Here is a 126097-nt window from a genome sequence, read left to right as displayed (position 1 = left end):
GCCAGTGACATTACAGTTCCTTCAAACAAATAATGGGGTAAGAAGACCATTCAAATAAAGAACAACTAAGCCTTCCAGTCTTATGCTTTATCCAAATCCATGATCTCCATTTAATCACTTCCATAATTGTAGGAATATCCAGCACCCCATTCCTAAAAATAAGTTCGTTCCTCATCAACCAAATTGACCACACCACCGCCAACCAAATTGAATCAGCCCCTCTCTGTTATTTCTGATCCCCGCCAAAATGAAATTGCAATAAATGGTCTCTGGGATTTCTTGGCAGGACTGTACAAATACCCAACCACCGGTAGCACTCCCGCCAAATATCCAAAGAAATTGGGCAAGAGAACAAAAGGTGAGCAGTTGATTCCACCTCCAAAGAGCACAGCTTACAGATCGTTTCTTCTTGAGTCTGTAAAACCTTGCGCTTCCTCAAGTTCATGAGGCAAGGAATTCTATCCAATAAGAGCCTCCACGAAAAAGCCTTCACATTGGATGGTGTAACTGATTTCCAAACCCGGGCAAAAATTTGATCAGGAGGTAATAACATCGGTGCCTGCAAAAAAGAATAAAATGAGTTAACTGTAAAACCACCATCTGTGCCTGGGAGCCAACACCACTTATCAGTCACCCCCTCCATAAGACCAATTCTCCCCACTTCAGCTAGCATCATATTTAACCACTGCAATTCTCTCCCCAACAGTGGCCTCCTCCATCTCAACTTCCAACTCCAAGCCCCATCGACCCATTCACCACAATTTTGTACGCTTTCATATTTGAGCCTGGACAAATTATATAATCTATGATACTTAACACAGAGCTTTCCACTAGCAACCCAATCATCATGCCAGAATTTTGTATCATTTCCTCCCCTAACAATCTTTTGAACTCCCAAATCAAACCAATCACCATCATCATCACAACACGAAGCCTTCACATCTTTCCACCACAGAGATTCCTTCATAGTTGACATTCCACCATACTTAGCCTTAATAACCTGACACCAAAGGCTCTCAGGCTCAGTCAAAAATCTCCACCTCCACTTGCCCAACAGAGATTTATTAAAAAGGTCCAAATCTTTTATACCAAGACCTCCTGCTTCTTTAGGCTTGCAAATAGAAGACCACTTCACCCAAGCAATCTTCCTCACCTCACCCCCACCTCCCCACAAGAAATCCCGCATGATCTTATTACAGATGTTCACAATACCAGCTGGCATTCGGAAAAAAGAGAGATAGAAGAGTGCCAAAGCAGACAACACACTCTGAATTAAACAAATCCTGCCCCCAAAGGATATGGATTTCATGTTCCAAGCAGACAACTTAGCCTTAAATTTCTGAACAACTGGACCCCACATCCTGCTACGCCGCGGGCAGCCCCCTACAGGGAGGCCTAGATAAATGAACGGGACACTCATGAGCTTACAATGCAAAATTGACGCCAGCTGATGAGAATCAGCTCCATCCACTGAAATGGCAGCTAACCTACTCTTGTTAAAATTAACTTTCAAACCAGAAATTAGCTCAAAGCACCGTAACACACATTTAATGGTCACTGTATTCTGCAAACTGGCTTCCCCCAGAAATATCGTATCATCTGCAAATTGTAATAAAGATACCTCCACAGATTCTTGACCCGCTACCTTGAATCCTCTAAATTTTCTCAATTTGACCGCATTTAAAAACAACCCATTTAATCCTTCAGCAACAATTAGAAATAGAAAAGGGGCAAGTGAATCACCTTGCCTTAGTCCCTTCTCCATTTTAAACTCACTACATGGGCTGCCATTAACCAAAACAGAAACAGAAGCAGATTCAAGACAACTTTTAATCCACCCAATCCACCTCTCGTCAAATTTCATTCTTCTCATCATATAAAACAAAAATTCCCACTGAACAGAATCATAAGCCTTCTCATAATCCACTTTGAAGATAATAGTTGGCTTCTTCCGGGTTCGCGCTTCATGCAGAACCTCATTTACTACCACCACACTATCCAACATATTCCTACTACCAAGGAAAGCAAACTGTCGATCATCAATAACTTTTCCAAGAACAAGTTTTAGGCGAGCAGCCAATAACTTAGAAATCACTTTATAAATACATCCAATCAAACACAACTATATATTGAAATTACCCTGTTGTGATATGAGAGGTAAATATATGGAATAGAAATGAAGCCGTGGAGGCAGAGCTTATTCTCAAAGTCTTAACCTACCAGATACATTAACGGTTATTCTGTGGCCTGTGTTGTGTTATCCAACTTTAGTGGAATGGTCGAAGGTAATATTTCACATACTTTCTCATATGAAATGAGATTTTGTTCCAATAGGACTCATAGTACAACAGCGATTGAAGATGGTTGGTGGTCCTTTTTCAAAGAAGAAAACAGTTCATGACCATATATACTTTTGCCCATATCTAATAGCTAATCATTATGTTTATCATTAATTGCTACTATGATCTTCATGACTTTCATCACCAGCCGTCAAATCCTGATAATTACCCGTTTGGAATATTATGTATTCTGTGTGCACTACATGTGGCCCATTGGCCAGCATATAATTGTTGTACTTGGAACTTTTTGGCCTTCCCACAATTTGTTCTCTAGTCATGCCATCCCTATCCAATCACCACCATCCTTTAATTTCATTATCATTCTTATTAACAAAATGATACTTACTTATATGCATAGTATACACATCGATTGATCAAACATTTGAGTGATTAGAAATGTAGAGAAGAAGGAAAAGTAATTAATGTGAAATATAGTGAAAGTGATAAGAAGAGAAAGATAGATTGATTGTGCGATCTTTGCATTTTGGTTGTTGGACGGTTATGGGTTATATGGCCAATCAGGTAAGACAAGCAAACTCGACCAAGTAAGGAGAGAAAACACAAATACCCAAGTCAATCACTCTTAGATAGATTGCAAGACTTTTGTCGTCAAGACATCGCACATCGATCCCATAGGAAGGTTATTTATATTCATTCGCCCACACCCTCATTATATTAGACTCCCCCAATTCCGTTACCGCCATATAATTATAATTCTTTAATTCTCTTCTTGTATGAATGTAATTGCACAATCTTCTCTTCCTTAGTGATGACCATTAAAGAAACCATGATTATATAAATGAGCTCTCATTCTCTATTCTCTATAGATGACATGTTCATTTTGAAATCTTAAGACAAAGCAACATATAATATTAATTTCACATTTGACCTCCTTTGTTTTAGAGTTTTTTGATAAAAAGATGTCTACGTTTAATTACTCTTAGTATTATTATTATTATCATTCCTACATATAGGGGTGGGTAGCTCACATAATTGAACTAAAGTAATTACAGGTAAATGGGTAAAATTCAAACCTTAATGAGAGATAATTTATTCTAATTTACGAACAATTAACATTTGCCTAAAAAAAAAATTATCACTCCTACATGTCAACAAGTGTATCTTGACTACCTAAAATTGAAATTGAAATCATATAATTGTGTGATTTTCCTTACCCTGCTTATATGCTTTGGATGGTGTAGATTGAGCTTTCCAATCTGTTAAGCATGTAAAAAACATGTTCCCACCCTTTACGTAAGTATATGTCACTGACAGTTGTAAACTTACCCTTCATTGGTCCATGAATAGTCTTCCATGAATGCAAATACGATTGTGACAGGGCTAAACTTACTATTTGGCAAGGGAATCTAGTATGTCCGGTCCAAATATTTTATATTATTTTGAAGGAAAATTTGAACAAAAATAACCACGCAGAGAAAAAAATGAAAGAAGAAAGAATCAAAGAATATCAGAAAAACAAACGCTCCACTCTGGATCTGCAAGGAGAATGAATGTCAGAGAAAACAAAGGCAATCAATTTAAGAGTTGAAAAATTCTGATGCGTCTCTAGCTGCGCGCATATGCTTATCATTGGTATGTCAGTACTGAGAATTCCTATATAGATCAGTACCTTATACTATTAAAGGAGAACTATATTTATTAGTTTCATTAAATAGGTATATTCTTAGACCTCATTCGTGCATGTCTGATGTCTGTACATCATTATGTAATGGATTCTGAAGCTGAAGTTAATTATGAGAGAAGTTTTTGTAAATAACTTCAAGAGTTAGAATTGATTCTAATTAAAGAGAAGTTTATCTAAGCAGTAAGTTAGTGATGTCAGGCATGTTATTTAGACCATTACAGAGGGATATGGATTGTTTACTCAAGAGAGAGACTTGACAATTGATTTTTTATTCACATTACTTTATGAAAATTTGTGTGAGGTGAACCAAATCCCTTATTTATCACACTACTATACGTGATGGTAAATGAAAGTTGTTTTCATCATCTCATGTGAACATAAGTACTGCTTGCTTGAGTTTTCAGAATTAGTATCTACGAGATGCTACACAAGTTGAGCTAGAAGACACAAATTATTGATCTTATATTGCTTTTTCAGCTGCCCATTTTGAATGTCACGTGTCAGCACAATCTCCCATGCCCATTTTCTTATAAAATATAATATATCTGCACCTTAGTTGCAAATGTATTCAATATATTATCCATACTTATTATTCTCTCCAAACTCTGGAGAATTTGGTCCATGTCGGAAGTGCTCAGCCTAGGTACTAAAATCTGTATTGGAACGAAGATGTCTGCTCACTTGGGGAGGTTATAACAGTTGTGGGTGGTTATTATGAGGGCTTTAATCGTGGTGTACTAAATGACGACGATTATATTTATGGTGTTATTAAAGCGATGATACGTTTCAACTTATCCTTTGACTTTGTGAATTCCATCTTTGAGTCGACCTTCTTATTAGGTTTGGGAAACTTATCAAACATGCTAGGTTTGGATGCCCAATCGAGTTTGGGGTCTTAGAATTCACCATTACACATATCTCAAAGTCCTAAGTGTTTAGCTTAATGAACTTAAGTAACTGGGCTTAGGATCTTGAGACTCGACCATCACTTTTATTATATAATTAACATCTAAATGTATTGTTTGTAAAAGTACGGTTAATATTAAAATTTCAAATTCGAGAAAGGAAAAGAAAATGCTTGTTAGTGAGAAGAGAAAATAATAGAATGGCTATTTCGGAGTTAAGTTTCAAGAAGAATCAAGGATGACATCGAATCATAAGACTCATAGGGAGAGTATTACATTCCACTTTGATCAATATAAATTCCAATCCACATTGTATCATACAAAGCCTAGGCCAAGATGAAGGCCAGATCTAGCTAAGTTAGGACAAATCATTGTGAAATGCTGAAAAGAATTAAGGATGAGGTCAGATGCGTCCATGATAAATGACAATTCAAGAAGGGCCTAGTTAAAGAAATAAGCAAAATCTAGACTTAGACAATATTTTTCCCAAACCTTAAAGAATCTCAGCTAGTATGAAAATATGAATTCGAAATAAAAGATTTAAAAGAGAAACAAGTTGAGAAGAAAATTTGGCATAGAAGAACAAGCAAAGAGTTTGAAGACAAGACTGAGCTCATAGCACGATATCACGATTGCAAAGCACCAAGGGTCACACACCCATGTTCTTAGCAATTTCAAGACATGAGAGTGTGAGAAGCAATTGATGATGGGTTAAAGGATTCGAAGGGATGAGAACTTCATAATGATACCGAATGAACCGCTTAGATTAAGCAGTTTCATTTTCTTTCCATAGAATTAGATTTGCAATTATGATGTAAGCAGCCTAAACACTCTAAAGAGTTTTGAATGTCATATGACCTTGTACAACGGGAAAATAGTTGGATATCTAATACTGAACATCCTAAAAGTCTGCGTCTACCTTATACTACACATGACCACACATAATTCATGTAAAGAGATCTCGTTCCACATTTTTTCAGCTTTCATTTTTAATCAAATTGCAACATTTTCCTTAATTTTTACTATTTCTTGTAAAGTTTTAATTCTTTCCAACCTTAATATCATCACAACGTTGAACTTTCTATGCAAACTGAGTGTTTGATTCATTGCCATTGGAACTTAGATTTTTCAAGTTATTACCGGTTAACTTTTGTGTTTTTTTTTTTCACTTGCTAAACATTTCATTATCGCACTTACCACACACTCACATTTTGCCATTACTTATAAACCACCGAACCTAAGAACCCACGGTGAACCTAATCCAAGTCTCAAATTCTTTGTTGGATCATTTATTTACGCGTTACATGTGTAATTTTCACGTGTAAACAAATATATTTCTAGTCTTCTAACCAATATTTAATATATATTGTAACACCAAATTTGACAATTTACATATTAAGTAATCAAGTGCAACCATGGTAAATTTCCAGACATAGATTGAACATCACTAAAAACTATGACAGTAAGTACAACTAGGAACAAAAAAATCACCTAGTATTTTATCTATCAGCAACTGAGCTTCTCTTCTTTTGCACTAGAGTTTTTGCAGTGAGCAATTGCAGCTTGAATTGCTGCTTGCAACTCTTCCATGGTGCTGTCACTAGCAGGAGGAAGAGTGGTGGTTGCAAGAAGAAGACCACTGTTTGTTGGAGAAGCCCTCATGGAAGCTGGTGCTGAACACTCTCCTCTTCTTCCCCTCACTTCAGGCTTACTCCTCCTCATTAAATTCCCTGAATGAGAATAAGCTTGTCCATGAAATGGAATCTTCTCTCTTCTCCCTCTGAAAAGAACCATTCTTAAGTACCTCTTCACTGCATGCATCACTTCATTCCCCAGCTTCCTCTTGTGATTTTCTTTGTCTTCTTTGTCCTTAATTTGACACCCTTTTCTCCCTTTTGTTAATCCAAACAAGGAAAAACTATTCTTGGCCCTGTTTTCTTCCTTTGTTATTCCTATGATGCTCTGTTCTTCTCTGTTGCTGGTGTTGCAGCTGCTACTATCTTTCCTGAGTTTTTTATCTTCTCGAATAGGGAGAGTGAAGCTGTCCAAGGAATTGGTGGAAAAGCGAGGGGATGAAGGGAATTGAGATAGGAGGTGGAGGGGTAGCAAGTGGCCATGAAAGAAAATGTCATCAGCAGGAGATAAATCAACTGCAAGGGAATTATGTGGAGCTTTTGATGAATTCTCAGGGATTGAAGGGTGGAGTGAGATTGTGAAGGAAAACTCATGAGAAGGTGAAGAGGATGGTGAAGCAGGGTTTGTTGGTGGTAATGATGATATGTTTTCTGTGTGATTTTGGTGTTGATGTATTTCCATAAGAATAGAGGTTGTTTTGATGACTAAAACAAGGTTTGATGAAGTGTCTGAAATTCTCTCCCTCTATGATGTTTTTTCTTTTTGGTGAGGAGAGATAGAAAGGCTTTGTGATCTTTGATGTATGGATGTTAACAAAACTTTAAGGAGAGATAAGGAAACAGGAAAACAGGGGAAGAGAGAGTCTATGTCCAACAACACTAGGAATTGGATCAGGCTCTTATTATAACCATGAAAAATTAATGATTAAGAATGTGATGAAATCCATGTAATAATGAAATTTCCTCAATCTTAGATGAATCAAATCTTTAGAGTTGCTATTAATGTATATTTAGTGGTACAAGTTTGATTTTCACTTAAATTAAGTCTCGGGTTTGAGTTTTGCATAGAGAAAAACTCAACAAAAGAACTAGTCTCATGAGAATGTTGATGTACAAAGTTAAGATGACTGCGTTCTGTAAAGTCATCATTATGAAACAAACTATACCTATAGAACTAAATGTTGCTTATGGAAGTACTTACACGAACACAACTCTTACATTGATAGTGAGAATCGTACATACATTCTTCTGAGAGTAAGTGATCAATCTTTACCAATTATGCGAGATGAATGTGTTGATATTTACGTGATTTATTAAACATTATCAACGAATTTTCCCTTCACTTAACATTCTATAGAAGAGTTGTATGGAATGATAGTTATATGGAGTGAGAATAGACGATACATTTTACTATGTTAGGAAGGATGTTGCTTTGTTTTGTTGGGTCCCTGTCAGGTTCAACAGCAAATGTTGTGCTGGTTTTGGGAATGAGGTCACAAACATCCAAATCTTGGACGCGATTGGCATGGCGGATTCCACTCAAGAAATTTGGATTTGTTCTCCAATCAGTGATAAGGTATTGAGAACGAAATTTCCATGTGATCATGTACAGTTACAATAATTAGAAGAATGAACCACAATACAATTTAGTAGCAGTGCTTATAGGACACATTGCCATCAGCTTTGATTGTCCTTAAACTCAGTGTAATTTTTTATTCAATTTTCACACCCGTTCTTTTTTTTTCCGTCACATTTCTACTATTCTTTTCCTTCATATTTATTCATGATTATGATTGAGTCCTTGTATGCTGAGAAAATAATTCCTACGCCCTCAAATTTCACGTCTATCCCATCAATTAAGAGCCTTATTTACAATTAAAAAGTATAAATTTTTAAAAATAAAACATTCACATCTTTTTTTTTGTTTTTTTTTTTGAACGTGAAAGAGTAAAAAGTATGAAAGTGAAAAAGTCAAAAAGTAATAGACTCAGATGCACCTTTTGTTGAAGTAGCAAAAAAATATACAAGCGAGAAAGTAACTAAGACACTTTTTGTTGAAATAATGGAGACCTTCTAATTTATAACAAATTTCAACTCATCTCTTTATTGCATAATTTTTTTTTTTAAAATATATCACATAAACAATAATGCTAAACGACACGACATCAACTTCATTGACAAAAATGAATGAATTTACCGCTATCGTTTGATTAGATCATTTCTAACTCTATCATGTTTAGTTATTTAATATAATTAGTTTTTAAAATTCAAAAGTAAATATTCATGGCAAAATCATGTCGTGCCACATAACACTTTGCTAATTTGATTCCGTTCAATTGAAAAAAATTATATTCATGAAATTAAACATTTTTAGTCATTTGATTTTAATCAGATGATTCATTTTTTATTTTATAATAAATAATTTTCAATAATAACTCAAAATGTAAGTCATCTGGTCTTAATCAAACAACTCATACAATTCCGAATATGATTTCTATATATAAAATATGATAAAGTACCACATTCACATGAATAAATGCAAATAATATATTTGGGGGAAAATAGAGTGGGAGGACCATCACACCGTCCAGCTGTTGGGAATGATTCATCACTAATTTGTTCACTCTTCAATTCATTCATTGATGAACATGAAAGCTCAAAGAAACAGAAGGAGGAATGTCGTTTAGGGAAGGAAGGTCATGTGAGTGTGAGCCCCTTTATCAACGACGGTGGTGGCCAACACCATACAAATACAAAGTCCACAATTATACTTTGACTGCTATCTTAGTCTTAGACTGGAAATAAGACAGATGGAGAGGAAGAAGAAAGAAGAAAGAAAGAAAAAGAGAAATAGTTAGGACGTTGTGGGGGTCAGGGTGGTCATAGACCCACACACACGTGCATGCGGTGGTGGTCCATCCACCAAATGCATAAAAGTATTTTGTATGCAATGCATAGTTAAGGTCAACATCTTAATCATGGAGCCATTATTTGGTTGCCTTGAACCATCCTCACCACTTTCACTACTAAAACATTTCTATATAAATGTAGGAAAATGTTTTGCGGACATGATGTCTACATCTAAAGTTAAATGATTGAGATGTTGAAGCACAAGTGTGAATGAAGTCTCACATTAAAAGGAATAACAAGGGTTGAATAGTTTAAAAGTGTAAGTACTCATTCATCACTTATTGTCTTTAGGGTTTGTGTTTAGGGTTTGTGGTGAATGTATGTAAATGATGTTTAATTAACTTGCACTCTTAGCCCAATGTGGATGATGATTTCGAACTCCTTCATAAGCTATCAGATTGTGAGAGTAGAATATGATGTATCTAGGATATTTGTTATTAGGCGTTTAAAACTCAAAACCCAGGATTGATAATATTGATGTTATGTTGACATTCAATTTTCAACCACACACTCAAAGTGAGAAAGAAATAAAAAAGAGATATAATGATCCATGTCGTTGGCGCAAAAAAAAGCAAATAATGGCGTGGCTGTTTCAAGATAGGATTTCAGAAAATAATATGTTTGACAAATGACATATGGAAAAACTGATGATAAAGTTATAAGCATAAAGTATCAAAAATTTTCAGTAAATATTTTGAAAAAGGATCCACTATTATAGGGATTTCGGTTAAGACTGCAGTCAATTCATACAAAATAGAAGACCAAGTTTTTGACGGACTAACAACTACTTCACAATTTAGAGAAGCAACATGTTTAGTGAGGTGTGATTAGATCATGCAAGTTTGAACCATTGTATGACTTGAGTCAGTGGCGGAGCCAACGCCCGGAGACCTTAGGCACTTTCCTGGGCTCGTTGGCTTGGCTCCGTCTTCAAATATGGGCAGGTTCGTAGGGACACTTTCGAGGGTCACAGTGGCACTTTGAGTCGCAGAGAAAGAGAGGCGGAGAGTGACCACGACACAAGAGAGATGGGAAACTCAACTGTAGATAGTGGCGGGTCACGCGACATCGCAATGGTCGTTGACGACGGTCATTGGCTTGGGTTCACCACTTTGTAAGAGAAGAAGACGCTAATGAAAGAGAAGAACGTCACTTGCTAGAACGTGATGATGGATTGATGGCTATATGTTTTCTCTGTCAGCCTTTTACTAACCTGCCTCATTCTTATCACATTTTTAACTTTTGAACGGATTTAATATATTTAATAAAGATAAAATGTGATATCGGTTTCAACTTTCCCAAGTATATAATTTTTTAATGTGATAATACACTCTTTGGCATCCCTGTGCTACACACCATCTTTAAATTGGTGTTGGCACTTAGGCTTAGGCTGAACCTTGCTCAGAAACCACAAAAATCCTGGCTCCGCCACTAACTTGAGTTAAATCCTATAACTAGGGATATACTATTAGTTATTTATAACAACACAATTAAATCAATCAATCCAATGACAAAATTTCCATACTTGAAATTTCAGCCTTATTTTATCAATGTACTGTAGAAGCACATCAGTCCTTCCGGGCTAAGATATATCTTCGATAAGGTGGGCAAAATTAGAGACATGTTCATTCAACAGAAGAAAACCCCAAGAGACGTTTCAAGTTTGCAACAAGAAGTTTAATGGATTGAAATTGGATGGAGCATACCTTCTGGTATGATAGAGTTTTAATTTTTAAAGGAAGTACAGAATTCAGGAAAGTGATGAGATCTCCAAAATTCCGTATGATATTATAGAAATTGAAATCCTTCATTCTGAACTAAAAAATTACCCTCTAAAAATACATAGTTTTTGTAAATTGTTTCTCTTAATTCCCAAGCAATGTAATATACACTAAATCATTTAACATTCTCTCAACAAATAGATTCCAAAACCAACGTACGTCTAATCGTGTTCGTGAAATTGGCCTTGGATGTCTAAATAAACTCCCTATAGTGTAATAATACAACAAAGAAGGACACTTTCTTATACTCCAAAAGACCCACATACAAATCAAATGAATGGGTCCGGGGAGAAAAAGGACTATAAGAAAGAATGAATGACCTATTTGCACCCTCACTTTAAACAGAAATTTTTACAACGCTTCATACCCCATTCTTCCAAGGCAGAAATATTTTATCAAGCTGCTACTGTTAGTCTCTCCATTCTGCATAGAAAACACAGAGAAGTCCTTGCGGATTTTCGCGTCGAATTCCAAAATTGATGATCCATATTCTGAGAAGCCCTCGAGGTAATAGAAGAGAGTCACTGGCTTGGAAATTTGACCTTCCCGTTCTATGAACAATATTTGTCACTCTCAATATGCAAATGTACATGATAATTCACTAGTCACTTCCGCTGCTAAGTCTATCTGAAAGAAAATAATTGAAGGAAAGAATTAAATTATGGACACATAACTCAAGGGATCATTGGACATAAATGAGGAAGAGTTATCAAAGCACCTGATGCTCCTTTCCCTTCCATGGCTTCTTTCTTCTCTTGGCAACTCGAGCAAAGGAAAGGTCCATCCCAGGGACGTAATTTTAAGGGGTTAGGCGCGCCCTCATGTATTGAAATACCCTCTCCTGGTTTAATCTCCACTTGACACACTGCGCATATAAACAACTTGAACATGTTGCAGAGGGGATATTTTGTTTCTAACCTGCATCACAGACAAAGATGTTTCAATGTCAAGAGAGAATACTACAACTAGAGGCAAGCAGCAAATGTTAAGAAAACTTATCACAAAACCAAACCTTTCTGAAAGCATAGCAGATCCTTCCTCATATAGTTCCCGTACCTCATCGGGCTCCATGTATTCTTTGTCCATAGATGAATCAGAGGACTTTTTCCGAAAAATGGCCTTCAACATTCCTTTTACCGGTTTCTTTTGTATTGGCACAGAAATAGGTGGCTTCTCCTGGGGTAATATATCAACAACGATGCAGGTTGTATCATCTCTAAGTCCCTTTGCTTGCAAAGATTCCTGATGAAAGAAAAGATACAACACATACCACAAAATGACATAAGCCAAAAGGTGAAATTAGAGCATTCAAAAATCATTTGAAAAGATGTCTGTTAAGCATACTTTCACAATTTGTGGTGCTGCAGACTCTGCTGACATGCCACGACAGCAATCAAGGACCGTTTCTGCAGTTAGAGCATCCCAGACTCCATCACTGCATATAATAAGCCTACCTCCAGCTGAGGAAAGCTGTATAAAATGAAAGCAAGAAGGGTAAACAAGGAATTCAACACTTCAGAAAAAAAAAGGTCTAGCAAATAGCAATTTGAGAGGGCCCTAAGGGAATATGGTTAAGGAGCATTTGATATATCCTATCAATTTAAGTATTAAATGATTTTTATATTTCCAATATAATAAATGCTTTCTTTTTCATTAAATACTTTACATTTTTGTTTCCTAATCAGTGTTCCGAGAGAACTCATTAGCATTCTCCAAAAAAAAAAACGCTTACAGAAATAAAGCAAGAAAATTTCATTTCGACTTTTAAAAGGGAATAGATGGTCTTTAAGAAAATGAATGAATCTTCAGCTGCACTTTCCAAGAGCGTAGAAAATCATGCTATAAAGTATTCTATGCCTCAATGAGATTGAGATGGAAAACAATGTAGAACTAAACTGAAGTACATAATGCAGCATGTGCAAGGGAGAGCAGTAACCGACCTTCACTTGCTTTACATATGGTACAGGGACAACAAATTCACCAACATCCATATCACCAATCGATCGTGAGAGACACAAGCCACCAGGCCAACATCTCATTGGACCAACCTAAAAAAATTCATTAATCTAGTCAGGGCATATGAATATAACTCAAGTGTAAATTTCCCCTAAATAGAATATTAGTAAATCATAAAGGGAGATAATCTAAATATGATCACACTTGACCAGTATAACATCAAAAGTAAAAACAGTTTCCTCCAAAAATAGAATAGCATCAGTTATCTTGACTCTCGATTCTCTACGGTATGAATTTACTTATGAATCTCTGTGATAGGAACTCAAGGTTAGGGGTTAGTTAGTTTGTTAGTTATACTTAGTGAGTTGGTTAGAATGTTATTGAGGCATGTAGCCTATAAATAACCGACATTAGAGAGTTAGGGGTATCTTTTAGTTCACTTTGGGTTTTGGGGCCTAGGAAGAGGGTGTGGACTCTCTTGAGATTGAGTGTGGACTCTTTCTTTTGTACTCTGCCCTGATTCTCAGTTTGGGAATTAGGGTTTATCTTCAATAAAACATCTGGTTCTAACACTCTGCTTATGCAATTTAACATGACAAGCATCATGCACGAATAAAATACTGATAAGAGGCATCACACACATTCTACAAGAAATCACAGTGCTCTGTTAAAAGGAAAAGGAAAGGTACCTCCGCACCTCCACCTGTATTTAGCCGACCAACTTCACCCCCACTAGAAGTGATACGTATCCTCCTGATAAAAGGAACAGAAAGGGTGAGAATGCTGTAATGTAATGGAGTAATTCCAAAGACTTGTTCAAATCCACTAACAACTTACTCCTCTTCATTGGTTTCAAGTCTATGATCTGCTGACAAGTAATAAATCCCACCTTCAGAAGGTTCAAGTATGCAACGGGAATCACCAACTGATGCAACTGTTATAACCCATCCTTCTATAATTACAAAGGTTACAGTTGTTCCCGATGTTTTTGCTGTACAAGTGAAGATAAAACATGCGGATCAATATGCAACTCAAGAAAACATACAACAAAAGTTCATTAAGTCAGAAGTATAAAACTATCAGGCACAGCTTAATTGGACAAGCTTCATAATTTTCATTAGTAAATTATGTTTACTCTCCAGCAATATATATATCTGATATGTCAAAAACTAGCAGAACTATACTGTCCATATGGGTAAACCATATTAGACAGTTCTTATTCACCATGCCCTATGCACATTAGACAAAGCTAAAGCTGCAGAGTTACTATTTAAAATTTTCTTGACATGTCCCATTAGCATTATACTAACAGAGGTTAGAAAAATGCCACAAAGGGATCACAATACTATCAATATGTTCAGCATACACGATGAGAATCAAGGAAAGCCCATTGACTTTTTTGTCCTTTTATTGTTTAATTTGTTGGCTGTGAGAATTGAGAATACATTACATTATTAATATGAATATTCCTGATGGAGTGAGTATTTGATTTTGCCTTATAACTAAATAATTAATGTCGGCAAAAGAAAACATCACAAGGAAGTAACTAGCCATACCTCTCTGCTGAAAATCTTTATCAGTTTTTACAAAACCAGCAACCAAGGCTCTAGGCAATGCTGCTACCCATTCATCCCTATTAAGATCAGGAGGAATTGCACCTAAAACATTGTTTAGAAGATTCTCCTTGGTATATATAGCTGCACCGGATCCGTTGTGGCCATCGAATAGCTGTAAAACTTCTACATCAGAAAATGCAAATGCAGCAAGAAAAATTATACAAAAAAGAAGAAGCTTATCAAGTCATAACATATGCATCCATTGGAATAACGGCCAGCATATTCTTTCAATCCAACTAATAAGAGCGAGTTAGAATGAAAACACAACTTTGTTGGTCTCACATACACACAAACTAAAATTTATCAAGAACAAAACCATAATATGAAAATCATTGCTGGTTCGGGAAAAGCATCCGAACAACGAAGTCAGTAACATGGTCCTCTCTATCCATAGACATTATATTCAATTTGCTAAACTATGTCAGAGTTCCGACAGTTCAAATCAACTATGGACTAAAATAAGACATGTCAATGAAAATCGAGATAGCAATCATAGCATTATAAGTGAATCAAGCAACTGAACAACAAGTAGCAATAGCATAACTGCATAACTTTCTAACTCAATAATTTACTTTTCTCTATCATCATGTCATTCAAGTTCTTATCTGATTTTATCAACACAATCACAATCTATCAAATCCGAAAAGCACCATGTGAGAAAGAAACATACCCCAAAAACAGAATATGTAGAGACTCCATCCCCCACCGCCCTCTGGCATTCCGTCTTCAACAGCGTGAAATCCTCCCCTTTCTTATTCTCGCTAGCCTGGCCATGCACAATGACCATCTCCGGCTTCTCAATTTTCTCATTCACCAATTCGCGCTTCAACAGCACCGAAAGGGGAACCGATTGATGATGTTCACTCCGACTAGACATTGCTTGTTCACGCCGATCAATCTCAATTCCTCAAAAATCAATCAATCAATCAAACCTAGAAGCAGAATCAACAACAACACGCTCTGGTTTAATCCTCCATACGATTGACAACAATATCCTAAATCAGGAAACGGAATCAAAACAATGATAACATGAATGCGAAATTCGAAGACGAATCTAGAAAAACAAGATCGTAATGTGATGGAGAAAATGAAATGTATCAAAATCGGTTAGGTGAAATTACTGGAAGGAAGGTTGATTGAGATCGAGTAGCGATGATCAGGCGCGAAAATGGAGTGGTGGAAAAATGCGGATCGTGGCGGTGTTGGTGTTGTTGTTCTGCAAAACTTGCATTGTTGATGATGGTGCAGGTTCAAACAAACAAACAAACATAATAACAACAATAACAGTAATATATATAAAGAAAGCGCAAATTGATATTCAATTAACGAACCATTTTCCTTTCCTTTTTTGTTTTCTTTCTTTCTTTCTTCCGAAAACAACGTAAAAAAGGAACTCAATGAGTGAATGAAAGGCATGGTGAAACGCGGCGTTTGATTGCTTGGCGCGAGATAGAGCCATTTTGGAGCGAGCCAGCCAGCAATGTAGGGCCCAACCAATATCAATGTATTTTTTTTTTACTTAATTATGTTCTTTACACATGCTCCTCCGGCTTGCTTAAATGATCACAAGGTCTAATAACTTATGACTCAATCAGTTTAATGATCTTGCAACCAAGTAAGTATCATGACAAGATCGAGCTAACTTAGCTAAGGAACACCACGATGATCACCAAAAGTAAACATCATCTTACAGAATCTTCCTTAAGACTTTCTAAACACTTAAGGTCACATATACGGTGATCACCAAGCCTATAAATATTACTTTAGTCATTTATTTACTTAAACATTTTATATGATTATGCAAATTTTGAGTTCTTTTAAGAAATTAAGATTTTTTTTTTCTCATTAACTTGAGCATCAAATTATCTTTACATGTACACTTATGTTGTACCAATACAGCTCTGTCGTAAATTTTTTCCATAATCCACAATTTATTTTGGATTTTCAAAATAATAACTTTTACTAAAAAACCTTCAAAAAAAAACAATAAGAGTCAAGAGTCAAGACCCTCTAAAAATACATTAACATCGGGGTATCCAAATTCGCCAACAATCAGACAATCAATTGGGGCCTACTATTATCTTTTTGGAATTACCTTATCCCAAAGAAGGTGATTGGCTCATTATTTCAAACACTAATGAAATGCTTCAAGTTACTTTTTGACCCAAAAAAAGTTACTCTTTTTGTTGTTCTTGTTAATTTGGCTCTACTAAGGGGCCCTGAACTGCAAATTCTTCTTGCAAAACTCCAAAAGTATAGTGTGTAAGTGAGAAAATTAGGGATGATCGATTGTAAGTTGTAACTTGATTGAAGTGGACATCATAGAAAAGCGCCGAGGGTGGACCCAAATACAGACAGGCAATGGGAATAACTTTCTTTAGTTTATTAATTTCTAATTATTTCAACCAAAACCGTTGATTTTTGATGACCCGCAATTATCGGCACCTCTTAATCATTGTTAAACAAATCAGTGCCCGCCTTCATATGGTGCATCCACACCATCAGTCCATTACCACATGAAACAACATAAATTACGTCTCACATTTAGCATACTAAGCAGTAGATTAGTCATTTCATTCGTAACACTTGAGAGTCAAACTCTAATATTTGTTGAAGGGGATGAAGTGCTAAACTATTAAACTAACTAATGATGTTTATTTTTTGACACTCACTTGAATAAATATTACTTAGATTAATACTATTATTAATTAAGTGTTTTTTGTCATAGACAAATACCATTTACTTAAGACAATTTTGTTCAAGTCATGAACATTTACATCTTAATGGAAGCATGAGACTAGCTCTCCCAACATAAGGTTTTTTTCTTTCCTATTCACAAAACTCGAGCACTCTATCTTGCTTCAATCATGCATAATCTAATGAGGCACAACAAAAATCAATATAAAAATGATGGCTCGCTTTTGAGTTTTGATGGCTCAATATTGCACATCATGGCTAGCTTTTGATGGCTAACACCATCAGAAAGCATGAGATGAGATACTACTAGTAATTAAAAAACCAGAAAAGGACGTGTTGGACATGCTTTTGCAAGCTGTAAACACCGCACACAAGTGTTGCTATCAAATATATGAAATATATAACAAACTTCAAATACGCGTTTGTACACCCCAGCTACTCATTGTGTAGACCCATTGCATGTGCTAGCTACATCTTCTGAAGCATCTTGCCCAAAACCAATAATGCATTGTTTTCCAACTACAATTGGGTTATACTTGTAACTCTCCTTTAGGGGTAAAGTTTGGCTACTGGTGATCTTTGTCAAAGACACATTAATTCATCAATGATTATATCTACCAAACTTTGTACTGAATATGTATTTTGTATTTGAATTTCCAATAGAAAACACATGACCGTGACATGTTGCTCCATGTCCATGGCCCCATGTGCCACCTAGCTGATTTCTGCTTTGAGCTCCTGGTTTAACCAGAAAATTGGGCATGACCAGCTATTTGTTGAGGTTTCATTTGCTATGTACCAAATATTCAATAAAAACCTATTTATTTTCAAATAACGCTGTTTATATATTATATTTAATAGGTCAGATCCAAAAAAAGCCCGGCAAAGGGTCGTTGTGTTCATTGTTCATTTATACATCCAGAAGAGCCAGTTCCTAATACTTGTAAAGATAAATTACAAGTTAAATATCAGGGTTTAGAAAAACTACAAGTTTACACCAAAAAACTAAACCCAAGACTTCCAAGACGGAACTTGACCATATAGAACCTGCAAAAGAAAAAATAAGCAAATGAATAAGTAGAGGAATTTATGAGAGAGCACCACTCAGATAGAAGAAATCAGAAATCAAATTAAATCTGAAGCAAAACCAAACTTTCACAGCTCAAGAATCAAGATGCAAAGGTTTTATAGGACTATTTCTGCAAACTGGTGGGAAATTTTGCAGTGTGCCTAAACCCTTAACCCTTGGAAGGAACTAAGAAAAATGAAAAACAATTCATTGTTGAAATAATCCCTACGAAAGAAAATAATACTTCAAATATTACTGATTGCGAGCTTAATGCCTTCAAGTGTTAGCCTTTGCGAGATGACACTTAACCATGAAGGTTATGAAAGAAACTATTGTCATTTTTAATAATTTTTAGAGTTAATTAAGGATGATATACCTCAGTCCTCAGCAAAGGCTAACACTTGAAGGCATTAAGCTCGCAATCAGTAAAAGCCAACGGAACACCAAAGTGGCATTGCCAGAAGGATCATCTTCTCTTTTGTTCTCCTATGGGCTTTCCCAGATTCTATTCCCCAAAAATATTCATGTCCCATTACACATCACTGGGTTTACTACATTTTTCATCACTTGAGTTCCAAACATGAAAACACCATTTCATGGCACCAGTAGTCCAGTACCCAAAATGTGTAGGACTAAACCCCAAAACTATACACACATCAAGAAGAAGCAAGTTGTTATCCGGTGATTCTAATTTCATTTCAACAAAAGGTATTCCTAGAGGAAGAAAAAATATAAAAAAGGAAATAAAATTATTTTTACATCTAACTAAGGATAGAATTTATGTTTGCCAAAAAGAATAATACCTATATTAATATTTCTTGCTCCAATCTCCAAGTGCCATTAAGCTGTGGTACCCTCTGGAGGACTGTTCACTCTAATAATATAGACCTGGAAAAAAAAATTTAGCAAAATATATATTTAAGTTGCTGAAAATCATACCAAAATTATAATTATTTTATTGATTTTTAATTCATATCTTGAGTCTTTTTATTTTTTTAATGATTCTACCTCTAGGCATCAAACTCATACAAAAATTGCTTTATAGAGAGCCCAAAAAGCACATGGTAAGAGAAGAAAACTAATTAACCAGAATCTTGTTAATTCCTAAGGATACTTACTAAGGAATTGACAAATAAAAACATATAGCAAAATTCTAAAATAATAAATTAAAAATAAAAAACAATCAAAATTTTGAAGTTTATTCTAATGACCATAGAAACCCTACAGCATATGGACTAAAATATCAAACAAAAATTAAAATAAAAGGCCAAAGACTTCATTGTTAGTCAAACACAGGTTTTTTTACTACTTCCTTTTGTGAAAAAATTCAAATTAAAATTCGTGAATATCATTATATGATTCATGGGTTAAACACTAAGGAATGAATGAGCCATCATCAATACTTAATCACCTTGAATGCAGTGCGTTTGATTAATTGAAAAACTAAAGCGTCCCCGTCTGCTAGGTCATGAGCAACTGCAAAACCTTTCCATCCACCACTTAGTCCTGTTTTTCGAGGCAAATATATTGTTGAATACTCATCACCATCCTCATCAATCAAAGTGATCACTCCGTCCTGTTTAGGTAGGTTCTTCCTGCAGAAATGGACTGGAAGGCCCTGTTGTCAAGGATTGCCGAAATGATTAGCCCAATATAAATAATTGTGGGTCAAAATGCATTTAACATTTCTCTGTCACGAGACAAAACTTGCAATTACGAAAAATATAAAAACAAATCATGTATAAATTATTCAACCGAACATGTTCCCGCATTTAAGGTCAACTTGGTTTCTGTAACAAAATTGATACAAAGTCTGAATTGTTTTCTTGACTTTCATAATAATTCTTGTCTCATTAAACATATTTCTACCAAAAGACGATTGGTTCAGCTAATATACATGGTGGTTGTTCATACTTAGTATGCCATCACAAGTTTCTGTTGTTCATACGTAAGGAATGATGCTTCACTGTGACATCAAAGACTAGAGCATATTTCTGATGCTAGGTTCAAGGTCCTTTATAATCAGTTTCCCTTTATTTTGTTGGTCCACCACATAATGCATGCCACATTACTAAACAAAGAAAATTGCCATATATTTCTAGAAAATCTCATTCTCATAATGATCAAGAAAGGAAAATTGATACATTTTGTAAGATGCCACTTGCTATCACAGTAGCTAGAGGCTAGTTCCTTGAACAAGTAAATGTAAATAATGCATTTCTTCATGGAGTTCCTCCTGCCTGCATTGTTTTGATGTTATTCAAGATACCCTACGCCCCTACCTATTCCCCTTTCCCTCTTATTTATAGTGTCTCTACACTCTTTCTAATAAACTCATTGACTAACTAAATCATTGTCATGCTAACTAACCCTCGCTCAGCCGATCCCTCCAAAGTATGCTGACTCCATAAATCTCTCTATAGCCTCAAGCAATCAAGTAGGCAGGGGTACTCAAACTGTCTCAGACACTTCTTAAGAAATATACTCAATCAGCAGCGGATTACTAATGGCAATTCATTCACTGTGCTTCTTGTTTACATTGAACCGGCCAATGCAGAAGAACGGAACTGATGTTATTCAAGAACACCCTCTCAGTTCCCTCCAATTTAACCATTCACCTAACTTCTTAACAGACTACCCTCTCACTAACAACTCCATCCAACTGTCAATACTTCTCTAACATCCCTTAAACATGGTAATTTGAAAAGGAAAGTTTATCGATTTGTCCTCAATTTAATTCAGTGTTATAAAATATCTGCCATGGCGGAATCTCATGGTGGAATTTTGGCTCTCCGCCATGACCGATATCCCGCCATCTTTATTTGTCAAATATGGCGGGTTTTTAGCTCTCCGCCATCGTCCACCATCCGCCATTAACAACATTGTCTAAATTCCATCTTTAACAAATAACCATAATATGAAATTTGGTTTAAACCCCAAATAATTTTTATGTAAACGCACTAAGAACTCTAATTAAAATATGCATTTATTTCTATAAAGAAGCCCTATTAATCAAGCAAAGAGAGCACTCGTCTCCCATTAAGTTCAAGGGCATATTTAGCTTAAACTAGTAGACTGAAGTCAAGCTACCCAACAATTTACCTTCAATATTTCTAGTAAACATTACATAAAGTAAGATTTAATTCTCAAAGGATGTCTTAAACCAGGCAGAGTCCCGGTCCAGGCATTGTGTGAAAAAGATATGGCTAAGTGAATAGACATGAAAAATTAGCTACATGAGTCACAAATATGATGATTTGAACATAAAAAAATGCAGCATAACATGGACAAAAAAGTGAAACCCTAGAAACTTAATTACCAGCCAGAATCCCCCGCTGACGTGGGACTGAAGCATTGGCTTGGTGAAGGCAGGAAATTCAGATCCTAAATCCTCAAGTAACTTTTCTGCTCTCTCAAAGGCTTCCTCCCTGTCTTCATCTGAAGCATACACCCGATTCGAATAATCCCTATGCTTATTGTAAGCTCTACAAACCATGAGATCAAAAAATACACATAAATATACATTACTAAGCTCACAATAAAAAGAAAAATCCATTTCCATAACATTAAATAACCTAACCTTCGAATTCGAGGCATTTTCCCAGTATCAACAGACACCTGTGTGACAGAGAAAGAAAATGGTGGCGGTTAGTAACAGCCAGAAAATAATGGAAGCTAGAGAGAGAGAGAGAGAGAGAGGTTAGTTTACTTCTTTGTAAACAGGAGTGGGCATGTTGGCGACACGGCTGGACCTCCTGACCTCAACAAGCTCTTTCTGGGTGGTGCGAGATTTCACTTGCTTCAGCTGGAACATGAAAAGCACGGCGGTGATCGGAAAGTGGAATCGGGAAATTGGAATGGAAACTGAAGTGACGGTGAGAGAGAGGTTGGAACTTACCGGAGAGGGTTTGGGAGAAGGGGATTTGCGAAGAGCGTGAGAGAGCTGAGGGAGGTTGAGAGCTTCCATCCTCTTCCTGTTCTCCTCCACTCTTTGCCGGCGAATCTCTTCGTATTGCGCCACCATTTTCACCGCCAACAGTACACTAGCTCAATGATAGTACGAAGAAGAAGAAGAGGTTTTGAAATTTATATGTAAATATTCTCTACTGCCCTGTCGACCGTTGCCTTCTCACTTCCCCTAATCACTTGTAAGAAAATATTATTAATAGAATATAATAATGAAATATTTAATATTTATTTTTTATATAAAATTTTTCTTAATTGATATTTTTAAAACACTCATTATTAAACAACAAAATTTATCTTTCCGACATAAAAAAAACAACAACAACAACAAAAATTAGTGATTAGATGTTGGGACTCAAATAATTTCTTCTCTTATAATGTTGTTTCTTGGTCCCTAAATCAAAATTTTCAACATCAATTATTTTGATACATAATCAATTATGAACTCTAACTTGTTACACACTTTCCGTTAAATGGAAACACGTTAAACTTTGAAGTATGTTCTCTCATAGTTCCCTCTACTCTTGGCTAGTAATTCTTTTTCTAGCTCAGTCCCGATTTGATTGTTTGTTCTTCCATTTATTCTTCTCGCTCGATTTTTTAGGACATTTCCATTTTAATTTCAAGTTTGGGATTACGTCGCCTTCTTTATTCCATTTCATGTTTGAATTTTCATAATTAGGTTTTTTTTTTTTCTTTCTCTCCTTCTTAGTGTTTTTCTTTTCATAGTAATTGTTCTATATTTACATCTCCTATACCTAATCGCAAGTTGTCATTTCGTAAGCAATTCGCAGTTCACAAGTCACATGGCCATCTCCTACTACTTGGTTAGTTCGTCGATTTACTTTCACCTTCCAAGTATTGATCTACTCTTGTTCCATGTGTTTTCAAGTAAGTCTGTTGTTTCTCCACATCAATTCGCATTTTGGATGTATTCCCTGTTTATGGTTCAATTTGATTATTGATTTTGAAATAAGGATTTGCAGTAACAATCTCAATTCTTTTCACAATTCAGGTATAACGAGTAAGGTTGGGAGAAACACGGATAATAACGACGCAGCGTAACAATAATAATTGATGTTGCAAATTTTGATTTGGTGCCGGACTGGGGACACCATACAAGGCACATAGGATTTGAGTCATGTATGTTGACATAATGACATGATCAAGCTTTTGAATATTTGGGAGGATCATTTTTCCCTCGTTAACATGTACAAAAAATAAATAACAAAAAAAATGTTACAAAAAAATTTCCCATCAATAACATGATTCTCATAATGACGTCAAATTTCATTGATAATTTTGAGAGTATAGCAAATTATTGACTACAGGTTATTAATTTTCAAAATAATTCTTATATGTCCAATCATCATTGAAAATTGTCATAACTGCAATGAACTTATTGTGACGATCAACTTGTAGCACTACCATCAGCAACTTCGGTAATTAATCCTCATGTCGTAGATGCTCACGTTAAGCCCTAAACATAACACAAAATGTTTCAATTGCCATGCATGGAGAAGATCAAAACCCCTAACCTCATAATTAAGGGGCGAAAGTAACCACCAAGCCACACCTCCATCATAATTTGGAAGAAACAATTTTCTTTGCTTTTTTTTTTAAAACATTTTGTGTGGGTTTTGATTGACTAACTCATCATTTTGTATATAAAACAATATTTTTGTCATTTTTTATTGTTTTCAAAGTAAATATTATGTTTACCCATCAATTGCAGGTCGTAGTGGTAAAAGGATAGGGCCCTGTGTTAATGAGCTTTCAATTTCAATCTAAAACTACATGCTCTTAATAGATCAGATTCAGTAAGGTCCCACACATAGGGTCGCTCTGTTAATTTATATATACGTGCAGAAGAGCCAGTTCCTAAACATCAATCGTTAGCTCTACTACAAAAGATGAAGTTACAAGTTAAACATCATACATACGTTAGACAAACTACAAGTTTTACCCCAAAAACTGAGCCCCAGACGGAACTTAACCATATCAGTGTCTACCTGCAAGAGAAAAAAGAAATATATAAATAAATAGAGGTATTAATGAGAAAGCACCACTCATGCTACTCAGGTACCAGAAGAAATCAATTAAAACTGAAGCAAAAGCAAACTTTCACAGCTCATGAATCAAAATGCATATAAGAACAAGCATAATTTTTAGGTCTGTTTATGCAACTTTTATACAGGCGCATAATCAACAAACATAAGTTTTGTTTGAATATTTCTGCAACCGCAAAAGAACCAGACAGAATGTGATGAGAAAATTGGCTGTGTGCCTAAACCCCTAACCCTCAAAAGCAACTAAGAAACATGAAAACCAATGTACTCGGACATGATTGATTGTTGTAAGTATTCAAACATTTCAAGCTTAATGCAAAGTAAGCCTTTGCAGATCGATACAAGTCTTCATCATCATCATTATCTCACTGAATTGCATCAATTTAATTACCTCTAAATATTATTAAAAATGATAGTGGTTTCTTTCATAATCTACATCATCATCTCATTTATTTCATCACTACACATTCAATCACTTTTATGTATTGGATTACTTCAGTAAGGACGGTTATTATGTACCATGAAAGCGAACAGAACGCCGGATTGGCTTTGCCAGAAGGATCATCTTCTCTATTCTTTTCCTATGGACTTTCTTATATTTTTTGTGATAAGCATGACTCTTAAGATCAATTTTTTTCATTTTAATGGCAGTTTGGCCCCAAAAGAATTCATGTCCAGAGGAAAATGTTTGACTACATTTTCACCACTCAAATGTAGTTAAGGAAAATCCATGCCCCAAACCATGAAAGGAAAATATTTGATAGAAATGTGCACAATGCATGCATCCAATAACAGTAGTGAATGGGATATATGATATACATTATAAGAGATAAATAAAGGAAAAATGGGATGTCTATTGACTATTGAGTGTATTTGTATGTCTAAGTATAATTACTCATGAAAAAAAATTCCATGGCACTACTATCAAATGGTACAAAACTATCCCCCGTACTGTAGAAACAAGTTGTTGGCATGTAATAGGAATAAAAAAATAAAATAATATAAAAACAGTAAAATTATAATTCCATTTCCATCTTACTGAGGAGATAATTTTGAATGTTTATGTTTGCCAAGCAAGTAATACCTTAATATTTCTGGCTCCAATCTCCAAGTGCCATTCACTTAAGCTGTATCCTCTGAAGGGCTGTCCACTCTAATAATGTAGACCTGGAAGAGAACATATATTTAGGCTGCAGAAAGTACATTAAAATTTATAATTATTCTATTATCTTGAGTTTTTTTATTGAATCATTCACCTATAGCCATCAAAAACTCATGCTATTGCTTGATAGAGAGCTCAGAGGGAACATGTCAGAGAAGAAAACTAAATAACGAGTATCTTGCTAATTCCTAAGGATACATACTAAGGAATTATATAAAAAAAAAGTATTTAACAAAGCTACAAAATTTAAGATATTAATAATTAAAAGATCATAATTGTTTATTATAAAAACCTTAAAACCCTTGCGTAACATTTGAAATAACTAAAATGGTGTATAAATATTGATACCACAGCTTATGGATTGAAAAATATTGCCAACAAGAGTTAAAATAAACGGTCAAAGACTTCATTATTTAGTCACATACAGGTAAGTTTTTTTTCACTATGATTCATGTGTTAACATTAAGTCATGAATGAGCATCATCAATTCTTAATCACCTTGAATGTACTGCGATTAGTTAATTGAAAAATCAAAGCGTCCCCGTCAGCTAGGTCATGAGCAATCGCAAAGCCTCTCCATCCACCACTGAGTCCTTTTTTGCGAGCCAAATATACTGTTGGATACTCATCCCCATCCTCATCAATCAAAGTAATCATTTCATCCTGTTTAGGAAGGTTGTCAATGCAGAAATGGCATGGAAGTCCCTGTTGTCAAGGATTGGCAAATTGATTAACCCAATATAATTTGTGGGTCAAAATGCACTTAACATTTCTGTCTCAATAAATACTTGCAATTACAAAAAATATCAAAAACGAATTATGCATAAAATATCAAGATTCAACCTAATATGATTGTCTTAAAAAGATATATAATAACAAAATATTACACCTAATGTGATGCTGAATTTAAGGTCAACTTGGTTTCTGTAAAAAAATTGATTCAAACTCTGAATTGTTTCCTTGTTTTCATAATAATTCATCTTACTAAACAGATTTCAACTAAAAACACTATAGGTTCAGCTAATATGCATGGTGGGTTGTTCATACTTTGTAGTTGGTATGCCATCACAAGTAACTCCTAAATTTTCTGTTGGTAATTGTAATATTTCAACTAAAAAGACGACAGGTTCAGCTAATATGTATGGTGGCTTGTTCGGACTTGGTATGCCATCACAAGTTACTCCTAAATTTTCTGTTTGTAATATTTTTTATGCTAGGTTCAAGGTTGCATTGCAATCTAGGTTCTTATCAAATCTTATCTCACAATGTCATTTTCTATGAGTAGATTTCCTTTTGCACCAGCCAGTGATGAAACCAATTCTGGACAAACTCAGCCTGCTATTCCACAGTCTGCATTCCCATCTACTGACCTGAACCTTGATCTTTTTCCTTCCATTCTTGACTCGATCACCTTAACCTCTTTACCTCACAACTCCATAGAATCACAACCTCAGCCACCTAACACCAGACAGTCTACCCACACCAGAAACACCCCAAGCTATTTTAAATTTAAAGATTACCATTGTAACATCTTCGATGACCAATAACATTATTCCTTCAATATCTACTTCATTTTTATCTTACTCAAAATGTTCCTCAGGATACCAATTTTTTTCCCTCCAAGAGTCCAAGACAAAACCAAAGGCACAGCAAGCTTTAAATTTGAATGTTGGATGCTCTTGAGAAAATCACTTGGTCACATTGTTTCTCTTCCTCCGAGAAAGCACCAAATTGGTTGCAAATGATATAGAATATTAAAATCAAGTACAAGGCTGATGGGAGTACTTTGGGGCATTTTCTCCTGCAGCCTCACTGCTATAACTTTGTAAGAATCCTGCTTGCTATCACTCATGCTAGAGGGTAGTTGTTCCTTGATCAAGTGGATGTAAATAATGCAATTCTTCAAGGTGATCCCCATGATAGAATCCTGCTTGCTATCACATTAGCTAGAGTGTAGTTCCTTGAACAAGTTCTTCCAGGTGACCCACATGATAGGAACCAGCAAATACAGAATAATAGAAATAAAATCTAGAGACCAGCACTCTCCCCATATATCCCTGATTACAATCTAGCCCTACTTCTTATTCCCCTTTCCCTCTTATTTATAGTCTCTCCTCTCTCACTCTCTCTAACTAACTCATTCACTAACTAACTGTTAAGCTAACTAGTAACTAATCCTTACTAACAGACAGTTGCCAGTTACCGATCAGTTGATCCAACCAAAGTATGTGACTGCATAAATCTCTCTATTGCCTCAAACTGTCCCAAACTCTTATTAAGAAATATACTCAATCAGTTGTGGATCACTCCTTGTCCCTGCAGTGATCCGCATATTTAACTATCTCAAGAGTTTCCCCTCATAAAAAGGCCTTTTTTCTTTCCCACCAGCAATTCAGAGTTCTTCCATTACTGGTTCTATTAGGCTGCCCTGACTCAAGAAGGTTAATTACTAAATATTGTTTAGGGGCATCCTTGGTCTCCTGGAAATCTAAGAAACAAGCTAATATTTCTATATCTTCCTCTGAGACAAAATACCAAGCTCTAGTCCACCTTACTAGTTGATTGCAGTCGATGCATTTTATTCTTGACTCGCATGTCTTGCCAACTCAACCAGTATTGGAGTCTAGAGACTAGTCTAGACTCTGCTACACTAGATTGTAGTTAGTTATTATGATGCAACTACTCAGTTACAATTAGTTAGAAAAGGGGGGTTTGGCTCCTTTAAAGTTCCACTCACTTTAGAGAATAAAGTAAGCATCACAACCATTGACCGAGTTATTTTATCGTCTTTTTCAAGGCAGGCAATCACTATTAATAGTTATGATGCTTACTCTAAAGTGAGTGAGCCAAATCTTAGAAAAGGAATGGCTCAAGTGAATAGACATGAAAATAAGCTACATAGCATAAGTTACAAATATGTTGATTTGAAGTAAATGGTTCATGAAGCTGAACCCCATTTCAGAAGGAATAATAAAGTGTCAATAAAAGGGAGCATAACATTGACAAAAAGTGAAACCCCAGAAACTGAATTACCAGCCAGAATCCACCAGTGACATGGGACTGGAGCATTGACTTGATGAAAGCTGGATGATCAGAACCTAAATCCTCAAGTAACTTATCAGCTTTCTCCATAGCTTCCTCTCTGTCTTCCATCGACGCATACACCCGATTCGAATAATCCCTGTACTTACTCGTATTCGTATAAGCCCTACAAGCATAAGGTTCATTAAATAGAAAAATGCACATACATTAGCAAACGAAAGAAGAAGCAGACACTCCACTCCATTCACAAAAACAAACAAACCTTCTAATTCGAGGTATCTTCACGCTATCAATAAGAATCTGTGTAATATAGAAAAAAGAAAATGGCAATTAGCGAGAGTGAGAGCGAGAGCGAGAGAGTGATTGATGGAAGGTAGAGAGGGTGGTGAGTTTACTTCTTTGTAAACAGGAGCGGGCATGTTGGCGACACGGCCGGACCTCCTCACCACAACGAGGTCTTTCTGGATGGTGCGAGATTTCACTTGCTTCAGCTGAAACATGAAAAGCACGGCGGTGATCGGAAAGTGGAATCGGAAAATCAGAATGGAAACTGAAGAGACGGTGAGAAAGAGAGAGGTTGAAACTAACCGGAGAGGGTTTGGGAGAAGGGGAGTTGCGAAGAGCTTGAGAGAGCTGAGGGAGGTTGAGAGCCTCCATCCTCTTCTTGTTCTCCTCCAATCTTTTCCGGCGAGACTCTTCGTATTTCGCCACCATTTTCACCGCCAACACTCACTGATGATAGTGTGAAGAGAAGGTTTTGAAATTTATATTCTGAGCATTCCACTGTCCAAACGACCGTTGCCTTCCCACTTCCCCAAATCACTTGTAAAAAGAATTATATAATTATTTATTTTTTGTTTTTTTTATGTTAAATATTTCTCATTTGATATTTTTAAATAGTAATACTCATTAATATCATTCTTAATAATAAATCTTCAATATTTAAATTCAATAATGACGTGAAATTTTATCGGTAGAAGAGAGCATTGCAGATTATTGATTAGAGCTTATTCATTTTTTATCATTAGTTGTTAATACTAATAATTGCTTTCTTACAAAAGAGGCCATAATACAAAAGTGCATAGTCATTTTTTTCATACCCGTTAAATTGTTTATTAATGGTCTTTTATTTTCTGTGTCAACGTGACCAGACTTTTCTCAGGGAGGGGGGTATACTATCATGTCAAGAATTCATTGGGTAGTTTGAATTCAAATTTACAACTAGGCTCTGTGTGGAGGTTAGTGGTCATGTCAAACACATCTCGATATTGGATTTGAATTAATAACTGTATGGTGCATTTCTGCTTTCTTTATTAATTCTTAATTAATTAATTGTTTATTTGGATTTTCGTTTAACAGGCACCCGATACGTTGAACTTAATGTGTTTAAATATTACGTTTTTAATTCACATTAAACTCAACATGATAAATTATCATGCATTAAAGACTTATTAGCCATACTTGGACTTTAAAAGGATGGGTATACTTGTGCTTTAAAAAGATGGGTGTCTTTAGAGATTGTGTTTCATTATGAAGACCGACCTATGTTTGCGTGTAAATTGCAACCAACTTCCTTGCCAAAATATTGATAGTATCCCTTGAAATAATTAGGAAACACAATTAAGACAATAATTACACGAGACAATTAAGGAGTTATTTTGTACATATTTAATGAGTGAAATGTTACTTGCACACACCTTATAAGAAGAAATCCAGATCATCTCCTGCTTCTCTAGCGGTGCAGCAGTGGTAATCAAATGTTTTCTTTTTTAACTCAAGAATTAGCTTTTTATTACAACCAAGAGGCCTAGGGATTAAAGGGAGAATCATGATCACAGATCACTTGGGTATTCCAAGGCCGAGCTAAGGTGGGTGACTTTGGGTTTTTTTAAGGCCAAGCTAGGGTGGGTGACCGACTTATATGTTGGAATGTCAAGTGTGAGTAATAAGTCTCACATTTGATTAAAAAGAGAGTGTTGAGTAGTTTATAAGTGGGAAGACCATAAACTCAATGCCTGCAAGTTTTGAGTAAAAGATGTAGTGTCTAATTCACTTGTTGTTTGCTTTCATTAGCCCAAACGGGAGACGTACCATAATTTTATGCCTCATAATATCTTGGTATTCTGGGATCACTGTATGAACAATACTCTTATAAATGTTTTTGATAGTTGGGCAATGGCTTCATAAAGTATCTTAACTTTACATGATTCATTATTCTTACCAAGCTAAGCTGAACTCTAATACTATGCTTGTTTGGGCAAATTTTGAAGAGAATACCTGGGAGGAGAGAGTTAAAGAAGAGATATAACAACTATCCTTGTCCTGTGAAGCTCATCTAGATCGATCATTTCTCTTATCAAGGATTTTTTCAGAGGTCTTCTTAGGTTTTTTCTACACATATTGTTTACAAGAATAACAAGATCTTAGCGTGTATAAATAACATTGGTACCATCATTGTGGTTCTAAGCAGTAGAATCATAATGCACCTATAACAGGGCATCCATTTATTCGATCAACAGTTCAACACAAGCTAGTAGAAGGTAACTATCATTGTGGTTCTATTACAGTTTTTTGAGTGAAATTACAAGACTTTTATGCCCTATGTTACAGCCTGGTATGTTCCACTAGTATCTTATTGATCCCAAATTCTTCAACCAGAGCAGTACCTCAGCAAATCCTTCTCTGAGGCTTCTGGGCTTATAACCCAGCTCTCTTTTAGCTTTCTCACATGAATACTCCCACTGATGTCTTAAAACATGCACGGTCTGATCCAACATTAAAGCACAAAAATAAAAAGAGCAACATTAGGAATTCACATTATACAATAGAACAGCCCCAAGAGACCACTTATAGATTGAATCCATTTTTAATCCCCTCACAATCACTTCATCTATAAATGTTTCCCCTACTAGCTTCTATACCAGAATCACATCTATTTTAAACACAAACTTAGAGTACGTTTGGATTCAAATTCAAATCTTTCAAAATCAATTCTGCTCCTACAAAGAGGTACTAGTTGTATGTTTGGAAAAGCTTCTGGCGTAGAATCCAAGGCAATGTGAGCTAGAGTAGCTACATATTGGAGCTTCTCTTACCGTGAATTTAAATCATACCATAGAGTGTTTCCAAATACTAATTAGGCGTAACTTCTCCCAAAATCAATTTTTCTTCCAATTAGGCGTATCTAAACATGCACTTAAATGATTCAAGAAGTGCTAAAACAAAAGAGCTTACCGGCGGACTGATGAGGGGTAACTTGCCAGTGATTCGAGAAACCAAAACAGATATCCAGCCATAAACTTCAATAACCCACAAAGGGATGTTAATCACTGGTTTTCTAGTATCAGTTATCACAGCAGCCATGTCAAAAATTTCCTTGAACGACGCATTTTCACCCGTCAGCAGATACCTATTCCCAAGCTCTCCTTTCTCCATTGCTGCAATGTGACCCTCCACCACATCATCCACATGGCTGAACGAAAATTTATCATTCCCACTGCCAATGTAACCAGGTAATCGACCACAAAATCGTTCTACAAGCTTACAAGTGAAACAAAAATAAATAAAAACACACTTTTCAGTTTCACTTCCAATATAGAGAAAAAAAAAAGCATAACCATGTAGATATGATAAAACAGAACAAAATTCATATATGATAAAACAGAACAGAAGCAAAGAAGATTACCATCCTTGCAACAACGTTTCCTGCAGTGACCTTGCCAGGCCCATAGATTACACCAGGATAAAGCAACACTATAGGCATACCCTCTGACGCAGCTTGCATTGCAATCTTGTCAGCAGCAACCTTTGATTTCTCATACTCAGTGCAGAAAAATTTCTCGTGATGGGTCTGCAATTAAAATTAGAAAATGGGTTTCTTAGAATCAAACACACCATCAACGAAAAGCAAGAAAAAATAACTTTGAATCGGTTACTTGATTTTCATCGGCAATGCTTCCATCAGTTGGTCCAAGAGCAAAAAACGACGACGTGTATACGAGTTTCTCCACTGTGTTGCTCTGCTTCACCGCCTCCAACACATTCTTCAACCCTCCAACGTTGACCTGAAAGCGATTTTCGGATTGAATCAACAACAGGGTTGAATTTATTGATGATGAATGAGTGAAAAGGAGCTTACGGAGAAGATTATAGAGGGATCAGGGAGCCAGGGCTCGACGAGCGCGGCGAGGTGGAAGACGACGGAGCAACCGGAGACGGCGGCGAGGAGAGAGGGAAAGTCGGTGATGTCGCCGTAGAAGATCTCGGAAGGCGGTGGAAGGGCGGAGAGATCGCTGGTGCGTCTGGCGAGGATCCTGACGGAGTAACCTTGTCGGAGAAGCGCGTGACAGAGCCTTCCTCCGAGGTAACCGGTTGCTCCGGTGACCAATACCTTGTTCATTTTCTCACTCACTGAATTCTTTACCAGAAAAGTCAATGTTCTGAACCTCCTCCTGACTTTGACTCCCGTCAGCACCGTTTACCAACTTGTCCCACCTATTCCTTTTGCACCTTCTTCTCTTAAGAGTTTGTTTGGTATAGAAGAGCAAGTAAGTGAGAGAGAGAAAATTAAGTAGAGATAAAGTTGTGAGGAAAAAAAAGTCTAGATTTAATAGGTTGTTTGGCTTTTTTTATAATCCATGAAATATATTGAAATGAAATAGAAGGGGTACTCACCCCAATATAAAGAAAAGTAAAATAGACCTCGTTTTGAAACACAGCTTAATTAAGCGCTTATGACATAAGCGCTTAGAAATAAGCTATTTTAAACTTTTTATTAAAATAAATTGAAAATAAGCTCAAAACAGCTTATGACAGGTCATAAATTGTTTGCATAAGCTCTCCCAAACACTGGTATAAGAGTTTATGCTATCAGATAAGCTCAAATAAGTTCTTCAAAACAGGGAAGTAGCAAGGAAAGCTAAAGACATTTTGGTAAAACTCAAGCTTTACACTTAAAAAGAAAACCCCGCAAGCTAGACTTTAGAAAAAATGCATCATTAAAACCTTTTTAGGAAAAACCTCATTGGAATAAAAACCTAGTGAAGGAAAAAAAGTCTTCTTATAGGTTGTTTATGAAAGAGAAAAGCAAGTATTGTGACATCTTCATCGCTTTATTTGGTTAAATAGAAAGTGAAAAGGGAGAAAATTATTTTTATGTAAAAAGGAGGACAACTGGTTTGATGGTGAGGAAAGTGCAACGATGATTCCCACCAAGGAGTAAATGTTAAAGATCCACAAACTGATGGAATCTTTGTGGCGGAGAATGATGTGAATGACGACTGAGGGCTTGTTTTATTACAGTTTCTGAAAACTGTATTAAAAACTGTTACTGTTTTTCCAAGAAAAGAACAGTTTTTTCTTTCAAGAAAAAATTATTTGAATTATATGTTTTCTAAGATTAAAAAAATTGTAATCTGAAAACTAAAAACTGAAACAGAAAACATTTTTTTAACTATTATGGTAAAACTGAAATTGAGAACTATTTTACAAAGCTGACAAGTTTTTTTTTCTTCTAGTTTTTAAAATAGAAAACAATTTTCAAAAACTGAAATCAAACAGACTCTAATATTCTACGACGGAGAAGCCCCATAGAAAAATCATATAGCATGGACGACGCTAGGAGGCTCAACGACGTTGGTGGACGATAACGACGCTAGAAGATTCAACAAAGCTAGTGGAAGATAACAACAGTGAAAAGCTCGATGACACGGGCGACAACGTTGGAAGGCTCGACGACGTAACAATGATGATGACGCTGGTGAGGGGAGAAGATGAATTTGATTTCGCAAAGCTGCTTATACCTTTAATATTCATTTTATTTTATTCTTATAATTAACATATCTCTGGAATATTTGAACCCTTCCTTTAACCTTTAGTCCAACGACCATGACATATTGCTTTAAAGAGATTGAGGGATTTAGTGTTGTAGAGGCTTTGGATTGATGAAGAACACAATCCGGTTTTCTTCTTAATTTGATAATATTGCGTAAAGGTTGTAGGACCCACCATTTTTAGACTCTCTCGGTCTCTCCATTTGAGAAGATGCAAATCAAATGAGGGAAGAGCTAACCTAACTCTCTCTTCCCTCTTTCTCTCTGCCCAAACCACCTCCATACAAACACAACATTAATTTGAAAAATGTTTAGTAGACGACTCAGGACGGTAGAAATTCAGAGTGAGTAAGGAAAAGAGTAAGGAGAAGTAATATATATGATATATATTTGATGTAATGTAATAATTAAGAAGTAAGAAACGTAAAGAAAAATCAAGTGTTTGAGGAATGTATTTATTGTCGGTGCTCTATAATTTTATGTATCATAATTGTTTTAATTATTATTTTAAAAGGCTCTTAATCTTAATAGGTGTAACTTTTTTATTTGTTAGCTAAAACATATCTAACTAAAATATTTGCTCTGTCCCTGATTATAAACTAAAGTTGTAAAAATCATGGTTATTAAGAAAGTCTTAATTGATACATTTATTTTTTAAAAAATGGTACAATATTCCATATTTACCAATATTTAAGTGGGTAGTACAAGGAAAAAAGAGAATAAGAGTAAGTTTCAATTTCAAATTTTTGAAATTGAAAAACCAATAAATGCAAGGACAAATATGGAAAAAATATTTAACTTTTATTAGTTAGCTTATATTTAGTGACACCACATACTTTTCAATGTTAGCTTATAATTATAGACGGAAAGAGTAGAATTTAATTTACAAACTGATGTAAAATATAATTTTGTAAGAATGAAATTATCATCCATGAACCAAAATATGAGTATTTCCATAAGGAAAATGTTGTGGGGCACGATCTTAGGGCTCGTGCACCACGCACGAAGCACTTTCTAGCGGTTTAAAACCGCCAGAAACCGTAGCTTTTATTTTTATTTTGACAGTTGTAATTTTGTGGCGGTTTTGAACCGCCAGAAACAGTAGCTTTGTTTTTTTTTTTGCAGTTGTAATTTTGTGGCGGTTTAAAACCGCCACAAAATTACTCTCGTGCATCTCGTACTATATAGCATTGCTCTTTCCATAAATTAAGAATGTATTTCAAAAACAAAATAGAGGGATCAAAACCAAGAATTCTCTATTTTGTAAGGATAAAAAACACATTTAACTCAATGCATGTTTGTAATTACATGTATAAAGAAGTTTTACTATAAAGAAGTAAAATTAACAAAAAGGAAAAATATTGTGTATCAAGTGTCAGTAAGTCTCACATTGGAAGATAAGAATAACTTGAACGGTTTATAAGTGTGAGGGCTCATACACCTACTGCCTTAAGGTTTTGGGTAAAAGATGTGGTGTCCAACTCACTTGTGATTTGCTCTTTAGCCATATGTGCATGGATTATCCCCTATAATTTAAATCACCTCCTTTAGGCCCAACAATGATATCAGAGCTGATGGTTGTTTGAGCATGGTGACCGGCTCTTGGCTTCTTGTGTCTAAAGTCTTCTTGACAATATTGTGGTCAGGCGGCGAGTCTCGTTGATCAACCCAACAATGCCGTATTTGGAGGCTGTAGCTTTCGTTTAAGATAGACTTACACTCAAGGGAGAGATTTATAACAGGACCTTGAATTTTTTTAAGTCTAGTACCCGTATTAAGTAATTTAATAGATTATTATCATGTTAATCAAGGTAAATATTAAATTTTTAGGTTTTACTTTACTTGTCAATTAACTTTATCTCATGAAATTCATTTTTTAATGAAAAATGGACGAGTGGTGCAAACGAAGGATAGTGATGGAGATGCGCGTAAAATAACCATGATTGATGAATGAACAAAGCTTAGAAAGCACAACTCGCAAATCTCACATCCCTAATAATGCAACAAGTCTTTATTATTGAACCAACACATTTTGGATACCCACCATAATCTGGCTTAACGTACCACATCAACCCCCTTCAATAATTTCCACCAACACAGGCTAGTAGTAGGTAACTATCATTGTGGTTTTATTACAGTGTTTTTCCGAAATTACAAGACTTGATGCCCTATGTTACTGCTTGAGTGCTTGGAGTGTTCCAATAATATTTGATTAATCCCGCGTTCTTCAAACAGAGCAGTACCTCCGCAAGTCCATCGCTTAGGCTTCTGGGATTATAATCCAGCTCTCTTTTAGCTTTCTCGCATGAATACTCCCATGCACTGATGTCTTAAAACATGCACCGTCTGATCCAACATTAAAGCACAAAAATAAAAAGAGCAACTTTAAGAATTCTTATGCAACAGAAAAGCAACACCATGAGAGCGCACTGTATATATAACTTAATTGAATCCATTTTTAATTCCCCCACAATCACTTCTAGAAAAGTTTCTCTTACTAGCTTCTATACCAGAATCACTTCTACTCTAAACACACACTTATAACGTGTTTGGATTCACGTTAGAGCAATCAAACACCACATCTTTACCCAAAATTTTAAGGCAATAAGTCTATGGATCTTCACACTTATAATTAACCCGATATTAACCAATGTGATACTTATTACTCACACTTAAAATTTCCAACATCACGTTCAAATTTCAAGAATCAATTCTACTCACACAAAAGTATTAGTTGCATGTTTGGAAAAGTTTCAGCCGTAAAATCCAAGGCACACTGAGCCAGAAGCTATGTATTGGATCTTCTTAGGTTTTCCCAATGTCAATTTTTTTTTTTAATGTGAAACACTCTTTCATTGTTAGAACAGCAACACGAATACAGATCAAGAGTAGAGAGAAACACACGAAAGGTTTGTTCACACAGTTTGGCCAAATTGCCTACTTCTGCGACTATAGAGCAGTTATAGTTCCGTTATTGATTCTCTTCTGAATACAATAATTAGGGTTGTAGTGTTACAAGTTAATATAGAGATACTAACAATACAGTTTACAATAATACCCCTAAACCGTACCACGGGGGCAAGCCCCCTGCACCCCCAAACCCTAATCGCCCCCTAACAACAGCTGGGCCAAACGCACAGACAATGGGCCGCATGGTCTGCTACGCAGACCCCAACCCATTGCCCCAATGACACTGCCTATGAGCCATACTCAACACTCATGTATTTAAACATGCACTAAATTAATTCCAGAAGTGCTAAAGCAAGAGAGCTTACCTGTGGTGTGATGAAGGGTAACTTTCCGGTGATGCGAGAAAATAAAACTGATATCCAACCATATACTAAAATAACCCACAAAGGGATGCTGATCATTGGTCTTTTAGTATTAGTAATCATAGCAGCCATGTCAAAAACTTGGTTGAATGATGCAGTTTCACCCGTGAGCAGATACCTATTCCCAAGCTCTCCTTTCTCCATTGCTGCAATGTGACCCTCCACCACATCATCAACATGGCTGAACGATATTCTATCACTCCCATTGCCTATGTAACCAGGTAATCGACCACAAAAACGTTCTACAAGCTTACAAGTGAAACAAAAAAAAAAACACACATATCAAGTTTCACTTCCAATGAGATGTTATAGAGGGGAAAAGAAAACATGACCATGTATAGATATGATAAAACATAACAAAATCCATAGAAGGTTAAGTATGAAATTGGTGCACGTGTTTATTAGTCGGTTCAATTTTAGTGTCACCCCTTTTTCATTTTTTCCAAAAATACCTTCGCAAGTGTGCATAAACTGTTTTTTTTTTTAAGATAGGTCGAGCGGGAACATCCACATCATGGTGGGACTAACTTTTTCGGGAGGTTTTTTTCATCCACAAGACTCGAACTCGAGACCTTACTTAAGAAAAATCAAGCATGTACCGCTTGAACCAATCACTCATTTTCATTTGACGCATGTTGTAATCTGCAGAACAACTTTTTCAAAAATGAATTTTGCTAGAGTTCCACACTTTCCATTTGCCGAATTATTTTTTAAAATATATGTTCCCCACTTAAGTTTGTGGAATGTAAAAATTCAACCAGAGTACATTCAAAATGAGAATGACATGAAAATGCATTTCAATTCATAGATGATAAAACAGAACAGGATTTTTTTACCGTCCTTGCAACAACGTTTCCTCGTGTGACCTTGCCAGGCCCATAGATTAACCCAGGATAAAGCACCAATATTGGCACACCCTCGGATGCAGCTTGTAATGCAATCTTGTCAGCAGCAACCTTTGATTTCTCATACTCAGTGCAGAAAAATCTCTCGTGATGGCTCTGCAATTTCAATTGCAATGAGTATCTGAGAACCCAAACACATGCACCATCCACCAAAAGCAAAGAAAATTAAAAAAAAACTTAAAGGGTCAAATGGCCCCTGGAAATACAAAGGGAATCAGTTTTAGGACTTACAAATTTTTTACATCAAATTGGGACCCAATTTGATGTAAAAATTTTCTAGGTCATAGAACTGATTCCCTTTGTAATTTCAGGGGCCATTTGACCCTTTAAGCCTTTAAAAAATGAAGTTTTTGAATTGAGTACATGATTCTCATCGGCAATGATTCCATCAGTTGGTCCAAAAGCCATAATTGACGACGTGAATATGAGCTTCTCCACCGTGTTTCTCTGCTTCATCGCCTCCAACACATTTTTCAATCCTCCAACGTTAACCTGAAATAGATCATTGGATTGAATTAGAGAGATTAAATTTGTTGTGTATGACTAAGTGAAAATGAGCTCACAGTGAAGATTTTAGAGAGATCGGGGAGCCAGGGCTCAACGAGAGCGGCGAGGTGGAAGACGACGGAGCAACCGGAGACGGCGGCGATGAGAGAGGGTAAGTCGGTGATGTCGCCGTAGAAGATTTCGGAAGGGGCTGGAAGCACGGAGAGATCGCTAGTGCGTCTAGCGAGGACTCTGACAGAGTAACCTTGTCGGAGAAGAGCGTCACAGAGCCTTCCTCCGAGGTAACCGGATGCACTGGTCACCAATACCTTCTTCATTCTCTAGCTTTCAACCTCTTTACTTGGAAAGTTAGAGGATGGTAGCTCACTTGATGAGCTAAGAGAAATGAAGGGTATGGAAAGATGAAGAATCAGAGTTCATACATTGGTGAATGAACTAAACTTGGAAAGTCAATGTTGCTGAATCTAACTCTGACTTGACTTCCACTTTCTCTTGTTCTTGTTGATTCTATTCTAGAATAATTCCATTGTTTTTAAATGTATGCATTTGAAACCAAGTTTTGGTATAAATTAAAGGGAAAACTATGAAAATGGTCCCTGATGTTTGAGAGAGCGTTGGTTTTGGTCCCTTCCCGGAGTAACTTCCGGAAATAGTCCCTCCGGTGAGCCAAACCGCCGTGCTAGAGTTTAAGTCCGGCAACCCTGCTCACATGGACACGCCACGTCAATTAATGAGATGACGTGGTTTTTTTTATATTTTCAATTAAAAATAAATAAAATTAAAAAACCTTTAACCCATAATTTTAAACCTTTTCTAATCTTATCTTCTTTTTTTTCTTTTAAAAAATCCTAATCTTATCTTCATCTAAGCATCATCGACAATTCAGATCTTCATTTTTTTTTTAAATTATTATATTCATCTTATCATCATTGACAGAAACACAACACACAACAGGGATATGCGGTTGCAGCTTCATGTTCTTCCCTTCCTTATACATCTTCCTTTCTAATCCTCTTTCCTTCTCGGTTCTGATTTGTGGGAGGCGGAAGTGGGTTTCATTGCAGATCTGTCGTTGGGGTTCATGGGTTTGAAGAGAAAGAAGTGGGTTTGGCTTCAGATCTGAACAAGAGTTGCGATGTTTGGCTGCGTTCGAGCTCCATCGCCGCTTTGGAGACCAAGTTCGCACCTCCATCACCACCACGTTTGCAGCTTCTCTTTCTCTTCCTCTTTCGTCTTCTCTGTTACATCTCTCCCACGCCCTTTTTGTCTCTTAATGGGTTTGGATACAAACCCATAAACATATCAATCAAACCCACCAACAGCCACACCCCCAATCGCAAACCCAACACCCAGATCCATCCAACCCCACCGTGAGCCCCACTACAAGCCCCACGAAGAAGGAGATGAAGGAGGAGGAAGATCCAGATACTGTTGTTGCTGTTGCTGGGTTCGGTAGGGAAAATGATGTAGATTGTTGGTGACGGAAGGGGTGGTGGTGAAGTTGTTCTAGGGGGAGAGGGATCTGGGTTGAATCCGGTGGCACTGGAAGGGGGTTAAGGATTTGGAAGAAGAAGGGGGTTTCTGGATTTCTGAATTTTGGGGTTGTTGTACAAGGGTTTCTATGTTTCTAAAATTGGGGGTTTGGGTTTCTGAAATTTGACAAAAAAGAGGAAACTTGCTAGTGTGTGGGTGAAACAGAGAAAGAACAGAGCAGAGAAAACAAAATGAGAGAAAAAGAGAGGGAAGGTCGATGATTTGGGTTTGGTTTCCAGAAATCATGGCAAGGGCTTTGATTGTGAGTGTTGAAGGTGGCTCTGTTGAAGGTGGGTTTGGGGCGTTGGCTGGCTTGGAATGGTGTCTGGTGATGTTCTTAATCAAATGAGGTTTCAATCTGGAAGGTTTTGATTTGTATAAATTGGAAGGTTTAAATTGGATTAAGATTGCTGTAAAAAAAAGAGTAAAAATTGGATTAAGAGTAATTAGGTTTAATTGCATTAAATTAATTAGATTTATTTTTAATGATTTACTGATTTAAACGAAAATAAAAAAAAAATCCACGTCGGCTCCTTAATTGACGTGGCATAGCCACATATGCACGGTGGCCGGAGCAACTCTCCGGCGAGGACCAAGCATGGCGGTTTGGCTCACCAGAGGGACTATTTCCGGAAGTTACTCCGGGAAGGGACCAAAACCAGCGCTCACTCAAACATCAGGGACCATTTTCATTGTTTTCCCTAAATTAAATGGTGATGCAATTGATACCAAAGTCTTGGTATAAATTAAATGAAGATGTCTTCCTTTTACAAGGCAACCAACTTTATATGAATCGTACTCGTACCATGTTATTTATAGCGTTGCGGTGCAACTCATCAATGGACTTAATACAAGGCAACCAACTTTGTATCGTACCATGTTATATATAGCGTTGCGGTGCAACTCATCAATGGACTTAATTCACCCTTATGCTGGCCTAAGTCCCTCCTAGGTGCTCAATTTTACTGTTTTTTATGTATCGGGGAGTAACTTTCCCGCGGTCTACCCGTATGTATAGTGTCTTTTCTAGGTCTTAACCCTCCTTTTAACCAAATAATAATTATTATTATCAATCAAAATCTATTTATATATATATATTTTTTTTTTGAAAGACAAAATCTATTTATATAAATCATCGAGATTAGACGGAATTCAAATATTAAAAGAGTGAATCGACCAATTTGATGGTATGACTCGTATTTCATGGGAATCCATTTCCATTCCTTTTGCTCCTTAGCTTTTAAATTATTCTTCAATGTTGTTGAATCCTGACTGATTTTCACTTTATCTTCTTCTTGTTGATTCTATTTCGGAATAATTCAAATTTTTTTTATAAGATTTGCATACAATTTTGTATGCATTTGCGACCAAGGTTTGGTATAAATTAAATGATGATGTATTGACCAAAAAAAAAATGATGATGTGCATTTGATACTAAGGTTTGGTATACATTAATTGAAGATGCATTTACAACCAAATTTATATGGATCTTGCCATATTAGTATTAATATTATTATTATTATTCACCAAAATCTATTCATATATTTTATTGAAATTAAACGGTAAATATAAATTTAAAATATGAATCAACCAATTTGATCGCACGACATAAATTGCATGGGAATCCATTTCCATTCCTTTTGCTCCTTGGCTTTAAATATTTCTTCAAAGAAGACTCTAAATTAGGTGTTATTTTTTTTATTTCATTAACTTTAGCTTATTTTACAAAATAAAGTGTTATTTTAATTTGTAGCTATCGAAATTAAATTCCCTTTTAATCTTGTAATTTTTTCAACTTAAAAAAAGTGTTTAGGATTCAGAGGCAAACTAAATTATATACAATGAAGTGATACAATACAATACAAATTTATACTACAAGCACGCACTATAGCAACATAACCAACTCAAACCTAAACTCTAACTTACCTTGTCAGTGATCTCAGTCGAAACATAATGTTCTTTTCACATTTAAAGTAACTGTACAATGTACGTTAAGGAAAAAAAAACACTAGCTGCTCAATCAAATTACATAGTACTCAATACTCAGTACTTAACAACAGCTGAGGTGGGAATTTACAAGTCCTTCTGCCTCTTATTATTCAAGGTACTATACCATTCGACTCTCCCTAAAAAATTTGAACAAAACATACATCAACCTTCAAGCTTGTCATAGAATTCACCTGAAACATCTTCTCAGTCAAGTAACATTCAACAATGTTACAACCTTGAGCGCCGAATGCATTTTATAGGATTAAATGGAACATGCCTCCTTGTAGCAGCTAATAATCCTGGATTGGATCTGACATCCCAATCTTCAACGTTCTTTGGAACACAGACATCAAATAATACTTGGCCAAGAACCCCGTTTGCATTGATGCTGGGACGGCTTGGCAGATGAATAAAACTTCCTTTGCGGTCATCTGCTACGGAGCTAACATCTTTTCCATCGTAATACTCCATTGAATTATGAGACAAATGCTCACTAGGAGCAAGAGCAAAACCCTGGAAACTGGTTGAGGTCATTGCTGCTTTCCTCATTTCGGAGAAAGGATCAGTGATCTCATCTTCTGTTCCCTCTATGCCCAGTTTCTCATCTCGAATTTGTGGATTTTTGTGACGATAAATTGCAACTGCCTTGCCAAGGATCTCAGTGATAGCAGTCTTGTATTCATCTGGATGATGCCGAAAATGACCTGACAAATTCAAATGGAATTTAATCCATTCATATGAGATCTACAAACAATTTTTTTACCAAGAAAACTAACATACACAGAGCTTTAATATATGCTGTTACATCTTGAAGAACAAAGTTACAACAGGAGCTACAAGGCTTCTGTTTGCAATGAAGAATCTCCTTAGCCCATCCATAAGCAATTATGTGTAATTGGTCAAGATACTGACCTACATGAGGAGAGGAACTCCATTTTATCAGTTTGACATCCCCGCCAAGGTATTTTAGTCGATTGAAAAAATTCGAAATAACTTCAAAAGTAGCAAGATCATCATTTTCTGAACAAAGAATGAGATATGGGACCTGCATACTCTGCAAAATAATTACTTGATAAGCAGATAATTCAAGAGATGTAAAAGGGAAAAAAGAGGTAAGTTTTTTAGTAGTATATAGATCTCATGTTTCGGAGTTGCTTACAGTGGTAGAGTATAGTGTTCGCCAAAACTCTGCACGCTGTGATTCAAATCTGCTGAGGAAGAGGGAATCAAGACCAGATGCTATGCCATTAGCAATCCATGAAGCAAATCTTGGTGGATGAGGCACTTTTAAAACATTTGGGTGTAGAAAAAATCGAACACCCATATCACTGCTAAAATCCACTGGACTTGAATCATAAATATAGCCAGAAATACAGTCTCTAACAAGACGGTAATCATCCTGTGCCATGAAAATAGTTAAGAAGACAACATAAAGGATAAAACTATTAGTGAACAGATTACTTTGTGGACAGGAAATGGAAGAACTTGTTGAAAGTATTTAGTAAAAGGAAAATACAATCAATTAAATAATGGAGCATAGAAGGGCAAGCTAGGGATTCATTCAATGCAGTATACCACGTTTCACATTTTAACATGATATGAATTTTTTTTAGACAAAGTTCACTAATTATGCAATCTATGTAACTAAGTCATCCTCTTAACTGCTAATGGCAGAAACCATACCATATTGTGTGTTTCACACTTCCCACTAATAACCTGGACCAAGGGAAAACAGATTTGTCAGCTATCAGAACTATGTTTTCACAGCATGATTATCAAAATATAAAAATCAGAGAAAAACTGAAGCACGAAGTTTGGAGCAAAATACCTGAAGAATATTTAACATACAAGATTGTGCACCCCCTGAAAATGATGCAAAGACAATGGGACATGGCCTATTTTTCAGCACCTGCATATTGAATACACAGCAACATTTTTAAGGTTGAAACCATGGGTCAAATTTTGACTAAATTCAAAAGAGATTACACATTCAACAGTAGTTTAAAGGAGTTATTCACTTCAGACTTCTTTACATGGGTTCTACATAATGGGACATAAAACAAGAACAGATGCTACAATTACGCTTCTCATCTCATCTGTATACATTTTGTCTCGAATCTCTCCACAGGATCATAGACCACTTACAAATTCATTGAAATGATGATTTTAACTGAATTGAATTCAGGCAGACAAATCTACAAAATGGAGGACTACAGTCATGCTTACCTCAAGAAGTTCATTAAGAATATCAACAGCAAGTACTGTGGCTTTCTCAGGGAAGAACCTGCAAATAATAGCAGTTATAACTATAATCTTTATCTTGTATGCATTAAGATGTGCGAAGAACCACAATAATGATGGTCGCATCTCTTTGAAAAATAAATAAAATCCAAAGCATCTGCAGCCTATTTTACCCAAGAACTAAACATAAACTTCAATTAATAATATAGAAAAATTAGCATAATTTTATTATACTCCCAATAAAACCCCTGAAGAAGAAGTGTAGACATTAGAAGATTAACTGCTCGAGCTTATACTATCATCATTGTAAATTATATTAAGCAAACTATATTTGAGATGTGAAGCTCAAATACTTAGTGTGACACAGGTACAATACAAAACAGATATAGAAATATAGGAAACTCTTAAATACTCAAGATATATTACTTAGATACGTCATTAAGTTAAGTGGCTGATATTTCTGAGCAATGTATAATATAACCATATTCAAGGTTGTCAGACTCGTGAGTCTAAGCAGACTCGTTTTGGGTAGGTAGACTCGACTCGTAGACTCGACTCGTAGACTCGACGAGACTCGAGTCTACCAGAAATGAAAATTTACTAAGTATAACCTTGTCACATGAAGAATAAATACAAACATATAATCTAATTATAAGAGCATCCAAGATTTTTTGAAGCAAAGAAGGAAGAGGAACGCGATAGAGGTTGAAAATAGGTTTAGTTTTAGGGATTTTTAATAAATTTGGGATTTTTTAACTTAAAAAAAAAAAAAACTTGACTCTCAGACCGAGTCAGGCCAGAAAACGAGTCTGACAGCGAGTCGACTCGTTTTTCCTATGTAGACTCGCGAGTCTACCGAGTCAGCGAGTTAACTCGCGAGTCTAACAACCTTGACCATATTAGTTGAAGATGATCACAATAAAGAACTATTGAGAGCCTCGGCATTAAAGGTATGGCCAAAGTAGCATTTATAAAGGCTTTGAAAATCCTCATCCAAATTCAAGATGATGTTATCCTAGATGTGTTATAGGACCACCTATCCAAAAATCAACATCGTCCCATGGCTTTCCCAATGCAGCCAACCTACCCCTGCAGCTTCCTAAAAAGTAATCCTACAATCTCCAGTTCTCCACTCTCAAAATATCCAAGCATGGCATGGGAGGAGTGTTGAGATTCTACATCAACAAGATATATGGCTAAAATAGTGCTAAAAAAAGGCTCACCACATTAAGCTAGCTTTGGGGTAAAGTTACACCTAACCCAAATTCAACAGACACGTTTGATCATAACAAAGAAACATAGATGCATATCTTTTCTCGTTTATATATTAAAATATATTTTACCCTATTAACATGTCAAAAAAGTTATATACTATTTTCCTAACCAATGTCAGAATGTCACCCAAAGCATCAGTTGTCCTACTTAAAAGAAGTCCTTCACTTTATTCACTTGCCTACTATTCACTGTACAATACTGAGTGTATCATTCTCTTCTCTCCCATTCCCATCATTAAAAAAAGCATAGGTTTTAAGTCTAGTTCATCATGAGATAATTCAGTCAGTCCAATAAGCTCACCACCACCGTCAAGTGGATCATTGATAACACTGGTAAATCAGATACTGATATTGAACTGAAAAATGATTACAATGCAATTGCTCAATAGAGCTATGACTAAGAATCTAGGGATTTACAGGGAATTTGGGAAAAACTGGGAAATTGGGGAAGAACACAGGGTTAGGGTTTCAACCCAGAGATCCCTCGATCTCTCTCTGATTCCTCAATCAGAAATGAACCTCTAACTTCAATGCCTTCCTCTACAATCAATCTACCTATTTATACTATTCAGTTGCAACTACAACTGTAACTGACTCTAACTGCTTACTGCTGTTGCCAGTTGTCAGCTAACAAACTAACAGATTCAGTTAACAACTAACAGCTTATTACAATCCACTCCTCTTACTACTTACTAATTACTCCTGGGTCCTTCTTCTTGAATAAACCCTCTTAAACCTATCAATACTTCCCCCTAAAAGTTTGACCTTGTCCTCAAGGGGAAAAGAAGGGAAGAGTTCTTGTATCTTAGCAGCTGACTCCCAGGAAGTATCACAAGATGGCAAGGTGTCCCAGCTCACAAGGACTTCCAAGTTCCCAAAAGCATCCTCTCTTGTAGCTTTCACTTCAGCAGGTGTTACTTCTAATTCCAGCTCCTCATTGAGCATAGGTGGCAATGGATAAGGCTGCTGATCGGGCTTCAAAGCTTTCTTTAAGAGAGACACATGAAAAACTGCATGAATTCGAGCTTGTGGTGGCAGCTCTAGCTTGTAAGCTACTGGTCCGACCCGACTCAGAACTTGATAAGGTCCATAGAACCTGGGGGCTAACTTAGCAAAGGGTCTAGAAGCTAGAGACTTTAATTTGTAAGGCTGCAGCTTGAGATATACCCAGTCCCCTTCCTTAAATTCCACATTTCTTCTATGCTTATCAGCCTGCACCTTCATCTGATTCTGAGCCTTAGTTAAATTCCCTTTCAACTCTTCCAAGATAGCATCCCTGTACAAAAACAACTGATTGACTTCCTCCACCCTTGAAGGAATAGCTCCAGCCTTGAGAAGAATAGGAGGGTCCCTCCCATATAAAGCTCTAAATGGAGTCATTCCTGCAGAACCATGGAAATTGGTATTAAACCAAAATTCTGCCCAGGATAACCAGTCCAGCCAGTGCTTGGGTTTAGGCCCACAAAAACACCTCAAGTATGTCTCCAAGCACCTATTGACCACCTCAGTTTGGCCATCAGTATGTGGATGATAGGAGGTGCTTAATTTCAGTTGTGTGCCAGCCAATTTGAAAATCTCCTTCCAAAATTGACTGAGGAACAAGGGGTCCCTATCAGAAATGATAGTAGTGGGGAAGCCATGGAGCTTAACCACCTCTTTAATGAAAATCAAAGCCACATCCTTGGCTGTATAAGGGTGTCCAAGAGCAAAGAAGTGTGCAAATTTAGAAAGCCTGTCCACTACCACCAAAATGGTATCCTTGCCTCTAACTCTAGGTAGCCCCCCAACAAAATCCATGGAAATATCCATCCAAACTTCAGTAGGAATAGGCAATGGTTGTAACAACCCTCCTGGGGCTAAGGTAGAATATTTGTTCCTTTGGCAAATATCACACTCCTCCACAAATTTCCTTATGTCAGCCTTCATTCCTTCCCAATATAGGTAGCTTGCTATCTTCTTGTAGGTTCTGAAATGACCAGAATGTCCACCCATTGGTGTTGCATGACATTCAGAAAGGATCATAGGGATCCTATTGGAGTTCTTTGGCAAGACCAGCCTATCTTTATAATAAAGAAATCCATTTTTGAAACTGTACCCACTATGAGAGGTAGGGGAAATGAGAAGGTCCTGAATCAATTTAGCAACTTTAGGATCCTGGTGAAGCTCTGAATTCCATTCATCTTTATCAGCTGCAGAAATAACAGAAATGGCTGAATACATCATTTTTCTGGAAAGTGCATCAGCTGCAGAATTTTCACTTCCAGGTTTGTATTGGATCTCAAAATCCATACCCACCAATTTCACTGCCCATTTAAACTGTTCATCAGTAAACAACCTCTGATCATTCAAAAATTTCAAACTCCTTTGATCTGTCTTGATGACAAAATGTCTTCCCAGGAGGTAGTGCCTCCACTTCTGTATGGCTTGAACAAGTGCCATGAGTTCCCTCTCATACACTGACTTCTGTTGTGCTCTTGGAGACAGGCCTTTACTCCAAAAGGCCAGCGGTCTGCCTTCTTGCATAAGAACAGCACCAAGTCCTTTGCTTGAAGCATCTGTTTCGACCACAAACTGTTTGGAAAAATCAGGTACAGCCAATAATGGCAGATTGATCATGGCTGTTTTAAGCTTATCAAAAGCCTCAGTAGCTGCTGGTGTCCACTTAAACCCCTCTTTCTTTAACAAATCAATCAATGGCTTTGCAATTTTACCATAATTTTGCACAAATCGCCTGTAATAACCAGTGAGCCCTAAGAAACCCCTCAACCCCTTAATCTCTCGAGGGATTGGCCAATCTTTAATGGCCTCCACCTTAGAGTGTTCTGCTGCCACTCCATCTTCTGAAATAGTATGGCCTAAATACTCCAAACTTGTCTGGCCAAAGGTGCATTTTTTTCTATTAGCCTTGAGTGAATTCTGCTCTAACAAGGACAAAACCAGATGTAGGTGTTCAGAGTGAGCTAATAAGTCTGGACTATAAACCAGAATGTCATCAAAGAATACTAAAGCAAATTTCCTCAAATAAGGCTTAAGGACTTCATTCATAAGAGCTTGGAATGTGGATGGAGCATTTGTGAGCCCAAAGGGCATCACAAGGAACTCGTAGTGTCCCTCATGTGTGTGGAAAGCTGTTTTTTCTATGTCCTCTTCCTTCATCCGTATTTGATGATAACCTGATTTCAAATCCAGCTTAGAAAACACCTTAGCACCACCAATTTCATCCAGAAGTTCCTCTATAATAGGAATAGGGAACTTATTTGGAATAGTGATTTTGTTAAGAGCCCTGAAATCAACACAAAATCTCCACCCTCCATCCTTTTTCTTAACCAAAATGATAGGGCTGGAATAAGGACTGATACTAGGCTTAATAACCCCACCTTCTAACATTTCTGCCACCAATTTCTCTATTTCATTTTTCTGGTAGTGAGGACACTTGTAAGGCCTCAGATTTGGTATGTCAGCTCCCTCTTTCAGATGAATGGCATGGTCATGCCTTCTTCTTGGAGGTAAGCCCTGAGGATCTTGAAATACTGAATCAAATTTGGCCAGAACAGCAACCAAGTCTGCTGGAATGGTTGTATTCTTCTGTCCTGTTGTGTCTCCTTGTTCACAATGAATCAGCAAGCCTTCCCCTTCTTCCAACAAGGTTTGCATGAGAGCTCCATATGACAATTCAGACCTTGTCAAAGCTGGATCTCCTTCCAAGGTAAACCAGTGTCCATCCTTCTTCAATGACAACCTCATCTTGCTAAAGGTAGCTGTAATATCCCCTAAACTAGCTAACCAATCCAGACCAAGTACCAGATCTATTCCATTGAGGCCAAAAAGGTAGAAATCTTGAGTGACTTCTAAGGATTGTATCATCAATATCAGATTAGAACACTTCCCTTTACAACCATTCTTATAGCCATCCCCAACTTCCACTGTGTAAGATGGTGTGTTTTCCACTGGTAATAACAACTCTTTAACCAGCTTCTTAGAAATGAAGCTATGTGAAGCTCCACAATCTATGAGAACCACCACTGCTTGGTCTTGTATACTGCCCTTCATTTTCCATGACTTGTGGGAAGTAAAACCAGTCATTGAACAGAGAGATAACTGCAAAGAATTAAACTCTCCAGATAAAGCATCTTCAAATTCTCCCCCCTCCAAATCCTCTTCTTCTTCTTCCAAGAGTAGCATTCTAAGCTGCCTATTCTTGCACTTGTGTTCTCTACTAAAAGGTTCATCACACCTGAAACAAAGGTTTTTCTCTCTCTTTTCCTTCATTTCAGCTGCAGTCAAAGGCTTATAGCCCTCAACTCTTGCCCTGCTGGTTTCTGAAACTGGCCCATTCCTAGAAGTTCCAACAGAATTTTCCTGCTTATGCTCTCCATTGTTTTGAGGTTCCAAAGTTACAGTTTTACTGTAATTGTTGCTTCTGTAGGAACCTACAGATCTCACAAACCCTCCACTTTTCTTAGTGACAGCCAAATTTTTTTGTTCAATCAGCAGACTTCTGAATAACCTCAGGAAGAGTATTCAATTCAAAAAGCCTCACTTCAGCCTTAATCTCTTCTTTGAGTCCATTGAGGAAAATTCCTCTCACAAAATCATGGTCAATTTCTTTCAAAGCACCAGCATATTTTTCAAACTCCTCAACATAATCATCTACAGAACCTAATTGTTTCAAAGATAACAGTAATTCAAAAGGATTTTGAACCATAGAGGGTTGAAATCTTCTTACCACTGCCAGCTTGAAAGCTTCCCAAGAAGGTGAGGGATTGCAACGCTCCCACCACTGGTACCAACTGAGAGCTCGTCCCTCCAAGGCCACCATGGTTGCTTGCATTCTTTCCTCTTCAGTCACTTCCCTCAATGCAAAGTAACGTTCCAATTTCTGTGTCCAACCTACGGCATCAGATCCAGAAAAAATTGGAATCTCCAATTTCCTCCAACGATTCTTGCTAGGAACTCGATCTCGTTCCTCTCTACTCCTACCTCCTTCGGTTTCGTCTTCTCCAGCGGATTCGCGATCACGAACCTCCAGCGGATTCGCGATCACGAACCTCCAGCCTGGCTCGCAGCGACGCGATAAGGTCCTCTGCCACCTTTGTTCGCGCCTCCGTCAACTCCAATCGAGTGCGCAAGCCCTCTGTTTCCTGTCGCAATTCATCTCTCTCCTGGCTCCAGCTTCCATCGCTTCTTGCCATGGTTCTTGTCGTAACCATTCAGAGTTGCAGAAATCGCGTGGGTTCACCCTCAGGCACCCAAGAATGGTGCTCTGATACCAGTGATAACACTGGTAAATCAGATACTGATATTGAACTGAAAAATGATTACAATGAAATTGCTCAATAGAGCTATGACTAAGAATCTAGGGATTTACAGGGAATTTGGGAAAAACTGGGAAATTGGGGAAGAACACAGGGTTAGGGTTTCAACCCAGAGATCCCTCGATCTCTCTCTGATTCCTCAATCAGAAATGAACCTCTAACTTCAATGCCTTCCTCTACAATCAATCTACCTATTTATACTATTCAGTTGCAACTACAACTGTAACTGACTCTAACTGCTTACTGCTGTTGCCAGTTGTCAGCTAACAAACTAACAGATTCAGTTAACAACTAACAGCTTATTACAATCCAGTCCTCTTACTACTTACTAATTACTCCTGGGTCCTTCTTCTTGAATAAACCCTCTTAAACCTATCAATCATGTACACCTCCACTAATATCCGACAACCTTGTCTTTGTCTCTCCATTAGTACCTTTATCTTTTCCTAAACAACAGTTAGAGGTTGGAATGCACATAACACAAATCCCCTGCCCTTGCAAGATCCACTTTGTTTCACTTCAATGAATGAATAAAGAAGTATGTACTCCAATTCCTCTAAACCACACAACACAATGAAAAACAAGGTTGCGTTAAGTTTTTGTACTGGTATCCCAATTGTATTGGACACTAATCTTTTTAAAAAGCTAAAATAAAATATTAAAGGATATTCCCCAGATATAGATATGACACTGATGCGTCAGCAAGTCTAGAGTATGTGGGCTTCATAGAAATTCAGAGTTTCCGAGTTCCCAATAAAAAGGAATGACAATTTAAATGCAAATCAGCAGCTACAACTTTCACCTTCTGTGATTTCAAACAGACTTTGTGGTTTTAACATAGCAATCAGCTCACTCAAACTTTCAACAAATGGAATTTGGAATAACAAGCTCTTCCGCCCATACTTCTTTAATTTGTAAACACTCAATGAAAATGCAATTTACATATTCACAAACTTAACAGAAACTTCACCTAAGGTGGCAACGACTCACTATAACCATATTGATCAATCGAAGACAAGATTAGTTGCTAAAGCCTACATTAAGTTATGTGGGTAAGACGAAGGCACTAATCCTACTAATTACACTTAACGAGTAATGCTTAGTTACCCTAGACGGACCCTTCCCCCCTCCCCTCCCCTGCCTCTTCTTCAATTGTTCCTGTAAACCATATTGCCAGGTATTCATGGTTCATATGAGTAATGCTTAGTTGGGAATGACTATTCCACTTCTGCTTTGAAATATTTTGGCTGGAAATGTCCATTTAGCAATCCAATTATTGGATAATAGGGCTTTCATAGTAGTAGTAGTGACTCCCTGCTCCATATTTAGGTTTGGAGTTGTTTTTAACTCCTCAAAATTCTTTATACCATCTATCCTTCTTTTTGCTTTTGTTGCTATGAAGTCCTTGATCCCATACAGTCAACACAAAAAGAGAAGCTATATGTTTGTAGCTACTCCTCATAAGTAGTTGAACAATTATCGGGGTGGAAGGAAGTTTTTGTTTGTATTTACGTTCAAGTTAGCTAAAACCATGTACACTCCAATGACATAAGAGACATCGATTGACCAAAAGCACATTCAAACTGCCTTTTCGAATGTGCTCTAACAGAAATACAAACACTGATGCTCATTAATCATCACTTTTTAAATTGAACTAAAAATGGTTATCTATGGAACTGTGATATGGTATTGCTCTGCTAGTTACCAACCACTAATATCAACAACACTAGATGTTTCTCACTACAAAGATCATTATTCATTAATATCAAAACCATTTGATGATCACCCAACCCAAAACCCCAATTAAGTTTAGAACTCACATATTGAGAAATTGAGAGTGGCAGATGAGTGAATCCCATCCAAGAGAAGAGTAGAGCTCCACGTATCTCATCAAGTGCTTCTCCTCGCTTGACATCCATGCAAACACCACAACTATCCCCTCCGGTTTCTCAACCTTTCTTCCCCAATAATATCTGCCACCAAACCCCCACATTTTCCTTCTTCTTATTCTACCTCCAAAAGGAATTGCAGAGCTACAAGCATCCAATTTCCACAAAAGGGTATCCAAAAAACGAAAACTTGCAGCCGATTAGATGGTGGTTGCGATTGAACTCACGCTCGCTCCGTCTTCAGACACTGTTGTTGTTGTGTAATGTGTACACTGATGAATTTCACGAAAAAAGTCAAAAGTAACACAAAGGTTGATTATCGCGTTGTGTGCAAAAACACAAAATTGCGTTTTATTTTGAGGAGCATAATGAAGAGGAGATGAGGATGATTGAAGATATGGACTCATATGATTTGTTCGAGAGCTAGGTTTGGCACCCAACTCATTAGAAATGTCACCCCACTTTCGGAAACTTAGTTTCCGAAATATTTTGGAAATAAGGTTTCCGAAGTATTTTTTCACTCAAAAGTGGGGTGTTACATGTATTTTGCACTACAAATCATGAATTAATTTCGGAATATAAGATTCCGAAATAATTCGGAACCCGAAAATCCGAAAATTGGGGGTGTAAAATCTAAGGGTTGGAGTGCCAAATCCAGCTCTCGATTTGTTCTTATCTGCAACCAATTCAATTTGGTAGCTCTTCCACGAAAGGTTAAAGACTTGATCAAATAATTGGCGTAAAGCAACAAATAACACTAATATTCAACATTTTCTTTAACGAACCATTCCACTATTTGAGTTTTATTTTTATTTTTTATATTTTGACAGTATCTTAATCTTAATTTTAGTTTATATAAATGAAGCTGTTTTGAAAATCTCTCTTTTTCAATCTCAAAATGAAGGGCAATTTTGTAAATTCAAAATTCAATGGACATAAATCATACTCTTAAGCATGGCTAATTAAGTAAATGCGAATATAATTTATGAGAGATTATATCTTATTATTCGTAAATTTCAATCTTGGTTGTTTGTATCTTTGGTGGGGCGTCTCATTATTGCACTGGATTTGTCCATGGTTGGGCTTACCATAGCCTTTAGTATGTACTTTGTAGTGCTTCATGTTTGAGACCCATCCGCTAGAGACTAGCAGCACGACCTTTTTGCTAGGTTTTCGTGGAAATTTTCACTGCTTCACTTTGTATGTTTCAAACCCTTCTCCTTTCCTTTCCTTTTCTTTCGTGTTGTACATTCTCTGATGGCCTTCTGAAGGTTTAGGTTGCTCAAAAGTTCTAATGAGTGCTTCTAACAACCCATTCAATGCAAAGTTGTGAGAAAGTGCCAATTTGCAAGCTGAGGTGCATGTAAGGAATGTGTCTGACGTTCTTCAAGTGTAGCTAGCAGCCAACATTAGTTTCTACTCCCATGTAATGTGCGCGTAGGGGGAATCCTTCCGATTGTATTGCGTTGAGCCAACGAGGCCCAATTTTATGCGCGCGAGGGTCAACTTCTTACTAAGCTCTTTATCACCTCTATGTGAAGTTTGATACGTAAACCTTTAAAAGACTCATCACATAGGTAATGTGAGACTTTAAAAATACACATAATTTTTCTAGCAGAATCTTCTTTCAATTATGAAGCAACATAGAGGAGCGATATGAAATAAGTGAAACTTATGGCAAGCATGAGCAAAGAATAAAAAAAATGAAGATTAACTTGGTTCTAAGTCTCGCCCTATAGTCATTAGCTATTATTGTGATAAGACTATGAAGATGGGAAATAATGTCACTAGGAAAGATTGTTGGTACATGTGGTATTGTGTTGATGTCAAAATTTGGTGGTAAGGTCGTGCTTAAGGAAGTAAGACATGTTCCTCATATAGTCATATGTGTATGAACTTTATCTATGTTGGAACTTGGAAAGTTAGATGTTGTTGAACAAGTTAGCCATTTTGGTGATGAACAATGGAAGCTGGAAAATGTCATTATGATTTTTGGATAATTAACGGAAAACAATCCAGAAACTGTTCCTCCGGGACTTGATTCAGAAACCGATGTCGTCTCCAAAGACACCACAATCATACCAGAAACCGGTGTCAAAGCGAGGCTATATCATCCCAATTCTACCCCTGAAACAACCAAACTCCCTTCAGTTATCTACCTTCACGGTAGGGGCTTTATGGTCTCTGCACCCGCTGATCCTCTGTACCATAACAACACCCTTAACAAGCTCGTGGCAGAGGCCAACGTTGTGGCTGTCTCCGTCGACTACAGGTTAGTACCAGAGCACCTACTTCCTGCTGCGTATGAAGATTCTTGGACTGCACTTCAATGGGTTGCATCTCATGCTTCTGAAGATGGTAAAGGGAGTGAGAAGCATGTAAGTACTCGCAAAACATTATCTTCTCTTCCATTCTCACTTAAGGTGTTTACACTAAAGTATTACCGTAAACATTATTGATTTACTTTTTATTTATGGACAAATATACAGGTTTCACTCCTTACAGTTAAACACATTCAAAATACATGTGTTATGGTCATGGATAATAACATAAAGAGATGCCTAGACACATTACTGAGTAAAGAGGTGGTCTTGGGATAAACATGTTGTGTTGGGTTCTTTTTCTGATCTTTGGTGTTAGCCCATTACTATTGGTCCCTCCTATTATGCGTTTGGAAGTGTTCATCCATACCTTATAGATCCCAAGAGGAAGAAGGATGGGCCTACTAGAATAGTTGCAACAAAAGATGATATCTTCCTCGCTGGAGAAGTTAATTCCTTGAATGTTTTCTATGATGATTATTCTTGGATTGATGATTCTGATTCCTCTTTCCATGTTAACCTACAATACATGATGGGTTCTTCTCCAATTACAAGAAAATAAACTATGACACTATGAAGATAAAAAATAATGACATAAGAAAAATTGTTGGGCATATATATGTGATATTGAGTTGATGTCAAACATTGGTGGTGCTTTCGGAAGTAAGCTAGACATGTTCTTAACATGCGTTTAAACCTTATCTCAGTAGGAAAGTTAGATGATGTTGGACTGGTTAGCCTTTTTGGTGATGAAAAATAGGGTGATGAGAAATAATGACATAAGAAAAAGGAATGTTTGTTGTATATCTTGTAAGCGAAAAATTTCATGAAGCAATCATATGAAATTATTTAATGAAGCAATCATATGAAATTAGAACACAACATTTACTTGTTGAAGACATGATTTTGGAGAAGAATGATTGTTGTCCTTAATTCAATTCACCTGCAACGTTTAATGACCAGATCTTCCTCTGTATCTCACACTTCCTTTCACAACTCTCAGTGGGGCAAGTTGTGGAGCAGACACATTTCTGATGTCATGATTATAGAGGGGACCTAGCCAAACCTATTATAACCCTAGTCTCTTCCTATCATGGACCAAGGGTTACGACACACACTTTAACTCACACCAGTCAGATTACAGATGCTTAGGTCCAATTAAAAAAGATCACTTAATAAATAAAAGAGCCCAATGCACCCCTGTCAGAATTATGAATTAACTAGTTTTTCACAAACAAATTAAATAACAATTAATTGCAGCCCACAGAACTTAAGATAAATCTAACATATCATGCAGGGTAGGATTTGGTCTAGTGAAGCCAATGTAGTGTCAGGCTGTAAGGAACTTTGCATAGACAAATGAGGCCACCTGAGTGACAAGGCTCTTTGGATGCTCACCAAAGACCATCTCCCTAGCATAAGAGGACAAGTATTCTTGCACGATTTGCTTGTTTGGTCAGCAAAACAAAGTCACATTACAGTTACAGAGATCATACGATGCATCTCCCTAGTTACACCAAAGGTGAAATTATGGCGACCAAATCCTTTTATCAAAGTTCTTATGACATTGTAGAGTTTATGTGGCGTGTCTCGTTGATACGGTGAAAGACAATGACGGTACAAGCATTGTGGATATTATAGGATTTTGCTTTAAATGGAATCATACTTGAGAGTAACAAGTATGCAAATGAGTATTAGGAGCAATCACACACACAAAATCTTAAAATGTTAGATAAAGATGTGGTGTCATGTTCTTTTGGTGCCTAGTGTAACCTTGACCTAATTTTGAACTCCCATGTCTCCCCGATAAGTATTTTAGCATAAATCATGATAGATTAGTGAAAAAAAAACTTAACATTTGAATAAAACATTCTTAGTCTGCTCACTACAATTAAGAATGTTCTTAGCTATCTCCATTGTGTATAGGTGGGGATATTTGTAACTTAGATCTCTCTAATATTGCAATTGAGAGACTCATAAGTACGTTTAAGGAAGGAGAAGCTACAAAGTGTAATTTATGGAGTTATCATTCTTTGAATTGTGTGTCTATTGTCAATCCAAACATGCTATTACGCTATAAATATTACCTTCCATATCAATTTTAATGAATAGAGGAGAGGATCCAGTGCAACAAACACAAATTTCCATTCTCACAACTAGCTAGAACTAGTTTCTTAGCTTTGCATGCAAACTGGCATTGTATATTTCACACAATAATATGGTAAACATTCTCAACGAGCGAGTACCTTAGATCTTGAGTGGCTCCATGGTTAACAGTACGATAGGAGCCAGAGCTCCAATGGTGGTTGCAAGCAGCAACGATGACACCCGAAATGGTATGTATCATAGAAGGGCGATTATGATCCACCTAACATTTTTGTAACTAACAATAATTTTGAAGAGTTAATTTATAATTTGGTTGCACACGGACATCTCACTTTTAAATCAAAAATGATTGTAGCATTTTTCTTAGTTTAAATAGCTGGGAATGGTTGTCTTGTATAATTGAGCATGTTGATGCGCTCAGTCTACTTCATCACTTGTGGTGGTATTATGCAGGACATTTCAGCACATGCTCTTGCTATGGATGTTACATTAGCGCAGGTTAGGGAGGGTTGGACAGCTCCCGATACCGGTTGGTTAAAGTTGAACACAGATGGGAGCTATAACAGTAAAGACATAAGTATGGGTGTGGGTTGTATGATGCGTGATCATAGCGGAACTTGGATCATGGGTTTTCTGGCTTTGAAGGCAAAGGAGATGTTTATTTGGCGGAATTGTTAGCTGTTATTCAAGGGCTCACCTTGGCTTAGAATATAGGTGTGTGTAAGCTGGTTTGTGAACTTAATTGTTTGGATGTTGTTAATAACCTTACTCTAAATGGATCTCTTAACCTTCATTCTTATGCTGCTTATCTGACTGAAGCTAAGAGCTTAATTGAACAAGATTGAGATATTATTTTCCAACATTTCTCAAGAGAGTTTAATAAGGTGGTAGATGCCTTACCACAACAAGGGTTTAGGGAAAGGGTTGAGATGAAGTTTTGGTCCACTCCACCTAATGAGGTTCTCCATCTTTTGGAGAAGGGATAGTTTATTTTTTGAGTAAAATACACTTACCCCCCTTAAGGTTTGCTAGAAAAACACTCCACTCCATTCTTATTCAAAATATACACTCCACCCCACTCATTTTATCATGTTAACTCCATCCAAAAGATGCTAACGGAATATTCCTTTCAAATCAAAATTATTTAATGTAAACTTATTTTTCCATTTATTTTTTTTCTGGTTATTTTTTATTTTATTTTTTTCAAAAAAAAACCTCACTTTCAAATAAAAATCGTTTAACGTCAGTTCCATTAAAAAAAACGTTAGTTTTAACAAAAAAGAATATAACATCACAATTACTAGTAATACTCAGTTTATAAAGGATTTTTATAAATAGTGAATTATATAAAAATATTTCGAAATTAATTTCATACTAATTAAAATTTCACCAAATAAATACTAATTGAATTTCTTTTTCCTATATTTATAAAAAAATGTTGCTTATGAATTCATTGAGTAATGTATGGATATTATTTAATAAAATTCTCTTATCATATATCAATAACATCCCTCATTTTCAATTACTAAAAGTAATATATACTTTAACATTTAACATGTTATAACCAACACGATCATATTATCCAAATTAATTAATTAATTACAATAATAATATAACTTTATATTCTTTTATGGAGTGGAAGTTTAACGTACTTTTACTATAAGTTTTAATTTAAAACTATTTCATACATATTTATTCTTGAATTATTTTATAAAATGGTTACTTTATATATCGGCTCCAACAGTATGTAAGCATTGAGAATATTTGTTTGGTCAAATATTAGAAAGTGACGTTTTTTTCTGAAAAAAAAAACCAAAAAAAAAGGAAAAATAAGTTTACATTAAATAATTTTGATTTGAATGGAATATTCCGTTAACATCTTTTTGAATGAGGTTAACTTGATAAAATGAGTGGGGTGGAGTGTATATTTTGAATAAGAATGGAGTGGAGTGTTTTTCTAGCAAACCTTGAGGGGGTAAGTATTTTACTCTTGTTTTTTTTGTTGTTGCTTGTTCTTGTTGTTTTTTTATTTCCAATCTACCAAAAAAACTCAATTACATTTAATAAAAAAGAAACTGAAGAATATATGAACAAATACGAGCAAGAAAACATATAGGAACAACAATTAGCTATGATATGAGCCGCCTTATTAGCTTCTTTAAAATTATTGTAGCATTCACTCATTTGACTATATGCAAAAATTAATTATTTCTCAGACCATAAACATTATTTAACATTATTACAATTTACTTTTAGGACAATTGCTTATAAAAAAAACTTATAAGACAATTAAGGGAAGACAATTCAACAAGAAAGAGACAAGAAAAATAAAAAAGAGTGAGACAAAAACATGAAGAAAAGAAAATTGAGGGTTTAAAAGGGGTTGCTAAATGATGAATGATAAAGTTTGGGTTAAATAACTCACCATCCAATCACATTGAAGATATATGAGTTGGAAATAAATTAATAAATAAAATATAGAAATTTCAACTCACTTATCTCAAATGTGATTAGATGATTGAGTTATTTAACCTAAACTTTATCATGAGTCATTTAGGCAACCCTTATTTAAAAATAATAGTCGTTGGTCAATACAAATTACAATAATAAGTGACCTAAACATGACAAAGACGTTGATTTATAAAACCAAAAACTCCTTCCTTTCCTCGTCAACACACTCTTCTAGTCTTCTTCTCCACCCTGTCTCTGTCTCCATTCTCTGTTTTTCCAATCCCCAAATGGATCCATCAAACCCAGAAATCGTTCTCGAGGTTCCACCATATCTCCAAGTACACAAAAACGGAACCATAGAGAGATTCGCCGGCACCGAAGTTGCCCCTGCAGGCTTCGATTCAGAAACCAATGTTGTCTCCAAAGACATCCTCATCATACCAGAAACTGGTGTCACAGCCCGGTTTTACTACCCCAATTCCGCCGCCAAAACCACCAAACTCCCCTTAGTTTTCTACCTTCACGGTGGTGCCTTCTGCATCTCTTCACCCTCTGATCCTCTGTACCATAACTCCCTCAACAGGCTCGTGGCAGAGTCCAACGTTGTTGCTGTCTCTGTTGATTACAGGTTAGCACCGGAGCACCCTCTTCCCGCTGCGTATGAAGATTCTTGGGCTGCGCTTAAATGGGTTGCTTCTCATGCTTCTGAGCATGATGATGGTGAAGGTGAAGGGTGTGGGAATTTGCTCAGAGACAGAGTTGATTTTAAGAAAGTGTTCTTGGCAGGGGATAGTGCAGGGGCTAACATGGGTCACTACATGGCGTTGAAGTTGAATGCTCTGAGCTCTGAACCCAATTTCAATGTTCTGGGTCTTGTCATGGTTAATCCTTATTTCTGGGGGAAGGAACCAATTGGGGTGGAGATTACTGATACAGAGAGGAAGAAAATGGTGGATTTGTGGTGGGGTTTTCTTTGTCCTTCAGATAAAGGGAGTGATGACCCTTTAATCAACCCTTTTGTGGAGGAAGCTCCTGGTTTTGAAGGTGTTGGTTGCAATAAGGTGCTTGTGATTGTTGCTGAGAAGGACATTCTGAAGGAAAGAGGGAAGCTTTATCATAAAAAATTGGTTAATAGCTCTTGGCAAGGAACAGCTGAGTTTTATGAGATTCAAGGGGAGGATCATGTTTTTCACATCTTCAACCCAGATTGTGACAATGCTAAGAGCTTGTTTAAGCGCATAGCAGCTTTCATCAATGAACAGTGAAGCTTTGCAATCATTGTAGCATGTGTGTTAAGCATCATAAGTCATAGCCTCATAGGATGCTACAGCTATGACTATGAGCTGAAATTCTGTGTTTAATTGAAGTGTACTCAATGTTACCTTACTTAATGTGTATGTTTGAATGCATGATGGAAAAATTCGATCAGCCAAATCGTTGTGGACAACTACAATAGTTAAGAGAAGTTGGTTTTGTCTACCGTGATTTTGGTTAAGTGTGGGTTTTCAACGTGTATTTTAAACTTCCTGTTTTTATTTCTCTGTTACACGTCCATAAAACTTGTGATTCCCTTTGCAGTTTCCATTTATTGTTGTATGCATTATGATATACAAATATTGTGTATATTCTACAATAAGTTGATATGCACGTTTCATGGTTTGGTGTTAATTAACATATTCATATATAGTAACAATCATAGTGGCTAGTGCTGGATTCAAGGGTCTCCCATATAATAGAAATTAAAAAATGTGGTTGTAAACGGTGTAATCAGAACACTCATTTAGTAAAGGCAATTTCTGTTAACAAAAAATTAAGTCACATACTAGTCAAATTGTGAAATATTGATCTAAAATGCTACTCTCTCGAGCATCATTCCAAAAGTCAGACTTATGTTTAAAGGCATCATCATATTGGAAATGTACTCTTCAAGGTGTTTTCTAAGTCTCCCTCTCTACAAATAATGATTAAGTAGGATACAGATACCGACCTAATTGACATTAATATACTGTGGCTGAATAAATGAATGGTGGACAACGAAGGCCTCTCATCACTACAAGGATCTTTTATGGTTACAACAGACATCAATATAAACAATGGGACATGTCAGTTGCTTATATTCATTAATATCTCTCCTAATTAGCAATTGCTTGTGGGGAGGTGATAGGTACTCACTTATCACAGGGTTTAGTTAGTTAAGTGAGGGACTTATTACATAGTTAGTTAGAGGTTAGTTAGGCTTGTGCCTATAAATAAGAGAGGGTTAGAGAACATTAATCATCTTGGTATTCAGTTAGGAATTGGGTTTAGAGAGAAAAGTGGTTCTCTCTTAGACTTGGAAAGGTGTTAGGTATCCCTTTCTCTTGTATCTCTCCCTAGTTTCCAATTGGGAATTAGGATTTTCTATCAATAAAAATCAGGTTTCTATCATTGGTATTAGAGCATCGATCTGGTGCCTGAAACCACTATCCATGCGCTGTGTTTGGAGAAGAGAAAAATGACAAGAAATTTGATGAGTTAGTGCAGGAGCGCAAGAAATTGGGGGCGAGAATGGAATCGCTTGAAGCCAGGGCCGCGATGAACGAATTACGACTTGCGGCGTTTGAGAAGCACTACCACAAAAATGCCTTTAGGTAGCGGTTCTATAACAAGTTAGGCAGCGGTTAAATGAGTGGTGCATAACTCAGCGGTGCTAAAGATAGGTAGCGGTTAATAACCGCTGCGCAAATTGATCTTGGGTAGCGGTTCATACCAATGGGAACCGCTACCAATACTGCCAGCCTTTTTTTTTTTTTGCGTTAAACCTTGGGTAGCGGTTCAGAACCGCTACCTAACACGTTTTTATTTTTAAATATTTTTTGTAGAATAGTGGCGGTTTGTCACCCCCACAAGTATTTGTGGCAATATTTTGCCAATTCGCACCTTTATTTTGTAGCCAAACTATATTCAACCATATGAAACAAATATTTTTAGATTAAATAGAAACATCAACACACATATAAAACTCATACTGAATCCAAATTCCCTGGCCTCCAAAAACTCATAGACAAGAGAAGATTAAATCAAAAGATATACATGATGTTTCATTGCTAAACCCAATAAATATACTAGGACCTAGGACACACTCAAGTACCAACTTACTATACTAAAACTCTATGAAAAGGTATGAAATTATCACTAACTAGAAACATATTGATAACTAAAAGCTTTAAACTAGTTCAGAATATAGAGGGCTAACAAAAAATCAAAGAAAAATACTAGTTATACCAACAAGTTTGGGGATTTGAGATCCCAAGGCACAATAAGAGGCTTCATGGAGATAATTAATCCCTTTTCCTGCAACCAAATCAATCATACACCATTCAGTAAATAATTTACTAATGTGATAAAACAACAATTCACTGAATAAACTTTCATGGCTAATCTTGCATCTTCGCACACATGCTACCAAACCAATCAGACACCATCCAGTAAATAATTCACTAATGTGATAAAACAATAATTCACTTAGTAAATAACAATAGAAAGCTAAAGCAAAATAGAAAACTCGTGAAAACTACACATGCTATTATGAATTGTTTGTGGTACCTTAGATCTTTGACATTCATTCCTTAGAAGATCAAAGACCTTGGTGTGAGGATAAGGAAGTCAGATGGTTGAAACTTGAAACTGCACTGAGAATCACCCCATTAGCCATTAGGCTGCCCAGGCTGTGGTTTTCCTAGATGTGATTCTAACTGTGTCTTCAGGGGAATCTGATATGGCAGTCCAAGATTGGCCACCAAAGGTGTTCATGTTAAGGCTAAATGTTTCTGTCATACCTTGAGCTAGTTTCATCTAGTTTTTCCTTGCTTCTGAAGAAGGTATCACTACAAAGCAGAGAAAATAAGTAAAATCAAAGTTATTATATCTGTTTTTTTAGTCTATTCTATTATTCTATAACTGAACTAGTTTCCCTAATTTTGTTATAGCTCAGTTCATGCACCATTTTTTACTAAGTTGGGAAAATTTATAACTTAATATACAATTATCATAAATTTGACAAAAGGTAGATAAGATTTTGAGAACCTCTAGGATCTGATATGTTTCTGGCCATGACCATGAGGCTAGCAACCCTTTCACACAGTCTCTGCAAAACTCATAACCAGCGTTGTGCTCCAACTGCCATTCTTACGGAATATCTGATGGTCAGGTTTCTCTTCTACTTTTCCATGCTCAACCCATGTTACCTACAAGGATAAACAAAAGGAAAAACATCCAACAACTTTCACACCAGAGATTTAGGAGAAATACCAACTTTGTATAAGTTTAAACACATAACAGTACATGATTATAAACATGAGTGGATTAACCTTGAATACACACTTGGCACATCTTGAAGCACACAACCAGAGCACCTCCTGGAGTATCTAGAGCAAAAGACCATAAAATAACACAAATATGCACACATAAAGACATGAGTATTCAACTAGCTGAACCAACATAAAAATTCATTTAGACAAATAAATGGTTTGCTAATTTTTCAGGGAAAGATAATGCACATTTAGAGTACGAATACACATTCCAGAAAAACATAATAAAGGAATAAATGGATTTCCACTTCCTTTCTCTGTTTAGCTGTTATGTTCAAGATTAAATCAAGCCAATCTTCTAATAATACACAACCAGAAGAAATCCTTAAAAATCAATATAGTGAGGACCCAAGTCAATGAATTGGAGATACGTAGGTCCTAGTCACATAAACAAACCATAAGAACAAAATTTCTAGCAGCAAGAGGTAGCATGTCAGCATAAGAAATGCAATCAAATTTTTTATTTCGATTTATCATGATGCAGAAATTGAGCTTCACCGAATTCAATTCAAAAGCCCAAACAACAAAATGAAAATGATACCTATTATTGGTGAAGCTGATTTGGCTATGGGGAATCAAGGTGCAGAAGAGAATTGAAGAGCGGCGAGATGTGTTGTGAGCCGGTGACGAAGCAGCAGAACGGAACCAAGGCTCGGTGAAGAGAGAGAGACAGCGCAGAACTAGGGCTCCTTGAGATGCGGCGCGGAACTACGACTCTCTAAGATGCAGAGACGGTGATGGCAACGAGGAAGGGTTGAGATCAGGATCGCGAAAGTAGGGAGACGCGTGAGTAACAGAAGCAGCAGTAAAAAAGAAGGTAAGATGAAAGAAGGGAGATGTCACCTGTAGAGCTTGTGCCCCTGCCGAGCTTGTGTCGAGCACTGGTGGAAGGCAGCCAAGGCTTGTGGTTCAGATGCGAAGACGGTTACGACATCGAGCAAGGGTTATTGCGTTCACGAGAGAAGGAAAGGGAAAAGGATTTCGCAAGTAGGGTTTTGATAAATTTGGGGGAAAAGGGTTCAATTTGGGTAGCGGTTCCAGTAACCGCTACCTAGCACCGAGAAATTTTATTTGAGTAGCGGTTTCATTATAAAATTGATTTTTTCTGTTTTTTTAATGCTACAAGATAGCTTCTTTCCATATTTTTTTTTTGCTATAAGACTTGGGCAGCGGTAAACAGTGAACCGCTACCCCATAGCCGCTGCCCAAAGCCATTTTTGTGGTAGTGAAGAAATTCGAGGTGTGACTTGTTGCAAATCCTGTTCTAGAGAAAGAAATCTCAAGATTGGAGAACAAATTGCGAGAACTTGAAGTGAGGAGAAAACAGAGGGAACAAGAAAGGAGAGAAGCAGAGGCTGCGCATAGAGAATCGGTGGTTGCAATCAGGGTGGAACAAACTGCGGCAGCAGTGGCGTCGCTGAGAGTAACTGAATTGACAGCGGAGGAAGAGCTAGCATCAACCACTGCGGAGGCGTCGCAAGGCAAATCGGAGATCGCAGAGGTGGTGGTGGTTCAGCATAAAGGAGAAACAGAAATCGGAAGCAAGAATGAAGCTTCCAAGAATGCAAACAGCAACATTTTGGGTCGAGAATCTCAAAGACAACCACAGTCACACAAGGGGATGAAGAAAAAATTATCATTTGAGATGCAGGGGGTGACGTTGAATCAAAGGGGGAAGGAATCGCTGAAATCCCTGGTGCAACAAATCAATATTGAAGCAGAGGGTAAATCGGAGACGGCAGAGAAACAGGAGGAAGATGGAACAGGGGTGGTGATCCTCGTTCCGTCAATGGCCACCATGCGGCCACCATGGAAGCCGCCGTACGCAGTTCTTTGTGGGTTGGAGAAGACAGAATGTCTGCCGGTGAAGAATCCCTCAAACAAGCCAGTTGGCATGCCGGAAATTGCCAAACGTCCTATGGCGAAACCACCTTTCAACGCGGTTGTGCTGCACCAATGGCGATTGCGAGCGGACGAAATGGAGTGGTGTCTTCTCCAGTCACGATGGGTGGTCAAGCGGCCACCGACAGAACCACCAGACTTGCTCGTGGGGGCGGTGGTAGCTGGGACTTCGTATCACCGGTTGTGTTGAGTTGTGTGGCCATGAGAAAATCTCTCACTAGTTTCCAATTGGGAATTAGGGTTTTTTATCAATAAAAATCAGGTTTCTATCAGGATAGATGCCATAGGCAAGGTAGGTTGCAAAAGAACACTAAATGCATGTTTGAGAACTCTTCTACAATTAATTCTGAAGTTGTATTATGAGGAGAAACTTTTGTTAGAAACTTCTGGTTTTCAAAATTGATTATAATAAAAGAAAATATGATCCAAACATGTTATAAGCATCTAGCCTTCCCACCACAGCAAATGCTAGGATTTTTTCTTCATGTTTTCATCCTCCTGCACTGCCTTGTGAGTTGTGAGCTGACAAACATCTCCTGAATCATCCAAAAGTAAAGAAATGGCCTAATTACTTTGCAGCATGACCATCCAAAAGTTCAAGTTGTAATGTTATACCATGAATCAACTATTCTAAAAGCTTAAGTTGATAACTAAAGACAAATAATTTCATGTTACTTTTTGCTGAGTTTCTATGGTTCCTGAGTTGCTATAATAATTTGATACAGCCAGGCGCGCAATTTATTGTTATAAATCACAGTATACATAATGATAATAAGAGCTAAGAGTGGGGATAAGAAAAAAGAAAATAAATATATATAGAGATCTATACTTCCGTTTCACGTTTAAGAATCTTTGATGACCCGGGTGTCTAAGTCATATTTCTAGTTTATTTTTATGCATCTTAATATATTATTTAGGGTATTTTAGTCATTTTAGGTCACTTTAGGATTAATACATGCATTTTATTATTTTTATGTGTTTTTAGTATTTCACTGTCAATGGAAAGAGGTTGAAACTCTACCATGGGGGAGAGATATTCAAAGGGAAGGAAATTCTGCAGCCTGACCCTCCCAACTGAATAGGGAGGAGAGTCTAACAAAGACTATAAAATTGTGCTTTTTGGGAGACAACCCAAGTATAAAAAACCAAAAAGATTTCCCTTTTAGTTTGAGTATTTGTTTTATGTTGAGTCATAGTGTCTCATTGAATTAATTGAGTTATGTTGTGGTATTTTGATTTGTGTGCTCATTTTTGCAAGGACTAAGTGATTTTATAGGAATTATTTGAGCTGGAGAGCCCAGCTGACAAAGTCTTGGTGTTATCATGTTTTGCACCCAACATGAGTACATGGAGTTTTACTAAACCACTCATCTCTCATTTAATTTTATGAACATGCATTTAGAATTTAGTTATTTAGTTGCACACACTGGTTTTGCACATGTCTTAGATTCTTGGTATTCACACTTCTGTGCTTGATTAATTCTTGTTGGTGTTTTGAATATTTATTCCGAGTTTGATGCTAGTTGTTATATTAAAAAGTGTTTGATGCTAGTTGTTATATTAAAAAGTGTTTGATGCATGAGTGTGAGTGAAACTTGTGGAACATGTGGAGAGTTAGGTGATAGAGACTTGAGTGAGTTTTGGGAAGTGCAGTAAGGCTATTAAGATTCCAGGTTAGTGGGGATAATGCATAAAATATGTAGTTTTCCTTTTAATCTTTATATTGAGTCTACACTCTTTTTGGCTGTGAGGTTAAAAAAAGGGGCACACATGTGAGAGTTAAGCTAAAGCGCTAAAAAGGGGGAAAGGATGTGAGTAAGGGAATGGGAAGTATTTGCACCACTAAGCATACCCCCAATCATATCCTGACCCTGCCAAAAAAAGAAGAGAAAATAATTTCACCCTGAGTTGGTAATAACTGTGACGGGTAGGGAAAGAAAAAATTGAAAAGAAAGAAAAGAATATGTGCGTGCTCTGAATAAAATAAAACTGTTGGCCATCATTAGTGGATTCTCAATATGGGATTGGGGAATTAGGAATAAACTGTAAAACCCCACATCTTGGCATTTTCTATATTTCTTGTTTGCACTTACTAAAGGTCACTCAATTTTTAAAGCTTCATTCTCATGTATCTTTTGTGAAAATGTGTATACTAGCATCTTACTTGGAATTGTGTTCTTGAACTTGAGGACAAGCAACCTTAAGTTTACGCTTGAGGACAAGCTGTCGTTGGGTATAGTGGTGTGATGACCCGGGTGTCTAAGTCATATTTCTAGTTTATTTTTATGCATCTTAATATATTATTTAGGGTATTTTAGTCATTTTAGGTCACTTTAGGATTAATACATGCATTTTATTATTTTTATGTGTTTTTAGTATTTCTCTATAATTTTTATGATGTTTATTTATATTTTTATTAGGATTTTCGAAATAATATAAGGGGAGCTGATTCAATGTTGATGTCCATGAAAGTTACCATGCACATGCAAGAAATCCGATGGCTGGAGCTCATTCTAGGGCATGAGGCGTGATCTGAAGAGAGGTCTATCATAAAACCGTGGGCTGCATTACACTGGATTGCATGCTTTAACCTTGCCCAGTAGCAAAGTGACACGTGCAAAAGCTTTGGTTGAATTTGCCTTGTCTGATGAGCACGTGATTGGAAGAAAATGAATATTATTATATTATTTTTATATTAGGTTTTGGAGGATACAATATAAAAGGGTGCAGCAACAGATTGAAAAGGAGGGAGACCGGGAGAGATATTACAGAAACAGTGGAACGTGAACGAGAACAGGAAAACGGCGTGACGGAGCAACGTTGAAGGAGATCAATTTCAAAGGTTCTTCTTTTGTAATTTTTATGGTCATGCTTGGCTAACTCCTCTCTTTAGCACTTGAGATGTGAATCCTTTTTATTTTTATGTCTTGATATTTCAGTTGTTTGTATGACTATTGGGTTTTTAATCTATGTATTCGTTTCAGTTAATTTGTGCTTGAATCGATGAGAGCTTTTTACTAATACTTATAGGAACGAAAGTTATATTAAGAATTAGAGAACCATGAGAGCGAATTTATTAGACCTTCCCTACTGCTTAGGAATAAGAGTAGAATCTAATAGTGGTGGCTAGTATAAGAAATTTTAATCTTCAATTCAAGAGTCTAGGTGCTCGTAACACAGACGTAGTAATTGAATTGAAAGTCTTGCTTAGCTATTAATTTAGTAAGTAAGAACATAGGCTAAATCACCATAGGGAGAACTCTCAATTTTATACAAACGCTGTTTTGTTTAAGGCATGGATTAAATTGGTGAAACTATACTCAGGTGCTATCTTTCTCATCTAAATTAAAAAATCTTTTTAATTGCTTTAGTTTATTTCTGCGAAATTGAACAAGTTAATCAAACCACCCCAATCGTATTTACTTTTATTCTCTAAATCATAGAATTAGTTTGAATCGACAATTGAACACAATCCCTTGGGTACGATATCTTTTATATTACTTCGGGCACATTTGTATACTTGCAAATTGGCTTATCAAATCTCAACTAACCTCAACATATGTTCTTTACTTTTAGAATGTGCATCAAAACACCTGTGTTATATCAATTCATTTCTTCATGTGAAGGTTAAGCAACACTTCTCTTCAAGCTCACTTCCTATAAATAATAGCTATGGAGTAATAATGGCAATTAGAGACATGGTGAGGGATCCGAATTCAGAGCCTAAACTAGAATAGGGAAAAGATCACAAGAATAAGAGTCAAAATCAAAATACACGAGACAGAGAGAATAGGGCAAGATGCTTTAGAATGAAGTTTGCTCAACACTAACTTGAACAGATGGCTTATTGAGATGGCCAAGGTTCAAAACTTTCAGCTTAAACCCTCAAAACTCAGCAACTCTTGAAAGAAACAACTCTTATGGAATAAAATGATAGGAACAATACTTTGGTCCAATATTAACAACGTCATGAGAATAAAAATTTCTAATTAAGGTAATATCTACTCGACTGGATAATATCTATTATATATCAATCATATCTACACTTTACTCCCTTCAGGTTTGTTACACCATTGTGTATATATACACAGTTAAGGGAGACACACCTCAAGTACACAGTACCTTTCAAGCTGGCCTAATCCTTATTTTCCCCTCAGTTTTGCAGACTTGGGCGTCAGAGTGCCTTGAAGGTACATACCTCTAGTGCCCACTAATCAAAGATACGAGAAGAAGGAGACCCTTCTATGGAGGAGTAATCCAACGAAGCAACCCTTCTACCTTAATTATGAACGTCCTATTTTCACGGTAATCCCTTAATTACCCGAACATTGGTTTCGGTTGTGGGAATCAATAAAAATTGTATTAGAAGATCATTACATTTAGAAGATCATCATAAAAATTAAAATTTACAGTTAATGAATACAGAATGGCACTTTCTCTTTACATAAACAAAATCTAAAACAAACTGGCACTAAAATAAATGAACAAATAAAGACAAATGAAATTTACAAACTTGTTGACTAACATAGACCAAGTCCTAATAGAATTCCTGAACAACGAGCAAACGTTTCTTCACAATGCAAATGCCTTTTTAGTGTGAGGCGACTTCATTTCTCGGAGTCTCCTTTCTTATGAAAGTATTTTTGCAAACCTACAAGGATTAAAGCCCATGTTAATTTTAATACAAAAAATGTGACAAATAATATAAACTGAATCGCATTAATAAGCATAATCACTGAGTAGAACTTTTCTAGTGTTATACTTATACCTTCTGAGAGCATCTTCATTGGTCTCCCTATTTTCAACCGGCACAAACAAATCACCATTGTCTAAATTGACCTTAGATACAGGTTTCTTCAACAATTTTTCACCAATTTGACTCAATCTTTCCAAATTCTCTTTTGTGGCGACATCAACTGAAGAGTCTGTACCCACCAACGTATCATCCTGCAAGTTGATTGAATTTCAGAAAAGGAAAATACTTATTTTCATACTCTTTCACAAAAGGCCCTTTCATAAAATACTATAGGAATAGAATTATATAACATTATCCAAGAGCTAGAAAGCTTAATTACCTGTATCCGGAGGTAATTGTCTTGGGAATTAAGTGCTTGAGTAACAGTTGAAAGATGAAAATCAACCATATCACCAGATGATTGAGTAAACAATTCGATCAATGGAGTAGAACCACTTTTGGTTAACCAATCCAATAGACCCCATTTGGCTGCCATTTTTGCATTGAACTTCTGTTCATTCTTGGCTGTCCCTGTGCCTAGTGAGATTATCAAGAACCGACCATATTCCATGGGCTTGATGGAAAAGAAGTCAGGATGTTGATTAATGATCTGCTTTGTTACTTCATTCACAGCTACTAGAGTCTGTAACATTAAATCATGACCAAAAACAAATTAGTACATGTTTTTTACATGCAATATAGTTTCAAAAACAAAAAATAATACAATTAAGGAATTAATACATACCGGATTATTCGCACAAACACCGCCATCAATAAGGTTGAATTCTTGCACATTCCCTTCAGAGTCTTGGTTCTTGAAAGGGTAGGCGGGAAGATAAGTAGGTGCAGCAGAGGTGCTAATGCATATATCAGAGAGTTGAGCATCCAAGCAAGGGGAACTCTTGATCTTATAAGAAGAGAAAATGGTTGGTTGCATTGTTTTGATGTCAAAAGTGGGAATCACAACATTGGTGAGTGTCTCATGCACACGAATTTCCCCAAGCTTCTCCTTCACCACCTTATGAAGGTACTTCCCATTGTATTTTGGTCCTCCTATTGTCTTGAACAAATTTCTTATCGATACCAAAGGCCCCCTGTGTTGTGGGAAGATCATGGGGCAATGTTCCAAGTAAAAGGGTTTGATGTCCTTTGCTGCAAAAAGTGGACGCTGTTTATCATTTGGAGCACTTAACATGGCGGTTACAAGTCCGCCCGTGCTTGTCCCTGTAATCACATCGAAGTAATCTGCAAGCCTTGCAGACTCACCATCCAACTCCTGCACATATGAATCCTTGTTAATACTATATACTAATGTGTATTATGGATATTATAATGTTTATATATGTCTGTGCATCGAGCTAAAATACTAGTATATATGTTATATATACCTGAAGTTGTGCTTCAAGGAATTCGAGAATAGTTGCAGGAATAATGCCCCTAATACCACCCCCATCAATGCTGAGAATAGTGACCAAGTTTCCATAGGTGGGAGGCTGAATCTGAAGAAGGGATGATTTTGTTCTCCCCATTTATATATGTTGGTCAGAGAGTACTGTAACTGACAGAATATTGGAAAGTGGAATTAATTTGTGTTCTTAGCTTGTTTGAAGGAATAATGCTAAAGAGCAGTTGAGAGCTTATGAATTGATTGCACAAAATGATTATAAGAGATCAGAATTAATGTTGTGGTAATTAAGCTAGATTGAAGTTTTTGGTTTGATGTTGGAGTTGTTTCATCTAGGGTAGTCAGTATCGCACGATACGTATCCCGATACGATACGAAAATCAACCAAACGATACGTATCCCATGTACGTATCTTTTTGTGTTCGTATCGTGACCTGTATCGCACATATCGCATGAGTATCGCACGATACGTATCCCGATACGATACAAAAACAGTTTTTCAAATGCCGTTTCATCTGACTCTCCTAGAAATTAGGGAGTGGGAATTTAATTTCATTAAAAATTAGTAAATTTCCCTAAAAAGTGATGTTTTCTTTGATTCTTTCACCCTATCACGTTCAACTTCAGCAGCACTTTCATGTTTCACGTTCAACTTCAGCATCCCTTTAATGACTTGGAATTCGGGAGTGGGCATTTAATTTCATCTCTTTGATGTTTAGTACTTTAGTTTGGCTTATGGCTTGGAGTTAGGTTGAACTTGAACTTTGTGAGACTATTTTTCTACTTATGACTTGGATCTTTGATTATTTTGAACTATATTTAGATGATATATTAGTATATTATTTAATTTATGACTTAATTTTTTTTGTGTCCGTATCTTACGATACACGTTACGATACGATACGCGACACGAAATTAGGGTCTAGCGATACACGATACGTATCTCGATTTGACTACCTTCATCAACTTCCTATTTATAAAGAATTTGAGGTTGCATGAATCATGAATGAATATACGAGGAAAGAGTACTTACTAATGTTCCAAAGTCAGAGGAGATGTTGATTCACTGTTGAGTATCTGGAATTGGTCTTAGTAAAAGTTTGAAAGCAGCCCTCCAGGATATGATTGAGTCCATTTACCTCATCTAGGTCCCGCGTTGAATATTCCATTTTCCAAGTCTCGCCTTTTAGAGTTAAAACAAAAAGTTAGGACAAATAATTACAGGACAAAACAAAAAGAATAGAAATGGACAATAGATTCCATTATGGGACTTTTCTAGGAAAGATGTTCATAGGAATTTGGTGGATCGATCATATATATCGTCTAGCTAGCATGCAGCAAGTCCTCATCTAGGCTTTGTCCATTTAACATAGTGCTCAAACAAAAATTGCTGCACGTGAATAAACAACAACAATAATATTTATTAATTATTATTATAAATTTAAGAATTTAAGAGTTATACGCTAGCTGATTGTATATATAAGTACACAAATGCCTAATTAGATTTCAGCATTTTATCACATTATACTCATATTAAAATTATGAGAATATAGAAACGTGTAAAATATACTTAAACGTTCGTGTAATTTAGTCTTCTTCTTATAAAAAAATCGTGTTATTTATTTACATTACCAAATAAAGAAGATGATCATTGAACGAAATTGTTTAATTAATATCTCATCAGGGTTTTTTTTATAAGCCAAAACGAATTAAAGAAAAGTACAAGAGGGCTTAAAACCAATAAACATGAGAGGGTAATACCCATGAAGAAAATATCACCTATGGACGAATATAGAAGTGTGGAAGTAGCCCACACACACATTTAATTTTAGTTTTAATTCAGATGGATAAAATGGAGGAAATTTTAAATTAATTACAATATGATAAAAGAAAAATTCTATGATGGGCGCCCATGTTAAAAATTGGTCTACCTATGAACTATATTTTTATCATTATGTTATTTATTATATACTTCACATAATGTGCTAAGATTAATTTGCAGATATTTTAACTTATAAATCAAACTTTTCACAGTAAAAAAAATCATGATAAAAATATGGTACACATTTAATTGAATTTTTAATGTATGTGTTAAATATATTGATAGGACATTAAACTCTATTAATCATGTCGCATGTTGGTCGGTCACCTGTTGGTGACGTTCCAAAACCGGGGTTGCATCTGGCTATTGATGGGAGTTGGAACCACGAGGTGAAATGAATGCGATGTAGCGCAGTACTGTTGTGTACTAGTTTGAGGTCATTGGATTTCTGATGTGGCCAAGCGCGAGCTACAATTATGGTAATGCGTTCTTGGCAGAACTTTTAGCGGTGGAATTGGGTTAAAAGCATGGATATGGGACCTTGGCTACAAAGATATTGTCTGCACCTCTGAATGCCAACGCGGTAGAGGTTCTCTAAGTCCATGATGATGTGGCTACCTATTGGGCTAGAGATACGATTGTTCGAGTGCGAGCAATGCAGGACTGAGATTGAAGAGCGACAATTATTCATATTCCGCAGGAACACAACTAGGTTACGAACATGTTGGCTCACCAAGCGGCTCGGGAAGGTTTGCAACACCGAATTTTGACGCAACCTCCGTCTAGTTTAATTGCGTTGTTGTATCATGACATTATAGAGTAGTTGCTTTCTTGTTTGTGTCTTTTTCCTTATAAAAAAAAAGACACGTGTTTGTGTGATATTGACAAAAACAAAAAATTAAACCTAGTGGAAGCAAAAGCCGCCACTACCTTATGCCCACCTTGTGATGTATGTTTTGCTTATTTTGCTGGGCACGCAATGAGACAAAAATGTAAGATGACATTTTCCCGTGAACTAATACACACATGTACTAGCTAGGCGGCCGTAAATTAATTATATAGTCAATTTGGTTTCTAAAGTGTTGAGTGATGAAAAGTTGATTTCATTTTTCTTTTAAAAGGCAAAATATATTAAAAGCTAGCACAGATAAGTTGATTTCTTGATTAAGGAAAAATTCTCCACGTTTTTAATTGTGTAAAATATTGGTCAAGTTAGTCGTTAGATAAATTGACGGTTAAATTCATCTATTTAGGGATTAACTTAACCAACAATTTACATAACCACGTATCACGAGATATTTCTTAACTCCATGGTTAAACTTGACAACCTAATAGTTTAGGATTTGACTCATCTAAATTGTGAGAGATTAAAAGAAGTCATCACAATTTTTAATAGTTATTATATATTTTAAAAAGTCAATAAACTTTATCCTCATTTTAGATGAGCTAAGCCGCATCCCATATTTTAATATGCACAAGAACTTTACGTGCCCAATTGTGTGTTTAATTAAAGAAATAGTAATTAATAGTTAGCCTCATCCCATTTTTTTGGTTCATCATGAAAACTGCCAACTGTGGTCTTCGTAAAAGATGGTGGCTGATATGAACATGAGTTACAGTCCTGATCAAGAATCCCCCTAAATAGGAGGCTCTCACTCTTTGGGAGACAAATATAGATAATTTAATTGGCAATTTGAGAGTACTGATCCAGTGTAGTCAGGTAAATGTGGTAATTTGCACTCCCCATGCATGCTCCTTGCGGTCCATATATATATTGCATCGCTTGTGTGTATGACTTTAATTTATTTGTATGCAAAGGCAATGCGTAATGACGATCAGCACGCAAACACACGTTATAGGTTATTCTTTGTCAGAATTTTTGCTTTCACAATCCATGGCATTGATTTATTATTAGGTTGGGCAAGTTGTGTAGGTTCACATATAAATGAAATGCGACTTATAATAATTACATTACTTAGTCAGAATATAACATTTAAGACTTATGTTAAATAAATATGAGGCTTTTTTTTAAAAGCGTATTGTGTAAAGTACCATATATAGCACCCGCTGTAAGTCAATGTTGTATAAAACAAGGTTTTAACGGCCACAATATGTGGTTTGTAACTTTTCATGTGTTCTATGAAACAACGGTTTCAACCGTTGTAATTTATAGTTTGTAATTTACTGGATTGGAAAAGTTTGGGATTTTAACCGCTGTAATATACAGTTTGTATAATATATGGCGGTTCAAACCGCCTTAATTTTCATTGTTATCTTTTTACTACTTTGAAAAAGTGGTGGTTTTAGCCGCCACAATCTACACTAATGGTGGATTCTCCAAACCGTCGTAATTAGCTTAGCCATAAATAAAAAGTGACGGTTTACGGTAAAGCGCAATTGTTACACCCGTCGTAAGTCACTAATTGTATAAAACGATGGTTTTAATCACCGCAGTATACAGTTTGTAACTTTTCATGTGTTTTATAAAATGACAGTTTCAATTGCCACTATTTTCAGTTTGTAATTCACTGCATTCTGAAAAACTGCGGTTATAACCGCCATAATGTACATTTTGTATAAAATGGCGGTTCAAACATAACGCCATAATTTCACTGATATCTTTTAACTACATCGGAACAAAATGATGGTTTTAACTGCCGTAATATACAGTTTGTGTACAATGGCAATTCAAACAAAAAATACAGGTTTTTTTAACTGCCATATACAGTCAATAATTTTCACTCATAGAAGGAGAAATTCAAATACTTTGCCTTACTCTTTAGTGAGCTCCAAGTTCTGAATTTGGTTACCTCCACTACCCTATTAGAATCAAAATTAGCTCTAAATAAGACCTCATTCCTCTAGATCCAAAGGGGCCAAATACATGCTGCCCAAACCAAGAACAACTATTGACTTTAATTCTCTGTTATAACCTGGAAATGTTGGAGATGGGTTCTACATTCCTCTGGCAGAACAAAATCTACCCTGAACCACTTATAGCACATCATCCATACCTTCCAAGAAAACTTGCATAAGAAGAACAAATGATTGTTTAATGTTCCTCCCCTTCATTGCATTACATGCAAATACATTTAGATCCTGCTTGAACAACCATCATTTATTTTCCTGAGATTTTCCTTTTTTTGCACTCTGTCTATTGAAACTGTCCACACCTATTAAAGATGATGAATTTTCTAAATTTAATTTTTCTTCCCTTTTTAATTAATTGGTTAATTCAAAATCGTTAATTAGTTTTAAGTTGAAAACCTTATGGGAGACCAAAATTGTTGACAAAATGTAACGTCAGGAAGGCAGTATGCTAATTTTGAAGTTTAAGGACCTCGTTTGCACATATAGCAAAAGTGGGGGACCAAAAGTGTTATTAAGCTTACGTTATATAATTGTTGCATTTTCCCCACAATAGGCTACATTTTCTCACTATGTTACCATAGAGTACGAGAAACAGTACGTTACCAAAGGGAGAATAAGTAACGCCAGAACATGAGATAGTAGAAAATTGTTGCCTAAGAAACATTTTGTGTCTATGACTATACATTTTAACCGTTGCAAAATGAAAAAAAGTTGTAGTGACTCTACCCCATAGTTTGTCTTTTTCTCTCAATAATCTCCATTCTACACTACAACAAAATGCGCAATTTAGCGGCGATTTGAACCGCAGCAAAAAACACTTCCTATTGGTGACCAACCGTCACTGTTTTTTTGCGTCGCGAGTCATCCTAACGTCGGTTTTCAGCAACCGTCGAAATAACCGCCCCTATATTTTAGCGGCGGTTTAAACCGCCGTAAAGAATCAGTTTAAACTTAACGTCGGTTTAACCGCCGCGAGTTACTAAAGAATTTAATCATATACTTTTTTGGCGGTATAAACCGCTGAGACTTGTTCTCCGTAAATGTCGTTGGTTTAAACCGCCTCGAGTTAGTGAAGAATTAAATCCTATAATTTTTTGGCGGTTCAAACCGCTGCAACTTGTTCTACATAAATGGCGTCGGTTTAAACCGTTGCGGTAACATTATCATTTATTTTATTTTATTTTGAATTTCTACTTTCGACTTTTATATAGTAAAAGCATCATGACTTTTATCTAGTGCCCTAGCACATTTCCTAGAAAAGATACATATTTAGCAATCCCAAATACATAATAACATTTTCATCAAGATAGACCCAAGTTGTCATACAATCAAATGTAATATAAAAGGAACCTGTTTGTTATTCCAAATATTTGCTTTCAGCACAATTGACAGAATTGTAGAGCAACCTTGTGTGCTAAACTAGGATTATAATTTATAATGAAATTAAACTTCATTTTGGTAAAGCATGTTTGTGCCTTTAAAATGATAAAAAAAAAATCTTAATTTGCTATTTTTTTATCAATAAATCTTTAGCCAGAAATGATATTGGACACAAACTTATAAGCTTTAGAAGTAATTTTTCTAAAAGTAGAGTTACATCTAAGGCATAATAACTTCACAGCATGCATGTCCTATTATCAGTTATATGGCACGATTACATTTGTGCAGGATGTTTGGCAACAACGAGTTGATAACTATTGGAAAATGCTAGGTAATAAAATTAGGCCTGACACAGTTAGAAATATAATGGACATGAACGCAAATTTGGGTTCATTTGAAGCTACTTTGAAGGATAAAGATGTGTGGGTGATGAATGCGCTGCCAGAAAGTGGGCCAAACACACTCAAGATCATTTATGTTTATTAAAAAAAAAACTCAAGACCATTTATGATAGAGGGTAGGAACAATTCACAACTGGTATGGCTCTTACAACGACCTTCACTATGTTAGCATCAATCCTTAGACGTAACTCTACTACTTTTTAAGAATATACAATTGAGTGTAAAGACAAGCTACTCATTTAATTATATTACTTTTAAGAATTTTTAATAAATTCATACCATGATCACGATCACAGTATACAAAACATGTAACCTACAATGGAACAATTACAAGAGGAACATCTTATATTACAAATAAGGAAAGCAAAGATAAAAAATACCAAATAAAACAAAAAGCAACATGTAGTTGGACAATATTCTCCACTGGTAGGTTCAACTTATTATTACAAATAAGGAAGCTCTAATGCCAAATCCACATGTTTACTTCATAGTTATATTTTAGCATTAACGAGTTACTCAAATAAAGCTAACTAAGATTCGATGGATTCAGCTAACAAACCTGAAAGATTACTGGAAAGTATCACATGATAACAAACATATCAAGCAACATGGTCTCATCCATTGCTCTTGAAGAAACTACAATTGAACATGAAGCAGATCTATACATAGACCAAAGTTCACTCAGAGTTTGTGTTCTATTCCCCATGTTTATTTCCTACAAGTGATCTTGACAGCAACTCAGCTCCTCCGGGTTTCTACAGACAGAAATAGAAGAATGTGTTAAACTGTGCTAGAATGAATTACATATAAATTCTATATTCTATGTTTCTCAAAACACGAATCGATTTTTTTTAGCTTCCCCAAAACTTAGAAGCAGTATAGTATAAATACTGAAACAAAATAATTTTACATTTTGAAACTTATTATTCTGAAATAGGATTAAAGTAACCTTAGATGGTAATAATCATGAAAGGATACAACAATAATACAAACTCGGATTATTAGAAAAATGTGTATGATCAAACAATTACAAACACCATAAGCATAGAGAGATGGTAATACCGATTGAAGAGAAACTTTAGATTGAGTCAACTTCAAATTCCATCACTTCTTCAGATTCTGTAATTTAAGACAAATGTAAAACAAAAATTAACAAAAGCCAGACTAAACACAACCCTAGATTTTTTAGATTTGAAATCAAAGTGAAGAGATCAATGATTTTCAGATTTGAAATCAAAGTAAAGAGTCATCTCAGATTTGAAATCGAAGAAAACAAAGATGATTGAAATAAAACTTGCCTTCAGTGTGAAGAGATCGAATAGATCGGAGATGGCAGAGAACGATGGTGCCGTGGGAGAGGGAGAGGGGCGACATGCCAAAGAGAGATGAACGGCGACGACGGAGAACGATGCCGGAGAACAGTGGTGGAGAACGGTGGTGGAGAACAGAGAGAGAAGGGATGGTGGTGCGAGAGTGAGAAATGAATGAGTGAGAGTGAGAGTGAGGAGTGTGAAATGAATTTGAAAATAGGTTTAGGTTTTTTTAGTTTTTCTTAACTATAAATAATTTAATGGCAGTTAAAACCGCCGGCGGTAAGTAAAAAAACCGACACCATTTCCCATCGGTTGCTCAACCGTCTCAAAGGAAAACATTTAGCGGCGGTTTTTTGGCGGTTTCAAAAAACCGCCGCTATTCAACCGCCACTAAATCGCAAATATTGTAGTAGTGCCACTTTGCTAAAAGAGCTCTATTAAATACCTCTAAATCCTTTAATGCCTTGGTAAGACTAAGAAGGATCCCACTCCCACTCAAAAGAGACTAATTAGATAACTTTCTCCCAAAGACTCAATCATCGTCAAGAGGATTAGTGTTGTACTCAAATTATGATAGAAGCATGATAAGTAATAAATATGCACCCCACTATATCTCAAGTGCTCCATCAATGTTGAACTTGACCCAACCCGGGCTTGGGCATCTCCGCCGCTGATCCAAGCTGTGTTGCTGAGGGTGAAACTTCCGCGCTAGAACATCCCCATCAATACGGTATAGAAATTTGTATAAGTAGCTAGTGGCGTGCGAGCAAATTGTAGTATTTTAAGTTACATGAGCAAAAGGCCAAAAAGATTGCACAATGCATGCTGTCCTCATTCTCAGACCTTAACATAGAACCGGCATTCATGAATGACGCTCTATATATGATTGACTCAAAAGATAACTCTTGACATATATATAAATTAAGGGGTTGTCTAAATGACCTCCAGCCAATTAACCTGTTCTTCTTGTTTTTATTAGAAATTCCTTAAATTTAGTTTGTTTGGTACAGAGATTAAGACATCATGAAATTAATGAATAAATAACGACGGGTCTTCTTTACATTACTTTTTGGTTACAGTATGGGCAAAGCCCGAACTTAAACTAGAAAATCACGAGGGAACACAGTCCCACTAACATCAGCAAACATACAATGAAGTTGACATTCTTTTTATTGAATTACATAAAACAATATTCCTGAGAAGGAGGTAGCTGAAATTTCTACAATTCATGAACAACAAGTGAACATTTCACATCACAATGCAAAAGGCTTTAGGTGTTAGGGGATCTCAATTCTCTGAGTCTCCTTTCTTGAGAAAGCGTTTTTGCAAACCTGCAATGATTAAAGCCAATGTTTTAATAACCAAAATATTAAAAAAAATAGATAAAATTATCTGAATAGCAATGAATAGCAATAGGTATAATGATTAAATGGCACATATATATTAATTATAATAAACATGTAAGCGCTTACATTTTATGAAAACTTGTGTTCTTTTTTTAAAAAGCTGATACATTTAAGAATTTGTTTGTTTTTAAAAATTGTTTTCAGAAACAGTACTAAATTTTAGCTTTTGAAACTAAAATACTAAAACTGCTAAAATATATTTTCTGTTTCAGTTTTTAGTTTCATATTACAATTTTTTTAATATTGGAAAACAATTTTTAAAAACAGTTTTTAAATATAATTTAAAAACTACAATCAAACAGACCGTATTATACCTTTTGAGAGCATCTTCATTGGTTTCCGCATTTGGCATTGTTTCACATAGACCAGAGTCTAAATTGACCTTAGATACTGGTTTCTTCAACAAACTAATACCAATTTGGCTCAGCCTTTCCAAATTCTCTTTTGTTGAGATATCAACGGAAGAATCCGTACCTGCCAATGTATCATCCTGCATGGTAATTTAATTTGACAAAAGAAAATTACTTATTTGCATATGATTTCACATAATTAATTAATCAATTTATATTTAGCTTAAAACTATTATATCCAGGAGCTAGCTAGCTTAATTACCTGTATCCGGAGATAATTATCTTCTGAATGATGTGCTTGAGTGACAGTAGAAAGATGAAAATCGACCATATCACCAGATGATTGACTAAACATGTCAATCAAGGGTGTTGAACCACCGCTGGTTAACCAATCCAATAGACCCCATTTAGCTGCCATTTTTGCATTGAACTTCATTTCATTTTTTGCTGTCCCTGTGCCCAGTGAGATTATCAGGAACCGACTATATTCCACAGCCTTGATGGCAAAGAAGTCAGGGTTTTCAAGAAGGCTTTGCTTGGTTACTTCATTCACAGCTACTAGAGTCTGCAAAATTAAATCATGAACCAAAATCAAATAAGTACAGGTTTATTTATTAGAATGAATTAAGTTTCTTTAACATAATTAATAATTTATGCACACATACCGGATTGTTTGCACAAATACCACCATCAACAAGGTTGAATTCCTGCACGTTTCCATCGGAGCCTTTGTTGCTGAAAGAGTAGGCGGGGAGATAAGTAGGCGCGGCGGAGGTGCTGATGCATATGTCAGCGAGTTGAGCATCCAAGCAAGGGGACGTCTTGATTTTATAAGAAGAGAAAACAGTCGGTTGCATTGTCTTGATGTCAAAGGTGGGGATCACAACATTTGTCAGTGTGTCATGCACACGAGTTTCCCCCAACTTCTCCTTCACCACCTTATGAAGGTACTTCCCATCGTATTTTGGTCCTCCTAATGTTCCAAACAAATTTCCTATTGTTGCCAACAGGCCCTTGTGTTGTGGGAAAATCTTGGGGCCATGTTCAAAGTAAAAGGGCTTGATGTCCTTGGCCGCAAAAAGTGGACGTTTTTTATCATTTGGAGCGCTTAGCATGGCGGTTACAAGGCCACCGGTGCTTGTTCCTGCAATCACATCAAAGTAATCTGCAAGCCTTGCGGACTCACCATCCAACTCCTGCACAAACAAATGCTTGTTAATTAGTACTAACACTCAACTTTGAAATTTGGCTTTCTATACGTATGTACTATATCTACAAAGATACACTTATATATTTTGTGCATTGCACGAGCTAAAATACTACCAGCTATATATACCTGGAGTTGTGCTTCAAGGAATTCGAGGATAGTTGCTGGAATAATACCCCTGATACCACCGCCATCGATGCTGAGAACAGTGACCAAGTTTCCATAAGTGGGAGGCTGAATTTGAAGAGGGGGTGGTGAATTTGTTGTCTCCATTTATATATATTGGAAAGTGGAAGTTTGTGTGTCTTTTTGTTTAATGCCAAAGAAAAGCAGCTGAAAGCTTATGAATTGGTTGCACAGTGGGGAATTGTTAGAACTTGTATGTGATTAGAAGAGGAAGAAAATGTTGTTAGAGCTCAAGTTTGAAGTCTGTTATAAGATATGGTTTCATTGAAGTCCTATTTATAGGGATGTTGAGGTGCTGATTAGTATCTGGCTACTTGGTTTGGTAAAACTTGTTGAAAAGCCTCCGGTATCCAGTCTATGGTATGAAGCACAGATGATGAAGATCACGCGTTGAATATTCAATTTGATTGTGTCCAAAGACTGGATCAAAACAATAGGATAAAAGAAAGGACAATATACAGTACTCCCATACGACCTGTGCATGATTTCTGCGAAAGTGGCTCACATATCATCTGACAATAAAGTCCTCAACTAGAACTAATAATATATACTAATTTAATATTTTTAAGGCATTTCAAATAGAAAATAGCAAATAGTAAGTTTAATTTATTTGAAAAATTTTACAAGTGGGATGTTAGCACTAAACTTAGTAATCTTTCTCAACTCTAAGACGTAATCCATAGGCTTCGTGACGGCCTCAACTTGCACAAAGTTTTAATCCGGAATTATTAGTTTGGACTTTGGCGTAATTAAAGAAAATAAAGAAAAGATAAACGATAACACATTGTTTAAATTAAATGAAGGACTTTCAAAAAAACAATTAAAAGAAGGACTTTTGAAGTTTTTGGTTATTTGGGGTTAAGAAAATAAGAGGAAAAATATTTCTAAGAAATTATATGGTGATGAGTTAAGGTTTTGATCTCTTGTACTCGTTTAAAATTGTGTTGTTCAGAAAATACAAAAAAAAAGTTAATTTTTTATATTAAGAGCATCACGTTGAGATTCAATAAGTTACAACTTTTCTTATCTTTTTTCCTTCAAATTTTCAAAACTAGATTCATACGTTCTATCTAACATTTTCTCTTGCGAAGAATAAGAATAACAAAATATAAAAACCTAGTAAAGACGTATAAATAAAGTAATACCGCAAAATAAATGAAAAATGATGAACATAGAACTGAAATGCAAGAAATGAAATAATGAGAAATTTTGCAACACTTTGATATCAAGCTAGTATCTCATTTGATAATTCACGTCAATGTAAAAATAATGAAAAATTATTTTTTTTGGAGAAGAAAAAATGAGTGAAGAGAAAGCATATACAAAATATATATATATATATATGTGTGTGTGTGTGTGTGTGTGTGTGTCTTAAGAAAACTAACAGTTAACGGTTATGAGTAAATACAAATTAATTTTACAATTTTTGGGAATGTAAAAATAACAGAAATTTTATTGATTAATTTTTTGAAAAATGTAAATTTGCTAATACAAAATACTACAACTAATAACTACAAAAGTTGCACATTTCACATTACACTTCTGATCAGTTCCCACGTTGCAATTAATATATATGATTTTTCATTGTTCGATTACCTCTCTCAAATCATAATAGTATATGCTATATAAATATTAATTTATATAGTTGTTGAGAGAGGTTGTTTCTCAATATTAATTATATTATATATATATATATATATATATTATTCTCATTTCTAAAAAAAAATTATTTATTTTGTATTAGGGCATAGGACAATTGCCTATATGGCTTTACCTGATACACTGCCTAGTAATTACATGGCGCAATAGAGTTAAGTTAAAATTTTGTAAAATACTGTATTAATTTATACTATTTGTCCTCTCATAATTTGAGAAATTCTTCCACAAGTACCGGCAAGTAGCAATGAATAATTGGTTCAAGTGATATATGTCTAATTTTCTTAAGTTTACGTCTTAGGTTTGAGTCTTATGGATGAAAAAAAAATTCGTTGAAAAATGAGTTAATCTCACTATAATATGAATATTCCTAGCTCAAATAAGTTTGCCTTTCATAGACCTATTTAAAAAATTGTAGTTAACTCTTCAACAAATGACTTTTTTTGAGTTTGTATTTGCATTTTCATCTTTATAAAGTTCTAACTAACTAACTTATTTATCAATATTTCAACATTTTGTTGGTTTTAAATCATACTAAAATAAATGTAGGAGATCATTAGTATCTTTTAGTTTAATTGGATACATCATGCAATCATACATACATGTGGGATGTTTACTCTAGTCTTTTAATATTACTAGTCTTTCTCAACTTGAAGGTGTAGTCCATGCGCTTGGTGACGCCTAAGGCTTCAACTTGCACAAAGGTTTAATCTGAATCCATTGTTTGGGGGTAAAGAAAACATAGAAAAAAATATATGATAATATTATTTAAATGAAGAAGGTTTGATTTTTTTTCTTGAGCTATTTAGGCAGCCAATGATTATAATGGCCAATTGGTAATTTGAAGTGCAGCTTATTTTAATATATTACACGAGAATATTCACCCTACAAGTCTTAAAAAATATATAGTAATAAAATAAACTCCCCATTTTGTTTGGCTCATTGGTGAAACTTAGTTCTTACTAAAAGATGGTGCCTGATATAGATGACTGATGATGATTAGAGCAGTCAATTTGAGATGATGTCAAATATATACTCCTACCAATATCTATTATTATTGGAGCATATTTTTAATTTCAACATGGCTAGTGAGGGTATGTGAGAGTAGATACTCAATTTAGTCATGAAAAGTGTGTTTGCATTTATTATTGCTTAATGTAAAAGGTTTAAATAAAACAAGCAATATAATTAATAAAATAATTTTTTCTATAAATTTTTTAGAGTTGTTGGGTTGGAGTAAAAATTTATAAAATGATGTAGATGATGTGACATTATTGAGAGTTGTAAAAAGTAAAATGTAAATACTTTCGTAAATATCTGTCTAAAGATACTCTAATGCTCTACGGTTGTGGTCTATTATGTATTAAAATATTAATTTGTCTACTTTAAATTAAGAAATATATAATTCACAAGTTTTTTAATGTTCTAACTTGGAAACATCTGCATCATTCACACACATAAAGGAGACAAAGATTACTCATGTTTATATGATGCTATATAGTACCATAAAGGCTAGGAATGGGGGTGGTGACTGGATCCCGGTGGTGAACGGAAAACGCCGGTTCACCCCTTCCCGGAGGTTGGATCCAGGTACAGCCAAGGCTAGGAATGGAAGAGAGTCTAGAAAACAAGCCATGGAATCAGTATTGCCTGCACTTGACACAACGACATTATTCCTTGATGGGTTACCTGATCAAACCTCCTACTCCAATATCAAGGAGTGTTTCTCCAGGTATGGAATTGTGAAAGGTGCTTTCGTTCAGAGAGAGCGTAAACAGAACCGGAGAACTAAATTTGGATTTGTGAGATTTGCAAACAAGGGTGATGCGATCGAGGCAATCATTTGCATGAATAAGAACTGGTTCTTGGGGTCTCGTATAAGGGTCACCGTGGCCAGACATCCCCCAAAGAATACGCACACCTCTAGTTCACAGAACAAGGTCAGGGTTCGAGGGAAGAAGAAAGCTTGGGTACGTAAATCCCCCGACGTCTTAGGACATAGAACCAGAAACTCTCGTTATGAGTTTCTCTATAGCCCAAACGAGGAAGATCAGAAGTGGGTGAATAAGCAAGCGATTGCTTCCTTAAGAGACTGCTGCAGAGCAGAGGACGTGCATCGGTGTCTAAGGGATAAGGGATGGAGAACCAAGGTACGATCCATGGGGCCAAAGGAGGTAGCCATAGAATTTGAGGATGCAGAGAAAAGGGATGCCTTTCTGGACAGGGACGCTGCTGCTTTGAGAGAGGTGTGTGAAGTAATCTCCCCGGGGAAGATGCTCTCTGTGGCAACCAAGCACTTCCACTGGGTCAAGCTATTGAGAGTCCCGCTGGTGGCTTGGAGCAGGGCTTTCTTTGCCAAGGTTGTCGGAGTGATGGGCAGTCTTGTGAGCCTCGACCCTGCCACTGAAGAACGCAGACACTTAGAATACGCCCGTATGTTGATCTCATCCTCTATCCCGACATTGGAGAGCAGCTTCGTTGATGTTAACATTGATGGGACAATTTTCAAAATCTGGGTGGAAGTGGAAGCAGGCAGCGGTGATAATCTACCTGCGACTCACCTGGAACCAGAGGAAAGCTTGGAATCCAGCGTAGCCCATGGTGGATCAACGCCGTGCTCAGGGACGATGGTTCAAGAAACACCGTTAACGGAAAGAGGTGCCTCCTCCGAGGGTTGCGATGTGGTGGAGATAATTTCCGGTGCACGGTGCCCGGTGGTCACGTGTGTAGAGGAAGCAGACGAAATTCTGAGTGGGCAGAGCAAGATTCTAACAGTTCACAGAGGGGAGCCACCAACAGTACCTTACCTGGGTAATTATTTGAATTATCCCCTAGTCTTGAGGGAAAGAGAGGCAGACTGTGCCTACAATCAGGGAGTAGAGCTATGCGTTGGGGGAAGCATCATTGCTAGGTTCCCCAATTTTGTGCTTTCCTCAGACCTGTGCAATTGGCTCGAGGAAGTCAACTTTACATGTCTACTCCAAAACCTAAGACAGGATCATAGTCTCCTCAGGCTACAATCGCACCTTTCGTTGGGTGGGTCCCTCTCCTGTAGTGTTTTATCATCTGGGCCACTTGGGAATGGACTTACGGTTGAGCGGCCCATGGAAAATTTCTCCCTCTTTGTTGACCTGGGTCGGGTTCAAGTGGTAAACAGGGACTTCCATATGGATGACAAACCAGTGGTCCCCTTTCGTCCAACAGAAACGGTGAGCCAAAATATTATTTTATCTTTGCAAAAGGAAACAGAATCAGATCAATTATCCTTTAGTTCTTCATCTAGGAACTCGCATGTTATCCTAAAACGCAATCTTCACCGTGTTGTGCGTTCCAAATCGCAACCAAGGTTTTCCACAGAGAATCCTGGTTTGGGAGGAGGTGAAGCACTGCTGCCAGTTTCTTCCTCTGCCGGTGATCAGGTAACAAGTGGGCAATATACTTCGGAGCTTTCTCATCCTCATCCGAGTGAGGAATCACCCACAACCGTTAAAGCTCGTCAAGCTTATGAAATAGGGAAGGTTGTTGGTGTGGTATTCTGTTGCTCAGAGGCTGAAGCTATTGAGGGTTTTGCCAAACAAATCTCCAACCGCAGAGCTTCTTGACTGGGCACTGTTTGGGATGGGGAAAGTGTGGGCTTCTTGGAATGTAAGGGGTCTGGGAAGCTCCACTAAGAGAGAGGCTGCCAAGAAGATTTTGTTGAAAATTAAACCTGAGGTATGCCTTTTACAGGAATCTAAGTTGGACGAAAACAGGAAGAAGACGATTGTGAGTTGGGCAAAATCTATTGGCATGGAGTTTGAGTTTGTCCCTGCCATCGGTGTGGCTGGAGGGTTGGTATCTCTTTGGAGAAAATCTACTTTCAAGGTTGTCCAAGTCAAGAAACATCAGAGGAAGTGCAGTGTTTGGGAGTCCTGCACATTTTCCGTGAAGCAAATGGCGATGCCGATGAACTGGCAAAGTCAGGTGTTGATAGAACAGTTCCCCTATGGGAGATGATGACCTGATATTCCTCTTCTTCTGGGTGCTCTGTCTCGCTGATTGAGGAGCTTTGCTGGCCTTATGTCGCTGCCACTCTAGTAGGGTTGAAGATGCTTCGTTTTGTCTATTTGGACTTTGGTGTTACTTTTGGTTTCTATTATTCTCTACTTTTCTGTTTCTTGCATTCTTCTACATTTTCTCATCTTCTAGTTTTTGTTCCTTTTCTTTTTGGCCTCGTGATGTCTTCTATGTGGGGATCCTTGGCTAGTTGCTGTAGTTCCTGGTCCTTGAGTCGTTTCTACTGCTCTTGGTTCCCTTCATTATCAATATAGTTCTTTTTCCAAAAAAAATAATTCACAAGTTTAAAGAATTTCTGCAAATTAATTTTTACATATGAAAAATAAATTGTAAATAAAATATATTGAATATTTGTTGTAAAAATTTAGTTCATAAATGAAACAATTTTGTAACCAAAAAATAAATGAAACAGGTGCGGTCGGTATGTTGAGGCTACGGTTCCCTTCCAACACTTCATCTTCTCCTTGGCGGTTTCTTCTGCTAGATGCGGCCGTTTGGCTTTGTTCTCGTTGTTGTTCTCATCTCTCTGTGATGAGGGTTTAGGCTACGGTCCCCTTTCGGCCTATACTTCCTCTCCTTGGCGGTTGCTGCAACAGAACTTGTGGTGGTTTGACTTATGTGTAGCTGCTGCGGCGGTTTGATGGTTTTTTTACTGGTTGTTGTCTTTTTCTAGTTCTGTTTAATGTTTGTGTTTTTGCTTTCTTTTAGGTTCTTTGTCTCAGCTCTATGGCGTTTTGGTGGGTTTTAGTTGTTCGGTCTTTTGGTTTGCTTGGCTGGGTCAGGGTCTCTGTTTTGAAGGTGTCGTACAGTTTGATAGGATTAGTTCTTGTGCTGTTTTTTCGACTTCAAATGGGGTATATCCTTGTTGTGCAAACGTAGGGGTTTTTCATTGGGTTTTTAAAGGTCTTGTGGAGGTTTTTGTTGTAGTGGTTGAGCTTCTGCCAGCTTTCTATTGGCTTGGTTACTGTATCCATGTTGTTGAGAGGGGTTGTTTCTCAACATTATGGTAGCGTTTGGTAGATAGGTCGGAAGGGAACGGAACGAGATACATGAGTTATGTTCTGTGTTTGTCATGTTTTTAAGATGGAACGGAACAGGACAAAAGACTCTAGGAACGGGACACTTTGGTTCCCTGGAAAAGGGTGGAACGGAAGGGAACGGAACAAAACACTCTCTTAAAAATTTTGCAAGTTCAAAAATACCCCTAATTTATATTTGATATTTTATGTATCTAAACAGTTTAAAATCACTTCTAAAATTGAAAGCACTTATTATATTTGTAGGCAAAGTTAAATGAAAATCAACTTTTTCAAAAAATCACTTAAAATTAAATCAATTATTTTTTCAAAAAGTAAAATCACCTTTTGTAAGCAATGATAAACGAGCCAATTAGAGGCGTTTGATTCAACTTATTTTGGAAAAAATCACTTTTTAATTAAAAAAAATCACTTTTAAAATCAAAAAATCAATTATTTAATCAAAATATCACTTTTTGTGTTTGTTTCAGGTGAAGCTGAAAACCGATTATTTAAAACATTTACTTTAGCTTATTATGAAAATCTATGATGATAGATGAGAGGAGATAAAAAAAATGATTTTATTTGAGTAGTCAAACACGAATCAACTTAGTTAAAATAAAATCAATTACTTTTTCAAAAGTAAAATAAGTTTTTGTAAGCAATGATAAACCAGCCAATTAGAGTGCGTTTGATTCAACTTATTTTGGAAAAAAACACTTTTTAATAAAAAATCACTTTTAAAATCAAAATATCACTTTTTGTGTTTGTTTCACTTGAAGCTGAAAACATATTATTTGAAATAGTTACTTTAGCTTATCATGAAAATCTATGATGATAGATGAGAAAGAGATAAAAAAAAAAGTGATTTTAGATAGAGTAGTCAAACACGAATCAACTTAATTAAAATAAAATCAATTATTTTTTCAAAAGTAAAATCAGTTTTTGTAAGCAATGATAAACGAGCCAATTAGAGTGCGTTTGTTTCAACTTATTTGAAAAATTCACTTTTTAATCAATAAAATCACTTTTAAAATCAAAAAATCACTTTTTGTGTTTGTTTCAGCTGAAGCTGAAAATAGATTATTTGAAACAGTTACTTTAACTTATAATGAAAATCTATGATGATAGATGAGAGGAGATGAAAAAAAGTGATTTTAAATTGAGTTCAATTTGTTTTCATCAATCAAATATTAAACATGCAGGGTTATATATGTAATTAAAATTATGGTTCTGTTCTATTGACTTGGAGTTACCAAACACAACACACAGAACATTATTGTCTCGTTCCATCCTGTTCTGTCCCGTTCCATTCTATTTTGTCCTGTTCCGTTTCGTCACCAAATGCTACCTATATATTTATATATATCTTTCGTTTTAAAAAAATAAAATGAAACAGTTTTTAACATGATTCATTATAAAATTACTCTTAATTAAAATATTTACCTAAAAATTAATTAAGAGGCCGTTCATTTAGTAAATAATTTTTTCCAAATGCAATTCTCAACTTTGAAAAATATGTGCTTATTAAAAAATAAAATCAATAATATGTAATAATATATCTAAAATTTAGAGATATATTATTATTAATATTTTATTCATAGAGATATATTATTTGTCCCAAATGATAAATTAAAAAATAATATAAAAATATAAAAGTAACAAATTTTTTTTTGTGCTTCGGAAAATTAACAACAAAACAACACTCCTAATCTATCCTTAAGGAGGATAGTCTCTAAGTCCGGCGACGGGGAAACCACCACGTGAAGATCAGGATTCCGCGACGCCAACCTTTGCTTCACTAACCCATCAGCTACCGAGTTTCCTGCACGATTGGTCTAAGAAAGTCTAGTTCTCCAACCTCTGCTTAGCAATCCCTGAATCTCCTGAAGCAACAAAGCTTGGCTGTGGAGACTAAGTTGGTTCGTATCCTGCAGCGCCATGACTAAATCCTGAGAATCCACCTCGCAAAGCACCCTGCGAAAGCCTTAGTCCCAAGCAATTCTCAGCTCGTCCCTCATAGCAGTGGCTTCTGCCAGAAAAACAGAGCCCCCCCCCCCCCCCAACACTGAAACTGTTATACCCGATTGTCCAAGCACCAGCGCTATCCCGCAAGAGGCCTCCTCCATCCATGCAATTGTCAGCTTCTTGATAACTACCATCACTGTTGGGCTTGATGAAGGAAGTTTGGGCCGGCCACCACCTGGAATTAAGTGCAACGCCAGGGTCGAAACTAGCAGGGGAGAAAACTTGAGTTAGCTCATCATGGAAGTGACACAGTTTGTGCCAAGCTACCTGGACAGTCCAAGGTTCTGGATCCAGCGCCATGTTATTACGCTGGCGCCAAACACCCCACAAACCAACAATGAACTTCGTGCCATTAATGCTATCGGAGCCACTCATGGGCATCAGGAGTCCAGAAATTCCGCCAACTGAAAGCACCCAATTTTCCCCATAACTCCACATTATACGGACATATAGTGCAAGCTTCCAAAGCTGCAATGTGGCATCGATACCGATTCGCATTAGTAGGAAGTGCGCCATGAAGCGCAAGCCAGAGGAAGACTCGAAGCTTTTCCGATACTTACACCTTCCAAATCCAGTTCCAAGTGTATGTGGTCACAGGGGCAATAACAACACTATCTCGCAGCCACTGGTATCCATCACGGACTGAATATACTCCCTTGTCTGAATCAAGCCAAATCCAGCGATCATAAGTAGACGGAACTAGTCGGGGTTCCACAAGCTTAATCCAATCCACAATCTCCTGGGGAAGAATAGTCATCAAGCTGTCCAGATTCCACTAATTATTTACTATGAGCTCATTAAGGCAAAAACCAGTATCAGAAACATGCACAAAAGAAATCAGCTCTGCAATCTTTCCTCGACCAGACCAATCACTATACTAAAGCAATGAAGATCCATCTCCCAATCTTAAACCGAACCCATCTTGCAGCTTGTTTCACGTCTTCATGATCCCTTGCCAAATGAGGGAGGTGTTACTTGTAAGACCCAGGATTTTAGAATTAAATAAATAATTAATTTCCAACTCACGCATAGGATTTTGTGTCAGCGTGAGAGGAACTTGACTCGTGTTTAATGTTTGGATTAGCGTTATGAAGACGAAAGTTCGCAGTATGTTTAAGGATGACACTTTAGTCATTTTGATTGATAGCACGAGCCATATTCGCACCCGACTAAGGTCGAGAGTGTCCGAAAAAGGCTATATCCGCTCCTAGAGCAATGTTAAAGAGAATTTTAGAATTAAAGAGAGAATGAGAACCTCTGAGTATTTTTCCCATGACCAGCTTTTCGATACGAAACCCTGGACTGTACGCTTGTTAGGTTTCGCTTCCCGGAAGTCCGCCGAAGCAAGACTTTAACTTCTCGGGGACTTTAACTAAGACCCTGAATGAAGAGTTTTTCTATTCGGAGCTTCTAACGAAGTTTCCATCCGCGATGCCTCAATTATTTCGACGTTTGTGATCTTTTTCCTGAAGGAAGTTTCCTCATCCGACGTCGACTGCAAAAAGTAGTTTTTCGGCATAAATTGACTCACACCGTCTTTGAGACGTTTTCTTCAATTAAATGAACCTTGATTTGAGTTTCGACATTCTGTTGCCGAATACTCAATTTTTATCAGCAGACGAAAGTACCAAAACGACCGGAACCGCGAAATATCGATTTTTTGGATTTTCCCCTCTCCTATAAAAAGGGAAAAAATGAGAAAATATCCCATTTCTTCCCAAAGTGGCCGAGAGCTAGAGAGAGAAAGAGAGGGGTGCAGAGCTTTTTCCGATTCTTGCCCGATCGTCCTGATTTCAGAAGCTACGCGTAGGCACAAAGGTAAGGATGCTTAATCTTACTTCTATTTCTACTTTCTGTCGGCTTATTCTAGCTATTTCTGTGCTCAAAGTTTAGAGCTTTTTGTAAAAATGTCTGATTACCTCGATTTTTCTTTCCAACTATCTTCTACTGCAACCCAACATGCTATAATCACCGTTGGATCGTTCGGATTTTCACCGAGTCGCCGTAGATCTGAAAAACTGACTAAAAACCCATTTTATGCTGAGGTTCCGCTTTTTGAGTCAAAAACTCTCGACTGAGCTTAGCGTCTGTAGGATTAGTCGTCATAATCGTCGTTGGTATCGACCCCATCTAATTTGTTTTTTGAAATTCTGATTTTGAGTTTCCGAGCTAAAAATATTGACCAAATACCCCTACGACAGTTTTCGACCCGATAATTTTTCTGAGAGTTTCCCTGGCCTATATATCGCCTAAGAATACCTAGGAATTGATTTAGATCGAAGAAAAAGTTCGGAAACCCTATTTTCTAAAGTGGCCGAAACCTGTTTGTTAGGGTACCGTGTCCAAAAATAATTTTTGGGTCTCTATGACCTGAGCCATTGCGTAGCTCTTTCAATTGTTGAAATTTTGGCGTTGGTTTCGTGTCATTCCGAGTTCTGTAGCTCGAGTTATGCGCATTTTTGCGAAAACCTGCCTTATTGTCCATTCGTGCCTAAATGTCGAACTCTAGAGCTTCGAAAGCTTCTTTTCGGGTTTTGATAGTGTTATTAGTTGTTTTGTTTCTTAGCGACTAAGCAATGATACTTTGCTTAAGGTTTGGAACGAGTTGAGCTGAGGAAAGAGACTTTGGAGCAATTAGTGAGGTTTCACAACTGAGGAGGACGCCCGGGGAACTTGCTGGGTTCGGGAGCTTTATTTTGGATTGGACTGGGATGTTGAGCTTGGATGGAGAAATTGGCTAAGGTAAGGGTAACTCAGTTTTAGCGTGTCTTTGAGTCTTGCCTGCTTTTATCGCACTGCCTGCGTTTGAGATGAAGATGTTTATATTGATTGGCATTGGGTTATGATTATTATGCTTGCAATGTTGTATGCTTTGTTATATTGACTGTTTCTGAGGCTTGTGCCAAATGTTTTCTAAAGGCTTCGGCCGAGTAAACTCATTGAGACGTGTGTCTCCGTTTTCTGAGAGGCTTCGGCCGTTTACTGGTTTCTGTAATTACTGCTTTCTAGTTAATATGACAAGGTTATGCTTTCCAACACTGAATTATTGATTCATCGCTCAATAGAGCTTGATGTGTTTGTGCTGAATATGGAATTGAGTTGACGTATGCTTGTTGATATTAAGAGTAACATAGGGTTACTCTGCCTTGATTATTGGATTTGAAACTGTTGATATATTTGTGCATATGCGTTGTTGGATTGTACTGTGTGGCCTTCGTGGCGTTATTAAGTGGCGGTCAGGTGATTGTGTTCACCTGGTTGTCCCGTCTTGTGTGACGTTAAGTGGCGATGAGGAGGTGTGTCCTATCATTGTCCCGTCTTTTGAGACGCTAAGTGGCGATGAGGAGGTGTGTCCTATCATTGTCCCGTCTTGTGAGACGCTAAGTGGCGATCAGGAGGTGTGTCCTATGATTGTCCCGTCTTGTGAGACGCTAAGTGGCGATCAGGAGGTGTGTCCTATGATTGTCCCGTCATGTATGACGTTATAAGTGGCGATGAGGTGGGGTTTGGTCCCGCGTGATTGTCTTGTCCTTCGAGACGTTATAAAGTGGCGATGAGGTGGGGTGTGGTCTCGCGTGATTGTCCCGTCCTTTGAGGCGTTATCAAGTGGTAGTGGAGTGAATATTTTCACATGACTATCCCGTCTTTCGAGGCGTTACTTAGTGACAGTGGAGTGGATATTTTCATTGGACTGTCCCGTCTTGCGAGACGTTATATGGTTTGATGTGATATTGTTGGGGTTGTTGAGATCTGATTAGATGATATAGATTGAGGTTGTTGTTACTTGATTTGATGTTATATTGTTGAGATTATTGTCATATGATTTGATTATATACTGTGAAGGTTGTGGATATCTGAGCTGTTATATGCTGTCAAGTTGATGTCTGAATAAATGTTACATTGTTAAGTTGTTGATATCTGAATTAACATATATGTTGTTAAGTTGTTGATATCTGAGTAGAAATATTGTTGAGGTTGTTGATAGTTGATTTAAATCTATATTGTTGAATATATGTCGTCATCTATCTTGAATTAAGTTGCTAGTTTATGTTCCATGATATGCACTTAAATTTGAATAGCATGCTTTTCTCTTTTCTACGTGGTAATTGCATGGAGTTAACCCTTTTCTGTTTGTTATTTGTTGTTTGGGCGCTTAACGCTATTAGGCGATGGAGAATCTTCGAATGAGCTTAACCTTTGTGCAAGTAGAGATGAGAACTTGAAGGACAGTGGAGTACTCGACGAGTAGAGTCGGGTTTAAGGCTAGAGCCTTGGGTTAGAGAGCTTACCGTTATTGGTTTAAGCTTGCATAAAGATTTTAGGAATTTATATTTGAGGTTTCGGGTAGGTTCCGATGCATTGCTTTCCTGCGGTTCCCCGATGTGGAGATCGTAGGGAGTATGTCGGATTCATGATGTCATTGCAGAATAGTTTTTTTTTGAGTTGTTTCTATTGGTTAGGTTTTGTAGTTGGGAGTATACATGAGATGTTTTGGAAATACATTTGAAAAGAAAAAAAATATACTCGTGTTTATACATTCTTTTGGAAAACATTGCATATTTATTTTATCAGATTGTTACCGTAACCCCTGAAATTCGGGGCGTTACATTACTCCTCATCGGTGCATTGAAAATCGAGGTACCCTTTAGATACTTGTGAGAAAGCGCCTCCACCCATAGCTTTGGAGAATTATTAGCTAAGTGCCACGCCACTTTTCCTAACAACGTTGTGTTGAAATCATCCATATCTTTCAGACCAAGCCCACCCTGCGATTTACTACTAGTGACTGTGTTCCAATTCACAAGATACCAACCACTCTGCCCCTGATGCTTAGACCAAATGAACCCTCTCATTATTTGATCAATTTTATGAGTAATAGACCTAGGGAGCCAAAACACCTGCATAGTATATGTAGAGATCGAAGCAATAACTGACTTCACCAAACAAATGCGCCCCGCCATGTTCAAGAGGTTAGTTTTCCAAGAGGCCAATTTCCGCTGGATGTTATCAATCAAATACTGAACTTCCCTCTAGACACACAACCTTTAGCCAAAGGAAAGCGCAAGTATATACTTCCCTAGGTCTCTAACAAACGGAATCGGAGCAATGGCACGAATTTCCTCACGCACAGTACGGTGGACACCCTTGGAGGAGATGGCTTTAGATTTAGTCATGTTTATCTTCAAACCAGAACTCTCACAAAACGATCTAAGAGTGGAAGCAAGAAGGTAAACCTGTGTCGTTGAAGCTTGACAGAAGAGGAACACATCATCAGCAAAGAAGAGATGTGATATGGGGGGCCACCTGGCGCAATAGTGATAGGCTTGCAAGAACCCGCCTCCACTAAATGGTTTATTTATCTCTCTTTATTCTTTTTTATTAATTGTACAATATTGTTAGATTTCATAAAAAATATTAAATAAATAAAAATAAGTAAATGTGTGGGCCAATAAGTCGGCCTAGCCTAAGGTTACTCAACCCAAATCAGATTGACATATGGGGGTTCAAATTCTCACCATCATCACTCAATTTCTCACTCTATTTTAATGTAGTAAAAAAAATATAATGTTCTCATTTAAGTTAATTGAACAACTTACCAAGTTGACTAAGTTACATAAATGAGAAAGGGAAAATAATAGTTAGTCCCTTCGATTAATTTTTGGGATCAAGAGAATGAATCTAGACACCACTTCATGCTTGATTGTCTTCCTACTAAGCCAACTTACTTAATTTTTGGGTTGCTCACCATAATTGGAGGTATGCTTGGCGCAATCTGAATCCATGACAAATACAGTATGATTAGTTTGGATCAAAAGAAAATATGTGGTGTGAATTTTTCATTTATATTATTTTCTCTCATTTTTAGATTTACATTAAAAATGATAAGAGAATTTTAAATATAGGATTGGAAAACAAAAATTGAGTGTTACACATGTTAAATAGAGTGGGAAATTGAGTATTACACATTTATCATGAAGGATAAATGTGAAATAAAAATATAGTATTTAATTATTTTTTATCTTTTGCTACCTTGTGATGCGCATGCGTTGCTTATTTTGCTTTAAGATAAGATTTTGTCTTGAGCTAGCTAGGCATGTAATGATTAATTGATTATGATGGCCGATTTGAAATTTGTAGCGCAGCACATTCTAATGCGCACAAGAACTTTACACAATGTGCTTAATTAAAAGAATAATAGGAGTAATAAATTTAACAAATCGCCCCATTTGTTAGGTGAAACCGAGTTAGTAAAAGATGGTGTCTGATATCATCATGAGTTACATGACTCCAGAAGAATTCCACTAAATAGGGGGTTGATTATACTTTGGAGTTTTTGTATTCAACAATGGAAAAGGTAAAAGCATTAGCAGAAAATAATGATAATAAGGCTAATTGACAGGAACTTAAATTGACAAGCACTTCTGTAACAAAACAAAAAAAAAATTGACAAGCACTTGCGGTTCATGTTCCATTAAAATAGAATTGGGACTTTTGACCTATAGGATCAGTGTCCTAAAATTGAGGAGCAGGTTTGAAAGAAAAGGGGAAACTGTCCAAGCACTTAAAGCGACTTTTTATTTATTAAAGTAGTATATTTTTAAAATGTATTTATCATTCTAGTGTAACTTTAATTTCTATTTAATTAACTAATTAGTATAAATCGCCACACCAAGTGGCGTACCTTTTTTTATAGAGAAATTGCCATTGTCGTATCTTAAAAAAAATTGACTTTCTATTTCAGTGACGGAAAACAATCCGTCCCAAAATCCTGGTAGTGGTATATTTACTTTAAGGAAAAAGTGCCAAAATAGAATATGAAGAAAGAAGTTTTCCATCGCAAAATTCTTAGAGACGGAATTTGTTTACGACAAAGTCTATTCTGTCACAAAATTCTAGTGAACAATTTTAATTGATTAGCGACGGAGATATGAGACGGGATTTTCTATCACGGAAGAACTAGCGATGGAATATTTTTTTTTGTGACGGATAGTTTCCCTCTTCATATTCTGTTACTAATTCATTTAAATTATATACCAAGGTTTTGTGGTGGACTTGTTTTTGTCACTAAAATTGAAAGTAAAAAATATATATATTAAGGTGTCGTCATTGTCATAAGTGGCGATTTCTTAAAAAGAAAAAGAAAAATATCACTACTTAGAGTGGCGATTTATACTTAGATAAGTAATTAAATCAAAAGCTATGCTTTAATGGTGAATAAATTTCAAAAGTACACTAGTTGTTTTTGGTAAAAAAATTACACTAGTTTGATAAAAAACAATTGACTCAAAACAGCTTTCTTGATATGGGCCAAGTGGGGGATTTGGTCTCTGCATAATATCTGGGCTCAGTACATCACGATTTCATGCAGAGTCAAATCATAGTTAATGGGCCCCATCTTCCATGGGTCATATAAACGATGGTGGTTGGTAATAGAGGAGAATTATTTTGTCCTGCCGCTATATTGAACCCTCATACACGTGACACTCACATTTTATAACTTTAAATTTTTTAGAAAATATAAAGCATAGATAACTATCCAAAAGTTGAACTTCTAGGTAAAAAAAATTAGCATATCAATATATCAAAATCATATTAAAATAAAGGAAAATAAATAGATCAATCAGGCACGCTGTCGTGTATTGCACGACGTCACGGTTACAAACCCCTTGTAATATTAAAACCGCCAGAAATTACGAATAAAATTTTGGTTTAAATATTCATTAGGTCCCTGAAATTGTCTGTCGTACGAAAATAAGTCCCTGAAATTTTTTTTTCCGATTCCGAATCCCTGAAATTATTTTTTTAATCAGAATAAGTCACTACTCGTGTTTCCTGCCTATGTTGCTCAATTTTTGCTGAGTTATTTATTCCACGTGGCTTTTCAATTTTTTAAATACACATATATTAAAAAAATAAAATTAAACATTTAAATTTAAAATTAAAATGTTATTAACCTAATTAACCCTAAATCCCTAAAAAGATTTTAATTTTAAATTTAAATGTTTAAATTTAAAATTAAAATCTTATAAACCTAATTAACCCTAAATCTTAATTTTTTTGTCTTGACCAAGGTATTCCCACAGCCGACAACCGTGAGACTAATTCCTCGCCCCACGGTCAGCGCACTAAGCGGTAGGGGGCTGGCCAATGAGTTTTAACCCTAAATCACTAAATCTAATTAACCCTAAAAAGATTTTAAATTAAAATTAAAATATTGAATTTTATTTTTTTAATCCATGTGTATTTAAAAAAATAGAAAAGCCACGTGGAATAAATGACTCAGCAAAAATTGTGCCACATAGGCTGGAAACACGAGTACGGACTTATTCTGATTAAAAAAAATTTCCAGGGATTCAGAATCGAAAAAAAACAAATTAAGGGACTTATTTTCGTACGACAGACAATTTCAGGGACCTCAAGAGTATTTAAGCCTACGATTTTTGCAATTTGTGACACTTATGTGTTTCTGGCGGTTTGAAACCGCCAAAAAACGTGTTTTGTGCTGTCGTGTCATAACACTGCTCTAAAATAAATGTACGAGATCGTTATTTTATCTTTTAGTTTTTTTTTTCTCTTTTTTATAGGCTCTTAATTAGATGCATCATGCATGCATGTGGGATGTTTACACTAGTCTTTTAAGGGCTCATTTTGGCACGTCGTATTAAGTATGATAGTATAAGCTTATGCAATACATTACGGCCTTATTCGTTGTTTAGTGCTAACATTGTAATGTATAAGTTTATACATCAATTCTGTCTTATACATTAAAATGATGGATTATTTAATCCACCCTATAGATGATGGATAAATAAGACATGATAAGAGTGTGATAGATAAGTTACATGAAAATACCGCCACCACCACTCTTCACCTCCTCCACCACCATCCACCACTGCCACCACTATCGTTGCCACTGCCACCACCTCGCCACAATCACAACCCTAACACCACTACCGCTGTCGCCACCATTATCATCACCATCACCTTCCAATACCACCACCACTCAACCACGCCATCGTCATCGCCATCACCACTACATATCGCCATAACCACCTCCCTCCACCGTCACCATTGCCATCATCATTACTTCCAACCCCACGTCGCTGATATCGCTTGAACCACCACCTCCGCTGCCGCCAGCACAACCCTCCACCATCGCCACTGCTGCCACCACCATCACTTCCAACACCACCACCACCGTTGTTGTTATCGCTTGAACAACCACCAGCACAATCCTCCACCATCGCCACCACCACCGCTGCCACCATCACTTCTGACAACGCCGCCACCACCCTAGTCACCACTCAACATCACCACTGCCACTTCTACAACCACACCCTCCATCACTGCCACCACCTCCACACCATTATCGCAACCACCTCGACTGCCACCGCCTCTTCACCACCCACTAACACCATCCTCATTTTTTAATATATGTCATCATTCAAATGATAAGTTATACAGTGTATGAAAAAATGTTGTATAATATTAAATTTTTATCAGACCCAATATTATCAGGTTTTATCTATCAAGCTTTATACTACACAACATATCAAACGAGCCCTAATATCACTATTTTATTTTGGCTTAAATATGTTTTTGGTTACTCTAAAATTATGGTCTTTTGGTTTAGACACCTCAAATTGTTTTTTGATATACACCATAAACGCAAAATAATAATGAGGTTTCAGCCCCTGTCGTCACCATACGTTGTTTAGAGGGATTTAAACCAAAGAACCGTGATTTTAGAGTGACCTAAGACAAGATAGTAATTAAGCTTTAGGCCTCTAAAATCATGGTTCTTTGGTTTATGTCCCTCTAAAATCACGGTTCCTTAATTTAGGTCCTCTGAAATATGTCATGTCAGCGTCCAATAGGTAAAAGTAATGACAAGGGCTTATCCCTACATATTATTTTTAAAATAAAAGTGTATATCAATAAAAAGTTATTCAGACGGATCTAAACCGAAAGACCCTAATTTAAAAAAAAAATATTTAAGCCTTTTATTTTTAACAACTTGAAGGTGTAGTTGCGCTTGGTGACGCTTGAGGCTTTACTTGCACAAAGATTTAATCTGGATCCATTTGTCTGGGGTAAAGAAAACAAAGAAAAGATATATGATAATGTTATGTAATAAATGAAGGATGTTTGAAATTTTTCTTCAGCTATAGATAACTACTATGTCTAGGCAGCCAATGATTATAATGGCCGATTGGTAATTTAAAGCGCAGCTTATTTTAATGCACAAGAATATTCACCCTACATGTTTCAAAAAATTACCAATAAAATAAACTCTCCAATCTCCATTTTGTTTGGCTCAGTGGTGAAACTTGGTTCTTAGGCTATGTTTGACATGCCATTTCAGCTAGCTTATAGCTTATTTGACTAGCTTAAGGCTATGTTTGGCATGTCATTTCAGCTAGCTTATAGCTTATTTGACTAGCTTAAAAGCTCTTTAAAAGTGTTTGATGAAGGAGCTTATTTCAGTAGCTTAAAGCTTAAAGCTATAAGCTATCTCAGGTAGCTTATAGCTTAAAGCTTATAGCTTATAAAAATTTATTCTCATTTTTATCCTTATTAATTTATTAAAATTCTACCATTACCCTTATATATTTATAAAAATACTAAACCTATTTTTCATCACACTTACGTATGCAGTTCCCGCCACACCGCTGCGCACCACAAGTATTAAAAATATTATATTAAGATGATAAATAACTTGAGTTAATAAAAATATTTAAAGTGATATTAATTTTAATATTAATATCATATAGATATTAATGTGAAAATAAAGTAATGTTAAATATAAAAATAATTATACAAGTATGTCCTTTTATGTCATTTTACAATTTCAGCTTGTTTAACAGCTAGTTTTTCCAAACACTTTTGTTTTAATCATGTAGCTTTTCAACTTTCAGCTATCAACTTTCAGCTAGCTTATCAGCTTTCAGCTATCAGCTAGCTTATAAGCTTTCAGCCAGCTTTTCAGCTTTCAGCTAGCTTATCAGCTAAACATGCCAAACATAGCCTAAAGCTTATTTGACTAGCTTAAAAGCTCTTCAAAAGTGTTTGGTGAATGAGCTTATTTCAGTAGCTTAAAGCTTTAAGCTATAAGTTATCTCAGGTAGCTTAAAGCTTAAAGCTTATAGCTTATTAAATTTATTCTCATTTTTATCCTTATTATTTTATTAAAATTCCACCATTACCCTTATATATTTATAAAAACACTAAACATATTTTCCCCTCACACTTACGTATGCAATTCCCGCCACACCGCTGCGCATCATAAGTACTAAAAATATTATATTAATAAAAATAAGTAAAAATCAATATTATATTTTTACGATGATAAATAACTTGAGTTAAAAAAATATTTAAAGTGATAATAATTTTAATATTAATATTATATATGTATTAACGTGAAAATAAAGTAATGTTAAATATAAAAATAATTATACAAGTATATCATTTTATGTCATTTTATAATTTCAGCTTGTTTAACAGCTCGTTTTACCAAACACTTTTGTTTTAATCACGTAGCTTTTCAGCTTTCAGCTTTCAGCTATCAGCTAGCTTATAAGCTTTCAGCTAGCTTATCAGCTAAACATGTCAAACATAGTCTTAGTAAAAGATGATGCTGATATAGATGATGATAGGTGTCAATTTGAGATGATCCGGCGTATTCGGATTAGTCCGTAGAGGGTTAGCACAACCTATTATGTATTAAAATTTGAATTTGTCAACTTTGAGAAACATTAAAATGATTTCTAAAGATAACCTGTTTTAAAAAATTGTTTATTCAAAAAAATTCAATTTTCAAATTTTACAATTAAAATCTCAAAACAACTTAGAGATGTTGTCCTTTTCTGTTTTTAATTTTCAAATTCTAATTTTTTAATGTTATAAAAAACCTTATTAATACTTTTCTTTTTTCTTTTGATAAACATATTTTTAAAATATTTTTAAATACAAAACGCTGGAACAAAAATTAAACATGCTCAAAATCGTTTAGTTGATGAATGAGAGTATGTTTGTATATCTATCGATTGTATACATTTTGCAGCTTTTCAGGGAGAGAAAACTGAAAAACATGATAGTCAAGAAAAAAGTCAACGCACGAAACTTTATATATGTAATAAGTGTTAAATTTACTTTATTTTCATGCCATTTTTTAGCACTTGTCTGGTTAGAAATGTGAAATAACCTTCAAATGGAGAGATTTAGTTTGATAGAGGTTTTTGCAGATTCAAGTGTTAATTCTTAAATTTTGATGTAGGACTGAGAGGTTCACTTGAAGAAGGTTTGATTCATGAGAAAACATCAGGTGGAGGAATTATTGGCTCAAAAGTTGCTTAAGCAAACATAAAATAACCAAAAATGAAGACTTTGCTTGAAGTTCGCTCAAGTGACTAATTTAAAGGAAGGAAAATGAAAGTTTGCAATGTAGTTCACTAGAGCGAACCGAAGGCGATTCGGAAGTATTTTAGGAGTGGACTGGGCGAGCCCCTAGAGGGGCAACGCCCAGGGTTCAGCCCGCCTGGGAGCGAGAGCTGGCCTTAAGTTGGGCCTCAACTTCGGAGGCCTAATTAGCCCAATAGGTAGTGTCCAAGCTCTATAAATAGGAGGGAGTTACCGATTGTAAAGGACTTTTGGCTCATTTGAGAAAATAGCATATGAAACTCAGCACTCTCTCATTTTCTCTCTCTCTCTCTAGCACATTCTTCCACTCTCACTAGGCACTATCCCTTCTTTGAATGTTCATTCCCAGAACATTTTGGCGCCGTCTGTGGGGACATAAACTTTCTATTCCCATTCACGTGGATTGATTGTGCAAGAAGCTATCTCTGATTACGATTAGGCGATTCTCTAGTTTTCTGATTCTGATTCTGTGACCGGCGTTTGTTTTTCGATCGAATTTGCGTCATTCCTGGTTTAGATGGAGACTCGACGCAGGAAGCAACATCATTCACCGGTGCGACAGCGAATTTCACCGCCTCGGCGGCCTCATCGAGTTGTCCTTGACTCTCCGATACGAACAGCGGGGGTACAGGCTACACGCACTTCTTTGCCGCCTTCTCCTCCTCCATCACCACCACCTCCTCCATCGCCTTCGCAGATCGGATCTCTGGAGCGCTCACCAGAGAATTCACCTACTCCGGAGCGACAACCGGCGGTGACACAGGAGCAATGGCGCCATATGATGCGCAGCATTGGCGACATCCAGCAGCGGAATGAGCATTTACAAGCTCAGTTGGATTTCTACCGCCGCGGGCAGCAAGATGATGGAGGCAGAGAAGCGGATTCCGTAGCTGAGTTTCGTCCGTTCTCAGAGGACGTTGAGAATGTGGCGATTCCAGATAATATGAAGACGTTGGTTCTGGATTCTTACAGCGGGGATTCCGATCCGAAAGATCATCTTCTGTATTTCAACACGAAGATGGTGATAATCGCGGCATCAGATGCGGTGAAATGTAGGATGTTTCCATCGACTTTCAAATCGACGGCGATGGCATGGTTCACAATTTTGCCGCGCGGATCGATTTCGAATTTTAGGGACTTCTCATCCAAGTTTCTAGTGCAATTCTCGGCGAATAAGAATCAGCCGGTGACGATCAATGATCTATACAACATTCGCCAACAAGAAGGAGAGTCACTGAAGGAGTACATGGCAAGGTACAGCGCTGCATCGGTGAAGGTAGAGGATGAGGAGCCTCGAGCCTGTGCTCTAGCATTCAAGAATGGTTTGTTACCAGGAAGGTTGAACAGCAAGTTGACGCGCAAGCCCGCACGTTCGATGGAAGAGATGCGTGCTCGCGCTAGCACTTATATTCTTGACGAGGAAGACGATGCTTTCAAAAGGAAGCGCGCGAAACTGGAAAAAGGAGACACGTCACCTAACCGTGTGAAAAAAGAAAAGTGTAGCGAAGATAAGGGGGATGGCAAGCGGCAAAGAGAAGATAAAGGAAAGGCGGTATTAAAACCGACCAAGGAACAGTTGTATCCACGGCGCGATGATTATGAACAACGCCGGCCTTGGCAATCTAAGTCTCATCGCCAGCGAGAGGAGGCTGCCATGGTGATGAACAGAGATTTAGCGGATATGCTCCGCGAGGCGAGGGACGCACACCTAGTGGATGAGCCAGAGGCACCAAAGTATCAACCACGGAACGCTAATCCCAATAAGTGGTGTGAATACCATCGGTCCATCGGGCATGATACGGACGACTGCTGGACTTTGCAGCGGGAGATTGATAAGTTGATTCGGACGGGACACTTCAGGCGCGATGGGCGAGGAGACGAACGTCAGGACAATCGTACCGTTACTGGGCAAAACCGAGGAAATCGCCAAAACCAGTGGCGCAAAAATGGCGATCGCAACAAAACGGACAAGCGAGAGGAGGAGCGAACAGACGATAAGGACGATAAGAAGCAAGAATCAGCGGCTATCGCCACAAAAGGGGCTGATGACACGTTCGCCCAACACTCGGGACCGCCCGTAGGGACCATAAACACCATCGCCGGAGGATTTGGCGGTGGAGGCGACACCCACGCGGCGCGGAAACGTCATATTCGTGCGGTTAATTCAGTTCATGAAGTTGCTTTCGGATTTGAGCACCCTGACATAACAATCTCGATGACAGACTTTGAGGGGATAAAACCTCACAAGGATGACCCAATAGTGGTGCAATTAAGGTTGAATAGCTTCAACGTTAGAAGGGTACTCCTGGATCAGGGAAGTTCAGCTGATCTTATCTATGGCGACGCATTTGACAAGTTAGGACTGACTGATGATGATCTGACCCCATATTCGGGAACCTTGGTGGGTTTTGCAGGAGAGCAAGTAATGGTGCGAGGGTACATTGATCTGGACACAATATTTGGGGAAGATGAGTGTGCAAAGGTTCTGAAGGTAAGGTATCTGGTCCTCCAGGTGGTGGCATCATATAATGTCATCATTGGGCGAAATACATTGAATCGCCTCTATGCTGTAATTTCAACAGCCCACTTGGCAGTCAAGTATCCACTAAGCAATGGCAAGGTTGGGAAGCTGAGGGTTGACCAGAAATTGGCGAGGGAATGTTATAATAATTGCCTCAACCTGTATGGCAAGAAGAGTGTGTTGGTTGGACACAGATGTTATGAAATTGAAACTTCGGATGAAAATCTTGACCCTCGTGGCGAGGGGCGAGTGAACAGGCCCACGCCAATTGAGGAAACAAAGGCGCTAAAGTTTGGCGATCGCACTTTGAAGATTGGGACCAGATTGACTGACGAGCAGGAGACGCGCCTGACAAAGTTGCTAGGCGAGAACTTAGATTTGTTTGCTTGGAGTTGCAAAGACATGCCCGAAATTGATCCAAACTTCATCTGCCATCGATTGGCATTGAATCCAAGTGTCAAGCCAGTTTCACAACTCAGGCGGCGCTTGGGCGGAGACAAGGGAAAAGCGGTTCAACAAGAAGTAGACAAGTTGCTGGCGGCAGAATTCATCAGGGAGGTGAAATATCCGACGTGGTTGGCAAACGTCGTGATGGTGAAGAAGGCGAATGGGAAATGGCGGATGTGCGTGGATTACACAGACTTAAACAAGGCATGCCCAAAGGATTCTTATCCCCTTCCCAGCATTGATGGTCTCGTTGATGGTGCCTCGGGCAACGAACTGCTTAGCTTGATGGATGCTTACTCTGGTTATCATCAAATCCGCATGCACCCGGCAGACGAAGACAAAACGACTTTCATGACCGCCAGAGTCAACTATTGCTATCGCACCATGCCGTTTGGATTAAAGAATGCTGGGGCGACCTACCAAAGATTGATGGATAGGGTTTTTGCTGGGCAGGTTGGGAGAAACATGGAAGTTTATGTTGATGATATGATCGTTAAATCAGTGTGTGGCTTGGACCATCATCAAGATCTGGAAGAAGCATTTGGCGAGATAAGGAAGCACAATATGCGCCTCAACCCGGAGAAATGCTCTTTTGGTGTTCAGGGCGGCAAGTTTTTAGGCTTCATGATCACGTCCAGGGGAATAGAGATAAACCTGGACAAATGCAAGACGATTCAGCAGATGAAAAGCCCCTCTAATGTGAAGGAGGTCCAACGTTTAACAGGGCGAATAGCAGCTTTATCTCGATTTCTTCCTAAGTCTGGTGATAGATCCTTCCCTTTTTTCAAGTGTCTTCGAAAAAATGTTGCATTTGAGTGGACGGTGGAGTGTGAGGAAGCTTTTGTTCGCCTCAAGGAACTCCTGTCTTCACCGCCAATCTTGTCAAAACCAATGCAGGGACACCCGCTACACTTGTATTTTGCTGTGAGTGATAGTGCTCTGAGTTCCGTGATACTGCAGGAAATAGATAGCGAGCAGCGAATTGTTTATTTTGTTAGCCACACACTCCAGGGCGCAGAGATCAGATACCAGAAAATTGAGAAGGCAGCATTGGCGGTCCTTGTCACCGCCCGGCGGTTGAGACCTTATTTCCAGAGTTTTCCAGTGAAGGTGCGGACGGATTTGCCTCTGAGACAAGTGTTACAAAAGCCGGATTTGTCGGGTAGATTGGTCGCCTGGTCGGTTGAATTATCTGAATATGGGTTGCAATATGATAAGCGAGGCACAGTTGGCGCACAGTCACTGGCGGATTTTGTGGTGGAACTGACGCCAGACCTGGTTGAAAGAGTGGACACCCAGTGGACTCTCTTTGTAGATGGATCCTCCAATAGCAGTGGCAGTGGCGCAGGAGTAACGTTGGAAGGACCAGGAGATCTAGTGTTGGAGCAATCGCTGAAATTCGAATTCAAGGCGACAAACAATCAGGCAGAATATGAAGCTCTCATCGTCGGATTGAAGTTGGCGCGTGAAGTAAAGATCGGAAGGTTGTTGATAAGAACGGACTCGCAGTTGGTAGAGAGTCAAGTGAAGGGAACTTTCCAGGTCAAGGACCCCAATCTGATCAAATACCTTGAGCGAGTGCGGTATTTGATGACACTTTTTCAAGAAGTTGTGGTAGAGAATGTTCCTCGAGCAAAAAATCAGCGGGCGGACGCGCTGGCCAAATTGGCGAGCACGCGGAAGCCCGGCAACAACAAAAGTGTGATTCAGGAAACGCTGGCGTGCCCCAGCATTGAAGGCGAGCTCATGGCGTGTGTGAACAGAGGGGCGACGTGGATGGGACCCATATTATCTATCTTGGCGGGGGACCCGGCGGAAGTAGAGCAATACACGAAGGAGCAACGGCGAGAGGCGAGCCACTACACTCTCATTGACGGACATTTGTATCGCCGTGGTTTTTCGACACCGCTGTTGAAATGTGTACCGCCAGAGCAATATGAGGCGATAATGTCTGAGGTGCATGAAGGAGTATGTGCAAGCCACATCGGGGGAAGATCTTTAGCCTGCAAGGTGTTAAGGGCGGGGTTCTACTGGCCCACCCTCAGAAAGGATTGTATGGACTTTGTGAAGCGGTGTGAGAAATGTCAAGTATTTGCGGATTTGTCCAAGGCACCGCCAAAGGAACTGGTAACAATGAGCGCCCCATGGCCTTTCGCCATGTGGGGTGTGGATTTGGTTGGACCATTTCCGATCGCCAGGTCGCAGATGAAGTTTATATTAGTGGCGGTGGACTACTTTACTAAATGGATTGAAGCGGAACCCCTAGCCAAAATAACCTCTGCAAAAATAGTTAACTTTTACTGGAAGCGCATTGTTTGCAGGTTCGGGATCCCAAGGGCGATTGTATCCGACAACGGGACCCAGTTTTCAAACGAACAGACAAGAGAATTTTGCAAGGAAATGGGCATACAGATGAGGTTCGCCTCTGTGGAGCATCCGCAAACGAACGGGCAAGTAGAATCTGCAAACAGGGTGATTCTGCGTGGGTTAAGGCGACGGCTTGAAGAAGCTAAGGGAGCCTGGATGGATGAACTCCCAGTGGTACTATGGTCGTACAACACCACTGAGCAATCTACTACAAGAGAAACTCCCTTTAGAATGACCTACGGGGTAGACGCTATGTTGCCGGTAGAGATTGACAATTTCACATGGCGGACTCAGCCAGATTTTGAAGGCGAGAATCAAGCCAATATGGCGATGGAGTTGGATCTTTTGTCTGAGACGCGGGATGAGGCGCACATTCGAGAAACGGCAATGAAGCAGCGCGTGGCCGCCAAGTACAATAGCAGGGTTCGCGTCCGGGATATGCGAGTTGGCGATCTGGTTCTCAAGTGGCGGTCAGGAGCCCCAGGAAACAAGCTGACTCCGAACTGGGAAGGTCCCTACCGCATTGTCAAAGTTTTGGGTACAGGAGCCTATCACCTGGAGGAGCTGGATGGAAGGCGATTACCCAGGTCATTCAACGGTTTGAGCCTGCGCTATTATTACAGTTGATCGTGGACGAGGAAGCTGGAAAGGTGGAAAGCCCTAGGGGAGAACTTCCGATGAGCAAGATGAATTCTCCAAAGTTAGATGTCTTTAATTTCTCTAAAAATATCTCCAAACTCTCCAATGTATCGCCATAATAAAAGCGTGCTCTTTTTCTCCGAAAGGAGTTTTTTAACGAGGCGCTCCATCAATAAAATGAAAATTCATGAAATTCGTGTCCAAAGATTCCAGGGATTCCCTGACGATCGGAATTGCCGATCGATATAAAGAATTACGGCGATCACTAGGTGGGACAAGCTTGATCCCCAAAGGGGCTTGCTGGAGCCCTGAAGGTGGCGGCGATTCCACAAATGGCCTTTGACGCCTGGGAATCTCCCCCCGGAAAGTCTGGTGTGATCGTCGGTCCCGTAAACGATGTGCTAGGTAAGTCTCGCCAGAATACGACGAGCGCCATTAACTAGGCAAAAGTCTTGGGACCCCCAAATGGCCATTGGGACTCAAGCATTGTAAGCCCCGAGCGGGAAAAGCCCCGGGTGAAGCCCTCAAGAATGGAGGTCATTTATCCCTTTGTGGAAAATGTTTAAAGTCTTGACGGAGAAATGCCAAGCAACAAGCCCTAGTTAAAATTAATGCACGAAATCGTTAGGCGTAATTCAATCACATGACGCGTGAAAAATAGCGCAAGATATAAGGTCGGCGAATGAATAAGGTAGAAGGCGGGTGCTTAGGCGCTCAGGATGTTGAGTATTTTATTACTCCGGTGTGTCGGGGCGTTTAACTATGAAATTCATTCTTAAATTTTTTAACAATAAGAATGCGGCGATTTGTGAAAGGGCGACAAAAGGATTTACGGCGAAAGCAATCATTCAACAAAATTCACAAAGTATTGAAAAGCGGTATAAAGGCAATGGCGAAAAGGTTGCTTATACATGGAAATGATAGGAAAAGTGCATTACAATGGGTGGTAACGACCAGGTAAAAACTAAAGTTGCACTATTCATTATTCCCTTCTTCTTCTCTTGTTTCTTCTTCCTCCTCTTCAGTTGCGGTCCAGAGGTGTTGATCAATCAAAGGAGGATCGTCAGGACCAACTAGTCCTTCAGCGGTGATCTCCTTCATTATTCCCATGGCGCTAAAGTCAAGGTTCGGGAACAAGTGTTGAGCCTGGTCCTTGGCGAGGTAGAAGCCCCGCTCGCGATTGTCATAGGCAATGTTGGCGGCTTGTTCCCTCGCCTCAGTGGCCTTGGCTCTCTCCACCGATAGTTCGCCCTCTAGCTCTTTGATCCTCGCAAGATGGGAAGCAATTTCAGCATCTTTTGAGGCGAGGGATGCCCCATGAGCCTCATTCGTCTTCTTGATCTCTTCAGAGGTAGCTCGCATCGCCGCCTCCAGATCTGCCTTCACCAAAGCCAAAGACTCAGCAGACTTTTTCTCTTGCTCCGCCAGCGCATTCTTTGCTAACTCCAGTTCAGCGCCTAATGTCTTAAGCTCTGATTCCTTGGCAGCCAACGCCTCGCCTTTGACGGCCAAGTCCTTCTCTACCTGATCTTTTTCTTTTTTACAAGCTTGGAGGCTTGCATCAAGTCCGTCCGCCTCCTCCTTCATCAGCTTCAGATGGTCTTCCAGCTCGCCGATCCTGTTTCCCGCCGCGCCAATCAGCTTGTCAGCATGAACTTTTTCCTTTCCCGCCTGCACCACCAGTTTGTCGAAGCGCTTTTCCCAAGCAGCAGCGGCTTCTTGGTGCTGAGCACTCTCAGCCTTCAACCGTTTAGCTTCAGCAGCTGTGGAGTTAAATTTGTCAAACGCGTGGACGAAGATGCACCCAGCGCGTAGAAGACAGGCAAGGGTTTCCTCCTTGGTCTCGTTAATGCCTCGGCTCAACACTTCTTTTTCTATGGCGTCGCGGTTGAGGCCAGTGAGCAAGAACTCTGAGGGCTCAATAGCGTTGGGTAGCATGTTAAAGTGGCTAGAAGAACCACCTCTGTTACCAAGGGCTTGCTCAATCTGGGCTGCCTCGGAAGTAGTGGCGGCATCGGGAGAGGGTCTTTCTTCTTGGCGAGGCGGGGGAGACATGGAACGCTCGTCGTTCGTGGGAGGCGGGCTAGGAGGCGTGACTTGGCGCGGGGAAGACTTTGGGTTTTCTCTTTCTGCTCTCTTTCTTTCTCCCCGGCGGAAGCATTGGAGCATGTGGCGGCAGCGGTGGCTGTACCAACGGCAGCAGAATCGAGGGTTGTGACAGTGACAGGCTCAGTGGCCTCAACCGTGACGGCGGGAAGTTGGTTCGTCCCGTCAGTCGGAGACTTGGAGCTTGCAATGGCAGCAGTGGCGGCAGCTTTCTTGCCTTTGGTCACAGCGGCGGCGGTGGGTTGAGCACCGGGGTTGGAGGAGCCGACGGAAGAACCTTTGACTAATCTCCTCCTCTTGGGGGCCTGAGCGCCCTCGGCTTGGTTCTCAGCACCACCCCGTTTTTTCCCGTCGCCCTCAGTGTTGAACTTCGGGGAAAAACGGGCCATTTTCCTCTCACGGGCTTTCAAGAGCTCGGCGTTGGTGAAGTTCATATCTTCTGCAACAATAGATAAAAAAAAGGGATAGTAGCAACATAAGGGGTGAGAAAGGAAATGATAATGAAATAACGAAAGCAAATGGCGATGATAGAAACAAACTATAAATGACCTAAGTATTTGGGTGTCCTTGAGAGGCGAGCGCCCTCAAGGACTGTTGCGCAGTCAAGAATAGGAAGTGGGGCGAGGAGATTCAAAAAGGCTTTGTCGTTGACAGACAACGATTCTTCCGAAGGGTCGGTGATCCCATTGGGCTTCTCCGTCCAGTAGAGGGGAAAAAAGGCAGTCCCGTCCCTAAGGGTGAAAGCCTCAGGATAGGCGGGGTGAACCGCCACGCGGAAATATCTCCGGGCGAAGGAGGACTTCGCGTTACTCTTGTGAGGGTTCAGGCATTTACGGCCGGCTCGGGCCTTCAAAGAGATCCATCCTTTATTTTTGATGGACTTGGGGTCAACATCATAAAGATAGAAGAAGCTGGTGGGAGATGGGGCGGTGCCAACAGCGGCGCACAAAATCTCGAAGCACCGGATGAAGGCCCAGGCGTTGGGGTGGAGTTGACAAGGGGCCGCGTTGATATCGCGGAGAACGGTTTGAATAAAGGGCGAGAAAGGAAGCCTGACTCCAAGCTCGCCAAACATGTACTCATATACAAAGAAGAAATAGGATCTCTTCACATCGCCGTCGACCCTATGAAGCCAGGGCGGTCTTCAGCACTACAGGGCCAAATCCTGAGTTTGTCGTTTATTTCATCATCATCAGACAAACCACCAAGGTTACTCACGAATTCCACGATAAGTTTTCTATCCTGGAAAACGGAGGGTTGGTCTATGGCTTCGTGAGAGGGTGCTATCCGAACTGGAAGGGGCAGGGTTGCAAAGGTTCTCGAGCGGTACTGGGGAATTTCCGGGATCTCTAGACGGAGGCCGCCGACTGCGGTAGAGTCGGGGTCATTCTCAGAAGAGGAAGAGGTGTGATTAGGGGAGTTAGGGTTCGAGGCCATCTTTGGCAACTAAGTAAGGGAAAAGAAAAGATAAGTAGAGATAAGATGCAGAGATAAGGGAACAAGGACTCACCGGGTAAGGACGTGAAGAGTGGGTAGCGGAAAGGGTGAAAGGCGACGGCACCGGAGCGGAAGTTGGAAGAGAGAGCTTGGTAAGAGATAAGAGAAGTAAAGAGAGGTCTCGGAAAGGGGTGATTGTAGGGAAGAAGGTTTTTTATAGGCAAGGGAGGGAAGTTGGAAGGGTGACGCGTGGTGGACGCGTGTGGAAGGTTAGAAGTCATTATGGCTTTTGGGAAGTGGGACGCGTGTGATGGGGAGTTACTGCGCATGATTGGACATTTAAGAGGAGTGAGGTGACGGTTGCGGAGAAAGGGGGAAACTGGCGTAACTGACATATCACGTGGGGCAGTTAGGAATTTGAAAGGTTTTTGAAATAAGGGAAAGCGCGAAAGGCCTCGCCACCGTGAAGACCAAACGCCATCACCTAACAAGCAATGTCGCCAATGAAGTTTGGCCGCCTGCCAAGGACATCGCCACCCAAAGTGATCGTTCCCGCCACCTGTGGGCTTGTGGACTTGCCGGTTTGGTTTGCTCGCCAAGACCAGTGGACTGCGCAACTAAGGATGCTTATTTCCTTTGCTTACGCCATGTCGGCGACGTAGTTTTTCTTTTTCTTCCTCAAGCCATGTTGGCAGCTTAGATTCCAGCACGCCATAAGATGCATGTAAGAGCATTTTAAAGACACACTTAGCTCTCATACTTCGAGCTCGGTGTCTTGTGGACTTGTGGACTGAGCGAGCCCCTAGAGGGGCAACGCCCAGGGTTCAGCCCGCCTGGGAGCGAGAGCTGGCCTTAAGTTGGGCCTCAACTTCGGAGGCCCAATTAGCCCAATAGGTAGTGCCCAAGCTTTATAAATAGGAGGGAGTTACCGATTGTAAAGGACTTTTGGCTCATTTGAGAAAATAGCATATGAAATTCAGCACTCTCTCATTTTCTCTCTCTCTCTAGCACATTCTTCCACTCTCACTAGGCACTATCCCTTCTTTGAATGTTCATTCCCAGAACAGGGAGCTTTGGGAGAAAGAAACATGCGGGAGGAACTTTGAGAGCTTTGATCCACCATCTATCGAGTTGGAGACACACTGAGGATGATACGAATCTTCATCTTCTTCTTAGTTTCTTCTTGTACGTATATCATCCATATTTATAGATAGCAAGACTTCTTTGTTGGGATTGAGTGTAGCATTTTACTATGTAGTATTCTTCTTGATTTCCATATGAAAATATCGTTTCTATCTCATGATTCAATGATTTTCTCTTGTACTTAAAGATATGTTTTAGTTGCGCACCTAGAATATATTGCTTGATTTAGCGAAAGCTAAGCTGCGACGTCTAGAGCCCGACCTAAAGTTATTCATCTAATAAATCTAATTGCTAGTTAGGTTTGTTAGTCACTTAAACACCTAAGTTTCAAGATAACTTAGCTTTGTTATTCATGTGAAGAATATATTCAGTGTGTTGGAAAATGAGTTATAGATATCCACTCATGTACGGAGAATCAATAAGTAGCGTAGAACTGTTGTAGATGAATCATGAATAAAAATAAATTTCCATATAGAATCATAGGATGTTAAGTAGTTAAACGATGAAATTAATCCAATTCCAATTGTTTTCTCATCTTAATATCCAATCTCTTTTATATCGCTTTGTTTATGTTAGAAGTCCATTTGGTTACTAAATAATCGTCAACCTTTTAAAAATACTCATTGCTTGAGAAATCTTACTAGATAACGACATTACATATATACGAGAAAACTTTTTATTATATTACAATTGAATCTTGAGGAATTTAAAATTAGAGTGATAAAAATGCTTTCAACCATATTAGAGAAAGAACTTTTACATTTTTTCCATTGTTATACAAACACGTCGTAATTAAATGATGACCATTTTTCTTTACATTAGCATAATCTAAAGCAAACATGCATTTATGAAGGGAAAAAAAAAGAAGATACAATATTTTAGGTACTAAAAAACATATAACAAGTCGTAGGAAGTACTTAAAGACAGAGTTCTAGAATTCAAGAACAATGTCAGAACGTCTCACATCACAATGCAGAAGCCTAATTTTTAGTGTTAGGAGATTTCAATTCTCGAAGTCTCATTTCTTGTGAAAGTATCTTTGCAAACCTGAAATGATTAAAGTCAATGTTTAATACAAAAATTATGAAAATATATATAAATTGAATAGCAATAAGCATAAACCTAAATGACCTATTAATTTTAAGGATTTAAGAGTTTAATTTTTATGCTCCAATAGTTTAAATAAGTTTTATACGATAATCAATCATAATTAAAAGATATGCCGAGTTCAAAAAAAAATGCAACAAACATTTTTAAAATTATAAATTACTATTGTAGTTAAATTAAATAAACAAGTTATTTTTTACATTTGTCTTGAATATGATTGGCTAGCACTACTTCAAACTTTTTCTCTAATTACCATAAGCTTGTTGTGTTTTAGTCTTTATATACCTTCTCAGAGCATCTTCATTGGTCTCCCCATTTTGCATCGGCTCCAACAGCCCATGATCGGCTCAAACAGCCCATGATCTAAATTGACCTTAGATACTGGTTTCTTTAACAACATTTCCCCAATTTGGCTCAGTTTTTCCAAATTCTCTTTAGTGGCGATATCAACTGAAGAGTCTGTACCGGTCAATGTATCATCCTACATGATGATTTGAATATTAAAAAAGAAAAATAATATGAAATTGAAATGGAATAAAAAATGAACGTGAATGTATCCAAGTTATAGATTATAGGAAACCAAGTGATTCATTTAAAATTTAAAGTTCTCTTTTTTCTATAATCTCAAAGTTTTTATTTTTTTAAGAGAATTTATTTTTTCTTTAGCCTCACTTGTGGTAATTAAAAGTTTTGTTAGATATACTTTAGCTTTCAAAAAAAGAGTTTAATTATATATACTATGTAGGAGGAGCTAGCTAGCTTAATTACCTGTATCCGAAGGTAATGATCTTGTGAATGAAGGGCTTCAGTGACGGTAGCAAGATGAAAATCAACCATATCCTATCCCCAGATGATTGAGTAAACATGTCAATTAAGGGAGTTGAACCACTGTTTGTTAACCAATCCAACAAACCCCATTTAGCTGCCATTTTTGCATTGAACTTTTTTTCATTCTTAGCTGTCCCTGTTCCCAGTGAGATAATGAGGAAGCGACCATATTCCATGGGCTTGATGGAAAAGAAGTCAGGATTTTGATTAATGCTCTGCCTTGTTACTTCATTCACAGCTAATAGAGTCTGGAACATTAAATCATGACAAAAAACAAATAAGTCATACTTATTCATAGAATAAAGTTTTTAAAACATAAAAATTTATACTTACATACCGGATTATTTGCACAAACACCACCATCAATGAGGTTGAATTCTTGTACATTCCCTTGTGAGTCTTGATTGTTGAAGGAGTAGGCAGGAAGATAAGTAGGTGCAGCAGAGGTACTGATGCATATGTCAGAGAGTTGAGCATCCAAGCAAGGGGACCTCTTGATTTGATAAGAAGAGAACACAGTTGGTTGCATTGTTTTGATGTCAAAGGTTGGAATCACAACATTGGTGAGTGTCTCGCGCAAACGAATTTCTCCAAGCTTCTCCTTCACTACCTTATGAAGGTACTTCCCATCATATTTTGGTCCTCTTAATGTTCCAAACAAATTTCCTATAGATGCCAATAGGCCCTTGTTTTGTGGGAAAATCTTGGGGCTGTGTTCCAAGTAGAAGGGTTTGACATCCTTGGCTGCAAAAAGTGGACGATTTTTATCATTTGGAGCACATAACATGGCTGTTACAAGACCACCTGTGCTTGTTCCTGCGATCACATCAAAGTAATCTGCAAGCCTTGCAGACTCACCATCCAACTCCTGCACATAAAAATCCTTGTTAATGTGGCCTTCTATATTTATACTATGTCTACAAAGACACACATGACACATCAATTGTTATAATAATTTATTCTCTGCTAAAATACTAGTAAGTATATATATACCTGAAGTTGGGTTTCAAGGAATTCAAGAATAGTTGCGGGAATAATGCCCCTAATACCACCCCCATCGATGCTGAGAACAGTGACCAAGTTTCCAAATGTGGGAGGCTGAATGTGTAAGGGATGAATTTGTTGTGGCCATGTATATATTGGTCAGAGTCAGTTAATCACTGAATATTTGGAAATTAGAAGTTTGTGTGTGTGTCCTTGTATGATAGAATGAATAATGCCAAAGAAAAGCTAAAAGCTTAGGAATTGGTTGCACAATGTGATTCAATTTTGTTGTTGGATTGGTTTACTTAAGGTCCTATTTATAGGAATTTTGAGATTGCATATCCAAAGGCAGGGGAGATGTTGATCAGTATCTGGGTGCTTGCTAAAAGTGTTGAAAGTGATCTCCGGTATCAAGAATCACGTGTTGAATATTCTATTGTCCAAAGGCCCGCCATACACTCATAGTAGGGACACTAGACATCCATAAAGTTGCGCATGAATCACGATTCCTACGAAAGTGGCTCACAAATAGGGAGGGCATATAATCTTTAACACCCAATTTCACTAATAGGGATTGGTGTTCATGTGAAGGTTGCTGATGACAGAGAACTGTTTCTCTTGTGTTTTTTCTGTTTTTTTTTTCTTCCTTTAATTCTTTGTTACTTATTTTCATGTATTGGGTAGTCCTTGTACTTCCATTTAATTTAATGACCAATTGCTTATAAGAAAAAAACTCAATTTCACTGACCCATTAAAATATATAAATAAAAAAGAGACAAGGGATATGTTTGCGAGTAAGGTTCAACTCGCAAACTCGATCAACCCTACTTAAACCAAACACATTTTGGTGGGTTGGGTTAAGTCATTAGATTAGTTTAATTTTTTTATCCGCTGAACCGATCACCATTGGTTCGGGTGTTGAGTTTGATAATTGGAGATCCGATGAACCCGAAGCAAACCACATTAGTGATGAGAACATTTTATTTATTCCAGGACTGAGGAGCCCAACCCATTACATGATTAGGGTTTACAATTGCACATTTTTCTTTTACTTTTTTCATTTTAAATGTGCTCCAACGATGATGAGTCATTACTAATTTGCTATCGAACACATCCTCACCGGGCCTTCAGATCGACTTCTTTTTTCACGCTTGTTTTAGCCATTTTCTCCCTACATTCACGACCTTTTGTCCTCCATTCTCTCTTTTCATGTATATTTTCAAATAAAAGTAGTGCAAAATCTGAAATAATATTAACTTAATTTAGTATTTGGCCACCCAATTTTTTTAAGCATCACAAGAAATAAATACCTAACGAACTAAACCAAACCAACTCATGTTCAACATTAGGTTAGTTTGGTCCGAGTCCATAAGCAAAAAACAAGAAAATCGAACTAATCCAATTCAAATTCATTTGAGTAGTAGACATGCTTGTTAATTTTATTTTATCTTTAATCAGTCACGTATAGGCATTTTGAGGCCTGATAGGAACCCAAAAATTAGTAGTCTTAGTGCTAAGGTATTTGTTAGGAAGGGTAGAAAGGAGAATAAAATTGATTCTCACTAGTGATAACTGCTAAGCTGATGTGGCAGTATCTTCAAGGTGCTAGGAGTGTGAAAGAGAGAGAATACTGAGAGAGATTGAGGATTATATAAACATGTATTGTGTGAGAGAGAGGGTAGTCTTGAATTGAGTTTAGGCTTGGGAGAGTAGAGGCACTCTCGAATTGCCTCAGTTTCTTATCTTTAATTTTCTACTGTTATTTGTAACTCCTTAAAACACTGCTTCTGGGTATTTTCCAGAGGATTCAGTGCTCATCTATCCTATTTCATTATCAGTCACTGTGCTAATTTTTCTGGTTTCTAACATTGGTATCAGAGCACCGATCTAGGTGTTGTGGTAGCCATTGATTCCAGATGATGTTTCCAGAATTCGATGGGAGATGGGCTTACGAATGGATCATCACTGTGGAGCAACACTGTGAGGCCAAAGGAGTATCTGAAGAGAAGAAATTCTCAGAGGCAGAGAAGGCGTTGACGCGTGATGCGTTCTTTTGGTGGTATTCCTGGAAAAAACGAAATGAGAGGGCAAAATTGTGGGATTTTGTGATAGCATTGCTGAGGGAATTCGAACCAGAATCAAAACTGTATCTGCCAGATCCAGTTGAAGATTCAGGGAAGGAAGAAATTCCTGGAGAAGAAGGAATTCAGAAAGAAGAAGCTAGAAACATCAAGGCATCAAACCTGGAAATTAGAAGGAATCGATGTGAAGAATGGATAAGCTCCAGTTGCTTCGGTGGTGAGTAGCATGAAGGAGATGAAGTTTCAGAGCATCGAAGGAGTGAAGTTGCTCCGACGGAGATCGACATTACAACATCGGTAAAGACGGCGGAATACTTCGTTCTTGCTGGATCAAGAAGCGAGCCAGCAGTAGCAATAGATCTGGAAGTGAAGAAGAGAGATCAGATGCCACCTGAAAAGCTCTACCGTGGTATGGGTACGGCGGCGCAAACTACGCCACCGATTGCAACGGTGGAGACCTACTATGTACAGACCACGGAGAGGAGAGGACATGCGGCCGAAGTTTCTCAACGTCGGGGAGCAAGACAGCAGCAACCACACAAACGACCACCACCAAACCCTAAACCCTACATGTTCTCAAAGATTCATCTCTTATTCATTCTAATGCAAACTTGGGAGTTCGTGGACAAAGCTTTTTGAACTTGTCTGAACTTGGAAATTTGATTGAAGCCCAACATCTAATTTTATCATTACTTACTAATAGCAAGGTTGGGTCTGGACCTGTTCTAAGAGGTCCTTTAGAGGTTTCTAGAGAAGATAACATGATGGTAGAACAACTCTATTGGGAAATTGAAAATGGCATGGTGGAATTGCCTCATCCTTCTGAAAAGTGTAATATGAATTCTTCATGGATTCTCACACTTCAGATATGTCGGGTTGAAGTTGCAAGTGTTGAAGGCGCCACAACTGGTTCGGGTATGCGCTTTTACTGGATTAGAAAACTCTCAGTAGAAGTTATTTTAGATGTGGATGTTCCAACAATAATACAGCTCCAGGTGCAATCTATAATACCATTATGCAGTATTTTAAAAGCTCTTACTCCTTATGAGATGATCAAGCAAGGGGGACAAGCTGTTTTGTTTTACAACACAGATGGAAATTGGTGTGTGAATTGGCAGAAAGACTCTAAGTCATTCTTACTAGACTCTTGGGTAATTTACATGATATTGAGAGTTGTTAAAGCGGATGTTGAAAACACAAATAAGATTCTATTGGAGAAACACATTGACCCTTCCTATGTCATTTGCTCTATGGAATACAGAAGGTTGACCCAGGAAATTCAGAAGCTCATTGAGGGGGAAGGTGACATAGTTAAAGTAAGAGTAAGAATGAGGAAACATGGATGTTTGGATTAGTAGTACACTTGATGTCAAGAAGGCCAATGAAGAGACTGAACAACAACTAGTGATCTCTAGCCATATGTTCATTTCTATAAGGGTGAGGACACTTGACCTTGCTGCCCAAGCTGTCTGCTATGCTTACACACAAGTTGAATTTGCTCAGGAAATTTTTAGCAAGTCATGGACACATATGATAGCAGCTAAGACTCTATGGCTTGGTTTGCTTCTTGCTATTGAATGCAAGATGGATACATGGGACCCTAGGGGTTGTTCTTATTTTTCAGCAACAACTTGGTCTACATCCTGTTTCAAACCTTGGGATCAGGAGGTGTATTTCTGAGTCAACCTCTTCCTTCTTGCTTAAATGAAGATGGGGAACTACAACCTGAACTTGAGCATCTACTCGCTTCAAGATCTGGACAGCAAGAAGATAGGGAAGTGCCTATGAAGTGGAAGACCCTACCTGATTTTGACAACTCATGGGAGTCTTTGGAAGCCATGAAGGAATGTTTCCAACCTCTATCCTTGAGGACAAGGATGTTTTTTAGGAAGGGAGAGATGATAGGAACCCACAAATTAGTAGTCTTAGTGCTAAGGTATTTGTTAGGAAGGGTAAAATTGATTCCCACTAGTGATAATTGCCAAGCTGATGTGGCAGTATCTTCAGGGTGCTAGGAGTGTGAAAGAGAGAGAGAATGCTGAGAGAGATTGGGGATTATATAAGCATGTATTGTGTGAGAGAGAGGGTAGGCTTGAATTGGGATTAGGCTTGGACTTGGGAGAGAATAGAGGCACTCTCTAATTTGCCTCTGCTATCTTATTTTTCTACTTTTTTCCTTGTAAGCTCTATTACCAAATTCTGGGTTTTCTCCGAAATTCTCAGTAAATAATACACTGTTCCTTCATTATCTTTCTGAAAAACCGAGTTCCTAACATTGGTATCAGAGCACCGATCTAGGTGTTGTGGTTGCCATTGATTCGCGAAGATGTTTCCAGAATTTGATGGAAGAGTGGCTTATGGATGGATCATCACCGTGGAGCAGTACAGTGAGGCCAAGGGAATATCAGAAGAGAAGAAATTCTCAAAGGCAGAGAAGTCGTTGACGCGTGATGCGCTGATTTGGTGGTTCGACTGGAAAAGAAGAAATCAGAGGGCAACATGGATGGATTTTGTGATAGCATTACTGAGAAAATTCGAACCAGACTCTGATTCGTTCCTGCCAGATCCAGTTCAAGATACAGGGGAGGAAGAAACTCAGAGGGATGAAGCCAGAATAGCCAAAGCCACAAACCTGGAACAGAGAAGAAATTGGTGTGAAGAATGTGTTCAATTTCGTAGCAGTGGAGATGAACGGCTCGAAGATGACGAAATCTCAGAGAACATGAGAAGTGAAGCGATTCCGACGGAGATCGTCGTAACTACGACGAAGAAAGAAGCTGGAACAAAGAGGAACGAGCAACAACCACCACCTAAACCACCGGATCTGATTTTAGAAGCAGGGGAATACGCGGCGGGGAATATGACCAAGGTTACGGGACGTCAAGATCGCGGTTCAGTTCCGGCAAGGTTTACCACCATGGCTAATCGGTGGCCACCACCCAAGTCACCGAACTGGGTTTCACAAGCGGTGGCTGAGGAGGAGCAAACAGATGAGACCTTGGAAGAGGTAGCATCAAATGCGAAAAAGGATTGCGTTTTGGGAATCAAAACCCAAGAAAGGGTAAAACTGGAATTTCAACATTTGAGCTCCCTTTTTGACCTAATGGGCCTGACCCAACAGGTTAGTAGTTGTGTGATAATACAAAAGTTGCTTCAAAAACCTCAAAGTGCTCAGGGCAGAATAGAGTGTTATTTAAATAACTTGGGCTCAGTGTTTGACACAAGGTACCATGACCCAATAGTAAGTATACAAAATCTGAACTTGAGCATCTACTCGCTTCAAGATCTGGACAGCAAGAAGATAGGGAAGTGCCTATGAAGTGGAAGACCCTACCTGATTTTGACAACTCATGGGAGTCTTTGGCATCCATGAAGGAATGTTTCCAACCTCTATCCTTGAGGACAGGGATGTTTTTGAGGAAGAGGGAGATGATAGGAACCCACAAATTAGTAGTCTTAGTGCTAAGGTATTTGTTAGGAAGGGTAGAATGGGGAATAAAATTGATTCCCACTAGTGATAATTGCCAAGCTGATGTGACAGTATCTTCAGGGTGCTAGGAGTGTGAAAGAGAGAGAATGCTGAGAGAGATTGAGGATTATATAAGCATGTATTATGTGAGAGAGAGGGTAGGCTTGAATTGGGTTTAGGCTTGGGAGAGTAGAGGCACTCTCGAATTGCCTCAGTTTCTTATCTTTAATTTTCTATTGTTATTTGTAATTCCTTAAAACACTGCTTCTAGGTATTTTCCAGAGGATTCAGTGCTCATCTATCCTATTTCATTATCAGTCAATGTGCTAATTTTTCTGGTTTCTAACAAGGCCTAAGGCGAAAATGCTAAAATGACTTTCTTTTGACAAGAATCTTATCATATAAATTATCAATTTTTATATTAATCTTCTAGTTTTATACTTTCTATTTGACATATTCTCTTCAAAGAATAAGAATAAAAAATAATAAATAAAATAAATAAAATAGTACTGCAAAATAAATAAAAAAATATGAATAGAACCTAGAATACAAAAAATGAAACAATGAGAGATTTTGCAACACTTTGATATCAAGGCAAACAATGAAAACTTTCTTTTTTTAAGAGAACAAACAATGAGTGAAGAGGAAACTTGAACAATACTAAATAAAAATAAGTCATAAAAAATAAACAATTATGAGTAAACACAAATTAATTTTTTAATTTTGGGTGTGTAAAAGTATTAGATATTTTATTTATTAGTATTTTAGAAAATGAAAATTTGTTAATACAAAACACTATTAGTACTATTAACGGTCAAAAACCACAAGGGATGGCACAAGTGGTGAATGTGCATTTTTTTAAGGGATTTCACCTAGGCTTCTGGCCCGGGTTCGATGCCCTCTGAGGTCAAAAATAAAAACCTTTGTGGTCAGGGACATCACTACCGTATCCCGAGCCAGATTAGTCACGTGAGACCCCTTTCCCCCGTGGAGACTGGTAGCCAAAGGAGAAAAAAACGGTCAAAATTGCACTTCTCACTTCTGAAGTTGCATTGTTCATATTGTAATTAATATGACATGATTTTCATTGTTTCTCAAAACTTAATAGTGTATTAGTATACACAATATAGAATTTTTTTTAAATATTGTAAAAAAAATAAATATTTACCAAAATATTGTATTTTGATAAATATTTATCAATCTATGGTAGTTTTGGCCATGTAGGATGCTTAGGTAATCACTTTTTGCAAAAACTCCTTGTACGAAGAGTTTTCTTTATGACAAAGACGTCTAGAAGTAAGAGTTTTCACAGTCAATAATTACATCATCATTATCTCGCCTAAAGACTCCTCAGGTGAGGAGTTTTGCTGTCACTTCAGACTCCTGGAATGAGGCACCATTATTTTCATAAAACCTCCTCACTTGAGGAGTTCTCCTATCAAATCAGTCTTCTCATAAATTTTCAAACGTGTGGCACGAGTTAACTACTTTTCACGGCCCATAAGACTAAAAGTAAATCCACACACAAATCCAGTTGAAAACATGTAATCGTAGTTGTTTTTCCATTAAAACATGTTCCAAATTACAACATAAAAATCATTGGCTTAATAGCACTTTTGGTCCCTCACGTTTGCCCTATGTGCGAAAGTCGTCCCCTAAGTTAGAAAATAGCAAAAAACGTCCCTCACTTTGTCAAACGGCAGCACTTTTGGTCCTTCATCACTGTTCCGTCAACAAACTAACATTTTCTGTCAAAATATTTAACTGTTTTCTGAGAAAAATTGATAAAAAAAAAAAAACCCATATAAAATTTATGATGTTCTTCATCATAGCAATCACCCATCATGTTCTTCATCTTCCTCATTATTTTCCAGAAAAATAAAAACAGACCCATCATCAACAACAAGCCACCAAAACATTCTCCCTCAGCCTTTTCCCCTCCTACATAAGAACAAATTGATGTTGTTACTCGATTCAGGA

General features: G+C 37.5%; 11 protein-coding genes and 2 pseudogenes across 13 annotated transcripts; 3 read left to right on the top strand and 10 right to left on the bottom strand.

The window, feature by feature from the left end:
* Positions 1 to 6232: 6232 nt before the first annotated feature.
* Positions 6233 to 7420, bottom strand: LOC130721601 (BRI1 kinase inhibitor 1). Its single transcript, XM_057572392.1, has one exon. It carries the CDS (start codon positions 7203 to 7205, stop codon positions 6396 to 6398), a length of 810 nt encoding a protein of 269 aa, XP_057428375.1. The 5' UTR covers positions 7206 to 7420; the 3' UTR covers positions 6233 to 6395.
* Positions 7421 to 11200: 3780 nt separating this feature from the next.
* On the bottom strand, positions 11201 to 16061 carry LOC130721581 (probable protein phosphatase 2C 12). 2 transcript variants are annotated; one of them, XM_057572386.1, is made up of 10 exons: positions 15908 to 16061; positions 15457 to 15781; positions 14727 to 14898; positions 14008 to 14161; positions 13860 to 13923; positions 13155 to 13262; positions 12559 to 12684; positions 12227 to 12456; positions 11933 to 12132; positions 11201 to 11841 (listed from the first exon to the last, which is right to left on the bottom strand). In XM_057572386.1, the coding sequence occupies exons 2-10, from the start codon at positions 15661 to 15663 to the stop codon at positions 11816 to 11818; spliced, it is 1287 nt and encodes a 428-aa protein (XP_057428369.1). In that variant the 5' UTR covers positions 15664 to 15781; positions 15908 to 16061; the 3' UTR covers positions 11201 to 11815. The 2 variants fall into 2 exon arrangements, with proteins under 2 accessions (XP_057428369.1, XP_057428374.1); XM_057572391.1 differs by having other exon boundaries at positions 15457 to 15718.
* A 2242-nt stretch (positions 16062 to 18303) lies between these two features.
* LOC130732128 (B3 domain-containing protein At5g42700-like) lies at positions 18304 to 22661 on the bottom strand. The gene is made up of 7 exons (XM_057584240.1): positions 22451 to 22661; positions 22262 to 22357; positions 22133 to 22170; positions 21872 to 22037; positions 19964 to 20170; positions 19356 to 19440; positions 18304 to 18530 (listed from the first exon to the last, which is right to left on the bottom strand). Exons 1-6 carry the CDS (start codon positions 22574 to 22576, stop codon positions 19393 to 19395), a joined length of 681 nt encoding a protein of 226 aa, XP_057440223.1. The 5' UTR covers positions 22577 to 22661; the 3' UTR covers positions 18304 to 18530; positions 19356 to 19392.
* Positions 22662 to 23787: 1126 nt separating this feature from the next.
* Positions 23788 to 29598, bottom strand: LOC130721567 (B3 domain-containing protein At5g42700-like). 2 transcript variants are annotated; one of them, XM_057572375.1, is made up of 7 exons: positions 29380 to 29598; positions 29187 to 29282; positions 29054 to 29091; positions 28783 to 28957; positions 26248 to 26454; positions 25672 to 25754; positions 23788 to 23998 (listed from the first exon to the last, which is right to left on the bottom strand). In XM_057572375.1, the coding sequence occupies exons 1-6, from the start codon at positions 29503 to 29505 to the stop codon at positions 25710 to 25712; spliced, it is 687 nt and encodes a 228-aa protein (XP_057428358.1). In that variant the 5' UTR covers positions 29506 to 29598; the 3' UTR covers positions 23788 to 23998; positions 25672 to 25709. The 2 variants fall into 2 exon arrangements, with proteins under 2 accessions (XP_057428358.1, XP_057428354.1); XM_057572371.1 differs by lacking the exon at positions 23788 to 23998 and adding an exon at positions 24335 to 24530 and having other exon boundaries at positions 29380 to 29594.
* Positions 29599 to 31261: 1663 nt separating this feature from the next.
* Positions 31262 to 33349, bottom strand: LOC130721551 (uncharacterized). The gene is made up of 5 exons (XM_057572354.1): positions 32930 to 33349; positions 32727 to 32855; positions 32477 to 32641; positions 32026 to 32331; positions 31262 to 31556 (listed from the first exon to the last, which is right to left on the bottom strand). Exons 1-5 carry the CDS (start codon positions 33188 to 33190, stop codon positions 31416 to 31418), a joined length of 1002 nt encoding a protein of 333 aa, XP_057428337.1. The 5' UTR covers positions 33191 to 33349; the 3' UTR covers positions 31262 to 31415.
* Positions 33350 to 36615: 3266 nt separating this feature from the next.
* Positions 36616 to 39895, bottom strand: LOC130721534 (uncharacterized; annotated as a pseudogene).
* Positions 39896 to 42838: 2943 nt separating this feature from the next.
* LOC130721524 (uncharacterized) lies at positions 42839 to 53988 on the bottom strand. Its single transcript, XM_057572328.1, has 7 exons — positions 53539 to 53988; positions 45115 to 45172; positions 44717 to 44797; positions 44572 to 44604; positions 44048 to 44287; positions 43801 to 43942; positions 42839 to 43592 (listed from the first exon to the last, which is right to left on the bottom strand). Exons 1-7 carry the CDS (start codon positions 53709 to 53711, stop codon positions 43117 to 43119), a joined length of 1203 nt encoding a protein of 400 aa, XP_057428311.1. The 5' UTR covers positions 53712 to 53988; the 3' UTR covers positions 42839 to 43116.
* Positions 53989 to 55388: 1400 nt separating this feature from the next.
* On the top strand, positions 55389 to 56490 carry LOC130748507 (probable carboxylesterase 2). Its single transcript, XM_057601742.1, has 4 exons — positions 55389 to 55446; positions 55627 to 55985; positions 56097 to 56192; positions 56248 to 56490. Exons 1-4 carry the CDS (start codon positions 55389 to 55391, stop codon positions 56488 to 56490), a joined length of 756 nt encoding a protein of 251 aa, XP_057457725.1.
* Positions 56491 to 60692: 4202 nt separating this feature from the next.
* On the top strand, positions 60693 to 62062 carry LOC130721508 (probable carboxylesterase 2). Its single transcript, XM_057572310.1, has one exon. The coding sequence runs from the start codon at positions 60773 to 60775 to the stop codon at positions 61748 to 61750; it is 978 nt and encodes a 325-aa protein (XP_057428293.1). The 5' UTR covers positions 60693 to 60772; the 3' UTR covers positions 61751 to 62062.
* A 9070-nt stretch (positions 62063 to 71132) lies between these two features.
* Positions 71133 to 73106, bottom strand: LOC130732127 (patatin-like protein 2). Its single transcript, XM_057584238.1, has 5 exons — positions 72860 to 73106; positions 72217 to 72747; positions 71812 to 72114; positions 71505 to 71683; positions 71133 to 71387 (listed from the first exon to the last, which is right to left on the bottom strand). The coding sequence occupies exons 1-5, from the start codon at positions 72998 to 73000 to the stop codon at positions 71366 to 71368; spliced, it is 1176 nt and encodes a 391-aa protein (XP_057440221.1). The 5' UTR covers positions 73001 to 73106; the 3' UTR covers positions 71133 to 71365.
* Positions 73107 to 81692: 8586 nt separating this feature from the next.
* On the bottom strand, positions 81693 to 84075 carry LOC130721474 (patatin-like protein 2). The gene is made up of 5 exons (XM_057572276.1): positions 83756 to 84075; positions 83085 to 83615; positions 82682 to 82984; positions 82384 to 82559; positions 81693 to 81994 (listed from the first exon to the last, which is right to left on the bottom strand). Exons 1-5 carry the CDS (start codon positions 83897 to 83899, stop codon positions 81934 to 81936), a joined length of 1215 nt encoding a protein of 404 aa, XP_057428259.1. The 5' UTR covers positions 83900 to 84075; the 3' UTR covers positions 81693 to 81933.
* A 5011-nt stretch (positions 84076 to 89086) lies between these two features.
* LOC130721481 (uncharacterized) lies at positions 89087 to 89799 on the top strand. Its single transcript, XM_057572286.1, has one exon. The coding sequence runs from the start codon at positions 89087 to 89089 to the stop codon at positions 89462 to 89464; it is 378 nt and encodes a 125-aa protein (XP_057428269.1). The 3' UTR covers positions 89465 to 89799.
* Positions 89800 to 116285: 26486 nt separating this feature from the next.
* LOC130721439 (patatin-like protein 2) lies at positions 116286 to 118840 on the bottom strand (annotated as a pseudogene).
* Positions 118841 to 126097: the final 7257 nt, after the last annotated feature.

Source organism: Lotus japonicus, chromosome 1, assembly GCF_012489685.1.
Source record: "Lotus japonicus ecotype B-129 chromosome 1, LjGifu_v1.2".
Taxonomy (NCBI): Eukaryota; Viridiplantae; Streptophyta; class Magnoliopsida; order Fabales; family Fabaceae; genus Lotus; species Lotus japonicus.
Note: the sequence above shows the minus strand (reverse complement) of the source record. Positions and strands in the feature narration are given on the sequence as shown.

Coding starts and splice junctions, on each gene's coding strand:
- LOC130748507 (XM_057601742.1), top strand. CDS start 55,389: ATGTCACTAGGAAAGATTGTTGGTACATGTGGTATTGTGTTGATGTCA. Junction 55,447..55,626: donor GTTGATGTCAAAATTTGGTG/GTAAGGTCGTGC, acceptor AAAACAATCCAG/AAACTGTTCCTCCGGGACTT. Junction 55,986..56,096: donor GTAAAGGGAGTGAGAAGCAT/GTAAGTACTCGC, acceptor ACAAATATACAG/GTTTCACTCCTTACAGTTAA.
- LOC130732128 (XM_057584240.1), bottom strand. CDS start 22,576: ATGGTGGCGCAATACGAAGAGATTCGCCGGCAAAGAGTGGAGGAGAAC. Junction 22,358..22,450: donor CTTCTCCCAAACCCTCTCCG/GTAAGTTCCAAC, acceptor TTCATGTTCCAG/CTGAAGCAAGTGAAATCTCG. Junction 20,171..21,871: donor TCAGCGGGGGATTCTGGCTG/GTAATTAAGTTT, acceptor CCTTGACAACAG/GGCCTTCCAGTCCATTTCTG.
- LOC130721481 (XM_057572286.1), top strand. CDS start 89,087: ATGGGGAAAGTGTGGGCTTCTTGGAATGTAAGGGGTCTGGGAAGCTCC.
- LOC130721474 (XM_057572276.1), bottom strand. CDS start 83,899: ATGGAGACAACAAATTCACCACCCCCTCTTCAAATTCAGCCTCCCACT. Junction 83,616..83,755: donor TCCTTGAAGCACAACTCCAG/GTATATATAGCT, acceptor TTGTTTGTGCAG/GAGTTGGATGGTGAGTCCGC. Junction 81,995..82,383: donor AATGAAGATGCTCTCAAAAG/GTATAATACGGT, acceptor TAATCATTGCAG/GTTTGCAAAAACGCTTTCTC.
- LOC130721581 (XM_057572386.1), bottom strand. CDS start 15,663: ATGTCTAGTCGGAGTGAACATCATCAATCGGTTCCCCTTTCGGTGCTG. Junction 14,899..15,456: donor CTACATATTCTGTTTTTGGG/GTATGTTTCTTT, acceptor GAAGTTTTACAG/CTATTCGATGGCCACAACGG. Junction 14,162..14,726: donor TAAAGATTTTCAGCAGAGAG/GTATGGCTAGTT, acceptor TCACTTGTACAG/CAAAAACATCGGGAACAACT.
- LOC130721601 (XM_057572392.1), bottom strand. CDS start 7,205: ATGGAAATACATCAACACCAAAATCACACAGAAAACATATCATCATTA.
- LOC130721508 (XM_057572310.1), top strand. CDS start 60,773: ATGGATCCATCAAACCCAGAAATCGTTCTCGAGGTTCCACCATATCTC.
- LOC130732127 (XM_057584238.1), bottom strand. CDS start 73,000: ATGGGGAGAACAAAATCATCCCTTCTTCAGATTCAGCCTCCCACCTAT. Junction 72,748..72,859: donor TCCTTGAAGCACAACTTCAG/GTATATATAACA, acceptor TCATATGTGCAG/GAGTTGGATGGTGAGTCTGC. Junction 71,388..71,504: donor AATGAAGATGCTCTCAGAAG/GTATAAGTATAA, acceptor TAATCCTTGTAG/GTTTGCAAAAATACTTTCAT.
- LOC130721524 (XM_057572328.1), bottom strand. CDS start 53,711: ATGTGGGGGTTTGGTGGCAGATATTATTGGGGAAGAAAGGTTGAGAAA. Junction 44,605..44,716: donor GTATGTTAAATATTCTTCAG/GTATTTTGCTCC, acceptor CCCTTGGTCCAG/GTTATTAGTGGGAAGTGTGA. Junction 43,593..43,800: donor GAGTTCCTCTCCTCATGTAG/GTCAGTATCTTG, acceptor TGAATTTGTCAG/GTCATTTTCGGCATCATCCA.
- LOC130721551 (XM_057572354.1), bottom strand. CDS start 33,190: ATGAACAAGGTATTGGTCACCGGAGCAACCGGTTACCTCGGAGGAAGG. Junction 32,642..32,726: donor GCATTGCCGATGAAAATCAA/GTAACCGATTCA, acceptor TTTTAATTGCAG/ACCCATCACGAGAAATTTTT. Junction 32,332..32,476: donor GAAACGTTGTTGCAAGGATG/GTAATCTTCTTT, acceptor TTCACTTGTAAG/CTTGTAGAACGATTTTGTGG.
- LOC130721567 (XM_057572375.1), bottom strand. CDS start 29,505: ATGGTGGCGAAATACGAAGAGTCTCGCCGGAAAAGATTGGAGGAGAAC. Junction 29,283..29,379: donor CTTCTCCCAAACCCTCTCCG/GTTAGTTTCAAC, acceptor TTCATGTTTCAG/CTGAAGCAAGTGAAATCTCG. Junction 25,755..26,247: donor CTAATCGCAGTACATTCAAG/GTGATTAAGAAT, acceptor GTTCTCTTCCAG/GTCTACATTATTAGAGTGGA.